Here is a 142,868-nt window from a genome sequence, read left to right as displayed (position 1 = left end):
CTCCCATTGGCCGGGAACTGAGGCCAATGGGAGCTGCGGGGGCAGTGCCTGCAGACAGGGGCAGCGCGCGGAGCCCCCTACCCCCCCAGGGGCTGCAGGGATGTGCTGGCTGCTTCCGGGAGCGGCGCGGGGCCAGGGCAGGCAGGGAGCCTGCCTTAGCCCCGCTGTTCCGCCAACCAGGAGCCGCCTGAGGTAAGCGCCGCCCGGACTGAGCCCACAACCCTCACCCCCTACTGCACCCCAACACCCTGCCCCTCCCTGAGCCCCCTCCTGGAGCCAGCACCCCAAATCTCCTCCCGGACCCCAACCGCCTGCCCCATCCCTGAGCCCCCTCCTGGAGCCAGCATCCCAAATCTCCTCCCGCACCCCAACCCCCTGCCCCAGGCTCAGCCCAGAGCTCCCTCCCACACTCTGAACCCCTCGGCCCCAGCCCAGAGCCCACACACCCACCCTCTGCCCCAGCCCAGTGAAAGTGAGTGCAGGTGGAGGAGAGCGATCGATGACGGGAGGGGGGATGGAGTGATCGGGGCAGGCCTCCGGGAAGGGGCGGAGCCTCATGGAAGGGGCGGGGCAAGGTTCTTTGGGTCTGTGTGATTAGACAGTTGGCAGCCCTAGAGATGGGTCCTGCGCCGTGGAATTCAGATCACAAACTACTAAGTTTGGAGGAGTCCAGATCTGGGGGGGTTGGTTCATAATGGAGGGAGGAGCTAAACATAAAATTTGAATCTTAATCTGGGTGTAGATGCCTGTCTGCCCTTCACCCTATCACAGGAAAAGGTTAAGGGGTATTTGGACTTCGGAGCATTTTAGTTCAGGTCCAGCTCTAGTTTAAGTGAAAGAAGGAGAAGAACATAACTACTTACATCAAGCCTTTGACCCGGTTATGGAGACCCAGTCAGGACCTGTCTAAACTATGGCTTTTAAGGGTCTGATCCAACGCCCATTCCAGGCAATGGAAGGACTTTTATTGACTTCACCGGGCTTTGGATTAGGCCCTTACACTGGTCCCCTGACTCCATCCCAGTGTTGGAGGGGCCTCTATAATCTAAAGCTCAACCCTCAAACTCTTACTCAGGACTAATTAGAGTTTGCACAATGTTCTTATTGTTGTGCAGTTTATTTATAGTAGCACCCGCTATGTGCTCAACAGATTCCAAAGACTCAAGATGTACCATTCCCTGCTCACAGTCTAAAGACAGGCAGACCAGGAGACACAGGGTGAGACAAGGGGAGCAACAATAGACAATTTATATGCAAGTCACCCCCAGGCTTTGAATGCCCCATACAGAGTGAGTGCTAAGTATTAGGCAGCCCCCTCCGACAGCTCACACTTGGATTGAAATTCTTGGCACCTGGCTTGTAACCACTTGGAAATATTTATCCCTGGTTTGCACCCTCCCCATCCCACCCCCAGCTTGACCGTTCATGGCACTGACAGGAAATGTGAGTGAAATGTCAGCTCCTCAGTGAATTCAGCAGTGTGTTGTGTCCCCAGTTCCTCCGGAGGTGGTGAATGAGACTGGTTCTCATTGACACTGCCTGGGCATTTGGCATTTCAGATTACAAAGTGTCATGTCCATTCGGCGGGGCCATAGTGATGTTGAATGAAGTGGTGTCAATCTCTGGCTAAACTGGTCCAGCACGCTGCAGTCTACACGGAGACATTCGCTCTGAATAGCTCCTGAAGGGATTTTGTTTTTATTCGGGGAAAGTTTTAGAGGCAACTTGCCTACCAAAAATACACTAACAAAAATATTAACACTCTACCTCCACAGTATGCAGTATGTTCAGCTTTCGTAATGAGTTAATGGGGCTTGGCTGTTTCTAGAAAAAGATAAAATCTGAGCATTTCCCTGTTTGTTACTGGTAGGGAATAACACCGCTCTGAAGACATAACCACCTACCCCACTGCTGGGGTCCAGGGCTCACCAATGGGGGTCGGTCGGTACTTTGATGGAAGATGTAAAACAACACCTTTGAGACTCAGGAGGTTGCATGCTACCTGAGTCAGTTGGAGTCTGGTATTAGGGGTCACTGAATTGCGGGAGCTACCGAGGGGTAAAAGCCAGGTGCTGACCACTTGTGGTCAGATTCCATGGCACATTTAATGAAAGCAGGGATGTTAACCCCAGTGCCTTGGCCAAATTCCCATTCAGGTAATTAAATCTCGCTTGCCTAAATTCCCCCTGCAGTCTCTGCTGGAGATGGTGTTCTTCACTTCCTAAACCATTTCATAGTGTTGTTAAACAGCTGCCATGTACCCCACAAGAGGTGGATGACTTATTTTTTAATTCATATTTGGATTAAAATAAGGCAAAGAGGCAGACATCATAAGTAAGCCCGAACACAGAATAATTACGAGCTCATTAGCAGTTCTCAGAAGGTATTCAATTGGCTTCCCAGAACAAAAAGCCAGCATTGTGTCTGGAATACAAAGCTTGGAATATAGTTAATATGCAAACCTGATGTAGCTGTCTTAAGTGCTCAGATACAATAGAGATAAATGCATTATGAAAAACTAAATAGATAAGTTTCGTGTGAGAGAGAGGGGGGATTAAGATTTAGTCTGTCTATACCACAGATTTCTGCTGGCATAGCTGTCGGTTAGGGGCTTGAAGAGGTGTGATCGCTGACTGACATAACTCTGCCAGCACAAGCCCCAGTTATATCAGCAAAGTGGCACTTTTACCAGCATAGCTTGTTTCATTTTGTGGGGATGGACAGAGACAGGGAGCTGAGCTAAGATATAATGGTAAAACTGGCACTTTCCTATACTGGCAAAGTGCTCCTAGTGTCAACATAGCCAGGATTTACCTCCACACATCACTGAGTAAATGAATAATGAAGAGAATAGGAGAAGCATTAACACACACACACACACACACACACACACGCACACACACAGAGTCAAATATGGCTCCAGCTCTCTTCCCCCCGTCCCCCCAGCTTAGTTCAGATCTAGATCAAAATTTCTCCAAAGTTCATGGAGGGTTTGGCTTGGAGTTTTGGTTTGAGCCCATCACTGCATTAAAAAAAATCATTATCAAAGACTAGCCGAATTAGCTAATAAACATCAAGAAATGGCAATCCTCCATCTAGCCCCAACTCAATCACTCATAGAGTTATCATTTCACATAAACAGCTTCAAATGAAAACTTGAATGATTGATGGACATATCTACCCATCAATAGGTTTTCTATAGCTCAGATCACTGTAGTATCTAAAGCTCAGATCCCCAAAGATATTTAGGTGCCTAACTCCCATTGATTTCAATGAAAGTTAGATGCTTCAATATCTTTGGGGATTGGGACCCAAGTGCCTTACTGATCATCCTTTTATTTTATGGTATCGTTGAGATCACCCCACATTTCAGTGTTTAGAAAGAGTCTCATTCATTCTGCGTGCCAGAGGCACCAACCCCCAGGCACAAAACAGTCTTTCATTGTTGGTGTTCATAGATTTTTCCATCTACAGAGCAAATGTGAGACACTTGTTCCCCCCAGAGAAAACGGACAGAGCATTCAAACTGTGTCGTGTTTCATAGGCCGCTGTGCTGTAGTTCATTTGTGGGTAAAGTTATCCCTCCCAGAAGCCTGGATCACAATGAGGATGACGATCTATATTACTGTGGTACCTTGACGCCCCAGCTGAGATCAGAGCTCCATTGTATGAAGTGCTGTGCGCACATAGACTGACACACAGCCCCTGTTCCCAAGGGCTTATGATTGAAGCAGATGAGACAAAGGAAGTATTGTTACACCAGTGTTTTTTCCCCAAACAGAGGCCCAGCGATTCAGGGCCAGATTTTTAAAGGTCTGGAGGCGGGGCCGGCTCCAGGCACCAGCGTAGGAAGCAGGTGCTTGGGGCGGCCAATTCAAAGGGGCGGCACTCTGCCCGGTATCGGGGCGGCACGTCCGGGTCTTCGGCGGCAAGTCCCTCATTCCCTCTCTTCCTCTTTGAGCTGCCGCTGAATTGCCGCCGAAGAGGAAGAGAGGGAGGACCCGCGGTGCGATTTAGCTGCCGCCGAAGTGCCGCCGCTCGTCTTCTTCTTCTTCTTTTTTTTTTTTGCCGCTTGGGGTGGCAGAAAAGCTGGAGCCGGCCCTGTCTGGAGGTATCTAACTCTCATTGATTTAATAGAAATCAAATTCTCCTCTTGATGCCTGTGATATCATTTTGTTTCCAAGTCATCTGTGAGGCCTGCTGAAGGAAAAAGGGGTAGACAAGCTCTGGATTGAGAAATCAGAGACCTTCCTTATGTTAGGGATCAATATACCTTTAAAATTTGACCCTAAGTGACTTGCCCAAGGTCACACAGGGAGTTTGTGGCAGAGCCAAAACTAGAACCCAGCTTTCCTGAGTCCCAGTCTAGGGCTTTAACCACAAGACGTCTCAGCCCTTAAGTACAGAGCGTACCCACCCCAAACAACCACTCACATAGACTATCCCCTGAGCACCCACGCAAGGCGTGGAGGAAACTGAGCCGGAGTTAACTCCTTGTTTACCAGGACCCCGCTACACCACCCATCACAACATTAGCCATGCAATCACAGAAGCTTTTGCTGGTCTGTTCTGGACACATGTATGAGCATGCGGTGCTTCCAAGTGACAGTGGGAGTCTTGTTACAGAGCTTGCTGCTTCAGAAAGACATGGACTCACCAGGCCATTAATAGCACCATCTCCCCGCTCAGCCTCATACTCGCATGTTTGTATGATGTGAAATAATATCCCGCCGCCCTAACGACCGCAATGTCCAAGCCCCGACTCGCGTTACCGTGTTTTATTTCCTGCTGCTGCTGCGGGTCATAATTCACTGGGGGTGCCATCACAAAACAACTGCATTCGCTGGCTTTATGGCTCAGTTCCTGTTAACTGCCCAGCCAGCTGGATTGCGGATCTTTCCAGAATGCCCGCGAGCTCTCCCAGCACCTCACCTGCATCTTCCTCGTCACAGGAGGATGTCAACTGGTGCATCACAGCTGCCCATTATCACGCTTTGGCCAGCAGTTTTTCAGATCAGCAGAAGGCCTGTGCCACCAGAGACACCTCTCTGCAAATCCTCAGTTTGCTTTCCATGGAGCGCCCACAGCAATTGATAATGGGCCAGATGCTGGCTGCTGCTACAGCCTTTTCGCGCTGCCTGTTAAGAGCTGGTGTAAAGAGCACACAATGGGCGCCAGGAGCAGTGTACAGCTACAGCAACTAGAAAACCTATCGCCCAGGCGGTATGGAATTGAGCACCGTCAAACGGCACCGTATCTCTTTACTAACTCTTTGCTTAGACACAGACTCAGGGTATGTCTACCCAGCTGTGCACGGGCTAGCTTACCCGATAGCCTGAATCCGGCTAGCGTGGCTAACAATAGCGGAGAAGTCAGTGCAGCACAGGCAGGACCCTGGGTATGTATGCAGCTCACCAGCCCAGTCTGAAGCCCACGCTGCACTGACTTCTCTGCGGTTCTTACCCGCGCCCGCTGGCTTCAAGCTAGCTCGCTTAGGCGAGCCCAGGCATGGCTGTGTCTGGGTACTCAGATCCTCAGAGCACTCCTGTAACTCTGCCACTACTGACTACCCCACTGCAGAGTCCCCTGATGGGGATAGCTGCCCAGGTGGTATACAACTTCTTTAGAAAGCCCTGTATCAGTCCCCACAGCCCCCAGTGTTCAGAGCAGGTCATGGGCGTGGCTGGGGGGAAAAGGCGCAGCTGGAGCATGCTGAGCTCTGGTGGTCTTTGGCTGGCACAACAGCCCTTGGGTTGTTCTTGGATCAGGGTAAAAGTAGTGCCACCTCCAGCACCAGCCCTCACAGCTGTCCCCATAAAGACAAAGACATGAAAACAACCTCAGCCTCCAAAGATCCGGTTCCCTTGGGACATTTTTAAAGCCATAACATCTGCAAGATTCCCTGGAGCCCATTCTCACTGGCCACAGAAAGAAGGGTGGTGAAGACCTATTAGGTTATCTCCACCATGGAATCTCAAACATTTCCATGCTATGGACCACTTCTTAGGGAAGAGGGGGAGACTGTGACTGCCTCCCGCAACTTCTGTATGAAGCCTATTGAGGCAATGTGACCTAGCAGCTAGACCACTAGATGGGGACTCATGAGATGTGGGTTCCATTTCTGGCTTTGCTTCTAGCCTGCTGAGTGATCTTGGGGAAGTCACTTCACTGCTATGTGCCTCAGTTTCCCCCACCTGTGAAATGGGGATAAAGATACTTGCCTCCTTTGTAAAATGCTTTGTGATCTACTGATGAAAAGTGCTATAGAAGAGCTGGGTATTAATTATTATTATTGATTACATCTAACGTAGTTTTGGGGGCAGCACTAATTAGGGAAGATGAGAATAAACTGTGAAATGAAATAAAATAGATGAGATGAAAATAAACACTCTGCAATATGAAGAGTGAGGCTGCAGTTAGTTTCCACACACACATCTAACCCTTCTGCTTTTACTTCCGCTCCCTGTGGGCAGGACCTATCGTCTGTGGCCCAATTCCTCTGCAATGCTTCTTCTAGCATTTGGGAAATGCTTAGCAAAGGTTGGCAAGTGCTCAGATCAAAGTCCTTTACTGAATAGAAATGTAGACAGTGCTTTTACCAATCACTGATCACTGACATACTAACATAACCTAACATAACCTAGACTGAGAAGATGAATCTTTGTTCCCCTGTGGTGGCTGGTTAGGGTGACCAGATGTCCCAATTTTATAGGGACAGTCCCGATATTTGGGGCTTTGTCTTATGTAGGCAGCTATTACCCCCCACCCCTGTCCTGATTTTTCACACTTGCTGTCTGGTCACCCTATGACTGGTCTACCTAAGAGGAAGAATCTACTCTTATTGTTGGCTAATGGCGTTATCCCATCACCTCACGTGGTAGGACTGCATGCTGCAGGTCATGGGTTCAAACCTCCCTCATGACCCAAGTGGCGAATTGATATACTTGACCAAAACATAACTGCTTACTTGAGTGAAATGCTCAGATAAGCTGTTCAAGTGCTTGGTAACAGCCTGAGAAATGTTATGCAAGTTATTTACTTTGGCAGGAGGCTTTCTTGTTGCATGTTCTTTCCACTGCTCTTGGGCTTCAGCCTGCAAAAGGCTGAGCCCAACCCCTACTGATTTTGGTAGGAGTCAAGTGTGTTCAGCACCCTGCAGGATCAAGCCCCTGATCTCTCCAGGTCATTGTTTGTAAACTTTGAAGTCTGGCTGATGCATCACCATTGTGCAGCCCCACCTGAAAGTGCCCTGTGGACCAACTGAGTGCTGAGGAGCACAGCTGTAGAATCACTAGCATAGTTCATCCGGATGCTACTGCACATACACGCGGACAGATCATCAGCTGCAGTAAAGGGTCCTAGTTCCATTGGCTTCACTGCAGCTACGCCAGTTTATACCAGCTGAGGATCTCCCCTACATCTCCATATCCACTAGCACGACAACCGAGTCAAGTGAACGTCTTATAACAGGGCCTGGTCCAAAGCCCAGTAAAGTCAATGGCAGCTAATATTTGGCCAGTCTAGCTTTAAATGACTCATCCAGTGGGACTTCCACCACTTTGCTTGATAGACGTTGCAGTTAGCAAAATGTGACTATGCTGTGGGTCTGGATATATGTCCAGGGCCTGATTCCACTCTCATACCAGTGTAAACAAGGAATAACTCCACCCACATCGGTGGACTTACACTGGCTTCCGTGAGAGCAGAATAAGGCCTACGGCACGCAGAGTTTGCATTAAAAACGTGTGTGCATCTTTAAAAAGAATGTTCTGAGCCCGAATGGTTTTTCCTCCCTGGGGACCTGAGTACTCAAGAAAAAATAATCACATTGAGATTCTCTCGCTCTTTCTCTCTCCCCCTCCCCCCCCGTTATTTGAACAGCTGGTTTCTGGAAAGATATTACACTGCCCTTTAAGTTTAATAACTGCCATGGGGTTCTACTGGGTTACAGTGCCAAAAATTCCACATCCAAATAGTGCATCAGCATGAGTGTGACTGCGATAGCTTGCTAGATCAAAATGCAATCCCGCTGCATAGCGCTCAGTAGTTTTACGAACGCTGCCATGCAAACAGCTGGGGCAGGCTAAGGGGCTTGCTTTAGTTTAAGAAGTTCTAAGCCGCCTGCATGGGAGGGGGGTGCTAGCACTTGGCAAAATGACAGAATCATAAAGGTTTTATAGGAAGCCTAAATTGGAGATAATGGACCCAATGACTCTCAAGCGCAACTCCAGTGAGGTCAAGTGAATTACACCAGGGGTTCATCGGACCCATCCCATTTATTTTTAGTTTCCCCTTTAACATTCCTGTGTGTGTGTATATTTATATCACTCCCCTCCCACTATTCCCCTCCCCTACCCCTTTGTGCTTTGATTTCATTTACAGGATAAGATTTTTCAGGATAGAGCCCATGGGCACATTGTGATCTTGGTGACACGAGTTTAAATCCAGAGTAACTCCACTAGGATGAACGGAGCAACTCCAGATTTACACTGTTATAGTGGAGATCAGAATCTGGGCCTGTTGTCTTTTAATGTACCAGTAAAGTGCCATGCATATCTACCTTTATTAAAAGTTAGAGATTAATGAATTCCACTGAGTTTAACTGAGGACTTGTCTACACGGGGACACTCAGGAAAGTTAATCCACATTAACTTTTAAAGTGGATTAATAAAATCACATTAAATCCCGCTGTGGACATTCTGACTCAGAATAAAGACTATGTCTACACTGTGCTGTAGTGAGGACTTCGGGCATGTTAACAGCACAGTGCACAAGAGTTGCACTCTAGCTGCCCGTGTGGACACTGCTGGCAAGAACTAGAAGGTACCTAGTTGGTGTCAAATATACTCCTCTTTCAAACAGGCCTACATTAACGCAAATTAGACACCTTTTAGTTTGGGCCAGCAGTGTCCACATGGGGCAAGTTAGAGAGCAACTCTTTGGTGTGCTCTGCAATTCCCATCCCCATAGTCCTCACTGGGGTGCCATGTGGATAAGCCCCTAGAGTCTCTAATTAGTTTAGGCTAATTCAAGGCCCAAACCAAATTAAGGCCACTTTAATTCACATGGGGTTTTAATGCAGCTTTACTAATCCACTTTAAATTCACACCCTTAGTTAATTTAGATTAATTTCCTGAATGTCCCCATGTAGATGGGCTTTGAAACTTTATGAGCAAAAGGGAGAATTCTGGCTCTCTGTTTCATTAGAAACTCCTCCCAGCCAGCAAGATATCACGTTATGGCTGCCATTGGTAAAAGGCTTAACATTGTTGCTAATAGCTGGTGGAGCCAGTGGCCTTAACAAGGGCCAGCTCTGTAAACAGGGAGAGCTAAAATTCTCCAGCGAAACATGGGAGAAGCAGTGCTTCATCTTGTGGACGGTGCCAATCTGCGTAGATGGACAGCAAACCAAATCCAAGAGTGAGTCATGGGTTGTCTGGATCTGCTCACACCCTGGATTTCCGGTCTCGGCCAATCACATAGAAATGGGCTTTTTTGGTGGGTGGGAGGGTCCCAAAGGAGGGCATCGCGGCAGGTTGGAAAAATAACAAGCCAGAGAAGTTACACGTTCGGTGAAAAGGGAACCCCACATAGGGAAAGAGACAGACAGATGGGACCCAGGTCATGAGCCAAATGGCAGGAATTGTATATCACACCACAGGAATGTGTTGGAGGGTTTGTGAAGGATACTTGAGGAGCGCAGAAATCCGAGTATTATCAGGCAGGAAAACCACTATCATGCATGGGTCTGATAAACCCCAGAAGAGCCCCGAAGAATGCCATCATGGAAGCTGGAGTAGTTTATGAAGTGCCTTGGGAATGCAGAGGGAGATTGTGGGGAACCCAAAGCAGATTACGCCAAAGGAATGAGGAATGATACCCCTGTACTGGCCACTTAACATTTCTGGTGCTATTCAGCTGCTCGGGAAAGGTGCTTCCCGGAATGAGGATAAAAACAAGGGAGCGGCCCACCCTACGGCGAGTTTATTTGGTGGCAAAACACCAGCCCTCTCTGTTTTGAGGTACCTGTATCTTTGGGCAGCTACCCAGCCCATCTCTCTGCAAAGCCCTAAAGCCAGATTTTGATATGAGCTCAATCTCCTGCAGCTTCTATTGTTCTCAGCAACTGAGGCATGAAGAGATTTCAGAAACTTGCCCAACGCCACAGGACCAGGACTGAGTCCCACTCCATAAGATTAGTTTTCCGTACAGTGATCGTGCCAAAGAGCCCCAGTCATGGAGCGGGACCCCATTGTGCTACACACTGTACAAACACAGAACAAAAAAGACAGTCCCTGCCCCAAAGACACTCTGGTGCCGTAACCACAAGGCTGTCGTCTTCCACCAGCTGGTTAGTTGGGCAACCAGGCTCTTTCAAAACCGATGCCAGCTGCTGTTGCGGTAGAAGCCAAGGAGTGATTAGTACTGTGGTTAGCACTCGGATGGTTGGCCAGCACCCCTTCAGGCCCTCCAAGTATAAATCAGCGCTACCTTCACAACACACCCCGGCACGTCAAGGCTTGCAGCCCCTTCTCAGTCTGGATCTCCTACGTCTCCGTCTTTGGAGCTCCAGCAGTGTCATTCCTGGGCCACTGGCCTGATTGAAATAATTGCGAAAGGCACTCAATTAAGCAGAGTCCCATGGAAAATAATAGCTAATAATAAGATGTACGTGAGGAAGCAGGTGCTAAGTTGGAGACTGCAATTAAGGAAGTGGTGTCAGGGAAGCGGCCGTGCATTCTTCCACCTCTTCTGTAACAGAGCGCTTTGGGACAGGTGCTGACACCAAGTGTCCCATCTCCAAGACCACCCTCCACCCCAGCACCCCCCACCAGCTGGAGTTGTGCCATGGTGTCAAGTTGCCTTATGCCGTGAACAGCTAGAACTTTGATCTGGAAAGAATTGGAGCCACCTGTGGCATGCTGTCAAACCCGCGGTCGGGTAACGTTTGGCCGAAGAGAGGGTGACTGGGCCTTGGTGTTATCTGAAATCAATATTGGGAAAACAAAGTTTGCAGCCATGGTAGCGCTCCCCCGCTCTCAAATGTTACAGGCTGAAGGGCTTTGGCATCCATCTACATTACATTTCAGGATACCTCCGTAGGTGCTTCTTGCTCCCTTAGGCATGAGGGATAATGGAAAGACCGGCTGAGCTAAGAGTCAGGAGCAGAAGCACAAAGCAGGGAACGGTTGCTCCTTTCGCTGAACCTGAACATGCACCCGCTCTCAGAGAATGTGAGCTCTGTTACTTCTCTGCCATCAGGATCTTAGCATTGTGATAATCCCCAGTACCAAACATAGATGACACAGAAAAGTTGCCTGTCAGTTATTTTAAACAGCTGAAGACCCTTGGCGACAAGCCCATACAAACTGAATATTACCTTCAGCTGTTTTCAAATAAGCTTTGCAGATTAGTACTAATGGCTTGATTTTGGTATCCCTGGGGCAGGCAATAAGAAGATAAAGAAGATGTTAAAATTAACATTGATTATGCTCTTTAAATCTCTAAAATTGCGTAGCTTTACCCGCTGCCAAACTGTGAATAGTTCTGCTACAGTTATTGTACATGTGCATTTGGGGCACGTAGTTCCATACCACACTTTTCATGCTTCCATATTATTTAGATCAAAAATTTTATTAAAGTTAATGTTTGAAATCAAATGTACACAAGTTAAGAGGGAAGGTACTGTACATCTGGGGTCGGGCTTGGGTTATGGGGGATTGCGAGTATCGGTTACAAGGTTCACGAGGTACATACATATCACATAACCAGCATAGACCCAGATTGGGGTGTGGGAGTTTTTAAAGCGTCAGTGGATAGGTGGGCTCGGGTATGCCACCCATGGAAGTCTGTCTGTGCCTTAGGCAAGCTTTTAAGGTCCTCAGTAAATAAATATTGATGGATTACTTTCCTCATAGTTTATTCCTGACTCACAAATGTTTTGGCACGGTCTGAGATTGGTGAGACTTGTGATGGGGCTGGAAAGGATACATTTTGAAAATTAGGATTCCCCAGCACACACATATATATTGTACATACACACACATGTTCTACACACACGACATACCCATATACGCACATATTGCACACACCCCACAGAAACACTGTATACACACATGGACACACAGTACATAGACCTACACACACCTATTATGCACACATAAAAATAGACTGCACACCTATATTGTACACATACACACACGCAGACATGGTACCCACCAATATACACACTCTTCTCTGACCCTGTAAAATCCACTGAAAATCGACCAGCTCTGCTATTCCATTCTGTTCTATTCATTTCACTATTTCCTTGTCCTGTGTCGTCCCCGCTCCTCTGGGCTCCTCTCTGGGAGTCTTGATGTTGAAATATTACAGGAAAGACAGTTTTTAAAAATACTCCTTCTGTTTTGAGCGATTGGGCTGCCAGTGGGAGAAAGCAATGTGAAGGAAGCAAAAAAGGAGAGGAAAATTGGGAGAGGGGAAAAGAAGGGAAGTGCAAGAAGAAAAGGGGAGGGTGAGAAATGAAGGGAGGGAAAAGAAGAGAGAGAAAGAGGAAATTGAAAAAGGACAGAGATGAAGGAAGGAGAGAAGTGACAGGCTGTGAAAACAACAAACAAAAAAGAGATGAAGTGTTCACTTTCCCTCCCAGTGCCATTGTTTCTGGGGGCCGAACACAGATCTGAAATGTTAGTTTAACATTATGGGCCGTACAATCACAGGTATCACAAATGGGATCTACCCTCAATTCTCACAACCAATGCAAAATTTCTCCTTACAATATGGCCTGGGCACGTCTCTCACTTACACTAGTTTACATGAGTACAGCTCCATTGGCTTAACAGCCTTCATCTCTGGAGGATGTTAAACAGAAGCTACTGAAGTTAGATATTTTTAAATCAGCAGGTCCAGATAACTTGCACCCAAGAGTTTTAAAAGAACTAGCTGAGGAGCTCGCTGGACCATTAATGTAGATTTTCAATACATCTTGGACACTGGGGAAGTTCCAGAGGACTAGAAGAAAGCTAACGTTGTGCCAGTTTAAGCGTAAATGGGATGACCGAGATAATTATAGGCCTGTCAACCTGACATCGATCCTGGATCTCAACATAATGGAAAGCTGATGCGAGACTTGATTAGTAAATAATTAAATGAGAGTAATGTAATTAATTCAACTCAGCACGAGTTTATGGAAAATAGATCCTGTCAAACTAACTTGATAGCTTTTTTAGATGAGATCACGAGTTTGGTTGATGGAGGTAATAGTGTTGACGTAATATACTTGGACTTCTGTTTGACTTGGTACCATACAACATTTTGATTAAAAAACTAGAATGATATAAAATTAACATGGCACACATTAAATGGATTAAAAACTGGCTAATTGAAAGGTCTTAAAATGTAACTGTGAACGGGGAATCATCATCAAGCGGGTGTGTTTCCAGTGGGATCCCACAGGGATCAATTCTTGGCCTTACGCTATTTAACCTCTTTATCAATGATCTGGAAGAAAACATAAAATCATCACTGATAAAGTTTGCAGGTGATACAAAAATTGGGAGAGTGGTTAATAATAACGAGGACAGGTTACTGATTCAGAGCGATCTGGATCGCTTGGTAAACTGGGCACAAGCAAACAATCTGTATTTTAATACAGCTAACTGTAAATGTATACATCTAGGGGTACGCCCAGACTACCCGCCATATCGGCGGGTAGCGATCGATTTATCGGAGATCGATATATCGATCCCCGAACGCGCTCCCCGTCAACTCCGGAACTCCACCGGAGTGAGCGGCGGTAGCGGAGTCGACGGGGGAGCCGCGGCCGTCGATCCCGCGCCGTGAGGACGGGAGGTAAGTCAGAATATGATATGTCGACTTCAGCTATGGTATTCTCGTAGCTGAAGTTGCGTAGCTTACATCGACCACCCCCCCCAGTGTAGACCAGGCCTAGGAACAAAGAATGAAGGCCATGCTAACAGGATGGGGGACTCTCTCCGGGGAAGCAGTGACTCTGAAAAAGATTTGGGGTCATGGTGGATAATCAGCTGAACATGAGCTCCCAGTGTAACACTGTGGCCAGAAGAGCTAATGCAATCCTGGGATTCATAAACAGGGGTATACTGAGTAGGAGGAGAGAGGTTATTTTACCTCTGTATTAGGCACGATGTGACCACTGCTGGAACACTGTGTCCAGATCTGGTGCCCACAATTCTAGAAGGATGTTGATAAATTGGAGATGGTTCAGAGAAGAACCACAAGAATGATTAAAGGATTAGAAAACAGGGTTTTTAGTGATAGACTCAAAGAGCTCAATCTATTTAGCTTAACAAAGAGAAGGTTGAGGGGTGACTTGATTACAGTGTATTAGTATGGGGAACAAATATTTAATAATGGGCTCTTCAATCTAGCGGAGAAAGGGATAATCTGATCCATTGGCTAGAAGCTGAAGCTGGACAAATTCAGACTGGAAATAAGGCAAATATTTAGCAGGGTGAAAATTAGCCATTGGAACAATTTACTAAGGTCGTGGTGGATTCTCCATCACTGACAATTTTTAAATCAAGATTGGATGTTTTTCTAAAAGATCTGCACTAGGAATTATTTTAGGGAAGTTCTCTGGCCTGCGTTATGCAGCATGTCAGACAAGATGATCCCAGTGGTCCCTTCTGGCCTTGAATCTATGATGGGGTTACGCCTCAAGTTTGAGAGAGGGGACAATCGGGCCTGAAATTTTCTAGCATAGTCTGGTGTCAAGGTGGGATATGAACTGACCCTCCCGACAGAGGAGGAATTTCTGAAGGGTGGGGTACGGAAACTCCACTGAATGACTCTAATCTGTTTCCCACAACATCTAATTATGACTCCAGATTTAAAAGTCACTCAGCAACACTGACAAGGAGATCAGACAATAGGCTCCAACAACACCCTCCCAGCTACCATGGAGTAAGAAACCAGCCTCACGCTTCTTTGCACATAATGTGACTTGATCACAATCTATAAGTATTACATGGGGAACAAATATCTGATAACGGGCTCTAGCAGACAAAGTATAATAAGATCTAATGGCTGGAAGTTGAAGCTAGACAAGTTCAGACTGGAAATATGGCGTAGTATTTTTTTTTAACAGAGAGGGTAATTAATTATTGGAACAATTTACCAAGGGTTGTGGTGGATTCTCCATCACTGACAATCAAGATTTAAATCAAGACTAGATGTTTTTCTAAAAGATATGAGCTAGTTCAAACAGGAATTATTTCGGGGAAATTTTATGGCCTGTGTTATGCAGCCAGAGTAGATGGCCTTTTAGACCCCTTTACACTGCCAGAGTAGCGTAAAAGGGCCTTAGTGTAAATGCAAATCAGTCCCAGGGTGTTGAAATGACTTGCCCAAGGTCACATGGAAAGTCAATGGCAGAGGCAGGAATAGAACCCAGGAGTCCTGGTTGCTAGGCCCTGCTCTAATCAATCACTTAAATGGATGAGAAATGATTTACTCAACTTATAAAGCTGTAAATAAAACGATAATAATGATACACAGGGGAGGATAAATCTGCAGCCAATAAGTCTGAAGGGGAAACATAAATTAGTTCTGGTATGTGCCTGCAGCATGAAGGCACTTTTAAGAGCGCTAAATCACAACTCATAGTGTTGATGTGTTTACTTGCATTGACCAGTTATAACAAAGGCACAGACAGACAATGTACCTTACATACGCTTATCTTCACTACCTTACTGGCAATCAGGGTGTTTCACACAATTTAAGCAAGGTCTCTGGGCGGGCTGCCTTTACCCCATACAAATAGGTGTCCCTGCATGGGGCCGGAGAGTTAGGATTACAAACTTTTGGAGCGGCTGCCTGGTAAGGCCTCCATTCAACAAGGCACTTAGAACATACCTAATTTTAAGCACGTGCATGGGCTCACTGAAGCCAAGTTAGGCATGTGCTTGTACCTGCTGAACCGGGGCACAGGTGGACAATTAGGCCCAGATCCTCCAAGACATTTAAGCCCCTAACTCCATTGAAATCGATGATAATTAGGTGCCAAAGTTTCTTTGAGGATCTGGCCCTTAGTGGTTAAGGCTTTGTATCAATTCCCTCTGCTGTTCAGCTTCCCCCCCCCGGGTGCCAGAGGCCTGCCTGCTTAACACAGTGGATTTCTCTGTTCCATAGTTTGACACACCAGCCTTTAGTGGGTTTGACATGTGCCTGCGGTAATACAAGCTGTCTTGTTGGCAGCTAGCGAGGACTGCAAAGTCCTTTCACTCCCTTCTCCCTCTTCTGCTAAAGGATTATCATTTGGTACAGAAGTGACAACAGACGGGAGCGAGCACTGGGAGGTGCCAAGACACCAGGGCTGCTGGCACAGAGGAGGGCCTTCCTGTGGAAGATATGGCACTTGTGCTGTTATGCAAGCTGCCCATTTAAACCTCTGGTTGCATGAAACCTCTCAGAGGGCATGTAACTAAACAATGTAGGTGGGCAAAATGCCATGCACTAACAGCAGGGCACAAACGCTGGCAGGCAGCTACACTCAGCAAGTTTCCAAGCCGGTAATGTCCTAACTGTGAAGGTGCCCAGTGCTGTTGTGGCTAAGGGGATGTGCTATCTTTTAAACAAAACTCCAGTGTTGTTATCATTCTCTGTGTCATGGTATCCTCTAGAGGCCACGACTGAGATTGGTGCCCCACTGCGCTGGGCATTGAACATACACATAGTAAGAGATAGTCCATGCCTCATAGAGCCTACAATCGAATTATACACAACAGACAAAGGGTGGGTGGAAGGAAGTGTTATTATTCCCATTTTACAGATAGGGAAAGTGAGGCCCAGAGTAGCAAAGTGACTTGTCTGTGGTTGCCCCGGGGAGTCCATGGCAGAGCTGGGAATCAAACTGTCAGTCTCCAAAGTCTCCGGCTGGGGCATTAACCATCCACCTGTTTAATTTTAGAATCACCTTGTACCAAAAACCTGGCTTGTTTTAAAAAAAATTAACGTTTTCCCCCCCTAATGAAAATGGGCATTCCTGTCTGTTCCTCACTTCGGTCCAGTCCACACTGCACAGTTTGGGCTGTGTCGTAACCACTCCCCAGTCTCGGTGGTTTGTAGGGTAAATGGGCCCGTAATCAATAAACTTAAGCCTTCTTAGAAGATATGCCCAGATGCTGCTCCCATTGAAGTCATTGGTGAAAATCCCCCTGATTTTAATGGGGGCCCCATTAAATTCAGTGGGAGTTTCATCAACGGCTTCAATGAGGGGTTGAGGGGAGCCAGGATCATACCCGAGCTGTCCTCACAAAGCACCTCACTGGCAACGAGCAGGTTAATTGTTTTCTATATTTAGTCTGTTTTCCAGCACAGCCTGGAAAATGGCCAGCTCCCTCGGGATCAGCAGGGGTGAGAGGGCATACGCAGCGGACTCGACAAAGCACAAAGGGAAATGAGCGGCCGGGCGTCCAAGTGACCCACTTATCAAAGGAAAAAGCCATTCCCAGAGTTCCTGGGGGACGCTCGCCATGGGGAGCCCAAGGAGACGAATATTTATGTTTTTCACAAATAAGTCACAAAGCTATTTTTAGCCTGCCTCCCCGCTCACCGCAGTCAGAGAGACATCAGCATCGGGTTGTCAAATCAGCTGAAGAGCCTGGTGACTGGGTGAGACGAACATCAAAGAAAATGTCACCAACGCTGATCTGGTGTCAGTTCTGGTCCTTGGGGTGGCTAATGAATTCACTCTGCTTCTACCATAGCAAGCGTAGCGGGTGATATCCAAGCCTGCGTAGAGGCCGGCCCGGTGCCCAGCTCAAGGCCTATGCACTGCGGGACCTGCATTGTGGTGAACATCACACTTTGGAACTAGGGCAGAGTTCACAATTAGCTTTTCCTGTATGGACACGTGTAACAGAGTCAAACACATGCACAATAAACCCCTCTCTATGTTTCCTTTCAAAATGAGGGAGACTGTAAGCAACTTTCAATGGGAAACTGAGGGCTCCATTGAGCGGGAAGATCTGTAGATGTCTGCTCGGGACAGAAAACCTGCACTCCTCTTACCACTTCAATAACTGTGGTGTGCCTGAATAAGCCATTGTACTGTGGGCATTGAAAGCAAGTGGGTAGCAAGATATTTGAAAACTGGACACCAGCTGATCTCTTCCCTTCTCCCTCGCCATGCAGCATGCCCCCACTTTGCTGAGGGAGGTGTGCTGTTACACCCAATTTGATCACTAGCACAGCAGGTGTGGCTAGGCTGAGATCCCGAGCCTGAGAGAGAACAGCAACAACAGCAGAGTGCTGATGGTAATTTAAAATGGCGTGGCAAGATGGCCTAGTGAAGTGAGTGCAGGCCTGCCGGCCAGGAACACCTGAGTTCTAATTCCGACACTGATCCTCCACGTAATTGCATCGCTTTGTGCCTCAGTTTCCCCCCTCTGTAAAATGGAGACAATACCAAGCTACTTCCCACCAGCACTGGAAGAACGATTTCATGAATGCTTTGAAGTGTCCACTTGACAAAAACCACCAACACCATTGGCTCCCTTGTCAGTCAGCGCAGACGAGCCAAGGACTGCCTGGGTGATGGAGGCTGAAGCCAGCCCCTCCATGGCAGGCTTGAGGCAGCTGGACAGTGGCAGCGTGGGGGATGTTTGCACCATGGCAGCTCTCAACACTGTATCTATTCTCAGGGACTGATTTCAGATTAAATGGAGCATGGATCTACCAAAACCTCAGGTGCTCCTGAAATACCAGTGCCCTCACAAACTCCCCCCACACTGCAAACACACTTCTTGATCTTCCCGAACCAGCCCTCATGAAGGTACTCTTCCTCCCAATGCCTCTCCCCAGAGAGACTATTTTCCTCTTCAGCCCCAGTGGACTTCCTTGTACTCCACTCTTTGCTGCTTTCAGTACCAAGTGGTTTCTGCTCTGATCTGCCCCTGTCGCTTTTGTGGGGGCCAAATCCTCAGTCTCTTCACAAGCAAATCTCTGACTGATACCAGTAAAGCCAGGACTTCTGTATGTGACTCTGGTTAAAGAGAGGACTCCAGGCTTCAAGGCTGTCAATCTAGCAGCTGTCACCAGGATGAGATTCACTCCCACACACAAAATCTGACTTGGACAACTACATGCCTTATGTAACAACAACAGTGACAGGCCAGAAATAAAACCCGAGGACCGAATGACCTCTCTACATTCTGCAGGCAAAACCCAAATTCACTTGCGCCAAACAGGCAACGTAGGACTGGCCAGAATGGATCAGATGCCTGGTCCATCTAGTCTAGTAACCTGTTTCCCACAATGGCCAGGACCAGATGTTTCAGAGGAAGGGGTAAGAACCCTGCAGCAGGCAGATGTGGGATAATCTACCCCCACATACACATTAGAGAGGAAGGGGAGACCTTGGGAGAGCTATGTTCACTTCTCTTCTCTGCCACAGGTTCCTGTGTGACATTGGGCAAGTCACTTAGCAATCTCTGTGCCTCAGGTCCCCTAGCTGTACAATGGGGACAACAGCACTGCCCTGCCTCAGAGGGGTATTGTGACGGTAAACACAGTAAAGACTGTAAGTTAATTACTATGGTAATCAGGACCACAGATATATCTTAGATAGACATTAGGTCTCATCTTAATCTCTAATAGATAGAGACTGATTTAAGCTCTGAAGCATGAGGCTTAATATCCCTTCCAAAATTTTCGTTAGCATTAGCTAGTGTAACTCTGTTATTGATATAAGTGTCCAATCCCTTTGCGATGAGGCAAAGAACTGCATGAGTTCTTTGCCACAGACATCCTTGCGGCTATGTGGTAAGTAGGTGCTCAAATGGCGGCATTTCAGCCTGTGGCTGACTGCCTCTTCTGAGGGGAAGCACATCCTTTCCCTTTCATCTTGCAGCCATGGCACGGGAGGTGCCCCTGTATTTGTTTTTTCTGAGGGACTTTTACTGCCGAAAGCAGTGTGGAAAATGTTAGTCAGACGGGACGTTTGTTGGTCTACACGGCAATTGTTACTGCGAATGTTTGGCTGAAAAAAACAAAACATTTGTCCTGTAGAATATTTATGGAACTCGAGGAGGTTTACACAAGCGGTGGAGAGGCAATTACAAATCTTGGTGTCCCTTCCAGCCCTTTGCCAGTTCCCTCTCGCTAGCCCCAAGGAAGGCCTGAGAGATCACAGGCTTCCAAACAGAACAGAAAGAGCCTTTTGGAACCAGGGCCTGTCTATTCCAGTCTACACTGGCTAGGATTGACTTGGGGAATCCAATTTGTCTGCAGTTACTGTGTTTTGTTTATTTGGATCAGGAAGAGGAAGGGGGAAAACAAGCAAACGGGATTGTTAGGGGTGAAGAGGGGGTCAGAAGGGGATGTTTCTATATGAGCATCACCTCACCCAATTGGGTTTCACATGATACAACCTGAGGGGCTGCTGATTACTGACAGTCTAAAGAGTAAATGCATCCGATTCCTCTGCCTGGCCACCCCAACTCCTGAGTCCTTAGAGGAACCAATTCAACTGGACCTGCAGGGCTTGATTCCAAGCCCCCTGTGCCATGGGAGGTAGGGGGTGGGGGTCGGCACCGGAGCCGTCTCTGTTGAGAATTCCCCTCCACTGCGGGTGGGCTGTCCAGCTGCAGCCAGATTACATTCCCTTGGTGTCCTCTGGAGGGAGAAGATGATGCCGCTCCTGATGGTGCCGCTCCGTGGAGTGGAGGCTCTCCCCAGTCGGGTGACAACTGGGGGAGACAGGGAAGGGCCAAAAGCCCCCTCCACACACACAGCCCGGTTCCAAAGTGGAGCTGTCAGATAGCAACACAGCCCGTTGGCCGGAAGACACTCCCTCCGCACAGACAATCAGGAGTCAGGGGCTGTGGCGAGAGCAGCAGCAGAGCTCTGGTCCCCCCCTTCCAAGCTCCCCACCCCACTCTGGTGCTGCCCTCCAAAAGACACTCCACATGGGCTACAGCAGCTGAGCAGCGTCTCCCACCAGGAGGCCTGTTCAGGCCAGTGCAGACCTGCCCGCCACGGACGTGAGAGGCCTAGGCCGCCCTGCGGACTTATCCCAGTAGGATCACAGAGTTCTGCCTGGGCGAGGGCTGCAGGCTCAGGCCCTAAGGGGAAAGCACGTTGCTATGGTGACAGGTGATGCAGGCCCAATTATCTGAAGGATTAAGAGCGTTCCTTTTCATCCAATTAAAAAAACAATTAGAGCCTTGTTCTGAGGAGCAATGGTACTGCAGGAGATAAACGGTTCCCCCTCCAGTCAGATAAAGCATGCAAACGACTCCATGAGGAAGAAAGACAGAGACATGGAAAATGTGAGACTAGCCCAGCTGTGGCCAGTTAGAGCACTATCCTCTAACACCTTGCTGGAAGCAGTATTCCCACACACCAATGCACTTCACCACAATGGAGAGCTTCCAGGGAACACAGTAATTGCTCCCCAATACCTCATCTGATTGAAAGTATATTTTAGTTTATATTTTGTTAAGGAAGGGCCAGATCCTCAACTGGCGTAAATGACTGTCGCTCTGTTGGCTTCCATGGAACTATGCTGTTTTACACCCGTTTAAGATCTCTCCTGAAATCTGCACACTCATGTCAGTTGGGCATGAGAGGCCAGATTTTCAGGAGCTCAGTGCCCATAATTTGGACCAGTTTTCAGAATAACTTTGCTCTCACCCACGCCTCTAAATAAGAGCCACATTTTCAAAGCCGCTCAACAACCAGGAGCTCCTGTTTGACACTTACAGTCAGATTTTCAAAAGAGCTCAGCAGCCAACGCTCTTTTGAAAATCTGATCTCAGTTTTTGATGCGGAGCCCTTCTGAAAATTCTAGGCCAGGTGGCTTAAAAGAAAAGTCCAAACTGCTTTTGACATTGGCAGCCCTTGCACTTTAGATTGAGGAATGGCGCAGCTAGCGGGGTCCACTAGGAAACATGCTAATGATGATTTGGTTCAGCTAGAGAAACTCCTTCACGTGAGATGTCCCGCCTTTGTTCCGTGTCCCACAGCCTGGTACATCAAAGGGGATGGGGAAGAGGGGCTACTAGACTATGTCTGATTTTCGGAGAAATAGGATTCTCACCCTTGGCTCCACTCAAGCCGGAATTGGGTCATGAAGGCAAGGAGATTCTGGAAAGTGCTATGTGAGTTTTCATCTGTTCCCTTCAGGCTGAAAAAACAAACTTGCTAAGAGTTGCCCATAATCCCCCCTTGAGCAGAGCAGCTTGATTTTATGGAGAGGAAACGAGCAGGAGATTTGACTGAGAGAAGATACAAATCAGTAAAGAAACTAAACTACAAGAGCCTTCCATTTGCTATTGACTTTACCATTAAAGGCAGCACTAGACTTTAACCTTGATACACATCATCAGCCCAAGCACTGGGAGGGGGGCGGGGAAAAGGCCAATTACATACAATCTTCCAGGGAGGAAATTGGAGAAGGGTGGAAATCTGTTGCCTTGTGCAGGACAAGAATATATCGCTAAAGCCACTGACCTATGCAGGAACTGCAAAAAGAAATTCTCAATGTATACTTTTCAGCTGACGAAAGGAGATTTGGCTTTACACCGGTTAAGTTATAGCTTTCCAGATGACACCATTTTGCAGCCACTCTTTCTGCCTTGTGGATGTGATCTCCTTCCACTTGGCTCAGGGTTTTATTTGTTATTCCTCCTTATTTCGCAGGCATGATAACTTCTAAAAGGGATACAGAAGATGCATGCAGGCTGGGAGCATTTTGGGTAGTGCATCGATCCATTCTGTCTCATTGTTTTCGTAACTGTCTCACTCACGCTTCCAAATTTGGGCTGGGTGCCAAAACAGGGAGCTAAAGATAGAAAATGTTTTGGAAAGGGGTATACATTGCTCAATAGGTGAATTACAAGGCACAAATTAGCCTGATCCTTGTTTGTCATGGGCTTCGGGCCAGATCCTCAGTTGGTGTAAATCAGCAGAGCTCCATTGAAGCTGAAGTCACTAGAGTTCTGCCAGCTTACACCAGCTGGGGATCTGGCCCTTTACCGTAACACTATTCATTGAGGACAAATTTCCCTTTGGTAACCATCTGATGTAATGATAAATCCAGTCAGAGTTCCTGATAATCAAGCCACCATGGCTCTGGCCCTGACATACACCAGAACAGCCTAGAACAGTCAAGCTATTTTAAATAACTTCTACTTTTCCTGCCCACTCCCTGACCTGTCCTATATTCATCAAAGTACATCAAACCCATCTGAGCTATGGATACGTTAAGAATGGCAGTGATCTCGGGGTCATCGCTCAAATTTGATAGCTTACAGCAAGTCTAGGGGAAATTCTAATGGTATCAATATTTATATAACATCATAGCATTGCTTGGCACTTCAGAGATTTTAAAAAGATGATCACTCCCTAAACAGCTTATCATCTAAGACTCCCATCCTGCAGACTTATGCACCTGCTTAATTTCATGCACTGTATTTTCATTGGGTCTACTCACAGTGTGTAAAGTTAAGCACATGCATAAGTCTTTGTAGGATTAGGGCCTGAATAAACAAGAAAGATAATGAAGGGGACAATGGAAGGGATAGAAAAAGCCATTAAGATGTGGCCCAAACGAAGAAAAAAGCTTGAGAAGCCCTGAGCAAGAGGAATTTAATCTCAGCATTCAGCATATGAGAAGAGAAATGTTTAAAACAAAAGGAATGAGAAAGATATAGACAGACACAAAGAAAGACTGTGGCACCCTTACAAAACGGAAGGGTGAATGGTTTGATGTAATGTCTCCTGTTGCATAAACCCTTCCCCATCTCTATCACTTCTCCTTTTCTTCCTTTTTCTTTAATCCTTGTCACTGGCCAGTTCCAAGTGTATTTTGCGTGCTGTCTCGGTATTCTTTTTCAATCTTCCCAGTAATCTACATTACATTTACTTGTTACAGAGGGCCTAATCCTCCACTAGGGTGACCAGACGTCCCAATATTAGGAGCTTTGTCCTATATAGGCAACTATGCCCCTCTCCCCCTGAAAAAAAAAATGTCCTGATTGCCTTCAGTGAGCTATAGATCAGGCATCTGGTGTATTACCTGTGTCTGACCTGTACTGTCTGCATCTGAGAGAGATGGTCCTTTTTGGGGACAATAAGCATGTCTTTTTATATGACAGATCGGTACTGAGACCATTGTTGATGCTCCACAGATAATGCATAATAATTAGCTCTAATATATTATACTCTTCACTTTCCCTTTCTGTTGTTCTCTCCTTCTCTGAGTCTTGCCAGCTCCCACCTTTCCCCTGCCCCCCATCTTCTATTGTTCTTGTTCCCCTTTCCACTCCCTGTTTCCTCAGATACCAATTCTGCAAGGACTCTCCGTTCTCTCTTAAGTACCTTTTGCCACATGTGTGAACACTTCCAGTCGATTTGGAATTGAGGAATATTCCCACAGAACCATCTATAACTGGACACCTTCCTGAAGCAGAGGCATGTCTGTTGGCTGCATATATCAGTCCTGCCAGAGTACTGGCTACTCCTGATTTCAGAGCTGTAATTCACAAATTAAATACATCAAGAATCATGCATGGTTTGCTTAGGATGATCTGAACTAAGATGGGGTGATTCTGCTCTAAACTGCCTTGGCTTAGGGCTGGTCCACACTACCCGCCTGATTCGGCGGGTAGAGATCGATCTTCTGGGATCGATTTATCGCGTCTCATCTGGACGCGATAGATCGATCCCAGAAGCGCTTCCCCGTCGACTGCGGAACTCCTGCTCGCCGAGGGTATGTCTACACCCAGCCGCTAGTTCGGCGGCTGGCAATCGAAGTTCTGGGTTCGACTTATCGCATCTTGTCTGGACGCGATAAGTCGAACCCGGAAGTGCTCGCCGTCGACTGCAGTACTCCAGCTAGACGAGAGGAGTACCGCGGAGTCGACGGGGGAGCCTGCCTGCCACGTGTGGACCGAGGTAAGATCGAACTAAGGTACTTCGAACTTCAGTAGCTGAAGTTGCGTACTTTAGTTTGATTTGGGGGGTGAGTGTAGATCAAGCCCGAGAGGAGGAAGCGCTGTTGACGGGGGAGCCTGCCTGCGCCGCGTGGACCCGAAGTAAGTAAATTTAGTTCGATCTAGGAAACGTCGACTTCAGCTACGCTATTCTCGTAGCTGAAGTTGCGTTTCCTAGATCGATCCCCCTTGTGGGTAGCTGGGGAGGGGTGCACTTATTTTAAACAGATCAAACCTCTGTCAGGAGCTCTTTCCTCCACCGTTGCCTCATCATATTCCTGTCTAATCTATGATCTGCCCAAGCTTCTCCCATGGGGCTGAACTCAGCTCGGGTGCAAGGGGGTTCAACTCCTCCAAAGTCAGTGGAATCGTTCCTACTTACACTAGGGCTGGATTTGGCCCTTGGTCTCTTTTCCCATCCCCAGCTTGGCCCTCTCCTCCCTTGCTGATGGAGCAGCCTCCTGGTTAGCATGTCCCATCTTCTCCCCTTTGGAAAACCTACCTGCTCTGTGACGCCCATGAGCACCAACAACCTTCCTAGGCCCCTGACCCCAAACTGCCTCCTACTTACACCAGCTTTACGCCAGTTGACGTCAGTGGAGCAACTCCTGACTGACACTAGTCTACGGGAGAGGGGAATCAGACTCTGTTTCTTTTACCTTCACTGCTTCTTTCCATGGGCCTGATTCTCCTCTCTGACACTCTACGCAGGTGGGACTCTGGAGTAACCCCTCTAGTGTTCAGGTGGTACGTGTGAGAGGAGAATCAGGATCAGGACCCATGTCTTTATATTATATCTTTATAAGATCCTGGGGGCGCAGACTTCGGTTTCTCTGCAGTGAGGACCCTGTTCCCTGAGGGTGCTGCAGTAAAACCTGGTGCTGGGCACATGCATCTTCACTCCCCCGGCTCTTTGTCCCCACATGTTATCTGTTTAGTGAGAGTGGACTGACTCAGTGATGAATCAGACCCTGTAAGCCCTTCAGGGCAGGACCCACCTTAATACATGTATGTAAAGCACCTGGCACATTATGGGGTGCTAATCAATAATCCCAATAAATGGGAACTTTTTGGAACAACCTCATCCCATTGTGGAGCTGCATCAGTCTCGTCGTCTTTTGGGACAGCCTCACTTCTGTGGGTTCTACTGTCAGCACTGCCTGGCAGTGCAACCCATCTCCTGCATGCAGGCCTGTCTGTGTCTCAGGTCTGTTTCACTCTGGGTCTCCCATCCCAACCACAGCACAAGCTCGGACACCGCAGCATGCTGACACCGAAGAGAGAAGGCTCCAGTCACTAACGCGAGCAGCAGTCGCCATCCACCGAGCCAAGATGCGACAGTGCAAGCAAGCATTTGCCATCATGCAGACTGATGGCCACCTAGGAAGGAGTGAATGAGCGACACTCCCTGTCCTATGGAATGACAATACTCCAGTCACATATTGTGTTACAGCCACAAAAAGCCACTGTCTGGCTCAAGCCTCCTTTCCTGGTAGCTTTTTTTTTTTTTTTTAAAAGGGCAATTCTATTTGGGAGCCTAGGGTCAGATCCTGATCTCACTGATGCCCCTCCACATCCCAAGTTATTGCAGTGAAGTGGTGGTGATCCTCACCCCGAACTGGTGTTTACATCTCATTCCTATCTATCATGTGCAACATGTTGTCCAATTCACAAGGCCAGTTCAACTAGAATTCAGGAGATCTGCATTCAGTGCCTGGCTCTTGCACAGACTCCTGTGTGACCTTTGGCATGTCAGACAGAGGGAGAGCCTCAAAGTGCAGTAACCTCCTTGGGCACTTCTGAAAACCTGCCCTTTAACAGCTTTGGGCCTCAACTCATCCATAAAATGGGGATAATAATATTTCTTTTCTCCCAGCCTTTGATTGTCTTGTCTGTAGATTGTCACCTTTCGGGGGCAGGGAATGTCTTCTACGATGTGTGTATACGGCACCTGTGTTGGGGCCTCTAGGTGCATTAAATAGTGATTGCAACCCGACTGTTTCCAAAACCATACACCATTGTCCTTTCTGCTTGCTGACATTTGAACTGCTTACCTTTATCTCATAACTTCCCTAGTGCTAACCCCTCCTGGAGATTCTCCATTAGCTTAGCTTAGCAGGGGCCTCTGCTTTTTGAGCTGGGGGATCGGAGTTCTACCTTTGTTCCCCCATGATCGTTCTAAGCGACCCTGGTGTGCAGTATAGTGAGAGCTGGAAGGTCTCAGGGATGTGTTACAATAGCATGGGGCTTGTACATCCGCTTGGAAGTTGTTACAGTACGGTAGCCCTACATTTGTTTTATTGTTTCTTCCTCCAATAGGTTGTTATTCAAGAAGAAATAAGACATACTTGGCCTGTTTTTCATTTACACTGTGGTCCCTTTCCTCTGCTCTGATGGTGTAAAGGACTCTTAGAGTGGGTGTGAATGCAATTTAAGGCCTCTATACACTGCCAGAGCGTTGTAAAAAGGCCTTAGTGTAAATGGGAATCCAGGCCCCCGTTCTTTCTAGAGCTCCCCTCCCCAGAAATGTAACAAAAGTGAAAATAAGCAAGAGCTTCTCTGTATAACCTGGGAACTTTTTGGCATCTAAACCATTATCTAGAAATTCTAAGGATCATACTTCTCATAATTCTTGGCTAGCGTATGTAATGTTCTGGCAGGAAAAGATAAGAGCAAACCTCAGGAGGGCAAAATGATATCACCCAAAAGTACATACTGTATTTACAAAAGCCTAGGAGTTAGTCACCTATTAATTATAAATGATACCGTTTGCAGAGCTTTCAAGTCTGACAACGCTAGTGACCTCATTGTTTTCATAATTAATCTCTACCTGTTGTAGAGTGCAGAGCAACATGGTACTGTAAGTAGTTGACTGTCATCATCTCTTCTGCAGTTGTGTTGATTTGCCCTTTATCGTAAAACAAGGAAAGACTCAGCAGAAAAATCACGGAATATCTGACTAATAGCATGTAGGCCTGGATAAATCCCTAACAATTGCCTGCAGTAGAAATATCTGATTAAAATCCATTCCACAAAGGCAGCTTGACGCTCTTACTCAGACTAGGTCTCTCTGGGGTCATTCAGGAAACCAAACTGAGCCGTGGAGATATTAGTTCGTTTGGGCCCAACCCACCACAAGCAGATCCAAACCCTGAAATTGAATACCCCAAAGTTTGGAAGTTCAGAAATGAGGCTTCGGTTCAGGCCCCTCTCTGATTCTGTAGTTAGATGAGCTTGTGTGTTAGGTGGCACATTTGTTTGTACAAAACCCCTTTGAACCAGACATATCTGCTGTAAGTAACAGATGGTGAAAACTCTGGGGGGTTTCCAAAGACGTTCATTATGGTCTTGGCTTACTAGGTCCTGCCTCAGTACCGAGGCTGGATTAGATGCTCTCTCAAGGTCCCTTCCAGCCCTACATTTCTATGTTTCTACCAAATAGGAGGCTTCTTTCTTGTTTTGTAGTGCATTTAGTGCTGGTGAAAGGTGCCTGACAGACAGCTCTGGAGATGGGCGTCCTCTACCCACCGAACACGTACAGCATGTTCCACTAACAATACTGTGCACGAGAAATCATGCCTTGGCTACGCGGGAAAGCTGTACCGCTTTAATTATACCAGTATCGTGCAGCGCCGCCTAGCGTGGCTGCAGTTATATCGGTATAAAGGAGGTGCTTTATACCAGCACAGCTATTCCCAAGGGGGAAGGAGAACAACTACATCAGCAAAAGGCATCTTTAAGCTGGTATAACTGCATCCACACTGGGGCTTTTACCGACATAACTATTTTGGTAAGAAATTATGCCCGTACCTGACATGGTTATAGCTAACTTTCAAGTGAAAATCAGGCCTTAGAGAAGGAACAGGTTGGAAGACAAAAGAGAAAAGTTAAAAGCCCAACAGTCACATCCTACACCATTTCAAGCTCACTCTGCTTTAGAGTTTTGCAAATGGTCATATCTCCTGTTTGACATGCTAATAAATGAGCATAGAGCACAGAAATGCTCAACATTTCCTGTGGGGTAACATGTTTTCCCCATGAGCTGCCAGACCTCCTAATTGCCTGCAGAGGTTGGCGAACCACCCAGATATAATAAATAAAGGTTATTGTCGGGTAAGCCGCAAACACTTTCAAGCCTTCCACAGAGGGCAAGAAGAATGCATCAGCGTAGAACAGTGGACAGTGTGGGCCTGGATACTTGTGTAAGAAATGAGAGTGGAGAGATGTAAGAGGCGTACTAAACTGGACACAGTCTTGAAAGCAAAAACAGAGGGTCTCAAAAAGAAGCCAGAGAAGGGATTTGCATGATGAACTGCAGAATCATAGATGCTACTGAAGACCTTTTAGTTAAGAGATTTTTTAGTCCCATCTCTGTGTCAGGGCAGGATAGTTTCCTTCAGTCTGTTTTCTAGTGCTTTGTCCATTCTAGTTTCAAATGTCTGATGTGACAGCATTATCCTTTGCCCTTTAGTGCATCCCAACATGATTGAATTATACAGTGGCAGGGTTGGGTGACTCATAGTAGGGGCTGATTTCTGAAGAGGAGCATTTTGACCTCGTGTACTATACACGTTGCAGGAATTGTGAAACAGACTGTGTTCTTAGCTATCTGAAGACACTCCGAAATGCAGAGGATAACTGCCAACGCAGATATCTATCTTCACAGCTGGCAGGAATTCAGGACATTCCACCAAATCAGATCCAAAAGGAAGTAGCTCTATTTGCACTGGAAATAATTGGAAGAGCTGGGCATAAGGAATATTGAGTGTTTGGAGAAAACCACATCTCTCAGGTGGCACCGGAATGGGAGAATGTACATATCCCCTGCTGCTGTCTCTGATCAGTGATCTGACCTGCAAAGTGAGCACTCTCAGTTGCTATTGGGTCCAATCCTACCCCACTGAAACCAATGGGAGTTTTTATAAACCAGTATCCTGTTCAAACACCATCCTGAAGAATCGAGTTAGCTCACCAGTCAGGGTAGAGTAGGCTTAGTCATGATTAGCTAATGTAATATTGAACATAATTTGCCCTGGGCTATACTGACCAATAATCATAGTCAGCATCACATCAGCTCATCTGACTCCTCACAATCATGCTCCAGCATGATACAACTTACTAATTAATTAGTGCACTTAGACCACTGACCAATATTAATGTCTTATTGTTTCCTTGTGCTCCCCATCTGTATCAACTGTTGTCTCTTGTTGGTTTTTTTGTAAGAAAGAGGGAGGGAAAAGAGCCTGCAAGTCTAATTCCCAGTATGGGACCAGAGGCATAAATCACATATTTATATATTTTACAAGGCTGAAGATTTCACAGGGCTGCCGAGCATTTCTGGATTAAGGCAACTGCAGCGTGGCCTGTTGTACATATTCTATTTAGAGGATAGCTTGCTGCAGGGGCTTCGTGGAATGTGTCTGTCTGCGGGACAAACTAACTTTAAACTTTCTATGTACATGGCAACCTACTGTAAATACCATCTCCTGTGTGCATAGCCTGGCACCGCTTCTGTTGTTAGGGCAGCAGTGACATTATCGTCGCCATGTCTCATTCCCGGGCCTGCTCCAAAGCCCACTGAAATTGACGGGAGTGTTTGGATTGACTTTGCTGAGTTTTAGATCAGGCACTTTTCTGACCCAATCCTGCAGCACGTACAGGAATAATTATTTACTCAGACCTCATGTACCCGTGTAAGGACTACTCACATGCGTAAGGGACCAAAGACTGGGGCGTCAGTCAAAGTGCTTTGCAAACAGTCAATTAGAACCTGATTTTGAGATCAGTGTCGACACACCTATTTCTTCACATGAGCACGATCAGTCCCTCTGTCTTTGCAACATCCCTGAACATCACCTGGTAGGCAGGTGGCATTATCCACATTTAGCTATGGGAAAGCTGACACAGAGAAGACAAGTGACTCACCCAAGGTGACAGATGTCGTCGGAGTCAGTCTTAGAACTCAGCTTCCCAGCCTGGGTTCAGGCCATCATGCTCAGTAGACCGGATTCTCCTTTACGCTGACGTCACTTTACATTACTATGGTAGTAAGGAGATCAGTAAGTACAATTACACTCGGGTTGGGTACGTCTTCACTGCAGAGTTAATGCAGGCTCTTATTTGCCCCTAACCCCACTCTCCCATTTGCACACAAAACCCTCTCACCTAAGTGGTGCTTTTAACCCTGGCTAGCTGGCCCTGCTGGTTGGTTTAGAGTCTGGGTTCTGCTCTCCCTTGGGCTGGTAACCCTCCCACTTTGCAATGAAGATATAGATTAAATCACAGAAGTCCTGACAGTCAGGAACGCCGCCAGCTTTTCTGCCGCCCTAGGCGGCGGAAGGTCCCGCCCCAAAATGACGCCCCCCACAGAGGCGGCGGAAGGTCCCGCCGCCGAAATACCGCCGCGGTCGCCGCCCCCCAAATTGTAGCGCCCTAGGCGACCGCCTAGGTCACCTAATGGGTTGCGCCAGCCCTGCTGACAGTCAGTCCTCCAACGCCTTCCCACAATTCCCCCACATGCCCAGAAAGACAGACAAGCTCTCCCAAAGCTCACTGAGACAGAATCATAGAGCAGCTCAGCTTACTGCAGTGCGAAGAACCAAGGGACAGACGTGCCCCCAGAAGCCTTAGGGAAACACATGAGTGAACACAACACCACTAAGGTCCCAGTAACTTGGGTAGGGCTTTGCAGTGTGGCTACTCACATCTGGGTTAAGCTAGCCCTGGGGCCCAAACTCTGCAGGGAAGACATACTCTTGAAGGCCTCTTTACACTGCAGCACACTAGAGCAGCGTAAAGTGGCCTTAGACTCTAGTAAATGAGACTAAAGCTCAGCATGATTATTTTGGGAGAAAACAATCAGAACCTCCCTGAATTCTTGGTTTTAGCTATCTTGAATCAAAACTTTCATGAACTGTCCTGCTTTAACTGTCCACCGGTGTAGTAAAGTGGTACAATCCCTCCCTAGTGTGGACCCAGCTATCCCTGTATAAAGATATAGCTCATTCCTAGATGGGAAAGGGAATAAACTATCTCCGTAGAAGGCACCTTTATAGTGACATAACTGCATCTCCACTAGGGATGATAGCAATTTAACTACATTGGTAAAATTCAGTAATAAAAACCCCGCACTCCTAAACTTAGTTATATCAGTACCAAAACTGTGTATAGACTGGACCTGATATTCAGCTCAAAATTTGGGGTTTTCTAGGAGACTGGACAGGAGACTGGAACTTGGGCTACTCATTGTCTAAGCCTCTTTCCACTCGTTATAAATATTGTCTTCAAATCATTATGGACCTACAAATCTCCTTTTCTGGGATTTTGTGGGGGAAACCAATTGTGCTGATGTGGAAGTTTTGCAAAAACATGGAGGTTAGAGGACAAGACAATGCTGCATAAGAATCCTTCAGTACAGATGGTAATGCCATTATGAGGAGAGCCCTACCCCTTCCTTCCTCTCTCCCTCCCTCCCTGTCAAACTATTTTAAAAAATGAGTCTATATTTGGGTTTTAAGAAATTAATGGAGTAGCTGGATTATATTACATTGACCAGATGTATCACGTTAAGATTTGAACAATATTGGGAGCAACAAAAGATGCCTTTGTGAACTAATTGCAAAATAACCTGTCATCCTTCCAGTACTGTGCTCACTTATAGAACCAATGTCAAGGGTACTTAAACCCCTACAGGGCTGGATAATGCAATGCCTCAAACCAAGTGACTCTTCCTGGGTCAGAGCCTCCGCTGGTGCATCAGTGTAGCTTCCTTGACTTCAGTGGAGCCCACTTAAATCAGCTGAGGATCTGGCCCACTAACTAATGAATTCCCCCAATACCACTAAATGCCAAGTCAGTATAATTAACCTCAGTTTAAAAGGGGGAAACTGAGGCACGGGGTTCAAATGACTTTCCCAAGATCCCAGAGCAACAGGGCAGCAGAGACGGGCTTTGTTCTAACCCAGAGTCCTGTGCTCAAGACAGCACATTATACTTCTCTGTTAGATTCTTGGGGCCTGATTCTTCTCTGATGTCAGTTTGATGCTACTGTAATGCCATTGACTTCATGGAGTTACTCCTGACTTACACCGGTGTGAGAGTGGGCTAGTCAGGCCCTCGGGGCTAACCTGACCATTGGTGTAAGAGAGTGCAACTCCACCAACTTCAGATCGTCCCTACTTTCTACTTTAAACCCAACTAGCCTTGAGTTACAATAGTCATGGCCAGAAACAGGTGTAGTACCTTAGTAACACGAGACAAGGACCACATTCTCTTCTCAGCAGTAACCTGGAGCAAGTCAAGGGAGTCACTCCGGAGTTAATGACACTACTGTAGCTCTGTGCAGAATCTGGCCCAGACTGTGATAGAGAATTGTGGCAAAATTATGTCCTGCGTTAAAGTCATGCAACCTCTTTTAACTGGGTGGATATAACTGACAAGTAAACATCTCCCCTTCCTCCCCACCCTCCCCAATCCAAGCCAGTTACTACTGTATATGCACTTTTGGTACAAATCTAGATCCTGATCCGGCAAGCAGCTCCCTACGGGTGTGCTGGCGTCTGCCTGCTTGGAGCCCCTTACAGAATCAGGGCCTTACGCAGTCTCACGACTGCTAGGGTTGCTCAGAAGTAGGGTGACCAGAGAGCAAGTATGAAAAATCAGGACAGAGTGTGGGGGGTAATAGGCATCTCTATAAGAAAAATCCCCGAATATCGGGACTGTCCCTATGGAATCGGGACATCTGGTCACCCTACTCAGAAGAGATGCTGGGGCTACAGCAGCAAAGGCTGACTCCGGAGATGAAAAGGAAGGAGCGGAGGAAGGCCCGCCGTGGCGCTGCGGCCTGTTCCAAGGGAGATAAGGAGCATGATGTCACTGCACACACTGACGTAAATCTTGTGAAAGAAAACAGACCGGCAGCCCGTGGAGATCTGTGACAAAGGCTGGGAGCCTCCTTTTTAACCCTTTGTTGTGCTGCCTCGTTCACAATAAAAACAAACCAGTAGTCGCAGCCGCTGAGTTTTTTCCGTTCCCCCACCCTGCCCTTCCGAGAGGAGAACAGAGAGCAAGTTCCACCCTGCAGAGTTTCCCAGCCCCTGAGCAGGAATAACTCATGTAGGGGGCATCAGATTAAGCTACCTTAAAAGAAAAGGCCTGATTCTCCTCTCCCTTACACCAGAGTAAATTAGGAATATCTCTGTTGAAATCACAGGATTTAGGCTGGTATAAAACAAGCATCAGGCCAGAATCAAGTCCAACGTGTACTCCAATAATGCTCAGAGTAATTGGCCACTGGATTGGATGGATCTATACTGTATCAGTTTACACATGCTGCTGAGGACCAGGCCCAGAAACACAAGGATCGACCGGTGTCTGAAATCCCCCCCGCCCCCCAAAACTACTTTGTTGTGCCTGGGCATTGTATTCTGCCTCATGTATATCTTCCCCCAGCTGACCCTGCCCTGCACATTGCAAGGTACACTATGAATGCTTATTGACCAAATTATGCCCTCATCAAATATGTATCCAAAATGCCAAATACAATAGCCAAATATTATGAAAACTGGAACTAAAGAGTGAGCACACAGAACCCATAACAATCAACTTTTTTTCTTTCCACAGATCCCAAACTCAAATTTCAATGTTAAAGGGAACATCTGAATCACTGCAGAATTTCTCCTTGCCAGCTACCACTGACTTAATATTTGTTTTAGCTCTATGTTACACGGCTGATTGAATAAAAGGTTATTTTATCATACTCTATACATGCTAGCAAATAACCCAAGAATGTAAGTCAATTGATAGCATTTGGATTTACATTTACTGACGGCATGTACAGGGGTAGGAGTTAATTGATTGGATTAAGTTTAATTTGGATGATCTCATGGCTGGGGAGATGTGCCAGATTTTCACTCTCAAACCTCAAGGAGAAATGTTTAAAGCTTCATTGCTGCAAATAAAGCTATTTTTGTCTAACATTGTTGTACGCTAGCACTGTTGATATCAAAGATTCCAAACACTGGAAAAAAAATATGGCAATGGGTCAGCATAGATGTGCCAAAATAGCTATATAGGTTGTTACAAAAACACATGCACACACAAAAAATTTGGCATTAAGCTTTAACATGAAATAACTGTTGGAACATTTACTAGATTAGGTAATATAGTGTTCTTTCCTGTCTCCCAATCAAATGAGACAGATTTTTTTTTTTTAAAGGATCTAAGCAGGATTCTTACGAACTTTGTGGAAGTGTTTACATTCTATACTTAAAAATGATAGTCCAGCTCTGAAGGTACAATAGTAGTTGAAATACAATATGGATCTATTGATGAAAGAGATTATCGGGGGGAAATATATTTAAATCTGATGAACTCTCCTGTCAAACATTAGGGAAAAGCTCAGGCAACCTGCAATGCTCAGAAAAATAATCCTTATGGGAGCAGATCTATTTGCAATGGGATTGTTTGCATGCATGTTACTTGCATGAATAAGGTGAGTCATCTGACTAAGGCTTACAGGATTGGGTTCTAAGAAAACTTCAGGCTCCCTAAAGGTGCCCCACAGTTGCCAAAATATTAAAATTGAATTAAAAATTTCACATGCATGTGAATAAGTCCCCTTAACATTGATGCACTGGTTCTTGGAGTGCACAGAAGCAGTTTTGCAGGCAATATTATCACACGATTAGCATTACAATCTGAAGCGACAGAAAGAAATCGAGGTCCTGGTCCCACGGAGTGTTGAGATGCAGATTCCAATCCATTTTTGTGTACGCTTTCCAGGTGCAGATGCAGGGTTGTACAGCGCTAGCACATCATGGGCGCTACCAGAAACAAAGACTAGTAACATTCCACTTTATGCAGCAGGGATGGAACTGGGCCCTGGGTTCCAGTCAGGAACTCCTTCGCGAGACCACTGAAGGCAGTGGGTTTGGCCAGATGCCAGTGAAGGCAAATTGGGTTTGCCAGGCCTTTGTCACCACTGAAGATGTGCAAGATGGAACGACTTGATTCTCAGAGCCCAGGCTGGCAGTTATTAAAAACAGATCTTTTCATGTGTAAGCTGAAAGCTGAACACATTTGATCTGGAACCCACTGAGATGCAATAAGGTCCACAATGCCATTTGCAGAGTCACTTTTCAGAGCAGAACCTCTCTTTGACCCAGACCAGGCCCAAATCTCCAGCTACACTGGGTATTTAAACCATGTATTGGAATCACACTAATGCCTGGATACTATAGTGCTAGGTGATTTAGAAATGCTGCAAAATCCTTACAGAAAATACACCAACATTTTACAGTAATAGTCCAAACAATCCAAATCACTGTGGTCATGTAAACTGCGGTGTTTGGGATCAGCACAGTATTTTTCATAAGGCTGGAGAGACAATTCTGACTAAACCATTTTGAGTATGGTTTGCTTGGCCAACGTGGATGGGGCAAAGTAATTTCCACACTCTCATTAGAAGCCCAGTTCTAAATACAGCTCACACTTTTAAAATGGTTTGGCCCCCAACCACGCTGATCAGCCAAACCATGCTAGAAACCATTTCGTCTGGAACTGTATTTCACCATGGTTCCAAAACCTGGTTAAAAGCCCAGTGTAGATGAAAACCTGTCTGATGCTGGCAGGGAAAAAAAGTTGATTTCATTGTACTGGACAGATTTCCAGAAGTGTCTCATTTGGAGAGAAGAAACAAGCCAAGTGGTTTTTGTTCTAATGAGATGGCATGGTACTGCTGCTCTTGGGCATTGTTTGCTCTAGGCCTCTGTTTGGCTTGATCCTAAGAGATAGAGCACAAATAACTAAGGACAAGAGTGTGTGGATTCACTCCCATGGACTTTGGGGGCTTTGTCTCAGGCACGAAAAGACGACCTACATTATTAGATTTTTTAAAAAAATCTTATTTTCAGGCATTGACTTAAAAAAAGAGGCACAGGCAGAAAGAATAAAACTCAGATTGAGAGAGGATTTTCCAAGCTGCCTAGGGGATTTGGACACAATGTTCCTAATGGGATTCGGGCATCTAAATCCCTTAGACAGCCTTGAAGTTTTTGGACAGAGTGTGTCGGTCTTCTTCCCCCTGGTAATGCTGCCCCTTGGTTTATTTTTTTTTTTTTGTTCTTGTGTTTGTTTTTTATATTATCTGTTTCATGATGGTTTTTTCATTGTTTGTGGCGGCTGCTACATTCCCAGGGCTGCATCCAGCTGTGATGACTTGGAAGAGGGAGATTTCAAACAAAAACAAAAAAAGGGCCGGACATGATTTTAAATGTCTGAAACAAACAGCAAGTGTCCCTCATCCTGAGAGAGAGAGAGGAGACTTTGAGACTGGATTTTGATTTCTTCCAAAATCGGGAAGGCCCTTCCTCCATATTGCTGTATTTACTGTATTGTGCAATGTTCCACATGCATGAACAAGGAGAGAAGTGGTTTTATAAATAACATTATGATGTAATTATTCTTTACTTGTCAGGGTCCAGACACACCAAAATAAGTGGATTTTCTTGGAGCAGATATGTGCTGCTTAGGGCTTGTTGAAAAATTTCGATCAAAACTTTTTTTTTTTTGACTGAAAATTGAGCTTTCAACTAAATGAAATTTTTCATAAAAGGTGTTTTCTTTCCTTTTTTGTTTACTTTTTGTTGGATAACCCAATACCTCCAAAATTATTTTCCGGTTTTGGCTGAAAGAAATGTATTTTTTATTTTTACTGAAAGTCCAAATTTTCAATGAGAAAAAAAGATTCTGACCAACTCCCCCCCGCCTCAAAAAATCCCAAGAACTGGCTAAAAAATCATGAGATTTTAAAAATGAATGGGGGATTCTTTTAATTTACCTCCTTTTGATTTGGAGCATATAGCGGTCACACTGTCAAGCTTTTCTCTGCAACCACGAGGGCTAGAAACTTACTTTAAATAAATGAAAGCTGATGTCCCAGCTAATATCCTAATTCCTGCAGCTGGGGGCTTAGAGAAAAACAAAAAGAATCTTAAGCCTGACAGATGGCAATGTTGTAATGAGCCCATTTTTAAAGCTGGCTCCTAACTGGAGTGGCTTTGCAGGAGTCACCCCAGGAAATAAGTTGGCCCAGCATAGCCCCAGATCTGCCCTGATTTACACGCTTGGGCATACATTGAGGCAGTATTTCACCGAGTTTGCAGCTCATTCTGGACTCCACAGTCTTAGAGCTGCTGCTGCCAGTCAGGGGACAACTGTTGAGTGCTGACCCCTTCCTATGGCAAGAAAGCATCTATTGTCTCATAGGCTGTTGGCATTTGCTTGTAGGGTTGATTCAGAGCTGCGAACTGGGCCCCTTCTTCCCACAAATGGGAGAGAAGGGAGAGGGAAAGGGGGTGTTAACACAAATCAAGGAGGAAAGAGAAATCAGTGGGGGTTGAAGGTTAAGGCCAGCTTCGGTAATGAGTCAATACCATAAATAAATGCAAACATAGAGAAGTGTGTGTGTCTCTGTAGATCACCCCTACCTCTGCCAGAGCCCAGGATCTCTGGGAAACCCCTGCGTGGCCTGCCCCACCAAGACTCTCCCTGGCTGTGTACTGGTAGGCGTGTGGCGAGGGGAGCGCGTGTGCAGCTGTGTCTGGGTGGGAGCAGGTCTAGGTGAGCACTGCGTACATACCCGTGTACAAGTTGTGTGGGAGAGTGTGTGTGTCTTTACTCTCCCAGAATCCAGTCCCCTCTCCCTTTCCCTCCGGGCTCCCCCAGGGAGCGATAAGGAATGTTTACTTTGGCAGCAGCATCCAAGCAACACAGGAAAGACCAGATATGCAACCCCCTGCTCAGTCCTCTCCCCTGGCTCCCACTCATTCCTAGCCACCTCCTCCCACAGCTCCCGCCCCACCCATAGCTTTTCCCTTCTGATCCTCCCTCCCCACCCAGCCTGCCTCTCTCCCCCCTTGTCCCTTCCCCTCCTCCCACCCCAGAGCATCTCCCCTGCAGTTGCACAGCTCCTCCAGCGCCTGTGTCCCCCTGCGAGAGCTGTTGACAGAGCCAAGCAGCCCTCTGGCAGCTGTGAACAAGCCAGCCCCCCTCTCCACCCCTTTGCACTGTCCCCTCCTGAAATTGCATCGCCTCCTTGGAGGAGCCGGAGAGAGACACACACAGCCAGCCCCGCTGCTCAGCCAGCTTCGCTCTCGCTCCTTTGCTTTTCTGGGCAGAGCTGCCGGGCTGGAGCTGCCTCGCCTGCCCTAGGGCACCCCCAGAGCCTGGACAATGCACAGAGCCAGCTGGAGCCCGGGGAAGTGAGCGTGCGAGTGCCCCGGGCAGGAGGTTGCCCTGCAGCAGGGACTGGGGGCTTTCCTTAGCCCAGTGTTTCTCAACCTTTTTGATACCAGGGACTGGCTTGCTGCCTTCCTAAACTGTGTCAGGGAGATCTCAGGGACCGGTGCCAGGACCCTCCGGCTTTGGAGTGGGGTGTCCTGCGTTCGCAGCCCCCAGCTTCACTGGCTGGGAGTTTGCCCGGAGCCCGGCAAGAGTCCCCGGCCCCCCAACATGGACACGGTGGCCAGTGACATCGCGGACCTCAGCAGCCAGGACGCGCAGAGCGTGTGCGAGGCGCTGGGGCGCTACGAGGACACGCTGCGGGGCGCCGTGCGGGAGATCCATGTGGACATCCAGGTCTTCAAGCAAGGGGTGGACCGGCAGGTGGACGAGGTGCTGCGCCTCGCCAGCCCGCTGGCCCGCACCGTCGCTGAGCTACAGCAGGAGAACCAGCGGCTGCGAGCGCAGGTGGAGCGCTTGGCCAGGCAGGTGGAAGCCCTCAGCAGGTCGGCGGGGCTGCCAGACAGCTGGGCTGCGGAGTGCGGGGCAGCCGGGGGGCCCAACTCTCCAGGGGCTGGCGCAAGGCTGGCCAGGTTCTCCAGCCATGCCACCTTATCCATGACCGGCAAGAGCCAGGTAAGCACTGCTGGGAGCGGGAACCTGTGCTGGGGCGCCCCCTTGGGGGTGGCTGGGCATTGCAGGGTGCTTGGGAGGCAGGGGCACCTACCCCCAACCGGGGAGCACCCGTGCACAGGACGGACTAATCCAGGCATTTAAAATAATCTCAGCACCCCTCTCCACTTGTTTTGAACAGAATATTTGATAGACTTGGCCCGTTTGGGAACGAGGCCTGATCAGAGATTTCACTCCCTTTAACAGAATCAACTGGCAAGGCCAGATCAAGGAGAGTGCAAAGGTCCTGGCTCCGCAACACCCTGTTTGAAATCTGGTGATGTTACTCTCCGATGTCTCTCTGAACAGAAGCTCATCTCGAGATTGTTTTTATCTCTGCTGGTTCCCGTCCTTAAATGGTTTTAAAACAAAATCATTGGTCTTTATGCATGTGGGGCCAGGTCCCCAGAGGGTATCAATTGGCATAACTCCATTGAATCAGGCCCCTTGGGTCAAAGGGGGTTGTATGAATGAGGAAAGAAGTTGGGAGAGCCGTCCAGAGGAATCCTTGCCTAAGGAAACTGTGTGCGCCCCTTGGCGTGCTCCAAAGGCAAAATGAAGCCCTCTCTTCAGGAGCCTTTTTATGAGCAACAATAGAATTCCTCCCTGTCAGGGGTGATTTAGTGATCTCCAGAAGGGGGAGTCCCTGGGCACCCCCCCGCAGGACAGTGGTATGGCTCTGAGGATAAGGCTGTTATGCTGTCATTCCAAGGTCATAAACTTGCAAGAGCAGATACAAGTGCTTTCTCAGTAGCTTGGCACAGGGAAACCCCACAGAGTTGAGCAGAAACTCTGCCCGAAACACGATACCCAGACAAATTGTTTATTACAGTACAAAGAACAGAGGGCCAGGTACAGCCCCTGCCACCTGGAGGTCGCAGTCAGACAACGGACACCTTTCCCACCCCATCAGGGCCCCCATGTCAGTCACAAGGATCACCTGATGCCCAATAGATTATGCAGGGGCTAGGGAAGGTAGTTTAAGTCAGTGGAGAAGCACAAAACTGTTCTGAGGTAACTGAGGCTCTGGATCAGTGCATGTGTGAGTACTAACCCTATTTAAAGGGCCTTTGGCTGGGAACAGTGGAGAGCTTTTAAAGAGCTTGACCATGGGCAAGTGTCAGCATCATTGCCTCCTGCAGAGCGATCTGTAGGGTGATCTGGAGATCAAGTGACTGGACCGGACTGAGTTGAGCCACGATTGTTTTATGGGGCAGTTTCATTTGTTGCAATCTTCCAAAGGCATCACCCTAGGAAGATTTGCTCACTCTTCACAGGCTCACCTCAACTCATTTCATGCTTCCACAAAGGTCCAACAAGCCCAGTTGCTACAACTAACTCCCAAAATGCGTTGTCAGACTTCACTCAGTCCTTAGGGAAATCTCTTGGTGAAGATAATGGAGATTTTCTTATAAACTAGATCAGTGGTTTTCAAACTGCGGGTCATGACCCAGAACTGGGTCACGGAATGGAAGGCACTGGGTCGTGACCGCTCTTGTCAGCACCACCGACTGGGCCATTAAAAGTCCCGTTGGCGGTGCTGCCTGGCTAAGGCAGGCTAGTCCCTACCAGTTCTGACACCGCGCTGCGCCCCGGAAGCAGCCAGCAGCAGGTCTGGCTCATGGGTTGTGGGGCCACAGGGCTCCATGTGCTGCCCCCGCCCCAAGCACCGGCTCCACATTCCCATTGGCTAGGAACCGGCCAATGGGGGCTAGGGGTGGTGGTGCCTGCAGGCGAGAGCTGCGCGGAGCCGCTTGCGCGCTTCCACCTAGGAGCCGGACCTGCTGCTGGGGCACACCACAGTCCGTGGTGCCAGGACAGGCAGGAAGCCTGCCTTAGCACCCCCGCTGCGCCGCTCACAGGGAGCCACCGGAGGTAAGCCCGCACCCCAACCCTGTGCCCCAACCCCCTGTCCCAGCCCTGAGCCCCCCAAACCTGGAGCCCGCTCCTGCAACCCAAACCCCTCATCCCCGGCCCCATCCCAGAGCCCTCACCCCCCAGCCCAGAGCCCTGACCCCATCCTGCACCCCAAACCCCTGCCCCAGCCCAGAGCCCCCTCCCACACCCTGAACCCCTCATTCCTGGCCCCACCCCTGCACCCCAACCCTCTGCCCCAGCCCTGAGCCCCTCCCACATCCCAAACTCCTCATCCCCATCTCCATTGGGTTGTGGGCATCAACAATTTTCTTTAACTGGGTCGCCAGAAAAAAAAAAGTTTGAAAACCACTGGACTAGAGAAGTGCTTAAGGATTGGACCTGTTGTACATCCATAACAAATCTCACAGCTCCTGATCCAAAGCCCACTCAAGTCAATGGAGGGAGGGATAGCTCAGTGGTTTGAGCATTGGCCTACTAAATCCAGGGTTATGAGTTCAATTCTTGAGAGGGCCACTTAGGGATCTGGGGCAAAATCAAAATTGGTCCTGCTAGTGAAGGCAGGGGGCTGGATTTGATGACCTTTGGTCCCTTCCAGTTCTAGGAGATAGGATATATTAATTTAATGGGAATCTTTCCACTGAGTCCCAAGGATTTCAGGTCAGGACTATAGACCAGAAAGAGATCAGCTAAACTCAGTATTGCTAACTCCCACCATAAAAATAAATAAATCACAAGATTAAAAAAAAAAAAAAGATTTTTTGCCACCTGGTGTTTGAACACTTGGGTCACGTTTTCAAGCTTTTGTCTGCAGCCCTGGGAACCAGACACTTCCTTTTTTTAAAAGGACAACTGAGATTCTTATGTAATCAACATGACTCCCAGAGCTAAGGCTTCATATATCACAAGACTTGCAATGCAACCAAACCAAACCACCACACACAGGTAACATGGGCAGCTAGAAACAACTTTTAAAAAGTCTCATGGCTGTTCACTGATGACAAGAACCACATCCAACAGATGCAAGTGTACTACTAGGAGGCCCTCAGATAGCATGGTGCTGGGCAGAGTATCATTGCCTGGCTACAACAGACCAATATATGTTCTAGTTACAGTTCCATTATGATCAGCAATATTTCCTTTTTACTGCTAGAAATTTACACTTTGCAATCCATAATTTGGTGTTGAATCAGTGGCGATATCTCCAGTTCACTAGGGGTGCGCCTGATATCTGGGCAGAAGTGGCTTGACTCTTGTTCATGAATTATGTTATGCAATATGATATAAGCGAATAGAAAATAGTTAGGGGTAGTTCATATATTTTCTTTGAGAAGTAGCTACTATTATTGTGGGACATGAGCCCTAGGGTGAAATTCTGGCCCCATTGACTTCACCTCCAGAGTAGGGAAAAGAAACACAAGAATACTAAAAATTGATATACTGCTAGCTGTTTTGTTTGTATTACTAATGCATGTATTTCTGGGTCCAATCCTGCTCACAATAAGGATGAGAATAGTTCAGAGAAAAAGAATAGTCCAGTGATTCAGGTGCTAGTCTAGAACTCAAGACCTTGGTGCAAGTCCTTGCTCTGCCACAGACTTCCTTTGTGACCATGGGCAAGTCATTTAATCCCTCATCTGTAAAACTGGAATAGCACCACTTTCCTACCTCATAGGAGTATTGTAAGGATCAGTATAAAGATGGTGAAGTGCTCAGATACTGTGGTAATGGGGCCATAAACAGACCATGCCCACTGAAGTCGGTAGAAATATTTCACTTCAATGGGCAATGGATTGGGTGCTCTGACACTAGCTACCCTCTCTGCCTCGGTTTCCCCATCTTTGAAATTGGGGATGGTCGGGAATTGAGATTGAAGCATTTTCTTAGTGTAGGAAAGGAGTGATTAATAGAAGTGTGCAAAACACATCTTAAAGTGCAAAGCTGCACAAATCTTTTCCTGTGCATTGTTATGAATGAAAAATAGGAAATTTTTGCAAGTCACTAAAGAAAGAGGATGCTTTAAAAAGCGAAAGTTGGTTCATTTTCAAACAAAAATGGCTTTGTATCCAGTAGCGTGTAAATGATCTTTTTGCATATTTGGGATGTTAATAGCTATTGGGGAGCCACCAGGCTTTTTTGAACCCAGTTCTGCAAAACTAAAATATTGCATTTTTCATGTCATTACTATTAGGCGCTACTGTCACGGCATTCATCAGTACAAGACTCAGCTGAGAACAAGGCCCCATTGTGCTAAGTACTGCATGTAGACACAGTAAGGGGCAGTCCCCGTCCCAAAGAGGTTACAGTTTAAAGGGACAAGATAGAGACCAAGTGACTTGCCCAAGGTTACACAGCAACCTAGTGGCAGGGCCATGTCTCTCAAATCCCAGTGCAGGGCCCTATGTAATTCACCGTGCTGCCTCACAACTCTATTTCTCCCTCTTTAGTAAGTTGCCTAGCAGAAGAAACCCTCCCTGTTTAGTTCTCTCATGGAAGCTTTCTTCTCAAGGCATCACACTCCTCTGTTCTGCTGGCTCTTTATTTTGCCACGTGCATGTGAGAATCGAATTTAACCCACTGAGCACCGCCAAAATGCAAGGTCGGGCCCATCGTTTTGTATTTTCCAAAGAAGATGGTGGAAACTTACACCGGAAGAGTCTTGGGCGTCCATTATTTACAGTAGTATAGCTTCCCCCATCCCAGCTGCATGTTAATCTGTATCTGTAGTGCATGCTGCTAGTGCTATGAAAATGGGGTTGGATTTCTTAGCTTCAGCTTACCGCAGGTCACTGGTTCTGTACTATGTTTCAGACAGCTCTTGGCCTGAGCTGTCATTCCCAGTTACCGGTGATGTCATTCAGAGCAGCTGGCTTTGCAGATCCCCTGGGGAGAGGTGAGAAAGCACTTACAGCTGGAGCTACCTCGAGCAGCTCTAAAAGACAACAAAAGTATTGAATTTACACTAATATGATGGATGGTTTTGACTTGTGCAGGGATGAGAGCGCCTGGTATGTTTCTGTAGTGCACGCGGGCTGCTGAAGTCTTGGGGGAACAGCTGGAGGATACCAATTGTTGAAAGTGATTTTAGGGGTCGGTTTCATTTTTAAGCACGCACATCACCGGAGACCAACACGAACCCTCTGTGGAGTTCTGCTCACGTCAGCAGTTTGGTGGAAATGCCTCCAAAAGAGTCCCCCCCCCTTAGTGCTCCTCTATTGGTATGTCTACGCTGCAGCTGGAGTTGTGACTGCAGTCGGTGTGGGCACACAACACACACACACACACACATTTTCATCCAGCTACTGCAGCTAAAAATAGTAGCAACGCCACAACAGCATAGAGCCCTGGCAGGCAGGCAATGGGTATGTGCCCAGGGTTCTAGGTGGGCGTGTGCAGTCCGTGCCAACATCTGCACCAGTGCAATTTCACGGCTATTTTTAGTGGCGCTAGCTAGATTCAAGCTATGTGGGGATGCTTAGACTAGCTGCAGTCACACCTCTGAATACAATGCAGACATACTGAAAAGGTGAAATCCTGGCCCCACTGACATCAGTGAGGAATTTGCTATTGACTTCAACACAACCAGGATTTCACTCTCTGATCTCATTCACCAGCCCTGCTGGAGAGGGAAGGAAAAAGAACGACTTTCTATGTGAATGAAAAGCTAACATAAGGTCCCATGTTTGAAAATCTGGCCTAACAGGATCCTGTCCATTTTAGGTGCTTCCAGGCCAATATGCTTATTCAAATGAAGGATTAAGGTTCCCATGTCTGGAAACTCCCTCCCTCCTAGTAGTTTGAGCATTGGCCTGCTAAACCCAGGGTTGTGAGTTCAATCCTCGAGGGGGCCACTTAGGGATCTGGGGCAAAAAAATCAGTACTTGGTCCTGCTAGTGAAGGCAGGGGGCTGGACTCAATGACCTTTTGGGGTCCCTTCCAGTTCTATGAGATAGGTATATCTCCATATATTTATTTATTTACTGCTGACATACTACCTTTTATTTAGGGTGATTTTTGGTTGTTCTGTTATAGTGATAAACAGAACCGTATGTATCCAGTTTCAGATTCCGGCATGTAAAGATGCCCACTGCAAGAGGACATCATTCTTGTGTCCATATAAGCTAGAAAGAGGAGCCTGTACCAAAACCCATATGAAAGGCACAGACCTTTACCCTGCTTGAATCCATCACATGCACATATGTGCGCACAGAATTAGTGTGTGAACACAGCCCTCTGCCTGGGGTTCCTTGACAGCAGTTGAAGTAACTGTGGGAAGAAAGCTAGGCTGTACTTGGTTTTTGTCCCAGGCCTCCCTGTCTCAGACTTTAGTTTCCTCTGCCGGAAGAGTCACTCTCACCTCCCAGGTGGAGTTAATGAGCAACACCTACCACAGCGAGTGAACAGGAATTCTGTGTTGGACACTTTACAAAGTGGATCAACAGAAGAACCTGCCATGTTAGCTCAGTCCCCGAACAGCATACCTGTGAACTCTGGGGAAGTTCCAGTCTAGAGTGACACACTCCCAAAGTTTGGGAAAATTCAGGTTTGAACTTGTTAGACCCATTCTTTAAAAGTGTGATCATGTCTGTCACCTCCAGATTTTGGTTCTTCACTTCCCACTGCAGGATCAGGCAGGATTCTAGAGCTGGTTGACGTTTTTCAACTAACACAAGTTTCCTGCCCCCAAATGGAGTTTTATCTAAACCAAAACTTTCCACAGGAAAATGTTAGGACTTTTGTTTTTCCAACCTAAATTTTTCCAAAAATATCAAATTTGTTTCTCCTTTTTTCCTGTCTCCCTCCACCCCCAGTACAATAAAATGAATAAGTGACAGAGTAAAGAGAAAAATGAAACTCTGCAACTCTAGCTTTTCAGAAGCTGAGGAAGTTTTGAAAATTTGGAGAGGAAAAAAGCAAAGACAAAGAGGAAAGTGAAAGATTCCAGACATACATTCTCAGAGTGGGGGCAGCAGATTATCCCATATCTGCCTTACAGCTTCCTCCTTCTGAAGCACCTGGTACCGACCACTGTGGGTGACAGCATCTTAGGTTACATGGGCCTGGGGTCTGATCATCTGGCAGTTCCTATGTGCCTAGTGCATTCAGTGCTAAGAAGGGGGGGGACCCCAAACATCTGAAATTTTGATATCTATTTTTTGATAACTGAATCAAAACCAATGCTTCCGTTCAAATTATTTCAAAATTTTCCCATAAAAAATCACTTTTAAAAAAAAATTTAATTTTAATTTGAAACTGTGTGTGTGTGTGTGTGTGGGGGGGGGAATAAACAGGTTTTTCCAACCATCTCTATAGGAGACACTTGCAAGCACTTGGACTTCTTCTGCTACAAGACTTTTCTGGCTCCCCCCCCCCCGGCACCAATCCATTCACAACTTTGGGCTACCCAGAGAAAATGAGCCAATGGGGTAGATCAATATAGCTCCCTCTGGCCCAGTTACTGCAAGGTAGTCCTATGCTGCAAATTGATGTGTTCCTGAAAAAAAATTAAAGATTAAATTATGAGTGAGCAAATGCAGCCATATATAGGGCCGGATTTAAGGGCAGGGGACCCAGGCAATAGCCTGGGGGTGCCAGGCTTGGAGTGCTGTTTTTGTTGTTAGTGACAAAAGGGAAAATAGGGAATACTTGAAACATGTTTCTTCAGACATTCTATGTGGATTCATTTTTCACTAGCCTCCTAGAATGTTCTGGACCTTAGTAGAATCTTGTGGAACCTTCCAGATTTTTTGAGAACTACATTTTCCTCAAACCTCCTAGAATGTTGTCAGCCCTGCCCTCGCGGGTATATAAGGGGCGGGGTGCTGCCAGTCAGTCAGTGAGATATAAGAACAAAGTGAAGTGAGAGCCTAGCTGCGATATTGTAAACCTTGTTTTATTGTGTAATTGTGAAAGTATACTTGTGTTTTAAGATTTGAAGAGTGTAAGTAGCGACTAATAAAAGTACATATTTAATGAGATGCCAGAGATCTCTATCGAACCCCTACCTACACAACAATATAAAAGAAATACCGTTACTTCTTTTGTTATGCTTAACACGAAATGGGGATCATAGACTTTTGCTCTCCCTAATACTGTTTTACCTTGCAGAATATAAAAGATTCCCAGTATAGGAAGCGAAAAGCTCAATTGCAATCTAGTTTGCAGCAAGGGGCAAATTTGATGGGAAAAATATCTGAAACAGAACAACACACTCTGGGCTTTAGGCAGTAGTGATCGTCCCAGTGCAGAAGAAATTGAGGAATTTATTTGCTTAAATATGGCATGAATAAATACAGATTTACAGATCCTAGCATGCAAATGTATCATCTTATCTGACAGGGATAAATCATGCATCAAAGTTGTGAAGTGGCCTCCCAAGGCAATGCAGGGGAGGGGGCACCGAAGCTGTTCCTTGCCTGGGGCACCATTTGGTCAGGATGACCAATTGCTACTAAGGTGAGAGCTTTTTGGGAGGAGTGTTCATAGTGTTCATTACACAGTTGTCAGGAGGTGATCCACAGCTTAAACTTAGTACACCAGACCCTCGCTAGAATGCGCGTCTCTATAGTGCAAATTCGCATATAAAGTGGTCGCGGCCATGGATCCCAAATTTAATTACTTTAATTGCAATTCATTTTAACGAAGTCCCCGCGTTAACGTGGTACTGCGCATGGATCCCAAATCCCGCGTTCTAGCAAGGGTCCGGTGTATGTCCTGAGCTACCACGTACTTGTTGCTTGTACTCCTGCTTTCCTCAGAGAATTAGATTTTAAGCTCATTGGAGTGGGGGCCCTGGGTGAAGGATTTCACCTCATGTCTTTATGTCTGTTTGTTACAATATCCTAGCACAATGGATCACTGATCTTGTCTGGGGCCGTTTGCAATACAAGTAATAGATAATGTGCAGATACAGTTACAGCAGCCCCATGACAAGACAGGAAGGATGACCAGAATCCACGCTTGATACACCTGAGCAACACCGCCGAGTAGCAGAAAAGTCACTAACCCTCCTAGCCATCTATGTGGGGATTTGAGTCACTTGACCACCAAGTCGTGGATTTCAGTGCACCTGATCTGTTCTCAAGTCCTGCTCGGCACCAGCTCATTTGGAGCCACCTAGAGCCTGTCACTGGAGCTCCGAGTATTCCTTTGTCTGTGCTCCCCCATGCATGCTCTCCCGTTTGTGGGGCTTACGTGGTACAGAGAGCCACGTCGGAGCCCATGATGTCAGGCTGAATTTCACCCTAACTGGATACAGGAGAGTATCTGGAGTTGGGAAGGAAGGCAGACGTGACTCCATCCATGTATTTTACAACAGCTCATGTGTAATGCCTTTTTAGGTCTGCTGCATAGAGAGATTTATTGCACTGATTAGGCGCAGGGGGGAGAACCCTCTGAGCTAAAGCAGGTTTTCTGATAAGGCTGTGGGTGTATTATTCCACTGCAGAAAGGCTGCATGCAAACAATGCCAGGTTTGGGTTCAGTTGGGGCATTAAACCACAGCCTGCAGCAGGAACAATGCCCCAGTGTGTGCTGGGGAAGTACACCAGGCAAGCACAGCTGTCCTGCCACCTTGGAATAAAGTGCAAGGCGTACTCTTCCCCTGTGGGACAAGCACTGCTGGCTGGCGTGCTGGGCCCTGGGATCATAATGCGGAGGGCATAGTAAGTCTGCCACTAGCCTATTGCAGCACCACTAGTGACCACCCTTATATTCTAACTTTGTTTTGAGGGTTTATGGTTCAAGGGTCTGTACTGTCACCCATCGCTGCAGTACATGTTTGACCTCTGCTCTTCCTCCCTAGTGCACCTGAGCAGGGCTAGGTGCAACTGACCCCATAGGGATAGATTCCACAACATGCTGAGCGCCTCCTGTGAAGCATTCAGTGCTTTTGACTCCCACCGACATAGACAGGGGACATTGGGCACTGACAGATGGTGTTAAGTACCATGCAGGATAGGGCCCTCATTGAAGGAGTCCACAGTATTTTGTTATAGGTAGTGTTGTTGCAGGAGTGCTCTATAAAACAGGTCTCTCTCTCCTCACATATGAGAGTAGTTATTAGATAAGGTATAATAGATAGCACTCAAGAAGATGTACTCTTACTTCTCTGCTGCTGTTGGCAGTGGTGCTGCTTTCAGAGCTGGGCGCCCGGCCAGCAGCCACTGTTCTCCAGCTGCCCAGCTCTGAATGTGTGCAATAAGTTCCCCCACCGCCCAAAGCTCCCCAGTTTGAGAACTACTGATCTCTAGACCATCCCTGACAAGTGTTTGTCTAACCTCTTCCTAAAAACCTCCAATGATGGAGTTTCCATGACCTTCCTAGGTGATTTGTTCCAATGCTTAACTACCCTGACGCTTAGGAAGTGTTTTTCTAACACTTTAGTCTATTCTAAATCTCCTTCACTGCAATTTAAGTGTGGGTCTTTATATGCAACTCTTAAGTGTCAACTAGAGCTGGTTGTTTTTTACTTCTGCTTTATAAGGCTGTGTCTACACTGCCACTTTCAGTGCTAAAACTTGAGTCGTTCAGGGGTGTGAAAAGACACCCCCCTGAGCAACAAAAGTTTTCGTGCTGAAAAGTGCCAGTATAGACAGCACTTTATTGCCGGGAGCAAAGCTACCACTGCTCATTCAGGGTGGGTTTTTTTTTGTTTTTTTGTTTTGTTTTAAATCACCGGGAGAGTTCTCCCTGTGATAAAGCGTGTCTACACTGCCCATGTCACAGCGCTGCCGCGGCTGCACTGTAACCTGGGCAGTGTGGACAGACCCTTCATGTCTAATTTGAAGAAACTGATGCTCTAAAGTTCCATATTAAAGTGCAGATCTACTATGAGCAGTGTTTGTGCTGACTTGGCACTTTATTCACCCACAGGCCTGCTCCCTGCATATATTTTGGGTCTTACCTGTTTACTGGCCAAAACAAGTTTCATTACACTTACTCTTGCTCACCCTGCAGAGAAACACTGCTCTGGAAGAGCAAGCCAGGGTCAGTTTTGGCTTGTGCCTAGTCAACAGAGTGATTATCCAAGTTCCAATGGCAAAATCTTGATTTATCTCCCATTTGATAGGAGCCATGCAAGGATTGGTTGAATTCAGTGATTAAGGCCTGCCTGTGTACTGTTGGGAATTGGTGCAGTGATGTGACATCAATTTACCAATCAGAATGAGCTCTGGACATTAAGGACCTGGTTCCTCTCTCATTTACACTGGTGTAACTACTTCAGTAGCATTACGCCACATGTACAGCCGTGTGAGGAAGTGGAGAATTGTATTCACAGCCAGACTCTAATAAAACTAAAATTAGACACTGTGTAGCAAAACTCTTCTATAAGGTTAGTTATTAAGAAACCTATAGATCTCCACTTGTTTGGCTCATAGAACTCCTCCCATTCTGTTAGCTACACTAAACTGTTTAGTCCCTATAACATTCCTATTTGGATTTTTAAAAAAAAACCCTAGGATTTTCTTTTTGAAGGATATAACTGATTTGACACCAGTTTTCCAGTAGGAGTAACTCCACTGACTTCACTTCCCCCGAGAAAGAATGCAGAATCATGGCCCATTAATGTGTCTTCACAAACAAACCAAACCCTGCCCTCGCTTACACCACTCCAGTGCAATTCCTCCAGATAGGGCCAAATTCTGCCCTCCTGCACCAGTGCTTATTTACTTCAATTACATTTGAAATGTTGCAGTGAATAATGAAAACAAAATGGTCTCCAATAATGCACCAAATGTCTGAATCCCATTTTCTATACTTGAAGCCATCCAGGAACAAGTTTCTCTCTGTTTTTGCAGGCTGTTGGCCTGTCTCCAGACCACGGAGGATTAACACCACACCCAGAGTCTGCTCAGGACCTTTCTTCAGGGCACTATGTACTAGTAGGACCAATAAGCTTCAGCATACCCCAGAACAAACCACTTCAACATAAATCCAACAGCTAATTTCCCCCGACCCACGGTCTTCCTTACCAGTCTCCCTGCTTCCTTACCAGTCCTCCTAGAAAACACCTGCGAGGGAATTCCCCTGTTCTAGAAACCATCCTACTTCCTGGAGCTTCTCCTAGACCTACTCTTACAGCCTTTACAGGAAACAGGAGCGCATCAGGAAATCAGCTGATCCCTTCGCAGCTGGTTCTGATCACCCCCTCTGCTGTGCCCAAACACCTGTTTTTACAGGGGCACTGCCTCAGCACAGGGCTGGCTGGCTCCAGGGCTCCTCTTCCTTTTGGGGGCAGACCACCCTGTTGCACTGATAAAAGAGTTAAATACTTGCGGTGAATTTGGTAAGAATCTTCCACCAATGTTTGAATTAAATTGTTTTGTGGTAAAATCTGGTCATGTGGCTGAGTGATCTTTTGGGGCCCAATTCTTTCTGTTCCAAGGACCTGATCCTGCACCCTTCCCCCCCCCCCCATGGGTGAGGCTATGGAGGGGCACGTTAGTAATGTGTTGGCAGCATTTGTCTGCACTCATTTGAGGGCCATTTGTCACGGCCCAGCTGCATTTGGCCCTAAAACCTTGGTGATAATATAACGGCATGAAACAGTTCCCAGAATCTTTTTCCTCCGCATGAAACTTGTTAGAAAGCTGCTCTCTTAATGCTGCACAAATTACTGCCTTGAGGGTGCGCATTCTTCTGAAGTGGGAGCCAGGTCATTTAGATAACCTTTTAAGGTACCCGCGCTAGCCAAGCTGTCTGGAATCTGTATACTCTGCATGGCAGGCGGTGGGTCAACCTGGCTTCAGTTACATGAGAAGTTACCCCAGGTGTGAATTTGCCCCAGTCCTCTCTCTCTCTAGATAACGTTGTTTGCCTTGTTCTCATTTTCTTTTCCAACCAGCACCCCCCTACATTTTAGTACCATTTGTCTTTGCTTCAGCCCTTTACTCACATCACAGCTTTCCTCTTTTTGTTTTTCTTTCGCCAACAGTGGCAAGATAGCCCCTTTCACCAGCACTGAATTTGCTAAGGGCCCTGTCCTGAAGGCAACATTTCTCATCGGCTTGATTTTCAGAAGGGCGGATGAGCGCCCTGAACTCTTCCTGACGTCAGCAGGCGCGGTGCGTGCTCAGCACCTCTGAACATCGGGCCCATATTGATGTCGATGGAAATGTTGCCAGGGTCGGAAGTGCAAGATGGTGCCTTGAAAGGGGAAAAAAATAATCTTCCCCTGATCATTTTCAGAAACAAGTGACAGCCTCACCATGAAACCAAAGACCTCATAAAAGCAAATTTGAGAAGACCAGATATGGTAAAACATTCTGGGCATGATCCTGCACTCTGGCCCCAATCCAGTGAAGCACTTACATACATATGCAGTCTCGTTGACTTCAGTGGGACTAAGCATATGGTTAAAATTTAGCAAGTGCTTAAGTGCTTTGCTGGATTGGAGCGTGCTCAGCATCATGCGGGACTGAACATTTAGGCCCTTTTAGGAAACTTGCTTACTGGGTTAAACAGGCTGTTTGGGACAGGGACTCTCTTTTGAATAAGGGTTTGTACAATGCCTGTAACAATGCTATGGGATTTCTAGTTAGATCACATTTGTAAGGTACTGTGCACATGAAAAACCAGTTGGAAGACTGCCGTGTGATATCCATTGCAAGATTGCCTCTCTAAATACCTGTTTATTATTATGCTATGACTAATCAAGATTTTCAAGCAGGATTGTGCATGCCTCCATTTTTGGCTGGCCAACCTGAGCCACCTTAAAAGGGGCTGATTTTCAGAAAGTGCTGAGCACCCACTCTCTGAAAATCGAGCTGCTTTCAGCTGGGCAACCTGAATCGCTAATCACGTCTGAAAATCTGGGCAATTAGTAATCATTAATTATCCACCAAATCCTGTGGCCCTCAAAGCAGGCAAGACGTCCATAGAAGTCTATGGGAGTTTTAGTCAAGTGAGGGCTGCTATTTTAAAGAAATTGAAATTGTTTGCATTCCCAAAATGCCCCCAATCCATTAGTCTCTCAGTCAGCCTGCCCCTCACTCAGTAATCAAGGCTGTGTCTGCTCTCATCAGGTATGTTATGGGTAAATTAAAGCTATATTCAGAAAGCAAGGCCATAGGTTAGAGCTGGTATGTCTACACTGTGATAAAGACCTGCAGCCTGGCCTGGATCAGCTGACTCGGACTGCAGGGCAATCAAATTGCAATGTAGATGTTTCCCCCCTTGTGGGGTCTTAGAGCCCGGGCTCCAGCATGAGCCCAAACGTCTACACTGCTATTTTTAGCCCCACAGCCTGTGCCCCGAGAGCCGCAGTGAGCTGACCTGAGCTCTGAGACTCAGTGCCGTGGGTTTTTTTATCACAGTGTAGACATACCTGGTGTGACTTCTCCTGAAAGAAAGAGAGCACATTGTGCAGTGAAAGCCTTGATGAGGTTGCATGTCAGGTCCATGAACTGTAACTTGTACAATTGTATTTTAACACCATTCAAATAATCCAGTATGGTGCAGTCAATAAAAACAACAGCTGTGTTTTTCTGTCTGCAGGAAACAAATCCAAGTGTCACTTACTAAAACCCTACAGCTCCCAGGGTTTAGCGCTAATGTTTTATCTTTGCATTTGCCATGTTGCTACCCTGGCAACAAAGGCCACTTGCTTTCTGTTTTTCTACGTGTAGGAGGTTTCTGTATATCAGTCCTGAGAATTCCTCCGCTGCTGAACATCAGGGGTCAAAACCTGGTTTCTGAGTCAAACAGGATTTTATCTATGGATCATCTCATTACTGTTGGGATCACAATTACAAGTATTTCTCCTCCCAATACCCCTGCAACGTAGGGAAATATTTCTGTTATCCCAGTTTTACAGATGGGGTACTGCTGTGATGGTTAATTTGCTGGCTCTTGTGATAAAATCTGATCCAATGCTGTGATGGTGCCTGTGCTTTGGTCATAGGAGCATGCTGCACTGAGGTTTTTTAGTCTTGCTAAAGTGCACGCCGCTGTCCTGCATTGGTGGCTAGCGAGGGGAAAAGTGTTAACATCTTCCTAAGTAGCACTGCATGCAGTCAGAGAGGTGCTAATACAATTTCCCTTTTGCCAGTATGGGTTGTGTGAGGGGATTTCCTCTGCATTGCACACACTTGCCTGTTGTCTAATCCTCGCAGTTCCTCTTTATTCTGATCAACAAAGCCCCTTGTCCTCAGAAGCCAGACGGAGCTATTTAAAGGAGAGACGGGCCAGTCCACACCTCTGTTTGATTGATTTGTGCACCTCTTTGATCCCGTCTCTCAGACTTGAATTGGACCTGGTTTCAGTTCATTAACCTCCTGCCATTATATCTCCTGCTCCACCCAACTCTGTTTTTCCGTGACCTGAACAGTCTGATTCTTCAGAGTTCATCCATTTTCCAGTAAAAAGTATCCCCTGCAACAGTGGTTTCCTATCTTCTCAGACAACTGTTCAAGACTTGTCCCTTTCCCTTGTAGCCATCAGCCTACACCTGTGGCCACTTTCTGTTCAGTCAGCATTCTCCTCCCTGTGCTTACCTGGGGAATTGGAAGTCCGGCTGCCTGATCCATTTGGCATATTTCAACTCATCACAGAATGTCGGCACTTCCAAATGCCAGCTCACCCTAGCGTCCTTCCCAAAATTCAAAGGAATTTGAGATGCTGGTTCTGGCCTGACCCTACCAGCTATTTTTCCTTATTTGCCATTATTTTCTCTGTTAACACCCCAGCATGAAACTCTTCTTGCCAATAGAAACTGCTGTCAGAGAACCAATAAGGGAAGTTGGTAATTACTCCAGATGTCTGCACCTCATTGCAAATTCGTAGCTACCAAAAAATGTGTTTCATGAGACAAATAGTGTCGATTTACGATGCTTCAGAATGAAGCTAAACACTGGAGTTAAAGGACCACAAGGTGACAATGTTATGGGACTGTGTAAGTGTTTTCATGTTAACTTAGCACTACTACTTTCAGCGATAAAGACTGAGATATTCAAAGCTACCCAGGGGATTTAGAGGCACAACTCTCATTAATTTTGGCATGAACCATGTGCCTATGTTCCCTAGGCAGCATTTTAAAATCTAAGCCAGGTGCTTTCAACTGCATATTGATTCCCGATAGCGTATTGAAGGGGCCAGATTCATCTCTGGTGTAACTCCATTGAACTTCCAGGGACTCATTTAGCTCATGATGTAATAGGCTGAGTACATCTGCGTGCTGACAGAAATCTAAATGAAGAAAATGGCAGGTCATTTATTTCTGATGGAAAGTATTGACAAGTGATTAATTTTAACTCCCATTACTTCACATATAAGTGAAAATAGACAAGTTTATGTCAGGGCAAGAGCTAATGTAAATATTTCATTCAAGATCAAGATACCTTGCATGTATATAGGTTTTAGAGTGGTAGCCGTGTTAGTCTGTATCAGCAAAAAGAACGAGGAGTATTTGTGGCACCTTAAAGACTAACAAATGTATTTGAGCATAAGCTTTTGTGGGCTAAAGCCCACTTCATCAGATGCAGTGGGCTTTAGCCCACGAAAGCCTTTGCTCAAATAAATTTGTTAGTCTCCAAGGTGCCACAAGTACTCCTCGTTCTTTTTGCATGTATAGCACCTTTTGACAGAGGCTGTCTAAGAACTTTGCAAAGGTGGGTAAGTATGATTACCCTCGTTTACAGGAGAAGAGACTAAGGCAGAGAAGGTCAGATTCTGAGCTCACTTAAACTGGGTATACGCTAGCATAAATCCATTGTCTTCGGTGGATTGACTCCTGTTCTACATTGGTGAAATCAGAATCAGGTCCTGGGTGAAGAAATGTTTTGACCACAGCCATGTGATAAACCAGGGGCAGAACTGGGAAAAGAACCCAGGTTTCCTGACTCTTCATCTCCATAGCAAACCACTCAACCTGCCTCTGAGCTACCTTGACTTCTCGGATAGTTTGTAAACTACCAGTTCTTGAGAACTGCATCTGAAATCAGTTTTTTAAAGGCCACTTTTCAAAACTTCCCATAAAGAAAGAAATCAGATTCTAACTGGTTTCATAACATTTTTGCAGACTACCTCTATTTTTTAAGAAAAGTTGTAATGTATAAATGTAGCAAGAACAGATGTAAAGTCTGGCATCTTCTACATCCCTTAGAGGGGAATGCTCAAAGGTATATCCGCAGAGAAAGAACAAGAGGATACCAATATATATTCACAGAGTTTTGTTTCATTCAGATTCCCATCCTTAAATCTGGTCATGCAATAAGATTAATATGGCATACGGGCAGAGAGAACACAGAACATAAAATAACTACCCACAGTCTGGAGCTCAGCACTTTTCTTGCCCTGGTCCTGCTTCTGCTATTATCTTGCATACCCCTGCTTCTGCCAGTGATCTGGTTTCTTGGCACCAAACTTTTATTTGATACCATAATGGACCCAAATCTGGGAACCACTGTTGTGAAGGTGGAGAAGAATGTCATGTGTTTGAAGGATGATTTTAAAAGCAGGCTGCTGGAGCAACAGCAGTGCTGCTGAGGATCAACTCCTTGTTGGGAAATCTGTTGCTGTTTGTCAGATTTTTTAATCCCTGCATTCCTCCCCTACCTACCTCTGATTGTTAGTGGAAGAAGAAGTCCTCTGTCCTTTCTCACTAATCACCTCTGACATGCCGGTGGTAACCCTATCGCCGATGATCTTTCTGTAGTGTTTGTAGTTGGGCTCCGCGCCTGTCTGAATAGGATAGTCTAAAAATGTAGCAACAGTGTTCTATTTGGATTCTGTTGTAGAAGAGTCCCCTTTCATCGTGTTTAACATGCCGTCCACCGAATGCATGGCAGCAACTTCATGAGTCACTCCAGTGTTCCTCCGGCATGCGCCACATGCTTTCTGCACTCCAACTGGCAAACAAGCTTGGCTGAGTCAGGGACCACGGTAACTCCTTGCTTGTATGTCCCTTCTCGGAAAGGCCTTGGGACAGCTGGCAGGGCTTTCTATCGAATACCAACTGGTGGCATCGGATGAGGAGTGCCTCATCCACCATTCCTCTTGCACCGTTGCAAAAGCCATGCTCGGGGAGATCTGTTTGCAAAGCATTGCCCACAAGGTTATGTGGGCTGGAGCTTCACCTTGTCAATATTTCCTGAACCAGATGACCTAATTGTCATTTGCCATCCCTAACTCTGGTGACAGGGTACCTAGTTGGGTTGGCAGAAGATCAGCTTGTCTTGCATTTGCGGTTATCGAATGGTTTGCTGTAAAGAGACGGCTCTGTATGGGTAACCCAGTGAAATTTAATGGCCTGTGATATATAGAAAGACACAGTAGACCACTAGTGGGCAACCTGCAGCCAGCCCGTGGGCCACATGCAGCCCGTCAGGGTAATCTGCCAGTGGGCCGTGCCACAGTTTGTTTACATTGACCATCCACAGGCACAGCCGCCCCCAGCTCCCAGTGACCGCGGTTCGCCGTTCCCGGCTAATGGGAGTGTCAGGAAGCAGCGGCCAGCACTGTGACCCGCACCACTTCCTGCAGCTCCCATTGGCCGAGAACAGCGAACTGCAGCCACTGGGAGCTGTGGCGGCTGTGCCTGCCGATGGTCAATGTAAACAAACTGCCCTGCGGCCCGCCAGCAGATTACCCTGACGGGCCGCGTGTGGCCCGCGGGCCGCAGGTTGCCCACCACTGCAGTAGACCATCGAATGGTCCTTTCTGACCTTAAACACTATGAAATCTACATTCTTGTGTTTGCTACAGAAAACCTGGATAATAGAGTTTTCTTCCCAACGTGCCATGTAGGCCAATTGCCTTTTGTATATGGCATGCACAGTGTTTTAGAAAAGCAGATGGGGAAAACCTGAAGGAGGAGTAAGGAATAAGCTTCCTGTTGATGTTGTCATGGAATCATAGGGTCAAGTTTAGCTCTCAGCTCCAAAATGGGAGAAACCCCACTGACCCAGGTGCAGTTTTTCCAGATTCACATTGGAGCAGCTTAGAACAAAATTTGTCCTAGTGCTGGAAAAGAGCTAGTAGACCATTTAGTCCACCACTCTGCCAGTGCAGGATTGCGCCCTGTTCTACACTTACTACTGTTTTCGCCAGTCTAGCTTTAAAAAGGTGCCAAGAAATGGGCTTCTGTCTCATCTCTTGGGAGATAATTTGAAGGACAGTAGTAGTGCTAATACATTCACTGCTGAGGGCTTTTTCAAAGCTGCAGGGTCATTTGCTGCTGGAGAATATTAGTGTTATCTAATAGATCATTTTCTTTAATGGCTTCTTACTCTGACACAAGACTTAAGAGGGAATGACCATGTCATGCTTCTTCCTCGCCTGCTTGTGTTCCCTCCATCTCTTGTGCCTTTCCCCTTTTCTGTAGTATCAGTGATCTGTGATATGCCAGGCATAGAGGATGAATTCTCGGCACGGTTGAAATCCATGGGAGTCTTGCTGTTGTTTTCAGTGCCTGTTGCCCAGCAGTAAAGTGGGGATGATAACATTTTGCTACCTCACTGGGCTGCTGGGAAGCTCATTTCATTAAAGTTTGCAAAGCACTCAAAGCTCCTCCGGTGGAAGCAGTTCGAGAAGTTCAAAGCACCGTTATGCCAGATCGCCAATGCCAAATGTTCAAAAATGATGAGTCAGGCCCCCCCCAGTCATGAGATTTTCTAAAAAATAACAAACGTTGGGTTCTTTTGATTTGCCCTCTGGTTTCTGAGCCTCGAGGCTGCCCTGAGGTCACATTTTCAAGCCTGTCTCTGCAATCACGAATGCTAGACGCTTCCCTTTTTTAAAGGGAAGCTCATACTGTCACGGAATCTTATGCCTCCAGGAGAGGGGGCTTTCATAAAAACACCAGCTATCAAGAGACTAACAATGGCCTCACTGGAGTTGGCAACAGGCAAAGAGAGATTACGGGATGCACCTAGGGGTGGAGTCAGGGACAGAACACAGGAGCCTGAGCTGCTTCTCCTCTCCTGTACTCAGCTCTTCTCTCCCACCCCCATCATTATTCTGTGCATCCCACTAGCGCTCAGAGCCCCCAACCAACATCGGCACTCCATTGTCCCAGGGCCTGATTTACATCCGGATGGCATAGCAGAGACAGCCCCCAAGAACCGACGATCTAAATAGGCAAGACAGACAACGGCAGTATTGCTCTCCCCATGTCAGAGATGGGGAACTGAGTCATGGAGAGGTTAAAGGCCAAAGTTTCCAAAGAGCCCAGGGATAGATTTTCAAGTGCTAACCACCAAATGTTCAGAATTGCTCAGCTCCCAGTTAGGCAGCTAAATAGCAGTACTCTGCCTGGATAGCACCAGAAATTGAAGCCAGATCTCCTGAATCCCAGATCACTATCTTAACCACAAAGCCAGCTTCTCCTTTAACACTACCTCAGTTTCCCCCCCACTAAACTGATATATGGGACACTGTAATTATCAAAAAGCAACAGAGGGTCCTGTGGCACCTTTAAGACTAACAGAAGTATTGGGAGCATAAGCTTTCGTGGGTAAGAACCTCACTTCTTCAAGTGTGCCTACAATAAATCTGCGGAACAACGATCAGCATGGTAGGAAGTCAGTCTAATGGGTAGGATAATGCATTGTCTGCAAAGAATAACGCCTAATCGGCCTGAATTCTGTCTTGCTGCTGTCAGTGAATTCACTGACCTATTCTCAGCCGTTGTCGGGTGCATCAGAATCAACACCTACCTCCATCTGGAATCTGTTTCTTTCTAAGTGTTCATTTTAAAAAGAATGACTTCTTTTTAACTGGGGCTCCGGTGTCTTGGTAAATATGGATTTGAGAGAGATTGACAGCTCTAGGCTGAAGAGGCAATTTTCTGAGCATATAATTAAGTGTCTCTCAGGGTGTCTCAGACAGATGTTTGTTCTCTCAGCTTTTCCAAACCATATAGCAACCCCAGGCAGCACATTCCTTAGAGAGCAATGTCATCATCACCTGTGTTCCTACGGGGCTCATCCAGCTGAAAGGAACCTTTCTGATGCGGCTTTAAAACAAAACCATTTCATCTGAGTGCAGGGGAGCTCCGGGGTGCAGCACAGAGAGAGCGGAAGGATTTGGAGCAGCTCTGTCAATCGCCAGGCTCTCATTATAATTGTACCTTCTATCCTGGGGTCGTTTCCCAGTATCCCTGGGCGGTAGGAAAGTATTGTTTTACACAGGAGGAGAAAAGCATTCTCAAAAGTGGTCTTTAAATTTGAGTGCATGAAATTTGGGATGCCCAGCTCTGGACACCTGGAGTTTACATTTCAGAGCTATTGAGCACTCATAACTCCAGCTGAAATCAGAGCTTCAGGGGCTCAGCACCTAGGAAAACCAGCCCCCCAGGATCTACAGTTGGGCACTCAAAAGTAGAGGCTACTTTTGAAAACTTCAGCACAAGTGACTTGCCTGGGGTCAGAGAGGAAATCCACGGGAAGGCTGGGAATGGAACCCTGACTCATAGACAACCAGTTCCCTCCTACACACATTCAGGTTACAACTGTGCTATTCGTAGGTCTCATGTGGTCTGTGTACCCCATGCTGGTTCAGCGGACAAAGCAACTGCCCGTCTGCTCAGCCAGAGCTGATTGGCAGACCCACATGGCAGCTGTGCTGTGAAGATAAAAGGGCAGCAAGACAGGCAGGCAGGGAGGCTGCCAAAGGGACAGAGGGACTGCAGAGAGAGGATCCCAGAGAGAGGTGAGACGCAGCTAGACAAACCAACCCACCAAAGAGGGAGCCGCTGTGGGGAAGATTACAGAGGTAGGAAGTCGCTCAGGGAACACCAAGGGTTTGAGGGGGGACGCCTGGTTTGGCTGTCCGTGACAAGAGCCCTGAGCTGGAACCAAGTGGAGTGGGTGGGCCTGGGTTCCCCCCTGTGTATCCCATCTAGGGGCTCTTAAAGAAACTCCTAAATCCTGGAAAACTAGAGCTGATTAGCCCCTACTCAAGCCATGGAACTTCTGCTTCCCCTTTATCCTACAGGGGCAGAGTCTATTGAGGACCCATTCAGGAGGGATTGGTCCTGACATGGACTTGACAAATGCAGAGTTGGGTGTGACGGCAGAGGGGAGGACGGAGGCAGGTGGGAAAGCCTCTGCAAGGGGGATGCTAGCAGATAAAGACCCCCTTGAACAACTCTCACCAACCATGAAAAATCCATTCTGCACATTTACCAGCCAAGGGCCAGTCGCTCCCATCAAAGTCACTGTGAGTTCTGTACAGAGAACAGTGGCACCAGTGTCCTTTGGCATTTAAAAACAAAATTCAATCCGGCCACTTGGTACAAAGTGAGTGAAATTCCAGCCCCATGGAAGTCAACCGGAATTTTATCTTTGACTTCAGTGGGACCAGGATTTCACCTTTCCCTAACTAAACTGTGTTTGAGTTGTTGCAAAGTGGAGAAAGTGAATGTGTCCACTGTTGGAGGCATCCATTTCTGTGCATGCCAAAGCAATGCGCGTGCTCTAGAGGAACACTTGGGTTAGCTGTACTTTCTGTTTCAATGGAGGTTCCCTGTTATTTATCTTGCAGATACAGCATCATGGGGGGGATGGGGGGGGTTGTAACTCCTATTCTGCTTGCCTCATCTGTGGCAAACAAGTCATGTCAATAGTTTGTCAGATGAGAAAATTATTCCCTACAGTTCGTAAACTGACATTATCAAGGGTAGAAGGATCCAGAACTGACCTACCTTTTTTGTGTCCGTTTGCAAAGCTTGTGGAATTCTTTGTGGGTTTTCCTTAAAAAAAAAGAAAAGAAAAGAAAAGAAAAAAAAAGTCAGTGGTTTTTACAAACATTTATTATAAAAGGTTAGGATTTTCAGAAGCACTCAGTGCTGGTTTCCTTTGCTCCCATTGAAGCTGATCAGAGCTTAACCATTCACTTCCATCAGAGCAGAATTAGGCCAGTACTGAGCACTTGTGAAAATCCCACCCAAACACAGCAGCAGCAGCTCAACATTCGGGAGGAGGTTGTCATCAATAATAAGTGCTCTGCAGAGCTATCGAGCAAAGTGTGATCTTGAACCCAGATTGCGTGCTGCCTCGTGCAGCACCAGAGAGGAGGCAAACATCCTGGCAGCAAAAGTCAGAACACCAGGGCATAGCCTGACCGCCATGGTACATAGCTGCTCACTGCATGGTCAAAACACGGGACCTCCGACACGTTAGCGACTGTGCGCCACCATCGGCGCTGATGTGACGTCACTGAAATCAATGGAGCTACGCCAAGGAGGATTGGGCCCACATGCTAATTGTGACTTGTGCAGATGGGAACCATGTGTGGAGTCCACTTTACAACCTGTTGAAATCTGCAGGACAGATGGGCCATTATTTAGGGTCAGACTGTCTCTGGCTGGTGCCAGAGTGCGATAGCCCTTTCCCTCACCCCTCCCTAGGACCAAGAACAAGTGCAATCTCCAAAAAGCTGTCTCTAGGCAACCCCCAGGAAACAAATGGTGTTCCCCCCAGCAGCGCAAATGTGGAGTTACTTCACTACAGTCAGTGGTGTTGCTCCAGTTTTACATCGGTGTAATTGAGAGCTGCACTGGGCCTGGGGACTGCCTGTTTACACTTATCACATAATTAATTTCAAACATGTGAGCAGTTCCGTTACAGTTAAGCACATTGCTTAAGTGCTTTGCTGGACCAGGGCCTAAGTCAGTAATGGGTGGAGGGCGGCATGCTCTTTAGACATCAGTGCACAGAGCCTTCGTAAAACACTCCAGTCCTCAAGGTGAAGATGCTCCATGTTGTTGAAGGCCACTCACTTCTGGTTCCATGCTTACCATGGATTTTAGTGGATAATAGCACATTTGGAACCTGGGGCGTGCTACTGCATGGTGCTGAGAGGGAGCACCTCATCCAATGGGAGTGCTGAGCATTGCCTGAGAGGGAAGCACCTTGTCCAATGGGAGTGCTGAGCTATGCTGCAGAGGGAGCACCACGTCCAATGGGAGTACTTTGCACCGCTGGAGAGGGAGCACCACGTCCAATGGGAGTGCTGAGCACCGCTGCAGAGGGAGCACCACGTCCAATGGGAATGCTGAGCACCGCCGGAGAATGAGCACCTTGTCCAATGAGAGTGCTGATCCCCCTTCTTGTGGGGCACATAGTACTTTGCGGGACTGGGCACCATTAGCAGGAGTTAGCAAGAAAATAGTGACTCAATTCTCCAATTTTTAAAAACGGTATTTTGTTTTTTAAATAGTCCCTTCAAATGCCAGCCGGCTCTGAACATTCTGGATCTCTTTATTTTGCTTTTTTTTTTGGTTGGCTTTTAATGTCTCATTGACAAGGCTGGTGCATTTTGCTCTTAAAAAGACACATTTTGAATCTTGAGACCAGGCCCCATCAGAGCATAAAAATTTAAAATTGCTTCTCATCTTTTGACAGCATCACTGTAAGATGTAGACTCTGGGAATCAAAGCTGTCCCTTAGTCAGGGCCTGATCTAGCTTGCACTGAAGACAGTGAGTGAAATTCTCTCGGCCACTTAAGCAGCACAGCAGCCTTATGCTGGCGCCATGCTCAGGGGTGACTAGCACCCCGTGGAGAACAGGGTCAGGCCACTCAGTCCTTCCTAAGGCATAGCTCCCACTGAGTACAATCAATGAAACGAGAGACTTCCCTGAATAAGAATGTCACGACTTAGCCCTTATAGGGCAAAATCTTATAAGCCGGATTCTCAGCTGATGTCAACCATGGAAGTCACTAGAGCAACTCCAATGTACAGCGGCTGAGGATCTGGCCCTCCTTGTTTTGTACGGCATAAATACAGAATAAAAATAGGACTGATGAAGGATGATGTTTGTTGTACTTTTCTCCAATGAATCCTGGCTGGTCACTGTGTTTATTCATGCAAAGTAACTGCTGCTACTCTCAGGGCACAGAGAAGTTTCACAACAATTTTTATTTTTAAAAAATTACGAGGTCCGTGTACAATGTTACCGATTTAGTGTAGCAGGAATAAGTCAGATGCAGTCTCATTTTTGCCATGTAAGTACAAAGAAACGTTCACCTAGGGAATAATAGGTGCTCCAGTATTAGCAGCAAAATGTTATTATTTTTGATGAGGAGGAGGGACAAAATAATATTTTGTTAAAGATGCCATTTCCCCGCTATATTTGATATGCTGTAGAACGCAAAGTCTAAGGGCCGGATTTTCTAAAGAGCCCAGCACCCATTTGGAGACCAAATTACGTGTAATTCTGAAGAGCCCCACCTGTGGGTCTGAGCTCCTTTGAAAATAGGCCCCTTATTTAGGTGTCTGTATGGGAGCAGAGCTCTTTTAAAAATCTGACCCCGTGTAGCATAGATGGCCCTAGACAGGGCCGGCTCCAGCTTTTTTGCTGCCCCAAGCGGCGAAAAAAAGAAGAAAAGATAAAACCGCGATTGGCGGCACTTCGGTGGCAGCTCTACCGTGCCGCTTCATTCTTCGGCGGCAATTTGGCGGCTGGTCCTTCCCTCTGAGACCCAAGACCCGGACATGCTGCCCCTTTCCATTGGCTGCCCCAAGCACCTGCTTTCTGCGCTGGTGCCTGGAGCCGGCCCTGGCCCTAGAACAGCTCGGATGCTTTTAAGAAAGTTTGGATGCTGGAAAAAAGTGAGAGCTTCCAAACACACAAACTTTTATGGGAATTATTTTCTCCTGTCTACATTTCTTACTAATAAAGTAGTGAACAAAAGTTTCCTGTGCGCAGATCCAGTACACAGCAGCATCTCAGCATGGAGCTGGGAGATGTACCTCCGGGGAGGATAAAACTGTTGTTGTGTGTGACCATCCTAAAATCCCAGGAGCCAAGAGGATTTTGATGTGGCAACCAAGGAAAATCTGAGCGTGTGTCACTCTTGTTATTGAAGCTGTAAACAAAGTAGTGGTAAAAACCAATGGTGCCTTTTCATAAGCGCATTAAACTAACGAAGGAGGCATGTGTTGCTTATGTAGATTGATGGTAAACAGTTTGGGGAATATGTTGGCACATTCTTTTATACCTCAGGCCTTGATCCAACAAAGTATATAAACACACGTGTAACTTTAAGAATGTGAAATTGCCTTATAACCTTAAGCATGTGACAACAGTGGGCGTGCCCAGGTGCTTAAAGCTGAACGTGTGCTTAAGTGCTTTGCTGGATCAGGGCCTTAGTTTTGATCACAATTCTAATTCCTTGTGAGCGTGGGGCAGGATTTTCAAGTGACTAGTGACTTTGGGGGCTTTTGGAAAATCAGATCCCTTTAACGGTGTCTCAGGCTGGGCACCCAAAATCACGAGCCACTTTTTAAAATTGTAACTGTGTTCCCACATTGTACCATAGCCTTGCAAAGCATAAGGTTCAGTCATGATTGGGAATATAGGGCCCAAACCAATTCTCACTGAACTCAATGGAAAGGCTTCCACTGACTTTAGTAGTGTAGGATTTTAACCATAATTTTATACTTTGTGCCCAAATTGCACTTAAACTACCATTGTAATGGGGTCACCTGACATTGTAGGGTATAAAGTGCAGATGGGACCCCAACCCCCAGAACAGATCATTATGAGCTGGTGAGGATTTGGATTAGGACTAGTAAAACTATAAACATCTCAGGTAGTGGAAAATACAATGGAAATTCCCAGTGAATTAACACCGAAGACAAAGAATGTGCTTGATTTAAAAGCTAACTGTAAGGCAGGAAAGGTCCTTGTCCCATGTTCTTAGTGTACAATGGGCGAGGATAAATAGAGGTATGCTAAAAATCAAATAAGGGCCAGGAAACCATGTTTTCTTCAGACTTAACTTGGGTTGATTGTTTGGTTTCTGCATTTTACATGCAATGTGTTTTTTCCCCCCACCACTAATGAATTATTTTAATAGTTTATTATGAAGCCACAGCATAACTATGTGAAATCAAACCATCAGTTTGATTTCCTCCACGTGAAAACCAAATGTGGATGCAGGGGGAAATTATTACTTACCTGTGTGCTGCCTCTTTCCTTTATATTCTGTATAGGTTCTTATACCACCCTCATTACCATAGTATTTGAGTGTCTTCTAGTAGTGGATTAAGCAACATGATTAACATCTGTGCAAAGTAACTTACTGTATAGCAAAAGCCAAAGCAGAAAGCTTGGCTAATGGACAGAACACAAGTCAGAGGTGTCCCCGTTTATGTTACAACCTGGCCCTTTTTATTTTAAAATGAGCCTTAGGGGTCAATTCTGCAAGGTGTTGTGTGCACAGGCCCAAATGGGCTAACTACTTAAGGCCTGGTCTACACTGGGGGGAGGAGGGGGTGTCGATGTAAGATACACAACTTCAGCTGTAGCTGAAGTCGACATATCTTATTCCGACTTACCTCCTGTCCTCACGGCGCGGGATCAACGGCCACGGCTCCCCCGTCGACTCCGCTACCGCCACTCGCTCCGGTGGAGTTCCGGAGTTGACAGGGAGCACGTTCGGGGATCAATATATCGCGTCTTAACGAGACACGATATATCGCTCCCCGATAAATCGATCGCTAACCGGCGGGTAGTCTGGACGTACCCTATGCCTCAGCTTATCTTTAACACGGTGAGTAGTCCCACTGAGGTCAGGCTAGGCTGGCTTCTCTAACATTTTGTATAAATCACAATAAGTGAATAACTAGTGGCAAGGAATTTGGATTTTTAAAATTCTGTTGCTTCTAATAATGTGCTAATAGCAACAGAGGTAAAATGTGTTTGTTTATAACATCTGAGGCCAGATCCTCAGCTGCTGTGAATGAGTGTCGTTTAAGCGAGTGTTATGGAGCTATGCTGATTTACACTGGCTAATGATGTATAAGTTAACAGCATTCTAGGCTATGTCTACATTTACAGCGGAGTGTAGCAATACAGATACTGCACACCCAGCTAGCCCAGGTATAAATAGCAGTGTCGATGGTGAGGCACTGCTTAGGCAAATAGAGTACAGACACACCAGAAGCTGAGGGTATATATATCCTACATGGCTCGCTCTATACGTCCAAGCAGTGCCGCCTATGTCTACACTATTTTTAGCAGTGTAGTGTCCTGCTGCCCTCTGTCCTGCCAGAGCCTTTCACTGCCATGTGTAGCTATACACCGCAGTGTGGATGCAGCCTGCTTTTCACTGTGGTATATAGCTACACCTATCCTACACGCTGTCACAAGTGTAAACAATAAAGCCCTACATGTTGGGCTAAACTCTGCTCTGAGTAACACTGGGGGTAAATTCTGGGAATACCATTCAATCCATTGAGTTGCTCCAGATTTACACTAGTGTAACAGGGAATAGAGTCTGCCCCTCTGCAGTTTTGCCAACTTCAAGAGTTCACAAGTTATGAATCAGGCCCTAAAATCATAACATTGTCTTAATCATGATTTTTTTAAAAAAATAATAGTTAGGAGTTATTTTTCTTTGTCTCCTGATTTCTGCATCTTTAGATCACACTCAGTTCACATTTTCAGGCTTTTCTCCACAACCATAATGGTTAGAAATTTCCATGTAAAAAGAAAATGGAAATGGAGACTCATAAAATCACCTGCCTCCAGGAGCTGAGGCTTTAAGATAAACACCAAATATTGTGAGGGTTGGGATAAAATGATGTGAGTGGGCAACCCTGCCTCTGGTGGGATTTTTTGTTTTGTTTAATCCTGCACTCTGAATCCAGAGAGAGAGAAACTGACACATAACTTTTACATCTAATGTGACAACCCAGTTGCACAACTGACTGCTTTTTTTTCTTTCATAATTTGTTTAGATTGAGTAAACACACAAATGTGTTGCAGATTTTTTAAAAAACTTTTGGGCCAGTCTGGTGTAAAGTCTATTTACAGTGACATCAAACTTTCCCATGGACTTTAATTTAGGGAACTCGCAGTTTCCCATAAACAGGTATAAGTACCACAAACTTTTTTTAATCTAAGTAATCATGTGACTGCAAAAAAATTCTTTTTTTGGTCCCTTGCAACCAAAAATTGCGTACTTTCTGTTGGATGATAAAAACAAAACGTTCTTGGCTCATTTGCCTGGAATTAAATTAGCAAACATCAAAAAGTATGTAGTTTTCCAAAAACAACATTTCAAAAGTTATAAGTGGTAACTCAGTCATAAAGTGCTAGGATATTTACTTTTCCCCTAATACTCTTTCCATATGTCATCTAATTGTAATGACTGTCATTTTATCTGCCTTAAGTAGAGAGAACTTGTGTAGAACATTAAGCAGTTTTATGCAATGTCCTGTAAATGTTGTATAAAGAAGATTCATGTGTAAACATAAGGGACTTTTCAAGTTAATGTTGAGAAGAGTTATGGGCTTTACTCCACAGCTTGTCCCAGTGGAAAACTTTTACTGGTCATAAATTATACCACTGCTTTTACATAAAGGCCATTAAATCATTCCTAAGGTAAAAATACTAGGTTAGGATTTAGACTTACAAGAAGTTAGAATCAGCAACTGGATTGTATGTGTGGAGAAAAAGTTGCCTTTTATTTTGCCCATCCTGTACAGGAGGGGAATAGATTTACTGGGATACTGCTGTAATAACTTGGGCCTCACTCCTGCAGTCAATCCTGATGCGTGTGACTAACTTTACTCACAGGAGTAGACCTGTTTAAGTGGATGGGGCCATTCAATTTAGTGAAGTTTTACATCTGCATCAGTGCTTGCAGAATTGGGCCCTCGCTCTGTTTCTGCATTTATTTTCATAGTGTGCATGCAAATCCTGGGTCTGATCTTGTGAGGTGCTGAGCATCCTAAACACCCAGCACCTCTTTTAGGCCCTGATCCTGCAAAGGCTTAACTTTACACATGTGACTGGTCCGACTGGCTTCAACAGAACTACTCACGTGTGTAGAGATATGCACATGCTGTAGCTTTCTCGCAGGATGGAGATATTGTGTTGAAGACAGCGCAGAATCATTCGAAGACATGACAAAGTTGGCTATAAAGCAGAATAAATTAACTTTGTACAGAAGAACTGTGACGCATGACTGGTATGTGCATCTGTGAAAAAGATCACACTTAGTTCACTGAAAGGTACAGACTGCACGTCTCTTGTCCTGGGATGAGATCTTGGCACATTTCAAGTCCATGGGAGTTGTGCCATTGATTTCAGTGGAGCCAGATTTCATCCGTGGTGTGCATAGCACTGATCTAAGGTAGACAGCACTGATTCTGGTCCTGCTTCTGCTCCCAAAGAAATCAACAGAAGTTTTGCCATTGACTTCACTTGGAGCATGATCAGGCTTTATTTTCCACACTGGGTTAAATTAACAGCAGATGTGCTCACCTACAGTTCCCCACAAGTGGATGGCAGTGGTATTTGCTAATATTACAAGCATGTCAGACTTAGTTCTGAAACAGCCCATCCTTTCCGTGTAGCAGAGGGCTTTGTTTTAAGTCACAATACAACTCTGGAAGGTTGGGAGAGCGGGGGGAGGAGCACCAGAACTTCCAATGTATTAAAGTAACAGAGGGTGGAAAAGGCAGACATTGACCTGTGTGATGCCCCCTGTGATTACAGAAAGTTCCCCACCTGAGCATAGTGTATCCTCTATACAGGAAGGGAAACCCCCAGTGCTTAATTTGTCATGAAAGAGATGCCGGGGCTCAAGCAATTTTTTTACATTCATAACTGAGGCAGCAAGCCCAGAGTAGTCGGGGCTCTGTACTGCCAAGCCTTGAGGTGCTGGGGCAAAAATTAAGCACTGGAGACCCCTCCTTTCTGCACTGGGCCAATCTGCCCTTGGCTGCGTATCCGAGGGTTGGATTTAGTCCTTTATCACCAGCGCTCCTTTTGCAGTGGGCAACAGCTAGACCGTTCAGATAATCAGTGTGATCCTGAATGATTTGGCTTTTGGGGGTAGGGGCTGTCTCCCACTCTCTTGCATGGAGACTATCACAATGAGACCTGATCTCAGTTGGGGCCTCTGGGTGCTACAGCGAAGACTACCGTTAAGAATCTGAAAGCCAGGCCATCGTTCAAGTATTGCGTGTAATGTTTTGGCAGAGCGTGGACCTGGATGACCACAACGAACCTGAGACTAGAAGAGTTTCTAATTCCTCCATAGTTGAAAACGGACACCAGTCTTTGGCAGGTAAGAGGAGAGAAATGCTTGAAATGAGTCTTTTCAAGATCGACTTTGAATGCAAAATATTGCTGCTGGTCAAGAGCTCAATTCTGCCAGCTACTGAGCAGCTCTCTAATGTCGCCAGTGTCTTACTGTGGAACTGTTTCAGCATGAATACTGTACTAAGGCCCTGATCCTGAAACACTTAGGTATATGCGTCATTTTATTACCATGAGTAGTAACCATTAACTTGTTAAGCATGTGCCTAAGGGTCTGCAGAATCGGGGCCTAAGACCCATCATCAGCATGACTTCCAATTACGATAATAGGACTTTGTATTCTGAATGTCTTCCTGTCCATACATTTCAAATGACTTTGCAAACTATTAATTAACTCTCACCACCTGTCTGTGGGAAAGATCTTATTATCTCTATTTCTCAGAAGAGGAAACTGAGGCACCGACTGTTTAAGTAAACCAAGAAACAACAAAGGAGTCCTGCCTCCTAACCCCCAGCAGTAGGGCACTAGACTTAGTGGCCCTAAAAGGAAACATAGAAGACTAGTCATCTGAAGAAGCTTTTCTAATTAAGAATATTGAAGAGTAGAATATGATCAGTTACTTCTAATTTACATCTGAGTCTGTGCAATAAATGACATAATCGGCTAGGGGGAAATTTGACTGTTATTCCAGTCTTTCCTAAAATAAAATTAAATAAAGCCCTGGTGCATAGATATTGTTTTCTATTTTTAAAGGTATCTGTCAATAAAAGTTTTTCTCTCTCCTTGTTTCCTTTAATACCCTAGGTCAGGCAAAAGTCTCACAGGAAGTGACCTCTTCCCTTCAGATGTCAAACTCGTCCCCCGAGGAACATGCCCCTGCAGTAACCTTACGGATGCCCCACCTTCCTGTTACTGCAATAACACGAGTATCAGAGAAGTTTTCAGGAGAAACCTCCGCCTTATCAGGAACTAGTAATGCTACCAGTGGCCTGATAGGGCAGAGCAGGAGCCAGAATGAGGCTGCGATGAAAACTTCCAGCCAATCAGGTAAAAGAAATTTCTAGATATGAAAATAATTTGCTCACTGAAGCCAGCTCTGATTTAAAAACAAACAAACAAACAAAAAAGCTCATATAATTTGATTCTTGTTCACACTATTCAGCGTTCTTCTTTTCTGAACCGCACTTCATGCAAAGGTTAGTGGGTGTGACGTTTGTAGTCCAGTTTATCTGAGCCTAAGTCACACACTGCAGATTTTACATAGACGTTGCTCCCATTGGGGTTAGATAGGACCTGATCCAAAGCCCGCTGAAGTCAGTGAAAGTCTTTCCATTGACTACAGTAGTTTTGGGATCAAGCCCGTAGTGATTTGCCCACAACTTCTCCGTGAGGAAGGTCTCGTTGTTCCTGTTTTACAGATGAGGAAACTCAGGTGCAGAAAGTTCAAGTGACCTGCCTGAGATTTCAAAGAGGAGTGAGCAATGCGGCCCGGAATAAAACAAAGGAATCCTGACGAGAGCGGGATGGAAAATAGGAGGGGAGGGGGGTGCATGGACCGGATTCTCCTATTGCACCAGTCTGACACTGATGGAACGCCATTGAACTCCTGATTTGTGAAAGGAAGGTCCAGCCCTGTTGCCAACAAGAGAAATTATGTCCATTTAAATCAAAAATCCCTCCTCTCTACCTGCCCTTTTATTAAAACACAGAAACAAGCAAACCCCTCCTCTGTCTTTTTTGCTTTTCAGTGACTGCTGTGAAGACCTGGAATTCAAGTTCCGTGAGAACAATGGGCACCTCCATAGCTGCAGGTGGGTGTTATTTTCTCTGCCCTTCAGCATGGAAGGTATATCCAGACCCCACATTATTGTACTAAACAATACAGGGTAGCCAGTGCTGCAGTGCTTGGGGGTTCAGATCTGGTCCCATCTCTACGGAGTAGGATTTGTCTATCCACTAATCTTTAATTGGATGGTTATATTACAGCAGTATGTAGTAACGCTAAGAGCGTTACAGGGCTGCATGTAGAGGTCCAATTTAGCCCCATTGAAGTCAAGGAGAGTCTTTCCATTGACTTCAGTGAGAGTCAATAAATCAATTCTTAGCAGAGGACAATGGTCCATTCAGACTCAGGGCATGTCTACACAGCAAAAGCTGTTCACGGGCTAGCCTACCCGAGCTAGCTTGAATCCAGCTAGCGCAGGTAATGGCAGCAAAGATAGTGCTCCATGGGCTTCATTGCTAGCTAGCATGTCAAGTACATACCCAGGGTCTGTGCCAGTCTTGAACTACTTGCGCTGAATCCCGTGCTATGCTGTCTTCACTGCTATTGTTCACCTGTGCTAGCTGGATTCAGGAGAGCTCTGGTAGGCTAGCCTGTGCACACCTTTTGCTGTGTAGACATGCCCTTGGAGTACTTTGCCACTGGGGTTTGGTTTTACAAACCCTTAGGATAATCCAGCCAGAGCAAAGAAAAGCCTTCCGTTTATTTTGGATTTTCCACAATGCTCTTTGTCCTTACCACAAACACTTCATAAATCACACTCCCAGAAGGGAATTTATTCTCTTAGCTTTCTAATGGTTTGTCTTGCACTGAGGCCATGGTGCTACCAGATTGGACTGATTTTGCCTTCTTTGCTGTACATTGGGGCAAACTTGATTTTCTGGAGGAGAGAATGACCAGACATCTCAGCTGCGGGGAACGTGGAAGGAGTAAGAGCTGTGTGACGCTGCAGCCTGGAGAGCTGGTGGGAAAAGACTTTAACGTGGGTGGTATACAAATGAAGGCAGATCAAACCCTGGTACATAATCAGGAAGGCTGCTAAACAGAGCTGCTTTGGTACAGCAGCCACACAGCACCACCATGACAAAGCAAATTCATTGCAGGAGCCTTAGGGATGGGTAGCATGGTTTGAAAACTTTTCTTTTCAACATCTCACCCCTTCTTCAAGTCATGAATGTGTAAAAGGACAAAATGCCTCAGACTCTTAATTCACGGGTAAACAAATGACTTGAACGCTGTCCAAAAATGCTGTTAGTCCACATCACCAAGCTATTACTCTCTGTAGACGACAAAGCCATTTGGAACCGATTTGCATTGTCAGTTCAGCAGGGATGCAGAAACGACACAGCCTAGAAAACGCATTACTTCTTAGCACAAGGTGCTCCCACAGGCTTGCAAGGTGAGGATCCAGATCAGCTCTGGGCGGAAGAGCACAGGAAAACCGGTCCCTTCACAGTCCAGGGATTAAACCTGAGATGAAGAATCTTCACATTCAGTTTTCAAAGGGCAATTAAGTTTACACTTGAAAATCTAGGGCCCAATCGCCTTTTCATTTACAGTACCAGGGAGTAAATCAATGAGGTTGATGCAGCTACACGCATATGAAACTGATGGAGAAGAGAACCAGCCCCTTAGTGTTAATGCTTCATTCCCGAGCACAAGTACTGAACAGGGGGAAGACCCTGGGCTGTGCCTCTGGGAGGCATGACACAGAAGATGCAGCCCAGGGAGAGGTAGGGGCAAAGCTTTGCTGTAAGCCATCTTTGCATCCTGCTGAACCTGGGCTGCTCTGGGGGCTGAAATGGCCCTTGGTGGAACTAAAGTAGCCTGTAGGGCAGCTGCTTTAAATTATATTAGCCTCCCCATGGCTGCTTATGGCTTGCCAGAATGACCATAGCAGCCTATGATATAGTACCTTTTCCTCCTGCCCTGGCTTCATCTCCAGCATGCCCTCTACTCTGGGACTGGCGGGAGGGCCAGTGTAGGTCTGCCTGCGGAGTCCCAGCACAGTGTCTGCACTAGGGGAATTGTCCTGTGGCCCCTTGGGAGCTGTTTATTGCCCCTGCATGTGACTATAGTGATGTCTGGTGCCTGGGACAGTGGGGAGAATCTCTCCCCAGGAAATCATTAGCTCATACTGGCAGAGGTCTTTTATAGAGAAATCTGCAACTTTTCATTGCTGTGAGTAAGAATAAATGTGTGGCCACATGTCAGGAACTAGATTAAAAACATGTGTGGGAAGGAGAGAAAATACTTTCAACACTGATGCATCTTGTTTTTCTTGCTGTTTATACAGAGAAAAGCACTTCTGTCACAAAGTCTATGTCAGCCATGAGCTATGGATTGACTAGTGGAACCAAAGCTAGTGAAAGGTAGGATCTTCCCTTGACTGTTTCAGTGAGACTTTTTCTGAGTGTGTTCAACGTAGCCTAAATGCAGAGGTGTTCTGTTGACTCACCCTGGCAGCCAGACCAAGTGCGTCCTACTGGCTCCAGGCTACAAAAGGGTTTGAGTGTCTCTGAGGCAGAAGGAACTAGAGACTGGAACAAAGAGATCCTGCAGGTTTTCTCAGGAACTGTCAAGCTCATGATGATGCTTAGACTGAGATTAGTTTGTCACGTAATTTAACAGTAAAGGCAAACCCAGAAATGGGTTACTGTGTTAGGAGCAGGTTGGGAATAGCATGTGGTTACCTGCCCTGCATTACAGGATAAGGAAAGGATGGGCTTGTGGGTCAGGCACTGGATGGGGACTTGGGAGATCTTGGTTCAGTTCCTGGCTCTACTTTAGACTCCTCCCTGGGAGGAGTCCCTTAATCTCTCTGTACTTCAGCACCCCTCCTGTAAAATGGGGGTAACATTTCCCTATGTCACAGCAGTGTTGGAAAGATAAGTCCATTACTTTGTGTGAGGTGCTCAGCGATGGGGGCCACATAAGTACCGAGATAATTTGATAACCTTTGATCTAGCCAGTTCCCCCAGCCAGTGCAGGATTGTTCCCTGCAGTATACTTTATCGTGCTTTAGCTAGGCTAGTGACTTATGTCTTCATGCATGGAGCGTTCCACCCTCCTACAAATCTCACTGTCAGAACGCACCAAGCTCAGAACCCTGCTATTGATTGCCACGTTGCTAGCCCTGTTCTAATCCCAGCGTGAACAGGCACAGATGGGATGTAAAAAGCTTAAGTTGTCCTTTAATAGCCATGCCCGGGCCTCTGAAAACTCCTTTTAAAGCACTCGGCTGTGTAAAAGTTGTTATTTTGGGTCTATTTTTGGCACTTGAATGCATGACCCCTATCAAACATCCTTAGTTTGACTGGCCTGCAGCTTAGCTTACAGCTTTAAGTTTCTAAACTCCTTGCAGGACACACTATGACTTTCTGCCTTCACTCCGAAAGGCTGACTACCACACCTTTTTGATTAACTCAAAGTCACAGTTGTTTAGTATAGGATTACACAGTATCACAATTACTGCGGCAATATCAAGGCATCCTCAGCATGCAAAACCTCATCAAGAAAAAGGGTAGCACCGATTACATAACCCTCTTAAACTGGGCTTGCATCTGCCCTGAAAATTTCCCCGAACAGGGTTTTACGTTTCTTATGAACAACTAATAAGTTAGGATGCGATACCAGCTCCGTGGTGGCTAAGTCAAAGAATGATCATCATGGGCTTAATACATGGGACTTAGAGTCAGTAGATCTGGGTTTGGTTCACAGCTCTGCCGCAGATAATGTGTGATGTTGAGCCAGTCAGTGCCTCGATTTGTGCCTCAGTTTCCCCCGGTTGGAAATGGTGATAACACACCCTCCTTCACATGTGTACGACGTGGCTTAAATCACTAACATTTGTCAAGTGCTTTGGGAACCTCAAATAGAAGTGCAAAGCGAGATATAATCCTGTCTAATATAATCCAACTGGCCTGCTGGTGTAAATTGGCCTGGGTCCATTGGAGGCAGTGGAGCTACACTGACTTATAGGAGCCGAGGATTGGGCTTGGTACGAGTTACTTAGGAGCCCAAGTACCAAACATGTGACTTATGCCCTTAGGCTTGGTCTACACTAAACCCCCAAATCGAACTAAGGTACGCAACTTCAGCTACGTGAATAACGTAGCTGAAGTTCGAAGTACCTTAGTTCGAACTTACCTCGGTCCACACGCGGCAGGCAGGCTCCCCCGTCGACTCCGCGGTACTCCTCTCGTCTAGCTGGAGTACCGCAGTCGACGGCGATCACTTCCTGGTTCGACTTATCGCGTCCAGACAAGACGCGATAAGTCGAACCCAGAACTTCGATTCCCAGCCGCCAAACTAGCGGCTGGGTGTAGACATACCCTCCTAAATCTCATTGGAAATTAATGAGGATTCAGACCTTACGTGCAGATTTTTAAAGGGATTTAGGAGTTGCTCTGCTCAGAATTGCAACGCCTGATTTAGATGGCTAAGTCCCATTTTCAAAAGTGATTTAGGCCTAGAGATTTATATAAGCACCTAACTCCCACTGATTTCAATGGGAGTTAGGCATCTAAATACCCTTGGAGACCTAGCCTTTTGCAGTCTACGTCCTATTGACTTTCAGTGAGATCTAGGTTCCCAAATACCCAAGTTACTTTTGAAAAGTTATTCACACGCTTTTGAAAATATTTATTCCATGTGTTTAGATTGCTGAAGTTTTGCTGTTACTGATCTCAGTGCTTTGTGGTGATACCCAATGTTCCGGATAGTTTCTCTTAGACTGTTTTTGGTGTTCTCTTTCAGCAATACCATTGACAGTTACTATGATGTGACACCCAAATCCTGCTCCCCACCTCCGACTGTACATCGCCAAGTGGAAAGGAGGCGAGAACTGGTGCGGTCTCAGACGTTGCCACGCACTTCAGGAACGCAGGCCAGGAAAGCGCTCTTTGAGAAATTTGAGCAGGACAGTGGAAAGTATGTCACTCCTTCGTCCCTCTTGCATCCAAAGGGGGCTCAGTACTAGGGAAAAATTCTGCTAACGACTTATAGCAGAGGGATCTCCAGACTTGGAAATTTGAGCAAAGTAAATCTGGGGCCTGATCCAGCTCCACTGAAGGGAGTGGGAGAATTTCCAGTGGGTAATGGCTCAAGCCCTTGACATTCCAACCAAGAATGAAGATTCAGTAATGTCAGGTGGGCAACCTGAAAAGAACAGAAACCAGGAAATTCAGAGCTCAAGCTGTTGTATATCCACTCTCCTGGGCCTGGGGGTGTTGTTCAGAAGGGAGTGTTGTAAAAACCTCCCTCTGGATGGCTCATAAAAGGAGATGGATTTCATGGTTTTATATTGTTACTCGAGAGCCAACAATGTGTACTGTGCTTTACAGGACATGGTCCTGGCCTCAATGTTTATACTGTAAATAGAAGCTAGAGGTGAAATTCTGACTCTTTTGAAGTCAATAGGGGTTTTCCCTTTAGCGTGATTAGGGCCAGTATTTCCCTCACCTAGGCAAGGGGTGGCAAAAAAAAAAAAAAAGGTGGTGTTTATGGGCTCTTTACTGTCTCTGTCAGGGCACGCAGCTGCCGTGAAGACGTTAGGATTAGTCTCCTCTCGTCAAGGTTTTCTCCCTTTTCTTCTTCTAGAGGAAAAGGAGAGTCCAAAGCAAAGCTGAAGCGGTCACAGAGTTTTGGGGTCGCCAGTGCAAGCAGCATTAAGCAAATTCTACTGGACTGGTGTCGCTCCAAAACCATAGGATACAAGGTGAGAAGAGGTCACTGCTTTCCATTTTAATTATTTCCAGGAACGTCTTTGAGTATTTCTAGAGAAACTGTACTCAGAAAGTATGTTCCATAGCATTCTAAAATGCACTAGACAATGGGTTACATTTATCACTGGTCTCCAACCCCCCCCCCAAGAATCTGTGTGTGTATTGCTTAGTTCATTTGAAGTCAATGAGACTACTCACATCATTGAAGTTAGTGCTTAAGGGCTAGATTGTTTAAAATATTTAGGCACTCAACTCGCCATAGGAGTTAGGCACCTAAATATCTTTAAAAATCTGGCCCTCGGTGCTTTGCTGGATTGAGGTCTGAATTGTGTGTGTTTACAGGATTCATCTTACGTTTGTGCACTCTCTGCTAATTGCAGTATGTGCCTCCTTTATTATATATAATGAAATGTGGATAGGGCTGGGGATTACTTGGTAGTACTATTACTTGGAGACCAAGATAACTTTGTTAGGCCGTAGACCAGACTGCTCTATATTGGAATTAGAGATGTTTAATCATATTACATGCTTGAGGTTAAATTCTCCCAGTTTCAGCACGTTCATGTCTATGGGATTGCTCTAGTGTAACTGAAGAGAATTTGGCCTGGGGGAGGTTCCGTTAGAGTTACATAGCATTAAACTGCATTGCCTAATGCAATTGCGAGGGGAAAGGGACAATTTTCTAGATTTATAAGAACAAAAGAATGCCCATTCCACAGTTTCATTCTGAGAAAACAAAATATAATTGTTGTTGAACTCTAAACTCAGGGGTATATTCCAACAGATAATGAAACTGTCAGGGTCTGACTTTTGTATGGTGGGGAAAAGTCTAGCACCACGAAGCAAAAGAGCCCAATTCCATTTTGTTACATGGGTGCAAATCCAGAATGACTTTGGCTCTTTGCTGTAATGGCAAATGGCCAGTTTCTGCATGGTCCTACACTGTGTGCAGCTCCAATGGGCCAAAGTGTCCCCTCATTTACCTTCAGACAACTCCCTGAAAGTTCACAGGGCTATTCGGAGTGTAAGTCAGTACTAATTTGACCCTAAATGTACAGCAAGCAATACAGGTTAGTCTTTATACGACACTAAGCACTGCACAGAAAAATACCATCCTCCGGTTAGCGACTACTCCATAGGGCTAAGTAATGCTCTCAGTTTAGAGTAGACAAAGACAGAGGCTGATCCAATGCCCATTGAAGTTAATGGCAGTCTTTCCATTGTCTTCATTGGGCTTTGGCTCAGGCCAGTAGACTACACATCTGCTTTGCACCTGCGCTAACTTTCACAAAAGGGCTGAGGATGCCAATTCTCCTCTTAGCCCAAATAACGTCATGGGTGTACAAACAAGGAAACAAAAAACATAAGGCATGTGCTGCGTACTCTGCATGTTCCCTTTGGTGAGTAAGAGAAGGTCGAGTATACAGCAGTTCCCAGCGCCGTACATAGCCCTAAAGCTCTGTTTGCATTCTGACAGCACCTTGATCTGCAGAACTTCTCCTCGAGTTGGAATGACGGGATGGCATTCTGTGCCCTAGTGCATTCTTTCTTCCCCGAAGCCTTCGATTATAATGCGCTTGACCCAGCTAACCGCAAGCAGAACTTTGAGCTGGCTTTCACCATGGCTGAGTGAGTATCAGTTTAGATCTCTGTGAAGTGCATCCAGTTAAAGTCTCACAAGACTGTGCGGCAAGAGTATGATCATTTCTCTCTCATACCCTGCATCACAAGCTCACACTTATTATGCCAGAAAAGGGTTGTAAGACTTTACAAGACATCACATAAAGCAGGAGGGTCAGGAATCAAAAGAGGCATTTTTTAGCAGATGACTGGTAATCAATAAGTTGTTGCAAAGAAACTCCAGGGCTCTGTGCCTAGTATGTCTTTGGATTCATGCACTCAGATTCTTGCCTGCCCACTCCAGTTCTCCCTATCAACCAGATTAATCCCACAGTATTTTAGCCATAGCTATTATATACACAAGGGATTTAGGAGCATCAGTACCATTTGAAAATCTCCCCTTCAGCACTTAGGAGCATCTCCCCCATAATGCTTAGCACCAGAGTATCTATAAAGCACTTACCACTGCAGCTTCTAATAGCTGGGTCCTGCTTCCACAGCAATCTATGGCAGTCTTGCTACTGACATCCGTGGGAGGCAGGACTGGGTCTTCAGAGTGTGGGTACGTGCACTAACCTGAAGTTCTGATGCACTTGATTTAGGTCTGGAAATTCATGGTTTTCACTTTAACACTTTCAGGAGACTTAACTGGATCTTTCTATTACACACCATAGAACTTCCGTTCAGGTTCCATTCAGTAGCTTAAGTCAACCTGGGCTGTTGTCTAATTGGATGTTGTTTCCCTCTAGTCCTTTGAGGGAAATCAGTTAAAATAGCTTTTACAAATTCTGCTGACAGTTATTACTGCATGTTCCCGACAGGTGGCTTTTCTAAATCCACGTAAATACCCATCTGGAAAGCTCTTAAACCTTATACATTTTATTAATTGAGATTTGGAAAAAACCAGAAATGGTCTTAAGATGGATTACTGGTAACTATGACAAAGTAACCAGATCAGACCATATGACTCGTAACTGTTGACAGCCTATTGGATTTCAATGTAGCAGAGAACAGAATACATGCACTTTCCTTGAGACAGCTGGAGGGTGGGTTGTACAAGGTGACTTACATGCAGTGGAAAATACAAGCAAACTGAATTTAAAAGAAGTTATTATTCCATTGTTAGAAAATCGGGTCGCTTTAAAAATTACTCTCAGCCAGATCCTGTAAATTGGTGGATGCCATTGATTTGAGTAAATTGGCGTAGCTCCGTTGACTTTAATGGTGCTACACTGATTTACAGCAGCTCGGGATCTGCCCCTCCAACTTTAACTTACAAGGTCAAGGATTCTTTGCCTTTGAGTTGAAAAGTTTAGGATACGGAACCAGGAACCAAAACAACAGTCCCAAGAGTCGTGATACCCTGGTACCTAATCAGTCAAACTTACATTTACAGTACTCTAACTTGGCAGATAGGAGAACTGCCTTTTGACCTACCCCGCAAGGGAACAAGAGTGGTTATTGCAAGGACACTTGCAATGAGAGATTAATCCCCCCCACGCACCTCTCAGCGAGCCTGTCATGGCAAAGTATGTGCAAGACATGGCCGTTGTCTTTATTCTTCTATAGCTGTAAAATGATGTTGATCCGTGAAATAAACACAAAATTAAGTGGCGAAACAAATGTAAAACATACATCGGTCAAGAGGCTGCAAGTGAGTGGTCTTTGAGCAGACACTAGTTGTGGTGTTAACATAGGAGACAGCGAATAAAGTGGAATGCAGTCCTTTTACCGGTCCTGCTATGCATGCTTACAGTATGTAGAACCTGTATGCCGCTGACATATATACACAGCATGATTCTGTGTACTTGCGTTTCTGCAATGGACACTTTTCTTGAACTGCATTTCTCCTGACTTTTGGGTGACTAAGGAACATACGATCAGACCCTCATGTTTTGTTGTTTTTGTTTTAGTGGAATACCATTGTTATTTAGAGCAACAGTTATTTTGCTTTGTGAAATACTGTTAGGAGGGAGGAAAGTTATGTCTGTACACTCTTTTCATTGTAAATTAAAGCAATTAAAATGTCAGCCTAGGGCTCTGTTGTTAACACACACATTTGTCTAAGGGCCCGTCTCTGCTGGGAGTGTTTTGTACCAGTGTAGTTAGACAGGCACAAATCTCAGTGTAGATGTGCTGCACCACAGCAACTTAGTGTGGTTTGAAACTGGAGTAAGCCGCAGCAGGGCTTGTCTACACGATGCGATAGTGCGCATCAGTGGGGTGTGAATTGTAGTGCACACCAGCATGTTTTATGCTAACTGGCCCACATGCACCCTACACTAAAAGCTAACCTACACTAAAAGTTCCTTAGTGAGTGCTGAGCCCTGTTTCAAACAGTACTATGTTAACACGCACTAGGGAACTTTTAATGCACACCAGCTGGCTCCACACAGGCCAGTTAATGTGTTACACGCTAGTGAGCACTAGAATTTACACCCCACAGATGCGGACTAACACCCTGTGTAGACAAGGCCCCAGAATTTCATCAGTGCAGTACATTTACACTAGTAGTTGGTACTGGTGTAGCTACTTTGGCACAAATACCCTTAAGGTTGGTCTATATTGGGGTACATCTACACAGGGATTAAAAAAACCTACGGCTGGCCCGGGTCAGCTGAGCTCATGGGGCTCGGGCTCTGTAAAACTGCTGTGTAGACGTTCAGGCTTGGGCTGGAGCTCAAGCTGCGGGACCCTGCAAAGATGGAAAGTCCCTAAGGTCTATGCAGCAATTTGTAGCCCCGGAGCCTGAGCCCAAGTCAGCTGACCCAGGCCAGCTGCAGCCATGCCACGGGTCTTTTATCTGTGTAGACATACCTTAAGTCTCTTAACTAGGACTTGAAAAATATTCAGTACTATTTTGTTCCGTAGATGGTAACAAGAAAAGCAAAACTACCGAGAGAGGCTGTCTGGTGGACTATTGATTATAGACCACAGAACTCTCCCAGTGTCACGTGGAGTACAGGTTCACTTGCTATTAAAGGCAGAGCTGAGTTAATTGTGTTTCCCAGCTGCAAAGGTCTGCGGATACATCCCTCCAGACTCCTGCAGCTGTTTCTTCTATTGCAAGCCAGTGGGAACTTCAGATGATGTTTCCTCTCTTTCTTCCCAAGAGTAAACAGCAGGAACAAAGCTTTGGCATAGTCAGCACTGTCAAGACCAAATCCAGGCTAATGAAGGCGCAGATGGCCTAATGGAGAATGTAGTATTAGCAATATTCTTGTTAAAATCCTAGTATGCTCTAGCTCATTGTAACTTTAGAAAGGACCTGATGTCAAACTCTGTGCTGTGCTATAAAAGCTAATCTTTCCATTAGGCCAGAAGTCAACATGTACTGGGAGCGTTCAAAGTTAAAATCAAGAATCAGACAGCAGTCAAAGCAAATCACAAGGAAAGCGCTGAAGTGCTACAGTTTATGGAAGGTGGCTCATTTGAACAGTTTAAAGCATTCCACTAAATTCCGTTCTGCTGTTTTCTGCACAGAGAAACATTTACTGGTCTTAAGGGATTTGACATTAGACTGAAACTTTATTAGGTAATTGCTGCAATGTAAGTGTGTCATCTGAGTGGGATGATTTTATAAGCATTTCATTTAAAGCAGCCTTACAGTGTTATTTCACTACTCTTTGGGAAATTGGTTCTATATCCTGTATTTGGACAGAGAAGAAGAATTTATATCCTTTCTAGCTTTATATATGATACAAGTAATAGGTGACTCTTACTGAACTTTTCCAGTAACCATCATAACAAAGAAACCGAGGTTTACAGAAGCCTCAGGGAGTTAGGCATCCAACTCTCATTGACATTCAGTGGGAACTGGGCAACTAATTCTTAAACTCCTTTGAAAATCCCACACTAATGCCCGATTTAGACGAGGTTTGTATGTGAATCTAGTCCCTCTGGAAAGATCAAAAGGATGCAGCAAGTGGTTTAGTTTTCTGGAGTGAGATTTGCAAGTCTCCTCCTATTGATGTTCATGCGAGTTGACTTCAGTAGGAGCAGAGAGTGGCTAGCGTTGTGCATTTCTGAAAAATCTCAGCCCTGTTTGTTAGGGAAATCTTTGTAAAATAGATTGAGGGATAACACCACGCAGTTGCGTCATCCTGCGTGTTTTGGCACACCGGCTCAGGGAATGAGACCAGCCAGGGTTTGCTAAATTTATAACAAAGGGGAACTTTTCAGCTATTTGATAATTTTGTTTAATTACAGAAGGAAGGAATTTTTAAGCTGCTTGACCCAATGTAAACATGACTCATACTCAGTTGCTGTGCAGTTTAACGCGGGTAACAATAAGAACGCTCCATGGGGTACACAGTCAGGTTCAGCATGCTCTTTCCAAATAATCACAGGATGCAGCAATGCACAGCTACAGGCGTCTACAACTTTTGATGCAGCATCATACACTGTCACACTGACGTACAGTAGGACCCTCTCAGAGTGAATCAAAACTTCACTAGAACTGGAATCACCATTTGCCATGAAGCAAAACTCTCAACATAAAGGCCGTGCACTGTATTTGAGCTCGCTGCAAGCGAGGTCAGTCATAGATAAATAAAATGATAGGGGAAGATAATCTTTCCTGCGGCTGATTAACAATCACGAGAGTGAGCGTCATGATTTTTTAGCAGGTTGATTTCTGACATGAACTATGAATGCCTTACCTCCCAAGCACCTCTCATGGCACGGCGTGGCTCTGTACAGCCCTGGTTTAGTCTTCCCCTTTTCTCAGGACTCTCTTAGGCTTCCTTATGGTTACCACCACCCCAGCCTAGGGCTGGTTTAATAATATTTACAGTTCAAAACAAAGTCCTCAAATAAAGTCCATCGCCACCACACACATGTTCATACTCAGCTTTGGCCTGCGCAGCCAGTCCCGGAGCTCTTTTTCTGTCCCCGTTCGCTCCTTACCGAGCAGTCACTCTCAGCCCTTCCTAGCTGGAATTCAGCCTTCTCACGCACTAGCCCTCCCCCAGCAGCCTCACCAGCCTGTGCTGAGAGAGATCAGTGGGTAGTCAACCTTCCCCTACTATTGCCTGCCCCTTTATAAGGCCCAAGTGCTTTCCCTTAAGCCCAGTTGGGTAGCAGGTAATCAGTCCCAGGTGCACTGGACTTCTCCCTCCCTCTCAAAGGGACCAGTCATCCTGTGGCCCAAACCCAGCTTTTTTTTCCAAGTGTGTGCCAAAATAAATGTGGGCTAGACCAGAAGAGACTCTGAAAATTCAGTAGTAACCTATTAGATAAGAGCTGCCTGTGGAAATGTCAGCCTCCCCCTGGCTGTTGTTGACTCTGACCTTGGTGCTTTCTTTTAGAGCAGAGAAAGATTGGTGTCTCTCATTTCCTTCCACATCACTTGGGCTCAACTGGACAAACCTTTGTCTGCCCAGTGTGCATCATTCCACAGTTCTTCTGTCACCCCAGGCCTCAACAGACATCTCCCCTTCTGCCCGATCTTGGATCCTAGCCTGTGTCAGCCCTGGATCCTGATGACTATCCAGGACTGCTGCCTGGGTCACTTCACCTAAAACAAACATCCAGGCCTTCCTCATGAATTCCCTTGCCATTTCACTTACCCCTGTTGTCCTCTTCAAGCATCCCTACTGGCCGGCAAAACAGACCCTGGGTTCCCCTCTGAACAACTGGAGCGACCCAGGCTTCCTTTCTCCTGCAAGTGGGAGAAGAGGATTTGCAAACCTGAGGGACCCTGCTTGCTGAGGCCCAGGGAGAGGCAGGGGAACTGTGGCATGATGAGAGTCAGGGATGCATCCAGCAGAGCATTAGGGGCTTGAGCTGAAGTCTATTGCAACCAATGGAAAAAAATCCCACTGAGCTTTGAATCAGACCATGAGAAAGGAGAGAGGTGGAACAGGAACTTTCTCTGGTTACAGAAAATGGCAACCTTCAAGCAATACATGAGCTTGACTGTTTCAGTGTTAACTACAATGTTATATAGATTTCTTTGAGAGAAAATTCCACTGTTTGATACAAGCCCAATGATTCCAATACCGGGGTAGCAAATGGATACTGGAAATAGTTGGCAATAACCCTTTGTTTGATGGCTCTGTTTTGGGGTTACTGCAGGAAACTGGCTCACTGCGACCGCCTGATAGAAGTGGACGACATGATGGTGATGGGACGCAAGCCAGATCCCATGTGCGTTTTCACCTACGTACAGTCACTATACAATCACCTGCGCCGCTTTGAATAAACCCACCGGGAAGCTTGAACACAACCCCATACTGAGACGACTCTGGTGTTTTCTCAACAAAAGGAGAGCGGTGTTTTGAGAATAGAGCGCGGCCATTATTGTTCACTCAGAAGCTTGTTATCGTCCCTGTGCTTGCATTCAGCCATGTCACTGCTTACACTGTTGCCAGGCAGGGCCCCAAAGTGTTGATCACAGCAATGGGCCAGTAAAATACAGGAAAAGCGTAGGGAAAGGCAGAAATTGTCATTCTGGTGCTAGTGATAAGTTGTTTTAAATACAGTTGTGTTAAAAGATTGAAGAAAACTAAATTATAAGTCTCCTTTTAGTCAGCTTGGGACACATGGCTCTGTATGGTAAGAGAAACCTCTGCTTCAAAGTCATTCTCTCCTACCACAGTTTAAACCACACAGGATAATGTAGATATGGTTTCTACTCCTCTATCCAGTGTAATACACAAGAAACAGAAGGCAGCTTACACCAAGACTTTACAAAGGAAGGCAGCCTCTGCTCTAGTGAATACAAGTTATTTGACTTCCAACATTGCAGTATCACTGCCCTCAGGTGTGTTTATTCTGTTGTGAGTGTGCACAACATAACAACCGCTGGTGGGGGTTCTTACAAAGCGGTGGCCCATATGGGGATTGAAACCACAGCACAGGCCGTTGCCATTTAAGCTAAAGGAGTTACACACTTCACTTGCAGCAGTAGTAGGCTATTATCTTTTATCTGCATCAGCCACTAGAGGCAAGGGACACAACCCACTTAGCATCTGAGCTCAAATCCTCATATGGGCTATTACTGTGTAACAAACTCCACCAGCATGTGCCAGTGGGGGTCAAACCTAAAATCTTTTGCTCAAGTGGTTGGGTGAGGCCTGTGCAGGTCCTGGCTTAAGTCCTTGCTAAGGAGGCATGGGGGGAGTGGGGCTGTTACTTGTGTGCATTTATGTACGTGGTCATAAATTCAGTGCTTACAAAGCGGCAACGATTAACTACTCGGGAGTCCTATTTAACAGGTATAACACAGGCAGCAGCAGAGGAAGCTGCCCAGCAATGTGCCTCCACCCCAGCCCTAGGAGACATCTCCATGACCCATTCCATCCTCGGCCCCCGTGCTGAGGGGGCCACTAAATGATTTGGGAGTTTTGGATCACCTGGGGCTATTTCTGATCTCAGTTAACCCTCATGAGCCCACAGTAACCCCCTTAACTCCAGTGGTGTTATTCCAAATTTACACCTGTGGAAAAAAGATCAGATTCCACCCCCTGGCTTCTGTTCACTAGGTCAGCAGCTTTGTTTTTGCAAGGAATGTAAAAAACTGAAGTCCCATCGCCCCAGAACAAACTAATAGAAAGTAACAACGGCCAGGCAAGCAGATTGCTCTTGCTAAAGGATGGTTTTTTACCTGCATCTGTTCCTGTTCCTCACAGATATTTATAAAAATGACTTTGGTTCTGTATTGATGACCATTTATAATAAAATATATGTCAAACTCCTTTTGGTTCAGTGCTTCTGGCTGAGTGGAGGATACAGCGGGAAAGAGATTCCCAGGAAGTTTTTTCAAAATGGAAATAGATTTAGAATTTAAAGGAAAAACAACACATTGGGGCCCCTTGTGATCTCAGTCATAGGGCTGTAAATCCAGAGCAACGTCGTTGGCTTCAGGACGTGACTGAAACCGCTGGGTCCGACTGCAGTACAAAGGATAGTAATAATAATTTAGTAAGCTACAACTATTTGCATGGTAGGGACTATCACAGCTGCTCTCTGTATGAGTGTCGTGCTCCCTACCAAGCCGCCTCCTTCATCTACACTGAGATGATCCACTGCTAAGGATAGTAGCCTAGGACTCAGACTGAATTCAAGTCCCTGCTCTGCCACTGACATCCTGTGTGACCTGGGCCAAGTCACTTAGTCTCTCTCAGCCTCAGTTTCTCATCTGTACAATGGGGAAAATAGCACTATCCTACCACCCAGGGGTGTTGCGAGGATAAATACAGTAAGATGTGCTGATGCTATGGTGATGGGAGCTGTATGTGTACCTAAGATAGATACAGCTCGGATTCTGTCCCATAGATCATCCTGCTTCTCCTCAGTTGGCTTCTAGAGCCAGCAACTGCTGCCTGCCCCGCTTTACCGAAAACTGGCAACAAGATTTTTTTTTTAAAATGTAAATATTATTTGAAACTACAGTTTTTAAGCATGTGCAGCTCAAACGCCAGAACTGCTAAATATCCCAGGCCAGGTCCTCAGCTGGGGTCAATCTCCATGGCACCCTTGAAGTCAATGGAGCTATAGCAATCTGGCTGACCTATGTCATTGCATTCCCCTTCTGCACAATGCACAAGCTTACTCAACATAGAGGGACAGGAGGCTGGACTCTTACTGCAGGGTTAGGAGCCAGCCCAGGAGGGATAATGATGCTAACACTGATTGCTAAATGCACCATCCCTGGAGGATTTTCACTACTTTGGCCACACTCCTATTCCTGTTGAATGTCAATGACAAAACTTCTGTTAGTTTCAATGGGAGCAGGATCACTCTCTTCCTTATAACAACTACACTGTCTGAGCAACCACTACAGAACCAGCATGCGTCAACGTGTGTGCAACTGTCGAAAAAAATTACTAAGCAGGCTGAGATGGTTCAGGCAGGTCCAGATCTGTTCGTCCGATGGACTGAACTCAGCAAATGAATTTACATGGTCAGATCATAGTTTGTTGAGTTACAGATCTTCTCCCCCTCACTGCCACGTTGTCTCATTTTATCCAGCCTATTTTGTTCCAACATCTGAAGCAAGACTTACAGATACCTTACAGAAATAATTACATCACAAGCCTAGGGCTGAGGCCCTCCTGTGCCCACTGCATAGCAATGGCCAGGCAATAGCTAAGTATTCTCTCACTACAACAACTTTCTAAAAAGTTTGGTTGTTCTAAGTTGTGGGCCAGTGGATAAGCTGGTGTAAACAGGGCAACTCCATTAATTTCCAAGGCACTGCTCTCAGTTACTCAGCCTAAGTTTGGCCCGAAACTGTGAACAAATCAACACATGGGGGTAGGGGGGAGGACAACAAGCAGAAGAGCTATTGACTATGTAGTTACCCCCCCCACACACACACTTCCCTCATGGTTTTCAAAGGGAATCCCTCAAACAAGAAACACACACTGAAGTTTCCTACTTGCACTTCAATTGTGAAATGTTTTGTACCCCCTTCATGCTGAAAAGTGTGGTCTCAATTCAATCAGAGAGATGAGCCCAAGCTACACCATTCCAATCTGGGTCTGAACTTCCCCAAAGTTCAGAAGGATTTGGATGGAGAGATTTCTTCCAATCCAAATAGTTTGGACAGAGTTTTGGATCAGGTACCAAACAACCCAAAGTTCAATGGCGTCTGGAGTGGGAGTTTGGCTCAGGCCCCATCTCTTGTAGAATATATTATTGCCCAATATAAACAAGGCTGAAGCTCTTGCTTTTCTAGCAGACTGAAAAAGAATAAGGAAAAGCCATTAACCGAATACGTAAACTGACAGTTCAAGCTGGGGAGCATCCTGCTGTTTATAATGCAGATATCCTGTTGCTAATGTCACAGTGGAAACAATTTGAAAGCCTTTATGCACATCTGAAAAATATAAGGTGCCACTGGCGCCGCACCCCAGTTACCGTTAACCTTCTAGCTTTTACGGAAGTGGATAGAGGTTTGGCACGCTTTTGCATACTTGTCAGATAACGTTTTGGTGTTCTGAGTTTTAACACTGTCTTGAATGACCAAAATCATGATGGAGAGTAAATGTATACACACAACTATTGCTCAACAAAATGTGTTCTGAGTAGGAAAGCTCTAGATTTCTATTTCACAGTAATAGTCAAAGTCTTTTTCCTGTTGAAATGCTATGAAAGCAAACCTGTCTTTAGAGCCAGAACATACTGTGGTTACAGACCCTTTCTCACAGCACAGCATCACTATTTTCTCCATTAACATGGTCAGTAGGGCATTACAGTATGATTCTTACTAGCCATATACCTTGCATCACCCCAGATTCATTCATATAGGCCCCCGCTCAAAGGGCTTGCGCTCCGTTGATTTCAATAGGACATAAGCATAGACTTAGGTGCTTTGCCAAATCAAGGCCAAATGCAAATCTACTGAGGCACAGAAAGCTGAAATGACTTGCCCAAGGTCCTCCAGCAAACCTGAGTTATATTCCTGGCTCTGCTACTTGTATGCCCCAGTTTCCCCATCTGTAAAAATTGGGATAATGATAGTGACCTGGTTTGTACAGAGCTCTGTGAGATACACTGATGAAAAGCATTACTAGACAGTATTTGGTCCTGCCATGAGGGCAGGGGACTGGACTTGATGACCTGCATTTAGCTAGCAGCAAGTAACTGCTATGCTCCACCCATGAAAAGCTTATGCTCCAATACATCTGTTAGTCTTAAAGGTGCCACAGGACTCTCTGTTGCTATTATCTTACAATTATGTTTTAAACAGCTGTCGAAGAATATAAGTAGTAGAAATATTAGAGCTCATTATAAAAAATGAACCCACTTTCAACTAAACTTAGCCTTGTCTGAAGTTCCTTTTTTTTTTTTTAAATCAACATTGCAAGTTTTGAAAATTTTCAAACCAGCTCTAAAACACACACACACACACACACACACACGTATGTTGCACTGGCAACTTTTACCCATTCTTCATTTTGTCTGCTTTCTCAATTTGTTAATAGTATGTGATCTAATTTATAATGAAATATAAAACTAGTTTTAACGCAAGCACATGCACAACTAAAGCCTTTAAGTGACACCTCTGCTGGATTTCTTTATATTATTTTTCTGGTTCCACAAATACCTATTCTTAGAAAGGGAGAATAGGAGACCAGCATCTAATAGAGATTAATATAAGTGGTATATATCAGATTCAACAGCAAATGGCAGATTTGAAATAGATGGCTCACTGGTTTTCTAATGTCCTTCTAAAACTTCAGAGCCAGTCCACAATGCATACAAAAGAGAAATCATATTATTCAGTGGCAACTCGAGCCTCCTTGTAAGGCCAGATTATTTTGCATTCAATTTCTGCAACACTCAACATGTTAATTTTTCCTTTTCAGAGATTTCCTGGATTTCAGTGTAACTGATTAGGGGGCCCAAGCCTGCAAATCCTCACTTTTGGGAGCAGGGTTTGCAGACTGAGGCCTTCAGTAAATATAGTTATCAAATTGTAGGCTCCTTAGAATAGAGACTTGTCATGTTTTATTTGGTTGTAAAGGGTCAGTCACACCTATCTAAACAATACTAGATCAGCTGCTTACTACCAATAACAGTGACTGAACATTTCCCTGCTGTACTTCTTTCTAAGCATTTGCAGTAGAACACTGACCTCTAATGGCTAGAAATCAGTTCAAGATCACTCTGTGTAGTGCAAATTCAACTATGCAAATGCATTTGAACACATTCCCAAATTGCATGTACAGTTTAGAGGATTGTTTGAAATATCTGTAATGACGTTTTAAAAAGTGATCAATAGTAACTTTAATTACATCAGAGACAAAGTAAGATACATGTGTAGCACCAGGGGGATCTGAATGAATAAAGGAGATGTCACATTGCCAAGAACGCCAACAAACTTCAGTGCAGACAGACCGTCACTATCGTACCTGCCTCCCCTAGTGAGTGCAACAGGCAACACTCAGAAGAACATGGTTTCACTTTCCATTCCCCCAGACTCTTTCAAACCATACCCCTATGCAACCCTGCTAGTGAGAGGTGAGAAACCCTTTACAAGACATTTGGGACTGCATTCATAAAAGTTGTGCACACACTTCCATTTGGAGTGCTTGAACATTGTAATCTGATCAGTATAGGTTGTGAATATGTATTTTCATACGATGAATTTCTATATATCAGTTAGTGTGCAGCCTACAAGGAACCCCATATCTAGATTTCAAGAACCAATTACCACTGTATCTATTTAAGGGCCCCAAGTGTGCCTCCACAGTAAAAATGCAGGGATAGAACAAGTTAACAAATTAAAAAAATCACCTTCAGTAGCTGAATAGGTGCTTCCTACCTCTGTTCCATCCAGTAGTTATGTGGAGTTTCTAAGGAGAACACTGCCAGTGATGCTGAATGAGAAGAGGATGTCCAAGCATAATTACTTTCCCATCCATATAATTCTACTGAATTTCTGAGATGGTTTCCTTCTGCACCATCCAGCTGTGGAGAATACAGAGGTATATAGAACAAATATCTTTTGCAGAAGGGATTGTGTTAGTTGGATATATTTACCCAAATAATATGAACTACCGCACTAATCAGATCACAGTGGCAAGTTCTGCTCTCATTTATTTGTGAAAGCAATAAGATTGCATTGGTTTAAACTTTAAAGCAAGAGCAAAATTTGGTCCATTATCTTCTCACCCAGTGATTAGCACTTTTGAAATGTATCAAATTCTCATTTGTTTTCTCTGATGAAATCCACTTAAAGAAGCTCCATATTTAGATGTTTTTATTTATTTTTTTGAAAGAGAAAAGATTGAACTTGTAAACAATTATTTCACATTAAAAATAAATGTAGCAAACAAGTTAGAAATGTTAAAGAAACACTAAAAAGGCACAAACATTAGAAAGTGTCTTTCCTTGAAGCATTGATCAATATAGCATTCCCTGGTTACGGTGCCCAGTAATGGATAAAATTAGAGACCTTCTAGTAATTCCATGTATTACCAACCAGACCAACTGGCAAGTCCACATACTACTGACCCAACCAATACTAGGTATCGTACAAATAAGCATAACTATGTACAGTATTTTTACTTGCCAATTTGTAAAGATGCTGTCTGTAGGTAAACACAATCATTCTGATTTTGCCACAACTGAAAATGACGTGTTTTTATTTCTGGTCCAGCAGATTCAGGATAACAGAATAAGTGACTTATGAGCCAGTATGGCTAAACGAACAAAGCTAAATACACTAAGTCCCTAAACCCACATACAACTCAACCCAGCTGTCAGTATGTCTAAAAGTCACCCCCCTCAACATTTAAACTTCATGATGAGACTTGATGCTTTCCTGTCACTTCCTCAGCTCTCTCCTGTTTAAGCGTAATGTCCTAGTATTTAAAGTTTTATTGCGATTTCTATTCGATAGGCCAGAGCCAACTCCCATAGCCACTGTTATAACTATTTAAGTCACTGTAGTTTGTCACGTTAGGCGTTGCTTCCTCCTCAGCTGAGCTCTGAAACTAAGTGGCCACTAAAGCCATTTTTAGCAATGAATCATACTTAGTCTCTGTGGCAATGAGGAACTTGGACAACATTTACAAAGGCTCTGAACTGGTTATCTATACCAGAGTTGAAGTGGCTGATGCAGCTATAAATGGCAAACCACCTAAGGTTGAAGGTAGAGCTGTAGAATCAGAGAACAGTCGGCCAAGAGAACTCACCTGGTGTCCCTTTGATGGTGCAGTTAAGACAGATGGGTCACTGGGGATCAAGAAGTTTCGGCAACTACAGAGTGATTTTAGTGGACACAATTTTGGTCAATGTGAAAACTCCAATCAATAGTGCATGGGGACAGCCTTGCTGTTTATTGAGACAGTAAAGAGGGTTGTAATGACTTTGGCAATAAATTATTCTTTAAGTTATGAAGGTGGAAGCCCTGCCTATTCTGGAGGTATCAGTGACTATAAAGGAGCCATATTATGGCAGCTATGAAGTAATGCATATAGCTTTAGAGCTTGGTGTCTTAAAATTTCAATAATTCAGCAGATGTGTTAAATACAGTATTCCTTGATGGCCAGTTAAAAGCAACACCTGTTAAAGGTCTTAACATGGCTCTCAATTCTAGAGGAGTTCCTAATATGCTCTGTATGTCCCCCAACCTCGACAGCATGTGCTTTGTATTCACCAAAACCCAGCAGCAAATTATCTGCAAGTCTCAGATTATAGAAATACTTTAATATCGAATGTAAATGGACAATTCATAGAGAAACATGCACCACTCGGTCGGCCAATGCTTGCTGAGAGCAAGTGAGAGTGGACTGGCACAAGTTTCCTGTACAGTAAAGGAAGCTTCTACAACTACGTTTCCAATTTTAATTGATGCAATATGGCAATCTCTTGTACTTGGTGACAAATCCAACCAAATGCTAGTGGTGAGAACCACAAGAGGAAGGGATGTTCAGATACTATAGGAGACAGGACAGTACCTTTGCTTGGACATGATCCTTTGCCTAAATTGCCGTGAGTTTAGCTCTAGTCAGACATTTTCTGGCTTGTCCAAGTCTAAATGCCACAGCAAGTCTATGCTATAGGATACAGTATGTTAGATGACATTTTATCTACACTGATTTGGTCCTTTCCCCAACTTTTTTTAATGCTTGTCTTTTTTAAACTGTATGCACCTCGGACCCAAATTATCTTCAGATTCACTGGTGTAACCCTTGAAGTAATTCTGAAATTACACTAGCGTAAGAGAGAGGTATTTCCCCCACCCCCATTCCCCAGAGGATCCATGCTCACAGATTAAAAACGTCTTCAAATGCCTTAATGATTAATGTACCACCAAAATAAAGAGGTCAACTGGGATCATTTTTGAAGAAAAAGTGTTATAATGTCTGAAGTTTATTCTCTCTTTCAGGGACAAAAACCCCATCTGCCATGCTCAGTGTTCCAGTTTGGCAGGCTGATTACTAAAGCATATATTAAGAACCAACATATTTATCCATTCATAAATACAAAGACTACAAAATATGTTTTAGGGCATTATCTAACCCTTGAAGATGCAGCTCCCTGAGTTCCTATTCCAGACAGAACATCAGAGCAACTTTCAGTGATATCCCTCAAGAAGCTGGAAGCAGGGGATAGTGAAACCTGGGGCCAGATCTCCAGTAAGATTGCAATGGCCAAGTAAAGTTACCAGAATACAGACAAAGCATGAAACACTGTAGAAGTTTTGGAAACTTTATTCTGCAATTTCAGAATAGGGCTAGACCTGCAGTCCTTACTCAAGTAAGCCTCACTGAATTCAACATGAGCTTTATTTAAGTAAATATAGCAGGACTGGGCCCTTATATAGTAGGGATGTAAAAGGTTAAATGGTTAACCGGTAAGCATTAGGCTTATCGTTAACTGGACCTTAACCATTAACCCCGGGGGCCAGCTGCGCTGGGTCAAAGCAGCCCGAGCTGCGTCGGGCTAGCTGGCTGGCGCAATCCCAGCCCCACAGCCCCAGCCAGGCGTCGGTTAACCAATTAAATGATATAATTTTAATAGTCTTAAAGGTTAACTTTTTTAACCAATATTTACATCCCTATTATATGCCAGTGATCTGGTCCCAAGTATTCCTGGCCACTTCTAGTGCCTCAGATCAGAAAGCTGGTCCAGCATTCTCACAGCAGGAGCCCAAAAGGCAGCGTCCTCCTGGCCCAGAAATCCAACTCCAAAGTAAAAAAATAAATAAATAAGAAATAAAGCTATTTACACAGTTGCTATTCAGCCTGACAGATGCTGTCAGCCAGCATGGGAAGTGTGCTCCCTTCTCCAATTTTTCAGCATATGTGATCTTTCAAGAACAGTGAGGCAGACTCTGCTCTCAATTATACCAGTGCAGGTAAACAGTAACTCTATTGAAGGCACTCAAGCCTTGTCTACACACACAAGTTGCACATATTTAAGAATCAGATTACCTAAATCTGTTTTGGAACCAGTGCACTTTTAATTAGACATAAAACTAGTTTATGTGGTTCACCCTGCATCAGGGTAAATTTAGCTATACAAGCCTGGTTTAAATTAAAAGAGTGTCCATACATGGGTTAATGGTTTAACTAAAATACATTTAAAGCTAAACCAAACAAAAGATTTCTAGTTGTTTGACACAGCATTGTGTTTAGATGGGGCCTCTTTGGAGTTTAATGGTCAACAAAATTAATCCAGAGATACACTCATGTAAACAGCAGAATCTAGCCAAGTGTTTTTACTTTAATTGGTTTTCTGCCTACCAAGATCACCAATTTCAGCTGTGTTAGGAGCCAGCATGTATGCAGTTAGTAATATTGCCCTACTAGCCTTTTCGCTACACCATACAACTTATAAACTTTGAAGTAGTGTAATGTCTGGATTACAGTTTTGTCACTTTAAAGAATGAAGATGGAATGATAGCGTTTGCATTTCAAACGCCTATGATAATAAACCATAGGCAATAAATTCAATTTAGATCTGCACTCATTGGACTTGGCTAGCCAGCTATCCAAACTGTCTTCGTCAGCCTTATACAAGCAGCATCAGGCAGTTTTCCAGACCTTGTTGAGAACATTGACCACTTCTTCATAAATAACAAACACAATTGCTACATCCAAACAGACTCGGCCAAGACGGGGAACTGTTCCTTTGTAAAATCTGTAGATAGAAGAATTATAAATAAGAAAATGCTTCACAGAAGGAAGGAAGAACATATTTTTAGTTTTTGGAATAAAAAGTCAGACGACTTGAACAATGAAGTTTCGTATACAGCTATAAATCTATTTCACAAAGTCAATTTCAACGGCAAGTTGAACTTTTACAGTTTTGCAAATAGTTTCTAATAAGTATTCCTAAAACAAGTTGCCTACAGTAACTGATTATATCAGATTCATAAACTGGCAATCAGTCCCATCTGCTGGCAAATAGGCAACAGTTCTTATAGAAGATCAACATCATAAACTGTTCCAGACGCATGTATGGAAAGGAGTGAAAGTTATCAAATATGCTTCCACCTTCTTTTCCTCTGTGACCAGTGTGCATGTGACAGACATATAGTCATTTGGGGCAGGGGAGGGTAAGGAACAGTAGTTGTAAATGGCATATGCTAGTTCTAAACTGCACTAAAAAAAGTGAACCCATGAAAAAAAAAAAAAAAAAAAAAAAAAAAAAAGACACCAAAACAACAGTACTAAGATAAATGCCATTCTAGCAAAGAGGTGTAGGCTGGGCTAAAAAGCGTCACCCATCAAAATATGGAAAACAATAGTTTCACTGAAATATTGCAGCTATAATATCCCACATATATAGACAATAGTTGAATCTACTTACGCTAATAAGCCCTCCTTTTTGAGGATCTGATAGGCACAATCTAGTGTATTTTTATATTTATGGGCTTCCAGGCCCTGAAATGCAAAATATAAATGAAGTGAGTTGAGTGATTAGAGATCTCAGCTTTTAGCAGATTCCAGTATGAACTGTAATTAAGAAATGGCTTTTTGGAAAGAGGTCACCTCCCTGCCCCTCAATCAGAATCCCAGAACTGTCACAGTACCATCTGCTAAAATGATACGAACAGTGGAAAAACATGGGAGGCCCAGAGAGAAAACTGCAGGATTTCCACAAAATTCTACCTGCCACTTTGGATTCATTTCTCTGTGAAAAAAATCCCAGGAACAAATTTTGAAGCCTTTATGCCTAGTTTTCATTTTTAAAGACAAATCCAATGATATGCCATCATTGATACACCTTTCCTTTACAAATGGAAATTAAGCTTGTAAAACTTCAGCAGAAACCAAGCAAATCCAAGGATTTCTTCACAAAATGTGGTTCCCTTTAGGGTAGTTGTGCTGCGTGGTACCTGACACAGCCATTAGCAGAGCACTATGCTAGAGCTGAAGTCAAATGCAAACTTTTTGGTTAAATGCGTCTTTTTGCTCGGTGTTTGTTCCGTGCATAGCACAATGGGGTACTGGTCAATGACTAGGGCTCCTACATACTACAGTAATAATAATCCTCAAGAGTCACAATAACCCAGATAGAGTGTAGGTGTAAGAGACCAGTGTATGAGGTTCTTATTGCCTTCTTAAATGAAACATCAGAGCTCTGCTAAGTGTCCTGATATCCACTATCTACGAGCCAGTTCATTTTAAGATTAGTTTCTATAGTGATTTTTACCTGCATCCTGGTTTTGATGACATCTAATGGAGTATTGCCAAAGACACTGGCTGCACCTGCAGTAGCACCAAATGCAGCTGTAATAAATGGATTCATCTTTTTGTGGGGATTATCACCTGATCAAGCACATATAGGAGATAAAGCAATTAGACCATATATCTCTACAAATGCTAATGCTTTTAGAAATAATTTAGTTCTTAATTTAGAATATAGTCTCATATTCAATTAGATGGTCAACAAAACAGTAGGAAGTACTGATCAAACTTTTATAACATTGCCATTTAAGCAAGTTTAAAAAAAATATTAAATAAGATTTTATCTACTTCTCATAATACAATTAAATTGTCAGCCTGACTCATTTTACCTAGATACCAATTTCGAAGGGAAGTCATCACAAAGAAACGGATAGCCTGGTTTGAACCTTGTTTGAGGACAGTAGCTGTCAGCCCCTGATATGTTCCACGTAAGCCTGTAACAGATTACATAATTTTCATTTTATATATAAATTTTAAAAGTGTGAGTGAAAATTAGACAGCCAGAATGAACCTGCCAGTCTACTGAAAGACTGGATAATTCACTGGAACAAACCGTGTTCTCTCTCAACACATTTATCTTATGCGATTAGGCTCAAATAGAACAAAGGATGTTTATGGTTCCCCCATTAAGTTATGCAGAGATAAAAGCCCACAGTAGTTTTTGCTACATGATTATACCTTGTTCCCGAACAATCTCACGGACACCTTGGAAAAACCCTTTGTACTTTGGATTTGAAGAGGACTGATCATGAATGAACTTCACCTGTAACAATTTAAAACAAAACTTTAAGCACAACATTGTCTCATGACTATTATCCTCTAGTCCAGCGGTTCCCAAACTTGTTCCGCTGCTTGTGCAGGGAAAGCCCCTGGCGGGCCGGGCCGGTTTGTGTACCTGCCGCGTCCGCAGGTTTGGCTGATCGCGGCTCTCAGTGGCCGCGGTTCGCTGCTCCAGGCCAATGGGAGCTGCTGGAAGCGGCGGCCGGTACGTCCCTCGGCCTGCGCCGCTTCCCGCAGCTCCCATTGGCCCAGAGCAGCAAACCACAGCCAGTGGGAGCCACGATCGGCCGAACCTGTGGACGCGGCAGGTACACAAACCGGCCCGTCCCGCCAGGGGCTTTCCCTGCACAAGCAGCGGAACAAGTTTGGGAATCACTGCTCTAGTCCATCATTTAATATGAATAGGGGCTATTTTGTTAGGTTCTGCAATACTGCCAACTTCACGATTTATGGGAAAACTCCCTCTCCTGCCTTTTAAACAAAAATATTTCATAACTACATAAGTTTGCACAGTAAAGTGATAATACTTTTGTCTAGTTGCCCTAAGACGGATGAAAATAGCACAAGCTAAAATGTGGTAGGCTATTTTAAAAACACAATGAGGAAACAGTGATGGACTTGTTTAGCTGACAGGAAGAAGTTTCCAAGAAGTAGATGATGTTCTAGCCTACGAATATTAACATTCTGCCCACCTTTATAGTTTCCATTGGACAGACTACTAGGACAGCTTCTGCAACACCAGCTCCAAGGCCACAAAGTAAACTCCTTTTGTTGTCTAGTTTCCCATTTGAATCCTTTGCAATATTGCTGAGGAACTCAAACATTCCAAACCTGCAGGGAACATAAGAGTTTGTTTTCTCAACCACAGATTTCCTCAAAAGCAGACAGGAAGCATCTTGAACGACAGTGTCAGAAGTATCCAGCCCACTGTTCTATCCTCTCTCTCTTGCAAAAAAAGTAATGGTCCTCAGCTATGGATGTTTAATTACTTTTAATGAGGACTGGTATCCAATATCCCAGCAACTCACCAAGACTAAAAAAACCTGTGGTTTGGAAAACTTCTCTCCTTCAGTCCTTTAACCAAAGTCCTTCTATTATGAAAATAAATATTTTCCAATCAGAAATGAAATTGCTAAATTAAATGTGCCATTCTCCTCCCCTATCCAATGTTAGTAAAGTGGAAATGAAGACAAGTTGTGGGTGAGATTATGACTTTGCCACATGCCTGAGCGAAGGGCAATGAACAATTAAGCTGCCCAAGGAAAAGAACAGACCACAGTCCTGCTCACAGCCACAGTATGGTTCCATGATCCCACCATACTCTGGGAGGGGGAGGGAGCAAAAAGAGATGGAATCTGCACCAGCTCTATACCCAGCACAGATTACAGTCCCCTCTGTATTGGTACAACATTGGGGAGAGGAACCCAAGGCTACAGCCACTCCCCACTTCTGCCCTACCACTCCTTGCCTATGTATATGGGAGGCGAAGCACTGTCCAGGCCCACATTGCTACTTACAATAAAGGTAACCCACACGGGGACTGAAGGGGACACCTTACACCACCAAGTAGGGAGAGTGACAATCTTACCCTGTGTGATTTGGTATGTTTCCCTTGATATTACTGAAGTAATAACTATGACAAACAAGTCAAAAGGAGACTGTGCTATCATAACAGCCTTATTCCAAATGGTAACGCTCAGTAAAGCGCCAGCTAAGAAATGCAAAGAGAAGACAGAAATACAGAATGAAACAATATCACATGTCTAAGTAGTAAAAATGTCATCTTATTCTTACCAGCAGCAGCCAATAAGATAATGAAGTTGACATTTTGCGGCCATCACTATCTGACCCTGGAATGTTTGATCCAGTGCATACCACGAATAGCCTTGTGATGTTAAATCCATAGTATTTACTACGTTATTTAAAACACTATGATCCCAAACTGGGTCTTTATTAAGAGTGAAAAAGTATAAAATGGACCATTCACACTATCTTCCCCTTTCAAACTGTGTAACAGTCAAACTGAAGTTATGTCTTTTTTCCAGATGTTCACCTGGCCTAAGAATCTGCATAAAGTTTCAATACAGAACATTATTTTTCCAAGACCTATATTGCAAGGCCAATAAAAATACAGATGGAGCTCAAGAGAGAACTGTACTGAGCGCACCGCAGTCCTTTAGAAATTGTGGGGGGGGGGGGAAGGGGGGGAGAGGGAAAAATGGTGGCAAATGATATAGTTACAAATAAGATAAAAAAGCAGAAAGCAAAAACCAGTCTCATTTAGCACTTTGAGATCTATGGATGAAAAAGCACGCTATAAAATGGATAAAAACCCATCAGTGAAGTCCTTCCACAAATTGGACATTTTTATTATATGTACGAATAATAATTTAGAGATCACCTTACCTGACAGCAGATTTTGGAATAGAGCCATATAACAAAGAACTTAGGCCCCTGTAAAGACCCTTCACACCATGTTCCTGAATGGTTAGCCTCACACAGTGACCTGCAAGACAATTTCCAAGTCTTGATAACCAACTTTTACTTTACAAATGAATCACAGAGATTTGCCTGTTAGGCTAATAGTCTACTAGAAACTTTGTTTGATATTTTAAAATGCACACAAATAGGAGTTGTTATCCTCTTACCAATGCTTCTATACCGAGGGGGATTTGCTCTTTCATCCAATTGTAATTGTGTTTTTACGTATTCTGTGGGAAAGGTGATACAGATTTCAATACCTCCAGCAATGCCACCTGCACAGAAGAGAGAGGTAGAAATGTTATGCTGTTATTTTATAGAAACAAAAAGAAGCAACACACAAATTGCGCCGTACTGCACTGAGCCAATCCACATTGCAAATGATCCTATTAACAGTTTTGGCAACAATGCAATAAGTACAGCAACACAGTAGAAACATTTCAAAACCAGAAAACACCCAGAAAAAACCACTGGCTCAGCCAGTAATTATTACAAACCAAGCAGCCAAGACAAAAGAGGAGAGGATCAAAGAATTCCATTGAGACAATGATAAATAATTCCTAAATTACACATGCAATACACCAACAATCTGAAAACAAAAAGCATGGTTACTTATAGTGAAGTTTAAGTGCAGTTAGAGAGGAGAGATTCCATTAAAACATCAAAAAGGCAAAAATATTAACTATGGAAATCACAAAGATGGTGGTATAACTTTAGCTTAACACCCATCTCACACATACACACAGATCATTAAACAAACCAATAAACATGACATAAAAACCAATAGACAGACCAATACAAATCCAACAGCCACACTTCTTGATTTTAGTGGGAGTTGGATCAGGTGATTTTCACTTTAGACTTCAGCTGGAGTTGTGGGTACTCAGCATTTGTGAAAATCCAGCCCAATATTTTAGATACCCGTTTTTGGAAATATTGTTCCCCCCTTTGACTTTTCCTAATATCCAATTGAAAGTTTTATTATTCTTTGGACCATATCTATAAAAACTTTAAGAGGTCCCCTTTCTCTCTTCACCCACAGAATTCTTCTTAGAGTAATATATTACTCAGCAACAATTAACCAAGGAATATTTCATCTCAGGCTTCTGCTAAATTCAAAATAACCTTTTAGAAGCCCTCACTGGAATGTGAAATCACTTTTCAGGATCTCCATACAGCCTCATCCTTCTCCCACTGAAGTTAAAGGCAGGATTCCAGTTGGTTTTAATGTTAGAAGTATCAGGCCCCTAGTCATTATATTGCACACATGCTATCCATGCTTTTCAAGAGATCAGTCCCGATTTTTAAGCTAACTTACCATTTTTACCCCCGTTCCATTCATCCAGAAACCCCTCCAAGCCATTATATTTCAATGCAATTCAAGGGTGTGTGTTTCCAGCTTTCAAATGATGGATATGACTGCAAATCAATTTTTTTACAACTTGATTCTCCACTGCCTTGTAACAATGTAATCATTTATCCCAGTACAAAACCGCTGTAAAAACTCTACTAAAGCAAAACAGTAGAGTTTTACATGCACTTTGAATATGAATTAGTGATTAAACAAGGTGCAAAGCAGGGGAGAACACAGCCCTTACGTGGGTCCCTAAATGGGAGTTTTTGGAAGTCTGGCCTTCAGTGCCTGGGACTGACAATTTCTTGCAGAAGGGAGGATGAAGGAAACCCATATGGCTCCACTCACCCCAAAAACCTCTCTGCATAACACAGCCCCCTCCTTGCGACCATTCCCTACCCCTTGGGGGAAGCTCACTCTATGCCATTAAAGGAAATGAACACAAAAAGAAGTGGGACTCAGCAGCCAGGTCAGCACCACTGTCTTTGGGACGAAGCTAGAGCAGCAAGGAACCAGGAACAACATCAGTGCCTCCTTCCATGGCGCTCCTAGTACACAGTAAATTACAGCTATCATGATCCTGCCAGCACCCCCTTTCACCTCCAGCCAAACCACCCCAACCCCACTGAGACCAGTCCCCCCACCCCACCCCCAACAGGCCCACCCTTGCCCAGCCCCACTGAGACCAGCCCCTCTCCTCCAGCCCCACTGAGACCAACCCCCCCCCACCTCCAACAGGCCCTCCCTTGCCAAGCCCCACTGAGACTAGCCCGCCCTCCAACAGGCCCACCCTTGCCCAGCCCCACTGAGACCAGCCCCTCTCCTCTAGCCCCACTGAGACCAACCCCCCCCACCTCCAACAGGCCCTCCCTTGCTCAGCCCTACTGAGACAACCCCCGAACCCCCAACAGGCCCTCCCTTGCCAAGCCCCACTGAGACTAGCCTGCCCTCCAACAGGCCCACCCTTGCCCAGCCCCACTGAGACCAACCCCCCCACCTCCAACAGGCCCTCCCTTGCTCAGCCCTACTGAGACCAACCCCCGAACCCCCAACAGGCCCTCCCTTGCCAAGCCCCACTGAGACTAGCTCGCCCTCCAACAGGCCCTCCCTTGCCCAACCCCACTGAAACCACCCCCTCTTACCCCCACTGAGACCAACCTCACACCCTCAACCAGCCCCACTGAGACCAACCCCTCCACCCCCAACAGGCCCACCCTTGCCCAGCCCCACTGAGACCAACCCCTCTTACCCCCACTGAGACCAACCCCACCCCCTCAACCAGCCCCACTGAGACCAACCCCTCCACCCCCAGCAGGCCGCCCATGCCCAGCCCCGCTGAGACCGACCCCCCCCCGCAGCACCCCACACTCGAGCCAACGCCCCCTCACACCAGCACGCGCTGCCACGCCCCCCGCCAGCGCCGCCCCCCTCCGCTGGGACTCGGGAAAGCCGCGGCCGGGGCGGGCTACACACGGTGACACCCCTGTGGCAGCGGAGGCGCGGTGCGGGCGGGCACTTAGGGAGTCTGAATTCCCCCGGCCTGGCGGCCCTATCCTTGCGCCTAGGGCAGGGCGGGGCGGCGGCTCCGGCTCCTCCTCCCTCCCTGCGCGGGGACCGCCGGGGAGGCTCCTTACCGGCCAGGATCGCCTTGCCCGGGTGGGTGAGCTTGGTTCCTGCGGTGGCTGAGGCGGCAGCCCCGGCCCGAGGAACCGCTGGCTGAGCGCACATGGAGGCGGCTCTATCTGCGCCCTCCCGCATCGCAATTCAATCGCACCCGCGGCCGCCCCGCTGTTCTGCCCGCCAATGTGCGAACGATCTCGACTGCCCCCATCGGCCGCCCTTCTTTGCATATTCATGAGACCTTATGAATATCGATGAGTGGTGCAGCGGGGCGGGCTCAGCCTGGGGGCAGCTGATTGGCTGCGGGGATAGTGCGGCGCGGGGATTGGCTGGCTGTGGGTGAGGCGAGGGGGGCGGGGCGGGGAGATGCTGCAGGGTGTGTGCATTGAGGGGGATGCTGCAACCAAGGCCCAGTGCATTGAGGGGTCGGGGATGGGAGCCTCATCAAGCAAAATTCTTCAGCAGGAAAGCAGAGGAGAAGCTCAAAGAAGTTGGGGGAGCCTGTGTGCTTGTGGCGTAAAGGATTTTTTAATCAAGTTTGAATAAAGACTGTATCAAATGTCAAAATAAAATAATAATAATAATGCCTCCTAGGATAAGGGGTAATGGGCTTAATATGCAGCAAGGGGAATGTAGGTTATATGGAGGGAAAATCTAACCGTAAGGATAGTTAAATACCGAAATAGGCTTCCAAGGGAGGTTGTGGAATCCCCCAGGCTTGGAGGTTTTAAGAGCAGGTTAGACAAACACTTGTCAGGCATGGCCAGGTTGCCTCAGCAGGAGGGGATGGACTAGATGACCTCTTGAGTAGAGCCCTGTGCGGATGCAAAATGCGTATCCGTGGATGCTGATATCTATATAAAGCGGAGATCTGTGGAGCTGCAGGGCTCTACCAGGAACCGCAGCAGTGAAATCAGCAGCATGTCGGGCCGCTGCTCGCAGGAGCCAGCACCCAGCCTGGGCAGCAACTCCAGCATGGCTGTACCGCCCCCCAGTCCTGCCCACTGGAGTGGGCACCCTTCTCACTAGCAACTGTCCCATGTCACGCTAGCATTTGTGAGCGGCTCCCAGACAGGCGTCCCTTCCACACAGCAGTGTGTGCAGGACCGGCTCTAGGCACCAGCAAAGCAAGCACGTGCTTGGGGCGGCACATTTCCAGGGGCGGCATTCCGGCCATCCTTTTTTTCTGGGGCAGTTGCGCTCTCGGAGCTGCTCCACTTAGATGGGGCGAGGGCGCTGTGCCCCTGGCCGCAGCGGGAAGGGGAAGCTCCAGTCCCGGGATGCTGAGCTGCCAGGGCCCAGCCGCTACCTGCAGAGCCGGCTCCAGGCACCAGCCTGGCAAGCAGATGCTTGGGGCGGCCACTCCGGAGAGGGGCGGCACGTCCAGCTATTCGGCGGCAATTCGGCGGACGGTCCCTCACTCCCGCTCGGAGCGAAGGACTTCCTGCCGAATTGCCGCCGCAGATCGCGATCGCGGCTTGCTTTTTTTTTTGTGCCACTTGGGGCGGCAAAAACCCTGGAGCCGGCCCTGGCTACCTGGGGAGGAGAGGGCGAGTCCTGCCGGGGAGCTGGGACTGCGCTGCCTCATCTGCGCACTGGCTGCTGCGCTGCCTTATGCCACCCCTTATATCGGGGCTTCTCCGCACGGCCGGGTGGGGGAGGGGGTAAAGCCCTTGCAGGCGCTGGGAGAAGGTGACATCACTCCCTCCGCTTCCAGCGCTGCCTGTGAGCCCCAGCCCCACCTGAGCTTGGGGCGGCAAAAAACCTAGAGCTGGCCCTGAGTGTGTGTCTCCTGTCTGGGAGCATGCGAGCTGCTCATACACACTAGTGTGACCAGGGACAGCGGCTGGTGAGCCTGGTGCCCCAGTGGGCAGGGCTAGGGGCGGAACAGCCACGCTGGAGGAGCTGCCGGGCTGGCTCTTGCGACCAGCGACCCAACATGCTGCTGCTTTCGCCGCTGCGTTTCCTGGTAGAGCCCTGCAGCTCCGCCGATATCTGCTTTATATCTGCGGATATCAGCATCCGTGGATATAAATTTTGTATCCATGCAGGGCTCTACTCTTGAGGTTCCTGCCAGCGCTACATCTCTATGATTCTATCTGAGGTTATTAAATACCTTACTTTTATTTAATTTTTAAAAATTATTAAAATCAGAAAAATTTGAAAGATCACATTTCCTTTTCCCTTTATGCTGTTCAGTTGCTTATTTTTGTTTGTTTATTATTACATTTCATTCAAACAGGGAAACTTGACTGCTCAGTTTCTCTTTCTGGATTAGCATGAGATGGTGTCTGGGTTCACAATAGCCTGGGAATGTTAAAAATTGTTTTAATTATTAAGAATAAAATGATTCTGATTGTTTTTAACTTTAAAAAATCCTCTCCATCCATATTAAGTTTAATTAAAACTTGTGTTAACCATAATTTAAGTTAGGGAATAAAATTATTTGACGGTGTTTCTTTAAGAGTTCCCTGTGAGGTTTTAAAAATAAAGAGGAAGTTTTAGATACATAAACCAATAAACAGGATATGTGTAGGCTTGATATTTACAAATAAATATGTTTTACAAACAAAATATTTTGAGAGTATTTCCTCTTGGACTTGAGTTCAAAGTTTTATGTTTTCCCTTCTCCAGTTGATGGCATTAACACAGGTAAGGATGAGGGCTGCAAGAGAAATACAGAACACTTATTTCAGGTAAAAAGATTCACCAATTCTTAGTGGCTTTACATAATAGTTAATAAGCAAGGGCCCAATCCTGCAAAATATGGAGTGCCCTTAACTCTGAGGAGCAGGAGCAGGCCAGAGATTGTCAGTGGAAACGTTCCAGAACCAAAAGCAATAATAGGATACCACTACGTCACACTAAAATATTTTCAGGTGGACTTTACAATCTGGGATGACAGAGACATACAGATTTAGGTCTGTGTGCACAGTCTAGCTCTCAGGGTGATCTGGAATATTTCCCAAGTTTTTGACTCTTTCAGCTCCATTTTCTTTCTCCTTCCAAACTCCACATCTCTCTTTCCTGTCCTTTCTTCTCCCTTCTTTCCATCTCTTAAATACCAGATCCTTCTCCTCTCAGGTAACCTATAGCTATCTGGTATTTACAGAGCACTGATCGTCATAGTATCTATAATAATCCCTTTTTCAGTTCAGCTCCATCTTTTCTTGTCTCTGGCTCCTGATCTTTTGTTCCCTGAAAGGAAAAAAATATAACTGCCTGTTTAAAAACAAAATAGTGCTCACAAAATATTGTTGAAAGTATTTAATTGGTTACAATTTAGACAGTCACTTAAAGCTCCTAAGAGTCCTGTGGCACCTTATAGACTAACAGATGTATTGGAGCATAAGCTTTCGTGGGTGAATACCCACTTCGTCAGACGTAGCATCTGACGAAGTGGGTATTCACCCATGAAAGCTTATGCTCCAATACATCTGTTAGTCTACAAGGTGCCACAGGACTCTGTTGCTTTTTACAGATCCAGACTAACATGGCTACCCCTCTGATACTTAAAGCTCTTGTTACTAGGTTTCAGTACAAGGTAGATGATAATTCATTTAGTTAGCTAGATTTAAAATAATAAAGCCGCTTGTCCCAGGCTGTAGGCACCCTAACATAATTAATTGTAACAATAAATCCAAGTGCATTAAGTGTCTGCGTGAGAGATAGATAGATGCTCATGTACTGGAAGGGAAAGCACTATTATTCTCCAGCCATGTGTCTCTTCCAGAACCCCGCCTCTGTTGCCAAGGTGAAGTGTTGCCTTGTTCCCATAGGAACACGTTTGTGTATATTCCAGGCTGTTTCTGAGTCTGTTCCTGGAATATTCAGTCTCAGGGGAAAAACATGCTTCACTGCTGCCGTGACTGAGGCTGAAGTCACAATCTGGAGTGAATCTGCTGGTTAAGGGAAGCCAAGATCTTAGAACTGGGTGAGCTTTTGCCATAAGCAACAGTCAGGCCAGTAGCCACACCAGCAAAGTATGTGTGTGGTTTGAGGGGAAAGATTGGTGTGGATGGGTTTGGCGGCATAGACTGATTTATGTCTGTATTTGTTGGGTAGCGATGGGAGTGGGATGGATTTAAAGGGAGGGATTGGTGTGTTGTGTGTGTTTAGGGAAGGGATTGTTGGAGAAATAGTAGGATGGAAGCACAAAATCACCTTTTCAGCACAAGGGTATATTATAATACGTTTATATATTGTACCAAATTCATGTATTTTATCATGACCTCTTGGCATCACCATTTCCATAAGTAACAAAAATTACCTTAGTTGGTCTTAGTTTTTGTTTTGTTTTCTTCTGTCCTTCCTTCCACTTTCTCCTTCCCTTGTACCTCTTGGTGTATTTTCTCCTCCATCTTTTTTCAGGTCTGTTTTCCCTTAGTCTAATGTTTCTGCTTAATTCTTTTTAAAATGTTCAGCTCATGTCACCTCTACCCCTGTTCCTACATCTCTTCTTTCTCTTCAAGAGACTTTTTCTGATGTTGCCTTCCTCTCTTTTTTTAATTTTCCCTATTTGTTCCTTGAATAATTTTGCTCTCCTTTTTCTCCTTTCCCCATGTTTTTTCTTTCTTTCCCTATGTTATCTCTCACCTTCTTCCATATTCCTTTTCAGTTTCTCTCCCTACTCCTCCCTGCCCTACAAGCCCCATCTCTCCCTTTATTCCATCCCCCAGATTTCCATGAGCCATGATTTTGCTTTATGTGGTTTGGCTGCCAGTGCCTTCCCTCTCCCTCATCATCCTCCAAGCTGACCCGAAGTCTGGTCCACATGAAGTCTTCACCTACTACTTACCCAGTTTCCACCCTATCCTCTCTGACCTGAAGGCAGATTGTTTTGCTATCTGTGCCCAAATGACCTGATACAATATTATCCCATTTTCAGGTTCTCTATCCTAAGAGCTAAGCTGCTGCTTTACGTTCAGGATCTTTCAAAAAGACAATGGCCAAACTGTTGCAAGCTCCACCCAAGTTCCTCCCCCCAGAGTGGCATATTGCAAACAAGACACAGTATGCCAGTGCGGAGAGTCAGAGATCCAGGTCAGAGCGACTTGTAGCTGAGAGCCAGAGGCTGGTGGATGAAATCGAAAAAACAACTCAGAAAACCCAAAGTGACGTTAACAAGAAAATAGGTGATCATGTGGGCTTTGTGGGCTTCTTTATTTTATTGGAATGATTAAGGGAGACTCCCAAAGCAGGAGATATTAAGTAGTTTTAACGGCTTATTTCTCCTTCCCTGAGAAAAATGGGGATGCATTTCCAAATCCTTTAAAAAATACTTTGTGATGGATTTTATAACCAAACAGTTTCAGGCATCTGTTAGATATAGGGAGACAAATTCAGTCCTGGTGTAATATTTACTAACTAATTGTTAAGGCGAGAGCCTGGACTGAGTAAAAAAGAAAAAACAACCATATCTGGGCTCACACTGAGTCACACATTACATTGTCCCACCATGGAAATGGTGTAGCTCCACCATGTTCCATGGGGAATTCAGAGAGAGATTGTGCATCAGGGTGCCAGGGGTAAGATGGATGCAGTTGTGATTTGCACTTGAGAATCCTCTTTCTTACCCATGTATCTCTGCAAAGGCCAGTTACAATCTGACCCTTTGAAAGCATTATTATTTTTATTACAATAGTACCTGAGGCACCCAGTTTATTTATAATTAATTTGCAATCTCTCTTCATTCCGCAGAACAGAGACTTGATGAAATAAAATTCTGGAAGCAAGAATTAGACGACAAACTAGAACAGATTGTTAATGAGACAGAGGTGCTGTTGACTTTTAAGACAAGGCTAGAGAAAGCATTGGAGAGCTGTGAAGAGCCACTATTCATCGCTCAAGAGTGTCTCTTGAACAGGTAAGCGTAATAGCCAAACAACAACAACAACAATAATAATAATTAAGGGGGTAAGAAAATTAATTACTAAGCTGTTAAAAAAATGAAAAACCTGACAGTGTTATGGATAAATGATATGTTTGGGCCTGGGATGTATGACACGTAATGCAGATTTAGGCTCTTCATAAGAGAGGCAGACACCCAGAGAGAAGGAAGTGCTTTGTACCCTGCGCTCCAGTAGGGGAGATCTGGGTTGGATTCCCAGCTTCCGTTTCCCATATGGCTCCAGGCCAGCAGGAGCTGGGAGTGCAATGGAGGCAGTGCTTTCAAGCCTCTGTTGGGAAAATAAGGGAAATCCAAGAGCATCCCATTGGGCTGCGCGGAGAGCAGCGCTGATCGGTTTCAAGTGCACTGCAGGCTTCCTCCTCTGGAAGGATGGTGACAATGAAGCGGGTCATCAAGTTGCAGGGTGTAAAGTGGATGAAACTTGAGGAATTCTAGGACTTTGATAGCAGGCCTGGAGGACGGCCCTCAGAGCTCAGGTCCGGATGGATTCTCAACAGTGCTGAGCACCCACAGCTCCCATCGGCTTCACTGCGTCTAAGCATGTGAAGAAAGGCTGCAGGACCAGGCCCATTCGTCATGTGTTCTGAGCAGATATCCTTGCTTTATTCATCTTTAAAAAACCTTTGTAAAATAAGCCAGGAAAGAGAAAAGCAGCATTATTCCTGACCCTGCAAACGAAGGGCCTGATTCTTTTCTTGGTTGCCTTCCATGGAGTCACTCCTGATTTACACTAATGTAAACCAGAGGAGAATCGGGTCCTAGGAGTGGAAAGGTGACTATTTCCAATCAGTTATAACAAGAACAAGGGCTTTGGGTCTCCAGAGCTGCAATACTCAAATGGTCGACACAGAGTGATGGCTCTCTCCTCTTTCTCTTAGGCAGAGGCGAGTTGGGATTGACTTGGTCCATGACGAAGTGGAGCGGGAACTGATAAAGGAAGTTGAAGTGCTCCAAGGGGTTATGGCTTTGCTTGAGCGCACACTGGAACAAACCAATGAGCAAATTAGGTATCATGGGGTCAACAGAGGAACAAACCACCGGATAGCTCAGATTGGGGAGTGCTTCTGGAGAGGTTGTAGGATTGCTAGTGTCAAATCCTCACGTGCTGAAATCAGAGGGGAGTTGCAGGAGTTAGTACTTCTCAGGGCCTAGACCATGCCATTCGATTTTTAGCAGCACTGATTTCAGTGGAGAGTTCTGTTTAGACACTGACGGCACAATATGCCCCAGCATCCGTTGACTCCCAGGGCCTCTGTCCTGGTCCCACACCACTGAAGCCTGCAGGAGTTTTACCATTGACGTCAATGGCGGCAGCAGCAGCAGCATGCCCTAGATTTTTACAACTTGTAACTCACAGTATTGCCTATTATGATAATAACATTCATATTTTCTTATTTACCTGATCCTGCCATCAAGCTGCATGGATGTCAGTGGGATTTTTGAGGGCCAGCGGATGGCAAAATTTGGCCCTTTAATGGTGGTTTACCTCCATTAAAAAGAGAAGGGGATAATTATTTTGTTAGGTTTCAGATTAACAGAGTCTAATTGTTTTCCCCCGAGGTTAAACCGTTCAGCTAAATACAATCTGGAGATGGATCTGAAAGACAAGTTCACCGCCTTGACAATTGATAACTATTGTTCCAACTTGACAAACAATACACCTGATATAAGATATGCCAGAAATGTAGTGAAGGTTGAAGGAAAGTAAGTGGTTATTTCCTTAGCTCCGCATCCAATAGTTATGCAGACATAATATAAACTGTCCCTGTAATACAAGGCCTAACATACCCACTCCAGTTTATAATAAGGCTATCTGTCTGTCTGTCTATCTTAGTGATTTATACTGTGGCCCATACCATAGTATCTGAGTGCCTTTCATCTAAAATCAATACTAATAACGAAGTTCCTAATGGACTATAGTTCTGTTGAATGGATCTGGTGCTAATTGTTTATGAAAGCAAAACTCCATGTCACTGGAAACCCACAATGGATTTACTAATCTAACTTCCAGTCCCACATCTTAATGGCGGCAGAGTGTGGTCCAGTAGATTGGCCGTTGGAGTAGGATTCAAGAGATCTAGGTTCAGTTTCTGGCTCTGTCATTAATCTGCTGTATGACCTTGGCAAGTTGCTTCCTCTGTTTCCCCACCCAACTTTTGTCTATTTCACTCTTAAGCTAAAGTCTTTTACTATGTGTTTGTACAATGCCTAGCACCATTGAGCCTGATGTTGATTGTGGCCAATAATTATAATGATGCTTAATAATGATGAACATAATAATAAGCAATAATAATACTGCTTCTTTCGTATTAATAGAGATCTTCTGTCGTTAATGCACATTTATGAATACACAAAGAGGGCTGAAGATACATAAAGAGACCTTTTTTATTTTATTATAGCTCTGTGAGCCCTGAAGACTGGGTAGATTTCTCGAATGTAAATGTTGAAAAGGCCGACAAGCAGAGGAACAACTCTTTGGCGCTCAGGGCCTTGATTGACCGAATCTTATCCCAGACAGCAAGTGACATGCGCAAGCAGTGCGAGACGGTGAACGTTGCTTTTAAGAACCGGGTGAAGGAGACAAAAGATGCAAAGAACAAACTGGAGATCCACCTTGCTAAGGTAAACACTGGAGACAGTCAGTAGAGAAAATAGGACAGGGACATCAGCCAGTTCTATTGATCCAATGCCTTGAGCTATTGTGCCTTAAGAATTCTAACTGTGCAGTTCTAAGCTGGACAAAGCCCAATGCTTTTTCTGTTTTTATAACTAAAGTACCATTAGCTTTTCCATTCCCAGTATACAAATCCTCATGACTGCATGTGCTACAAGGCACATGAAAGCTTGGAGGCTCTTGATGATAACACAGTGCTACATATTAGATAGTAGCCATTCAGAGGCAGCTATGGTCTAGTGGCAGTGTCTGGACCTGGGAATCAGATGACATGGCGTCTGTTCCTAGCTCTATCACTCGCTTGCTATGTCACCTTGGACAAGTCATTTAAGCTCAAATTTTCAAAAGTGGCCTCTAATTATGGATCCTTCAGTGTTTGGGTGCCCAACCTAAGACCCCTGGAGTGAAATCCCGGCCCATTGAACTCAACAAGAGTTTTGTGACTGACTTCAATGGTGCCAGGATTTCACCCCTGAGTTTTAGAGATGCTCTACTCCACAGGTGTCCACAACTCAAATAGAGTTCAGCTTGAGTTGTGAATGCTTAGTACACCTCTACCCCGATACAACGCTGTCCTCGGGAGCCAAAAAATCTTACCGCATTATAGGTGAAACCACGTTATATCGAAATTGCTTTGATCCGCGGGAGTGCGCAGCCCCGCCTCCCCGGAGCGCTGCTTTACCGCGTTATATCCGAATTCATGTTATATCGGGTCGCATTATATCGGGGTAGAGGTGTACCTCTGAAAATCAGGCCCTAAGTATCTCGAATTGGATGCCCAAAACATTGAGTGTTAGAGACCACTTTTGAAAATCTCGGCCTTAATCCTTCCCTCCCCACTATGCTGCAGTTATCCCATCAGTAAAATGGGGGTAATAATCCTCGCTCACCTCTGTACTTTGAGATCCACTAATGAAGTAACGCCTTAGAATTGCAAAGTGTCATTATTAAAGAGGATATCAAGTTTTCAAGTGGCACCATGCAGCACTTCCCTTTGTTGCTTTACTAAGGTGATGGATGAGATTACGTCCCAGGAAAAGAACATTGCGGCCTTAAAGAAAGCTATCATCGATAAGGAAGGACCTGCGAAGGTGGCTCACACTCGTTTGGAGACGAGGACCCATCGTCCCAACGTGGAGCTGTGTCGTGATATGGTGCAATACCGGCTGATCAATGAGGTTCAGGAGATCACAAACAATATTCAGAGGTAAGTGAAATGGTGAAACAGCAAGAAGTCAGTGGTGTAGGTCACTGGGCAAATGTAAACAGCCAAAGACGTAATCAATCCAGGCACATGAACATACATGTACGTTCGCACACAGTCACCATACTTTTTCAATATTCTGTATACCTATTTTTCTAGATATGATGGTAGGGTAACAGAACCCTTTTTAAGGGTGTGTCTACACAGCAAAAACTAGGCATTGCCTTGTCTACATGAATTAAGTTGAATCCAGCTAGTGAGGGTAACAACAGCTGTGAAGACAGCGCAGCATGGATAGTACAAACCCAGCCCAGGCCCTGGCTACATATTTGTCTCACTAGCCTGCTCAGAAGCTTGTGCTGTGCTCGCTTCATTGCAGTCATTACCTGTGTTAGCTGGATTCAAACTAGCGTGGGTAGGTTAGCCTGTGCACAGCTTAGCTGTGTAGACATACCCTTACTGTCATGTTGTTTTCCCTGCGAGAGTTATGGATATTACTGTGATTTTTCCACTCGTTAGATCTTGAAATTATTAAAAAGAAGATGTGATGGGAATGCCTGGAGCATCCCAGCCCCGGCTTCGCCGTTATTGTCAAGAAAAAAACGATACTTTTTACATGTTGTCCTTTCATTATACCATTTCCCATCTGCTTCTGCTTGAGGAGAGCGAATGGGGCTGCAGGATGTTGTGGCTTAGCAACCTTCTTCGAATCATTTTAATTGGGAGAGTCAGTTCTGCAAAATTGGCAGCACCCAGCATGTTCCTGATCAAATGGTGCTGTTTACAAGGGGAGGGAGGTTGCACCTCTTGGATCGTAGGAAGAGACCCTTAGCCAATGGACTTATCCCCTCCCATGTGGAAGTGGGGTTCAGCCACTTCTGGGCATTGTCTCCCAGGCTATGTGGAGTGCTCTTTGCTGATCTGATGATATATCTGGGGGAAGGGCTGGCAGGGTTGTTATGGGGATTTGGGGATTAGTGGCATCCCCCTGTACCCAGCAGAGTTTATAAGGAGAAGGTAATGGAGCCAGGAGCCATATTATCTTGCCATTTGAGACCCCTTTTTAAGAGGGAGAGGGGAAGGGCTCCTGGACAACCATGGCCAGGAGGAGTCCCTGATAGCGTGGCTCCGAAAGAGCTGCATTGCTGGAGAGCAAAGCGGGACAGAGAGGATCAAACACCTGGAGGCACAGGACCTCCATGTAGGAGGCCACGGGACCTGCAGGGTATGGGCGCATCTGTCCTGCATGGATGGGCCACCCCCCCAGTGGAACAATGTGGGGAGAAACCAAAGGGGATCTTCACAGAGATTTCCTCCCGCCACGTCCCATCCTGTGGGTTTCACGTTGGGAGGAAGCGATGCCGCTCAATAGCAAGGAGGTACATGTAGTCAAAACTAATGTCTCTCTTTGTTTCGCCCCTAGACTAAAGGACACGTTGGCACAAGCTGAGGTGGAGCTGAAAGGTCTGAGCCGACGACAGCTTTCACTGGAGGAGGAGATCCAGGTGAAGGAGAACACCCTGTACATCGACGAAGTGCTGTGCATGCAGATGAGGGAGTCCATTTCCATTAACAACTTCTGAAGCCCTGATGTCAGAGACAGCATTCCCCACCACTGGGCCAGATTCTGCTGGGAGATACACCAGGGCAAAGCCGGAGTAACTCCACTGAACATTAACCTAGCACTCTGTGTTTACACGAGTGTGACTCAGAGCAGAACCTGGCCTCGGTGTGTGAATTAATTAAAACAGACCTAAATGCCTCCTCCCCACCTGCCTGTGTCCCAGAAAGTCTATTGTAAGCTTTCCAGTAGACATTAAAGTTATGGAACAACAAGAAAAATTCCTTCATTCCAGCCATTTAGCGAATCTTGGGTGCTGTCAGTGTCACTGCCTTTCATTGACAGATTTTTTGAACTACATAAACTAGAACAGATATTCCTACACAAAGTCACTAGTTATGTTAGAGAGACAGGAAGCCAGCAACAGTGCTAGTTAGGGCCAGCTGTGGTGATGTGTACACCTGTCCACTGACAAATGGATGGAGAATGTACTTCAGCCAAACGTAGGATAACTGCTGGCAGAAGCAGTGTTGCCTAATGGATAGGGCACTGGACTAGGAATTAGGAGACCTCACTTCTATTCTGGCTCTGTCAATGGCCTGATGGGTGACCTAGGGTTAGTCACATCCCCACTCTGGGACTCAGTTTCCCCATCTCTAAAATGGGGATAATGATTTCCTTTGTAAAGCACGCTGAGCTTTACTGATCAAAAGCATTATATAAGAGCTAGGTATTATTGTAAATGTGACTGTCCTGGCAGAATAATATTCTCTGCTTCCTTCGGTGCCATTGCAAAGACAAGACAAAATAACAAAGATGAGACACCGCGGGCCATCTGCGAAAGCCAGAATTTTAATACGTGGGCCTCTAAAATTGCTCACTGCTTGTTACAGTTCTAGTGGACTTTCCCTTTCAGTGGCTTTCCCTTTCAGGGACATTGCTAATACTATTAGTCTCCGCACAGACTTCCTCAGAGGAACAGATCAGACATTTCCTAGTGTGACTGGTTTTTATTTTAACTCCTGGCTCATCACACACTGCTCACACCATTGGGTAGGCGATGACAAAATAATTAAGCTCTGAGTCGATCAGGTTTCTGAACTTCTTGTAAATGTCTCGCAGCAGTCGGTCCTCTTCGCTAGTCTCATGCCTGGTTGTGTAAATCCTCACCTGTGTGGATGGACAGCAATCACTGACACACAAAGCAGCCACTGCAGTTAAGCTAGTAATAGGGAGAAGCCCGGGTGGCTGTTGAGACTGCTAGATAAGCCAGCCAGCTAATAAATGTGGTCAAATCCTGAAGTCCTTACTCAGTTTTTGCTCAGACAAGATTCCCAGGGCCATCAGTGAGAACTTGCCTTATTACAGACTGCGTGAAAATCTAGGCTTCCCTGCCTTTTGGGATTTCAACAGCAGAATAGCTGGGGAAAAGAGTGCCTCATTCTCTGCCCCCAGAACCCCTTGATCCCCAGGATCAGTTCTTGGGTCTCTGCTGGAGGCACAGGGCTCTGGGGTTCTGCTAGCTCCCTGGCAGGATGGTTTCCCCTGGCTGCAGCTGTCCCTGCCCACGATTCAGGAGAGCATCCCTATTCAGGAAGGAATATAAGCACATGTTTAAGTCTCACTGAAGTCAATAGGACTTACGGATGTGTTTAAATGTTTTCTTGAATAAGGACCTTCTTTATAGGGGGCTCCCCAGCACGGAGGGGGATTCTGGAAGAGGTGACACCGGGGTTATCATGACCTTTTCTGAGCATTCTCTGGGGGGCTGGTCAGGACTTGGGAGACCCGTCTCTGCGAGTGAACCTTGGGAATACACGTAGGATTCTTCTCACAACCCCTTTCCCTGCATATTAATGGTAACTTTCAAACCACATTCAGAGGCAGGACGGCATTCGTATGTTCGTAAACTACATTTTGATGGGGTGGAGGGTGGGAGGTTTGGAAAGAGCTTTTTACCTTTATGGTACACAAGACACATTTCCCTTCTGCCCGATTTTGCAGCAGCCTCTCCACAAATGCCACACTGAGGAAGGCCCAGACTTTGAGGAAGAACAGCCTCTCGCACGATAACACAAGCTGCAGCAGCTCCTCATCCAGCAATTCATGGTCATTGTTGAATTCTAGCGTTAATTTCTTGAAAATAAATAACAGTGTCAATGTCGGTACCAAGGGGCAGGACAGTTATGTGCGGGACTCATCTCTTGTGAAAACTGCCTTGTGGAGCTCTAATGACCTCATGGGTCAGGGTTTCACTTTTACACTGACAATTTGGTACAACGCCCACGTGGCCATGGTTAGATAAGTGACAAAACGGTAAAATGTTGCTGTTCCCACCATACCTGCAGAATGTGCTTGTAGGCTGGTAAGAGATTGGTGAGGGTCGGCCTCATCGACCAATCCGGGTCACTGAAATAGCAGCTCCGTAGACTGATGCTCCTGAGTGGGATCTCTGCTAAAAGTATCCTGGCTAGACTGTTGTGCTTCATGACTCTTTCAAAGAAGAAGTTCACTTTCAGTTTGGGTGCTCTCTTGGCTAGGTTGGCCCAGGACATCCCCCAAACCACCTGCCCGTGAGGGTCATGGATGTGGCACTTGATGTTTATAGTCCAGAGAGAATGGGCGTTGTGCTCGCACAGGATGTCCAGCAAGTCATCCGAGATGCAGTTGTAATTGAGAGTCAGGATGACCAGGTTGCGGAACGTGGCCATAGTCTGGTGGAACAAGGGGCTGCTGTAGATGGAAAGATGGTGGCTAAAGAAGTCTTCTATGTTGATTTCGGAGGCAAAACTTTTGTTTTTCAAGTAGCTCAAAGAGCTCAAAAGCTCACAGCCTTCTTCCAGCGTCACTCTTGCTCCTTTCAGGTTGAGATAATCAAGGTGCTTGCTCATTCTTTTCAGGAAAGTACTTACGTTCTTGATAAACTGAGTCCTGATCCCATTTTTCCAGACCAATCGGTCCAACTCCAGATGCTGAATAGTCAGGGATACCAGGCGGCTGTTACATTTGCCCAAGCGCGAGAGAAGCCCCCTCATAGTCACTTGAAATTTTCGGGTCAACACAGCATTGTAAGGGTTCAGGAACTTGATCTCTAGGTGTTCCAAATACTTGCCGAATCTCTTGACGTACCACAGAGCAGATTCAAACTCGGATGTGTTTGACCTGGACGGCCGCCCACTGAAGGTGATTGTTCTGGTTCTCCAGAGAGAGCCTGAGTACATGGCTTGATTCCATTTTTTACAGACTAAAGCAGCCCGAGATCTGTCCCTGTCATCTAGCCACCAGAACATGTTGCTCAGGCAGACGTCAGGCAAATAGGCCCAGCAACTCTGCTCCGGTTCACTGTCATCCTCCATGAAGGAGACAGTCAGTTCCTGTTGGGTGCAGAATCAAACCTAGATGGTTTCTAGATCAGGAAGGCTGTAGCTAGTTTGTTTGCTGCAACGAGAACGTTCCAAGTGAATAACAAAAATCCTGCCTCTTTACATCCGAACGCCGGTGACCACATGAGCTCTTGGGGCTAAACTGTGATCTAACCAAAAGAGAAAATAAGCATAATACTGTTATGCTGATAGCTGGAGACAATAAAAGGCATGAGGACTAAGCAGAGCTAAATCACGTGGGTTGAAAGGCTTACTTGATTGCCAATGCAAGGGGCTAGGGCATTGTTTTGCAAGGTGTGCATTCACCAGCATGCGCATGTATTAAAGGAAACCAGCAGAAAGCCAGAGACGCCGTTGTGAGTGCGACCCTGAGGTTATGTTCATTAGGAAAAAAGGTGTGTTAACTTGAATTAACTAAAGTAAACTCCTAGGGAAGACAAGGCAGTTGGTAGTTTTCACGCAAGTTAGCGGGTCGAGTTAAAAACCACCTGCTCACTTGTGTGACAACTTCAACTGCCTCGTCTTCACTAGGATTTACTTCAAGTTATCTAACTCATGTTAAGAATATACCTCGTTTTCTCCAGCAAAGACGAGGCCTGAGAGGAAACAGAGAGACAGCGCTTCTGGGCACAGAACTTGCTGGAGTGGCATTCTGGGAATTTCTGAGCAAGGAAATTGCCTGGTGTCTGTTTCTACTTTGTTCAGGGAGACAGGACTTGATGTACATTCTTTGTAAGTTAACAGGATTGCAACAAAGAAATACCTGACTCATATAATCAATTTCTCCTCTCAACAGAAACAACCCTGCAAAGCTCCAAGCGTTGGCTCACTGCTCAGGCCAAAGGGGAAATGGTAAAATTATAGCAACAGCAAAGGACACTCTTTCAGTTCCTTGGCCTCCAATAATGCTTAAGCTTTCGATGGTAAAATGATATAGAAGTTCCAGATCAATTTGTTAAATTTTCTATCTATGCAGACTCCAGAAGCTCCTGGAAAACACCAATGTAATTGAAGATGGCTTTTCTGCGTGATCAGTTATTTCTTGAGCAGCCCCAACTCAGTGTGCTTGGTACTGTACAAAGAGTTGCTTTCCGTTGTACTGCACAGATTAACTACACTGCCTGAGATGAACCAGCGAAACCTGCTGATTTCAGCTGCTCTTCTGGGTTAACATGACAGCCTATTTTGGGTGGCACTGTAAAGACCTGCTGAAGCTTTCCAAAAAACTTTGAAAATGGGTCTATTGAAACATCACAGCCAGGGAGTTAGGGAAATAAACACTAAGCTGTTCAGCCAATGGAGTGATCCAATTATTCAATCCATTTTAGGAGTCCAGTGTGGTCCAGTGGATAAGGCACAGGTAGGGAGTCAGGAAACCTGATGGAGGGTTGTAAAAATGAGTCGAACAAGGCATGTGATGCAAGAGGAATTAGTTACCGGTTCTGATTTCCATGCTGGACTGGTGGGAAGGCATTCATACCCCAGGACTCTTCCCTCTCTGAGCTTGTCCTGGCAGGGCTCAGTGGGCACTGAGACATGTCATGTGCCTGCACTCAGCCATTATGAGGGAACAGCAGATAGCTTCTGTGATGTCGCAGGCACAGCCTGGCTTTATCCCAGTACAAATGGGGAGGAAGTCGGTTGAGCAGTGTCCTTGATGTGAAGGCAGGAAGTAGAGAAAGATGCATTGCTTGGGAGCTCAGTGCAAACAGCACACAAGGAACCTTGGGGGCTGCTGCAGTACATCCTCCCTTTCCCTCTATGAAACCAGGTGATGCGTCTGGAAGCTGCAGGGGAAGAAAGTGGTGCTTGCTCCAGCTTTTAACCTAGGAGCCCCAAACCTCATGCATGCAATGCAAGCTGGTTTCCACTTATGACAAGATAGTGCTTCCATCCTTTTATAGACCACTCAACGCAAAACAAGCGTATGGAATAATCTGCACATATTTGCTCAGTTTTCTGACACTGGGTTTTGATCTGCTTGAGGAAGATGTTAGGCTATAGTTTCCCACATAGTTTTCACTTATTTAACATGTTACGGATCAAATGCATCTGAAGCTGGTGGATTGTGAATATTTTTGCAGTCATCAGAGAGTGAATTTATCTTTACAGAAAATAGCCCCACAGCACTCAAGCTTTAGGTTAAGTAGCTAAAATCACTTTCATCCCTGCGGCAGTGAAATTGGAAAGAAAGCTGTACTCTCTCAAGCACCACCCACAAATTGAGCCCCACCCACTCGTGACACCAGTATAAGATGCTACTCACAGTATACTGTTCAGATTTTCCTAATATGATCATCCCTACATGCTTTGTGAAGTAAACAAAGCTGACATTTGAACCGTCATTCTTAACTTCAACTTAAACTTCAGGTTTAACACCCCATTGAGATGAATGAGAGCAACTCCCAGCTCCCTGCGCTATGGTTGCAGGCTGTCCACATACTCAAGCAGACTTGTCACTGTGTCAGTACAACTTTTGAAAATTCTCTTTGTAACAACAAGGGATATATATTTATATTTACACAAACACTTAGTTTTTGGAGCACAAGCTGGCTGTTCCATTCAACCCCAGCCCACTTGGTTTAATTGTTGTACCACAGTGTTTTGTTTTACATGTGACCCACATGCCAGAGAAGTCAAAGCATGAGTGCACCAGGGTTCTACAACCTTGCTTTTAACTCTGATGGGCCTGAGCCAACGCTTGTGCTCAGCGAGGCGCGTCCCAGGGTTTGGGGGGGTTGAAATACAGATCTGATTTACAGCCCAAGTTCCATCTCTTGTTTTTTGATGGCTGTCCTTATGTTACTACACCCAAATGGCTTCTATTAAACAGAGAGGGCGGTTAGCAAGAGAATCCAATTCTGCCCTTAGACTTCAGTGGGAATTGCACACGTGTCTGAAGATCAAATTTAGCCCATATAGAAGATGCAGCCGTTGGTGGCAGGGCCAATCTAGTTATCGTACTTATCAGCTCTCCATTACTGTAGTTATCTGAGCACTTCACAGTCCTTGATGTTGTTATTCTCACAACATCCCTGGGAGTTAGAGTAGTTGTAACAAGGTGGTCTGCTCCTCTAAAGGCCAGGGGGTGCCAGCCCTGTTCCATTATCACACCCAGCTGGGAAGGGATCAGGTGATCCCTGTAAAGGGCTGAAAGGGGCTCATTGAGAAGAAAACTACAGAAAGTGAACAGGTTTCTGTGGCAGGCCTCGGAACAGAGGGTGAGGCCTTTGTTGTCTGCTTTGGTCAAGGGACTAGCTTTGTTTGGTGAGTTTTGTGTTTGAATAATAAAGTGAGGAAAAGGGCCTCTTCCAGACTCTGGGCAGGGTGTCAGGCCAATGGGCTACAGAAATGCTGCTGTTACACCCCTTTTACAGATGGTAAATTGAGGCCTACAGAGGCTAGGCGACTTGCCTGAGCTCTCACAAGACATCTGTGGTAGAGCAGGGATTTGAACCTAGCTCTCCCACTTCCTAAACTAGGAGCCTAGCTACCAAACTAGCCTTTAATGATTCTGCCTTTATCTAATCCCGGCCCCCTGCAGCTATGTCTCTATCTGCTTCCCAGGGCTAAGCAAGCAGGGTTTTTTGGAGTCTCATGTCTTTGGTGGATTCAGTCCATATTGAGCTGTTATGAGTCAAATTCATCCCTGCTATGAGCAGGACCAACACCCCATGAAGGCAGTGGAGTTAAACCTGAATTTGTTCCCATCTGCCCTTGTTTGCAGGGGGCTAAATGCTTCTCTGTTAAAACCTGTACAACTCCATTGACATAAGGGGAGTTGCGGCGGCGGGGGGGGGGGGGGGGGGGCGCAGGGTTATAGCAGACTTTGTTCTGGACTCCCAGGGAATTAATGAGAGGCTGGGGGTGGGGGTGGAAAACTTTGTTCCAATGAAATTTAAAACATTATTGTTCACTCACTCACTTCCCTCCCCCCCCCTTTTCCCCATCTCCTTGGACCCCTCCCATAATCAACCTGCTATGTTAATTATTATTTCCGGTGATGTGGAGCTTAACATGATTACCACAATCAGCCAAAGAGTGTGACCTCCCCCCCAACGTCTGAAACATTTGCTGTAGTTACTGTGCTGTATTGCAATGGAGGGAGGGGATTCTAATGATGAATGCTGGTTAGAACAGTATTTCTGTGGGGGGAAAATTGAAGCTGTTTTTAGTTCAAAGGGTTTGAAACAGACCCAATTATAATTCATTTACTGCAAATAAAAGTCTGGGACCCAAAGACCCCAGATCTAGGCCTCTGTGTGCTGTGCAGACAAAAATGAAGAGACTAATCTAGTCGATCTTTCTATTATAATAAAAAATTATTGGAGTAGCGCTGAGGAACAAACCCCAGTCAAGGATCAGGGCCCCGTCGTGGTAGGGCTCTGCACAGACAATAAACACTCTTTGCTTCAGAGACAATACAATCTTATGGATTTTCACACATTACAATGACTTGGGATACTAAATTTATTATCCTATGCACACCTGTAAAACAAACACTGAATGTAAAATAATGTAAGAAACTGCTACAGAGTGTGAGTTAGCCCTTATACCCCAGCTACACACCCATTCCCCCCCAAAAGCAATTGTGTAGCTATCTATATTCCATAATGTGGAGTTGTTCAGCAGATATTTAGGATGGGCTTGTCACAAGCGGTGGACATCTTTAAAAGTCAGCTATTGACTTCAGTGGAAGCAATGAGTTGGCTAGTGCTGGCAGCCTTGGAAAATCCCATCCTGCTTAGAGCTATCTTGTAGGTTTCATTTCGATAGTCAAACTTGGTTCATTCTGATAGCTGGATGTTTTGCTGATGAGAACGTGAGATGGGAAGCAAAAGGTATCCGGTCACGTTTTAGTGGCTTGGCAGCCTGGCTTCTTCAGATAACATAAATCAACATTCATTTTCAAATGGACTGATGAACTGGGTGAGAACGCACTTAGCAAACAATTTCACTTGATTGCTACACTCCGCTTCCAGCAACCAGTGGATAGGATCACATACAGCAAGGAGCACTCCAGCGCAGGGAAAACATGGTACCAATGAAATAACCTTATTTGTTCCCACTCAACTAGAGTTCAACATCTGCCTCAATATACAACCCCCACTAGCGCTGGAGATTTAACTTTTCCACCATTTGCCTCTATCTGCTCATGGTGAAGTAGTCTGGGCTCAGTAGTACCACGGGCTGAACACACATCTTCCAATGAGGGTGCTCAGCACTTGGGGGCTAAGCCGTGTGGGCTACAGTCCTGCAATCCAGGGCTAAGCGCCCATAAAGTTCAATGAGACCAGTATTTAGCCCTTTGTTGTGCTGGGCCGAACCTTGAGTCAGTGAGGCCCTCAGCTCTCACTGAAGTCAATGGGAATGGCAGATGCTCAGCATCGGGCCCAATAAATCTATAGTGCTTCTAAATTCCTTGAGGGGAAATATTTTCCCCAGTAAGTGACCATGATGCATAGGCTGCTCTCAGTGGTGAGGAGTGTGTGTGTGTGTATGGCTGGGAGAGGAGGGCTGTGAACGAGCCCAGCAGACCTGAGTACAACCTGTCTAGTGGTGTGGGATGGATCACTATGGGAAGTTAGGGTCAAAGTTGAAAGCCAATACCTTGAAGGCTTCAGTGGAAGCACTGAAGGCCAAGTACTTCTGTTACGTTACTGCACCTTCAGCCGCAACACACCAATATAGCTGAGAGGAGAATGGGATCTTTAACCTCCGCTCTTGTAACAGGCAGGGCACAGAGAACAAGTGAGTCCCTAAGGAGGGACTACATGTTAATGCCCAAAAGGATGGCACTCGTTGGGGCACAACTGTGCAGAGCTTTATGGTGGAGCTTGACGACGAGCCTATTTGGTTCAGAATAAATTTCCGAGAATGGTTCTTTGTTCTCAGTCTAGTGTAGGAAGCATGACGCTTTTATTCGCTATGTATAAAGCCATGTGTTTAGAATGCCGTTACTAGCGCTGAACTGAAGCCTGGGGTCTGGTGGGGCATCTCTGGTTCCAGTTTCTTCCAGGAGTGCCTTAGAAAGGCTCCTCTGTAAAACAAACAAAACCCAATGTAATTTTTTTTATTTTACAATGAATAGGTAAGCCCATGAATGTATGCCCTTACCTCCCCCGACCCATTTTGGCTGAGTCCATTAGAACAGTCCAAAGTACAAGGAAAGTGAATACAAACTATGTAATGAAGGGGTAAGTATTTAAAGGTACGATCCTGTAGTCCATAGTCAGCCAAAACTCCCTTTAATTTCACACTGTGGTGCATTCTCTGTTTTAGTTGTATGACATCTTTCAATGTGTAAATATGCTGCCTCCAGAGAAAGGCAGCCATTTTGTGTTCAGGTTGGTGCAGTCTGTCTGAGGAGAGACATACACTGTATGCTCTTTCATGGACTTTTGTTCTTGGTTTTTTCCCCTTGATATAAAACAAGGATAGTTCTGGCTAAAAGTATAAGGTAGCATTTTTGTCTATGGAAAATATTATACAAAGCAATGGGAGATTGTCCTGAGTAAGGACTGCAGGATTAGGCCCAAGGTCCTTATAGTTAGCATCACTTAGGCCAGGTCTGTGCACTGCTTTTGCACGGGTATAACTGTCAGGGGAATTATTATTATGGTTTTATCAGTACAGTTACACTGGTACAACCCCTAGTGTGGATGCCATTATACCGGTATAAAGGTGCCTTATAGCTTATGACCCTTTGCATACAGAAATAAACACCTTTAGACTGGTATAATTGGGCCCATTCTAGTGAGGTTGTACTGGTTTTATTATAACAGCATAATTAAAGTTGTATAACACGGGTGGGTGCACAAGCCCTTAATTAAGATGGGATTACTAGAAACTTGTTGTTGGTTCTCAGTGTTGTCGTGCATCTTGAGTACCTAAAATCCTGTCTGCTAGGACAGCTGACGGCCTCATACTTTATACAAAGACAGCAGGGAGCTGATTTTAAATTCCTAATGGTATGAAAATGCTGATATGTGTATTTTAAAGTCTCCCACAGGAGAGTGGCTATAAAATTCTGTATTGACCTGTGGCAGCTTATTCAAGTGGAAAGCACATAAGACTAGATGTTAGGAGCACCCAAGTTCTAGTCTCTCTGCCTCTGCCTTAATGTGTAGCTTTGGGCGGTTGCAATCCAGCTAGGGCCAAATTCAAGCATTCCTACTGAGTTAGCTTGACAAGGGCATGGGGGCCTTGAAGATCAGAGCATGGTTTCTAAACATGGAGACTGTATAGGTATACATACCACTATCCTCATTGAAATACCCAGCTGCCCTGTGATTCTTTGATCCTTAACGTTTCCAGAGGCACCTGCTCTGGGAAACGCCCCATCATCCTGATTAACCCAGCAACTGTAGATGTCTCTAACTGAGTTCTACTGTATTTCTTAGAAATATTATAGTACCTTGTTTTCCAGGACTCCATTTTGGTTTCCTCCTGAGATTTTGCAAAGAAGCTAGACGCAGACATTTTTTCTGAACAAATGAATAATAATGACCATGAATACAAAAGATCATAGCCCTGCATCCTTAATGTATCCACACTTGGTTAGGAGACAACTGGGTCCCTGCACCAGGCCTTGAGACCTGAGGCTCATAGACTTTAAGGTCAGAAGGGACCATTATGATTGTCTAGTCTGACCTCCTGCACAACGCAGGCCACAGAATCTCACCCACCCACTCCTGTATCAAACCTATGTCTGAGCCACTGAAGTCCTCAAATCGTGGTTTAAAGACTTCAAGGTGCAGAGAATCTTCCAGCAAGTGACCCGTGCCCCATGCTGCAGAGGAAGGCGAAAACCCCCCAGGGCTTCTGCCAATCTGCCCTGGAGGAAAATTCCTTCCTGACCCCAAATATGGCGATCAGCTAAACCCTGAGCATGTGGGCAAGACTCACCAGCCAGACACCCAGGAAAGAATTCTCTGTAGTAACTCAGATCCCACCCCATCTAACATCCCATCACAGGCCATTGGGCATATTTACGGCTAATAGTCAAAGATGAATTAATTGCCAAAATTAGGCTATCCCATCATACCATCCCTTCCATAAACTTATCAAGCTCAGTCTTGAAGCCAGATATGTCTTTTGCCCCCACTACTCCCCTTGGAAGGCTGTTCCAGAACTTCACTCCTCGGATGGTTAGAAACCTTCGTCTAATTTCAAGTCTAAACTTCCTGATGGCCAGTTTATATCCATTTGTTCTTGTGTCCACATTGGTACTGAGCTTAAATAATTCAGCTCTGTCCTTGCTACAGCATAACCCTAATCACACTCCCCATGCTGTATGTATGTATTGGGAAGTGAAGGGGGACGAAGAGGATGAGTACTTTGCAGGATCTGACCCTAGAGTCAAGGGGCCTGACTCATAGTTACTCCATTACTGCATTTGAGGCAGGGATGGGAGGGAGAGTAAAGGAGGTTTTAAGCCATCTTTGCCACCTCTGTATTCTGGGGCTATGCAGGAGCTTGTCCATGGTCCCTTATGAACGCTGGGAAGCAGGCAATAGCCATGCGCCTGGTCACACTGCAGATCCCCCTCCTACACCAGGGGATGGGAATACAGCTGTGCAGAAACCTTATGCCAGCGCTAGACTGGCTCTGCTCAGGAGCTTTCCTTTGGGGGCTGTTTGCACCCCCTTTAAGGACCCTTCATGCTGTCAGTAGTGTGAAAGGCCCTTAGCATATCTGAGAGTCAAGCCCAGTGTGATTGGCCAGACCAGATTCTCAGTTAATTTAAAATAGGCATAGCCCCATTGACTTCAATGGATCTATGCCAGTCGGCACCTATGAGTCACAGCTGCAAGACTAGACCCTAAATACTAAGTGCTGATTCTCCACTTTGTTACACCAGCTTTACATTGGTGTAACTTCCCCCAAATTAGGCAGAAGACAGATGTTGTGGAGGGCAGAGTCAGGCAGTGTCAATCCAGAGTAATTCCATTAAAGTCAGTGGAACATAGGACTGGAAGAACCCTCCAGGGTCATCAAGCCCAGCCCCTTGCTACCACAGGCAACCCATCCTATAACCCTGTTCGTAAGCTTATCAAGCTCCATCTTAAAACTAGTTAGGTGGTTTGCCCTTCCTACTGCAAGGCTGTTCTGGAACCTCACTCCTGTGATGGTTAGAAAACTTCTTCTAATTTCCAGCCTGAATTTATTCATGGCCAATTTATACCCATTTGTTCTTGACAGAGAACACTGCCCTTCAGCTTAAATAGTAGTGAAGTTCTGCTGGACTGACATGAATGTAAACAAAAATGGAATCTGGTCGTTTGTCTACTCCATGCCCAGTTCAGGGCTGCGCATGCTGCCAGCTCTCAATAAGTAGGAATAACAGAAGAGACAGGTGTGACTGTGAGCTGAAGTATCATTGGTCTCTAGACTGAGGTTGTCTAAAGTCCAGCTGTCCCCATAGGCGCCGACTTCCCCTCTGCCCGGTAGGTGCTCAACCCCCCCACCCCTGGCCCCGCCTCTTCCCGCCCCTGCACCGCCCTTGCCCCGCCCCCATTCCACCCCTTCCCCAAAATCCCCACCACTTCCCATGCCCATTCCACCCCCTTCCCCCAAATCCCTGCCTCTTCTCCGCCTCCTCCCCGAATGTGCCGCGTCCCCTCTCCTCCCCCTCCCTCCTGGAAAGTTCTAAGCGCCACCAAACATCTGTTAGGTGGCGGGGGGGAGGGGGCGGGAAGCGCTGGGAGGGAGGGGGAGGAGTGGGGATGCGGCGCGCTCGGGGGCGGGAAAGGAGGCGAGGAGGGGGAGCTTGGCTGTCAGTGGATGCAGAGCACCCGCTAATTTTTCCCCGTGGGTGCTCCAGCCCCAGAGCACCCACGGAGTCGGCGCCTCTGGCTGTCCCCAGCACCCCTTCACTGTCCACCGTCACCAAGAGTGTGCAGCGGGGTACGTAGCATTTCTCACCTCGTGCTTCCTTAGAGTCGGACCTGGGAGGAGGATATTGCACTGGGAACAGGTCACCAACACATCGTAAGTCATTGGGTCTTCAAGAGCCTTAGGCAGTACGGGATCCACTGTGGCAGTGAAAGCAGGGCGGCCTGCTGACTTTTTGTTCTTCAGAGGCTTGAGTGAGGGCCTGGAGGCAGAAGATAAGTCCTTTTCCTTCCGCTTTGGGCGAACGTCCTTCCACGCCACGGCTGCATTCTCACGGGGGGGAGACGTAACCAGAGAGGAAGGTGGGAGCGGGCGGGATTTTGTAACTGACTGGCTGGCGAGAATATCCGCGAGTTTGGAGAGCGGGCTGCACTCAGTCTGTGGTGGACAGTTAAAAAGAATAATGAGAGAACAAAGGAAATAGCCAGATGGTGAACCAATGATGGGTGCCCTTGATGGTGTTGGGGAAAAGGTATAGTCTGCACAGCGATTTAATATAAGAAAGAATTAAAAACATCAGAATGAGATAATGGGAGACTAAACGCCAATAAAGATGGAGGTCTTAAAAAATAGTGGGGAGGGAGAAAGGTTCTACAAAACCGACTACAACTAAAAGTCCCCTCTGGGGTGAGGGAGTCAGTGTTTGCAGGTGGTTTACAAAGAGAGGAGGATGGAGTCCAGGTAGATGCTCCAATGGGGAGTGAGGTTCTCATTAGAAGCTTCTGCAGCAAAGGCACCATCAAACTGGCTCAAAGGTTAGTGGCAGCCCTTTCAGAACAGAGACCCCTCAGGGCAACAGAGCAGGCCTACGTTCTTCAGGGCTTTATTAACCAGTCTATCTCAATGTGCCACTGCCTAGGCAGTGGGTGAGAAGGATGCAGGGGGCATGTAATGTCACAGCTGTTTGCATTCTGCATCAGCAGTGAGAGGCTAAGAGCCCTGCCAAACAAGGACTGGTGCTAACGGCCAAGCTCGTGGTCACAAGGGCATGTGTAGCTGTTGCCAGCTGGCCGTGGGATAGCAATGGCTGTGCAAACTGAGCAGCCAAAACATGTCCTACCGAATCCAACAGGTGGCTTTCGACAGAAAAGGCCTGGCTTGAATGAGGCCCAAGCTCTTTGCAGGTTTAGTTCCCAAACCACTTACCAGGTGTTGGAGGTACTGGTCATCTGGGAAGTACTTATTGCAGTGCTGACAAAGATTGTCACTGAGACCTTCAGAGGGAAAAGGGAAAGCGATCTATTGGTAATGCGCAAAGCTGTCACGAGTCAGTAAAATACCGTACGCAGGCTCCTCAAACTCAGGTCACGCTGACCAGTCCTAGAGGCACCTGATCCAAACACCACTGAACTTCAAGGGACCAGAGCCTCAGGCAGATGTGGATCTGGATTTCACTGTTGGCCCCTATTGAATAAACTCAAGTTCTGACCTTCCCTCCCTGCTGAACTTTGGAGTGGTTGAAATCTGAGTCTGGATCCACATTTCGCACCTCAGGCCCATCTCTGCTTAGTGTATGCTACGAAGGATTGAATATTTCCCAGTGAGTACGTTCTTGCTCTCTGTCCCCCATTGTTCTTCGTGGTGCCTACCAATGATTCTGAGGAAGGACACTGTTCACAAATGATCACCCACTTCTCCTGTCACCCTCTGGTCAGGCCTCTTCTCTTACCCACCAGAAAACCATCCACAGCCCCAAGGGACCGTGATGCTATTGAACACTTCAGTAACGTGCCTGGCTGTTGACACGTCAGTAGGAAGAAAGCCCATCTCAAATGTGCTACTTTTAAAGGTCACTGTAACAGGCTGGCAACATGGACTCTAAATACGCTACCAGTTTAGCAGGCGCTGACGCTGGTGGGAAAGGCTTACGTGGGCTGCTCTCTCTCTCTCTCTCTCTCTCTCTCTCATATATATATATATGAGGGAGGTGGCAGTGCCTGGCTCGAAGAGCAGTCATGCTTGAAGATTAAGCCAAACCCCAGGAAGGGGGTGAATTTGTTGCGCTTTAGTTAGTGTGTTTGCAAAGGTGCTCGTTTAGTCACTCTCGGCAGTTTGCAGTAGAAGTAGGATTGTTATGTCAACTTAATCAGATTGGTTTAATGGGATTGGGGTCCCTGCCTGAGAGAGAACTCTGTCCTCCAGTTCTTGCACACCCAAAATTGCCCTTAAAGCCAACAGGAATTTGGGGGGAAATAAGGAATGGTTGATCAGGCCCTAAAATGTCACTCTAGCTGGAAAGTCAAGGGTGTGATTCTTATTTACAGTAAGACCCCTTTACATTGCCAGGGGCCTCTTGTAGACAAAAATAAGGCCCAATGTTTGAGTTATGCCACTGCACATGCAGAGCAACTCCACTGACATCAACAGAGCTGCTCTGGATTGACAATTGTGGATGTAATTCAGAGCAGAACTTGGCCCTTTAGCTGTGGCTGGTTAGACAAGAACCCCTTGTGGGGACTTTCACACTATACAGGGCAACCTGGATTATCAAGAGTCCTAGAGAATTGTGAATACCGTAATTACAGATAACTGGGAGTTTCCAAAGCAACAGGTGCTGGAGTGACGTGACCCTGTTACAGATCATGAGGGATTTTGGGTACCTGAGGGTGGGAGAATTGAGGTTGGACGAGCAGACTCCTCACTGGGTTGATAGTGCATCTCACCATTGCTTGATAGCTTCTTGCCATTCTGACAAACGTCTTTGTGCTTGTCCAAGTCCTTGTACATGATGTATTTGTTACACTCCCAACAGAGCTCCGTGCGACTACCGCAGGCCTCCTGGTGCCTCTGCAGCTTATTGAAGGGCATTCCCAGCTCGCAGAATGTGCATTTCATTGATCGCTCATTACATTCATTGAACTGCATGTGGGCAGAGAAAATTATTGCAAATAGTAAATCAAAGCCGAAAGCATAAGGATGTTGGGCTGCAGCAATCGCTGCCAGCTCTGAAAATGTCCCCGCTAACCATAGGCACCAACTTCTCCTGGCGCTGGTGGGTGCTCGACCCTCCCACCCCCGCCCTGACTCCACCCTTGCCCCGCCCCCATTCCAACCCCTTCCCCAAAGTCTCCGCCCCCTCCCTGCCCCATTGGACCCCTAAATCCCCGCCCCCGCCTCCTCCCCTGAGCGCGCCGCATTCCCCCCCCCCCTCCCTCCCACAGCTTGTTAGCAAGCTGGGTGGAGAAGCAGGGATGCGGCGCGCTCAGGGGAGGAGGCGGAGGGCGGAGGTGAGCTGGGGCAGGGGGGGTGGGGAGCTGCCAGTGGGTGCAGAGCACCCACCAATTTTTCCCTGTGGGTGCTCCAGCCCTGGAGCACCCACAGAGTTGGCATCTATGCTGCTAACTTCTCAATCCTCATCTTGTTCCACATCTCCTTCCTAACCATTCCCACCGTCTGCTTCTCCCACCTCAGCATTGCACCTTCTTGCAGGTCATCCCTATGCTTAGAACAGCCTCTCACTTTTCAAAGCCGCCTCCCTGGAATTGTGAGAGACGTGAGCTTGGACGGCAGGGCAGAAGTGCCACTGTCCATGAAAAGAGTGGGCCCCATGAGATGTGCAGAGGTCATAGACTCTCCTAGACAATCCCTGCAAAACTACATGGGAAGAGGAGGGTAGGGACAGTGCGCACCATGCTTATTTAAATGTAAAATGTTCTGTTAAATTAAACTAAGGAACGACTGTCATGCTTAAGCTGTCTGACTCGGGCGCTGTTACATTTCAGCAGGCAAGCTGTTTATTTTGCAGTCGTTCCTTTTCAGTGCATCTCAAGGTGATTTGTCAAAGATGATCTGAATAGGATTCTGATATTATACATCGCTCTACTCACCTCATGATTCTCCAGCAGGTATTTCTGCATGCTTTGGTGACACAGTTTACATCTGACCTGAAAGTGAAGGGGGGGGGGGAAAGATTTAGGCCTGGTCTACACTAACCCCCAAATTCGAACTAAGGTACGCAACTTCAGCTACGTGAATAACGTAGCTGAAGTCGACATACCTTAGTTCGAACTTACCGCGGTTCAGACGCGGTCCACACGCGGCAGGCAGGCTCCCCGTCAACTCCGCGGTACTCCTCTCGCCGAGCTGGAGTACCACAGTCGACGGCGAGCGCTTCCGGGATCGATTTATCGCGTCCAGACCAGACGCGATAAATCGAACCCGGAACTTCGATTGCCAGCCGTCGAACTACTGCGGTAGTGTAGACCTGGCCTTAGTAGGTTGCTTAAGGGAAAATACGAAACAGATCATGGGGGAACACTTCAAAGATGTCTGGTGGCATCTCATGCCAACTCTGCTTCAGGCTAATTGCCTGCTAATTCATCCCATTTGATGAAAAGCTGGTGGAGATCGTCGTTTTTGCAGCAGGGACTGAGCTATGTTATGCAGGATTTAGTGGAAAATACAATTCTGATCTGGCTGTTCAAATGCAGGATTTGGCCATTTTATTCAGGCATCCAAGCCTGAAAGTTCGCCACGCTCAATGCTAAGGACAAGAGCCACAAATTTATTTAGGGTCCATTGATTTCAATGGAAGTTAGGAGCCTATAGCCCTATCGATATAGGGACAGATGCTCCATTGGTGTAAGATATCATCGCTCTATTGACATCAGTGGAGTTATGATGATTTACACTTGCTGAAGATGGCTCCAGTAGGACCTGATTCCCCGTTCTGTTATGCTAGTTTTATGCACTGAAATCAATGGCGTTACACCAGCATATAATAGGCTAACAGAGTGGAGTCAGGTCCATGTGTTCTAGGCCACAGACCCTCAGCTTGAGCATGTAAGTGCCATGTGGCTGGATGGGAGCTGTGAGCAGGGAGGAGAGGATATTTTCTGCTCTTCAGCTATAGATGACATCCAATAGCATGGCCAGGCTAAAACGAAACATAGCTCATAACAGGGAGCTCTTGTTATTTCAGGAAATAGAGCAACTCTCACCTGCTTATGTGCGTCTTCCTGATGCTCCTCCATTTCCTTTAGAGCAATAGGTTCATCGCATTCTGGACAGATAGCGAGAAACCGCATGCAGTGGGCCTCGTGGAGAGAGAAATTGGCAGCAGACACATCTCGTTTACTGTGTGGCATGGAAGGGGGAAGGAAAGGAATGTTACTGGACCTCCTTTAACTCAACTGGCTTGTCCCTGAAAATTAGAGATGAATATTTATAGTTGTGCCCTGTTTGGCTGAGACATTTGGACTCCATTACTGAGGTTGCGCTGTTCTACTATGAACATCTTTAAAGGGGACAGGCACTGTCAGTGGATTTGGGCCCAAAATATCTGTGTCTGATTCTCCTTTCACACACGTGCGAATCAGGAATAACTCCAACTGAGTCACACAGGGGTAAAGTTGATGCGAGAGGAGAATTGGGCCCTATATTCAGATGGGGAGCTGCGAAGTTTGGAGGTGGATTCCAAGTTTGGAGGGATAGCTCAGTGGTTTGAGCATTGGCCTGCTAAACCCAGGGTTGTGAGTTCAATCTTTGAGGGAGCCACTTAGGGATCTGGGGCAAAATCAGTACTTGGTCCTGCTAGAGAAGGCAGGGGCTGGACTCAATGACCTTTGAAGGTCCCTTCCAGTTCTAGGAGATGGGATATCTCCATTAATGATCTGGAGGATGGCATGGACTGCACTCTCAGCAAGTTTGCAGATGACACTAAACTGGGAGGAGTGGTAGATACGCTGGAGGGTAGGGACAGGATACAGAGGGACCTAGACAAATTAGAGGATTGGGCCAAAAGAAACCTGATGAGGTTCAACAAGGACAAGTGCAGAGTCCTGCATTTAGGACAGAAGAATCCCCTGCACTGTTACAGACTAGGGACCGAACGGCTAGGAAGCAGTTCTGCAGAAAAGGACCTAGGGGTTACAGTGGACGAGAAGCTGGATATGAGTCTACAGTGTGCCCTTGTTGCCAAGAAGGCTAATGGCATTTTGGGCTGTATAAGTAGGGGCATTGCCAGCAGATCGAGGGACGTGATCGTTCCCCTCTATTCGACATTGGTGAGGCCTCATCTGGAGTACTGTGTCCAGTTTTGGGCCCCACACTACAAGAAGGATGTGGAAAAATTGGAAAGAGTCCAGCGGAGGGCAACAAAAATGATTAGGGGGCTGGAGCACATGACTTATGAGGAGAGGCTGAGGGAACTGGGATTGTTTAGTCTGCAGAAGAGAAGAATGAGGGGGGATTTGATAGCTGCTTTCAACTACCTGAAAGGGGGTTCCAAAGAGGATGGATCTAGACTGTTCTCAGTGGTACCTGATGACAGAACAAGGAGTAATGGTCTCAAGTTGCAGTGGGGGAGGTTTAGGTTGGATATTAGGAAAAACTTTTTCATTAGGAGGGTGGTGAAGCACTGGACTGGGTTACCTAGGGAGGTGGTGGAATCTCCTTCCTTAGAGGTTTTTAAGGTCCCTGAGGTCCCTTCCAACCCTGATATTCTATGATTCTATGATCTGTTCTCAAGTTTGGAGAACATTGGTCTTCAATGGATCTAGGACAGCGTACATCAGTTGAGGATCTACTCCATAGATTTTTGGTCATGATTATGATAATTTGTTTAGGGTTCCCAAGGCTGGGAAGATAGGTATGGGTTCCTGCTAGGCCAGTGGCGCTCAACCTTTCCAGATTACTGTACCCTAGGGGTTCTCAAACTGAGGGTCGGGACCCCTCAGGGGGTCACGAGGTTATTACATGGGGGGTCGTGAGCTGTCAGCCTCCACCCCAAACCCCGCTTCACCTCCAGCATTTATAATGGTGTTAAATATATAAAAAGTGTTTTTAATTTATAAGGGGGGGTCGCACTTGGAGGCTTGCTATGTGAAAGGGGTCACCAGGACAATAGTTTGAGAACCACTGCTGTACCCCTTTCAGGAGACTATAAAAGGGTTCAAAAAATAACTAGATAAGTTCATGGAGGACAGGTCCATCAATGGCTATTAGCTAGGATGGGCAGGGATGGTGTCCCTAGCCTCTGTTTGCTAGAAGCTGGGAATGGGCGACAGGGGATGGATCACTTGATGATTCCCTGTTCTGTTCATTCCCTCTGGGGCACCTGGCATTGGCCACTGTCAGGAGACAGGATACTGGGCTAGATGGACCTTTGGTCTGATCCAGTATGGCCATTTTTATGTTCTTGGGAGTCTGATTTGTCTTGCGTACCCCCAAGTTTCACCTCACTTAAAAACTACTTGCTTACAAAATCAGACACAAAAATACAAGAGTGTCACAGCACACTATTCTGGAAAAATTGCTGACTTTCTTATTTTTACCATATAATTAGAAAATAAATCCATTGGAATATCAATATTGTACTTACATTTAAGTGTATAGAGCAGTATAAACAAGTCAATGTCTGTATGAAATTTTAGTTTGTACTGACTTTGCTAGTGCTTTTTCTGTAGCCTATTGTAAAACTAGGCAAATATCTAGATGAGTTGATGTTCCCCCTGCAAGACCTCTGCGTACCCCTGGCTGAGAACCACTACCCTAGGCTGCCATAGTGACCTCTGCTATTAATGGGAGGATGAAGAGACTGATTAGCCTGGATGGGGGAACTTTTGGGGACTTAGCCAGAGAGTTAAGTCATTTTGGTGGCGGAAAGAACCATTGGGCATGAGGGGAAACTGAGGCACTGACAGGGTTTGGAGGCACCTTGCTACAGATCCCTATTTCAGATTCCATGAAAACTAACTTTCCCTGTTGGCTGGTTATTCCATAATCAGGGAATTCCCTCAGCTTCTTTTGAAGCAGTTGGAACTTGCTGTTGCCAGAGACAGATGAGTCTCTGGTGTGGCATTTCCTGTGTTCCTAGGTGTGTGCACATAGAAGCAGAATGTGGACAGTAACCAACGGGGAAGGATCTGTCCATGATAAAGGAAGAAGTGTGTTTTTAAAATACAAAAATAGTTAAAAACTCTTGGCAGCTTGTTTGCAAAGTTTAACACAAAGCAGATAACCCTTCCAACCTCATTGCTGCTGGCTGCCTCAACAGCCTGCCCTGCCCCTGCCTTCCTCCTCACTGAGAGAGACTAAGGGGAGCTCTTTAGAGCAGTGTCAGAGGGGTAGCCGTGTTAGTCTGTATCCACAAAAACAACGAGGAGTCCGGTGGCACCTTAAAGACTAACAGATTAAGCCCAAATAAATCTGTTGGTCTTTAAGGTGCCACTGGCCTCCTCGTTGTTTTAGAGCAGTGGCTCTCAACCTTTCCAGACTGCTGTACCCCTTTCAGGAGTCTGATTTGTCTTGCGTACCCCCAAATTTCACCTCACTTAAAAACTCCTTGCTTACAAAGTCTGACCTAGAAATAAAAAACTGGCACAGCGCACTGTTACTGAACATTTGCTGACTTTCTCATTTTACCATAGAATTATAAAAAAAATCCACGGGAATATAAATATCGTACTTTTTCACTTCAGTGTATAGAATATAGAGCAGCATAAACAAGTCATTGTCTGCACGAAATTTTAGTTTGTACGGACTCTGCTAGTGCTTTTCCTGTAGTCTGTTGTAAAACTAGGCAAATATCTAGATGAGTTGATGGACCCCTGGAAGACCTCTGCGTACCCCTGGTTGAGAACCATGGGGCTAGAGCCTCTACAACCCTCAGATATAAATATCACACTGGGGAAATAAAGGATTTCTTACCAGTTCTTGCAGAACTTGCTCTCCTCCTCCATGGTTTCTCTGGGGCTGTGCCTCTCTTTCTCTTTCGTTATTTATTTGGTCGGCCTGTAGGGAGAGAAATGAAACTGAAACTGCCCGTCATACTAACCCAACCCTAAATCATGGGTCTGCCAACAAAATCTGTGAAACAGAAAGAGTGGGTGTGAGTAGGGAGGGGCAGTGTTTGGTGGTGGTTGTTTACCAAGAGCTGGGGTGAGTCCCGTCCTGAAATGGACTCAGAGCCAACAGATCCAACCTAGTCTCCAGATGCTGTGTGTTTGGGGTGGTATTTCCACCTCCTTCCTCTGTATCCCAAATTAGTTTGAATTAGGGTTACCATATTAAACAAATAAAAAAAGAGGACCCTCCACGGGGCCCTGGCCCCACCCATTTGCCACCCCAGCCCCGCCCCAGCCCCGCCCCTTCCCCGCCCCAACCCCACCCTAACTCCACCCCCTCCTCCCTCCCACTCCCAGCCACGCAAAAAGGGCTGCCCGAGCGCTACCAGCTTCACGGTTTGCCGGGCAGCCCCCAGACCCTGCGCCCCCGGCCGGCGCTTCCCCAGCGCAGCTGGAGCCCGGAGCCGCAGGGTCTGGAGGCATGGGGGCTGCCCGAAGCCCATAGCGCTCGGCTCTTAAACAGAGCCGAGCTGCCCGAGCGCTATCGGCTTCAGGCAGCCCCCATGCCTCCGGACCCTGCGCCGCCGGAGCCCGGGAGGGGAAGTGCCCGGCCGGCGGCTGGGGTCCGGAGGCAAGGGGGCTGCCTGAAGCCCATAGCGCTCGAGCAGCTCGGCTCTTAAACAGAGCCGAAGAGTCAGGGGAGGAGCAGAGCAGCCGCGGGAGGGGAAGTGCCCGGCCGGCATTTTCCCGGACATGTTTGGCTTTTTGGCAATTCCCCCCGGACGGGGGTTTGATTGCCGAAAAGCCGGACATGTCCGGGAAAAACCGGACGTATGGTAACCCTATTTGAATACAATAAGCCAGTGACTCTCAATCTTTCCAGACTACTGTACCTCTTTCAGGAGTCTGATTTGTCTTGCGTACCCCCAAGTTTCACCTCACTTAAAAACGACTTGCTTACAAAATCTGACATAAAAATACAAAAGCGGCACAGCACACTGTTATTGAAAAATTGCTGACTTTCTCATTTTGACCATAGAATTATAAAATAAATCAATTGAAATATAAACATTGCACTTGCATTCCAGTCGGCTCTCTCTGAGCTGAGGAGCGAAAACATTATCTACTATAGAGCAGTATAAACCAGTCATTGTCTGTATGAAATGTACTGACTTCGCTAATGCTTTTTCTGTAGCCTGTTGTAAAACTAGGCAAATATCTAGATGAGTTGCTGTACACCCTGGAATATCTCTGCGTACTCCCAGGGGTATATGTATCTCTGGTTGACAACCACTGCACTAAGTAATTTGCCTAGTTGCATGCAGACTTTTCTCTAGGGCTGTGAAAGCCTCTAGAGGGAGGGGGAGCTCTTCACCTGCTCAACAACAGCCCTGAGACTGCCTATGATCAGATGGCCAAGTCTGCAGAGTCAAACTTCCTTGTCGCAGGGGGACAGCACAGGGTCTGTTCCTCTACCCTCTTCCTGCCTGTTGCTGTGAATTCCTTTCCTGAGGACAAAGAAAACATGAATGGCCTTCAGCGGATTCCTTGGTCCTTGGCACACAGCCTTCCTGGTGACCACAAGAGGGCGTTAGAATGCCCTTGTTTTCCCCTTATTTTTCTCTATCCGGGCTTTGCGTGGTAGCACTATAGATCCCAGCCCTGGTCTAATGGGTCTTTCTCATCTCCTATTTAGTCCAGAACCCATGCAAGTGCAGGATACGGTCCTCTAAGAGAAGGTGCATCAGGAATTGAAATGATGTGAACCTGCCCAATGTTCATTTGCCTCGGGACAAAGACCTGACAGATGAAGCAAGATGACCAAAAGGAAAAAACTCCCAGCCTGTTTTCAAGTTGTCACTGCATGGGAAACTGGTAGAATGTTTCACACTTAGGGCATTTTCTCAAAGGTCTTAGAAGGAGCCCGGCATCCGCTGGCTGTTAGACTGACCGTGTATGACATTTTGCTTATCAACGTGCTGCAAGTTTCCCTCCATCCATAACATTTTATCCTAATGGATGGGCACAGGACTAGGAGTCAGGAGACTCGGCTCTACTTGTGTCGTAGAGGAGCCCTAGTTTAAGTGAGTTTGTGGGGGGGAGAAAGTAGACAGAGCATCATCAAATAAAAAGCAGATAATCTAACACACCCCAGGCTAATCTCGCGATGAATCTCACTCAGTGGGCTTCAGGCTGTCTTGTTACTAGTGTGGAAGATTACTTACAGCTCGGCGCTGGTCGGTAGCTTAGAAAGGTTTCCTCCACCTCACCGATCCCCCATGGTGTCTGTATCTCCTCCAAGCCACATCCTCCTTTGTTAGTACAGCTCACTGGTCTCTGACCATGTGACAATGTCCATTGTTATCTCAGCCAATCAGAAAGAGCCCTATGGCCCGGTTTCCAAGTTCAGTTTCCCATTAGCATTTGGGCCTTGCATCAGGCCACGGGTCTGAATCCCTTTGGGGTGACTTTGCTTTCATTCATTTTCCCCTTGTCTGTCCAGAGAACTATCAATGGGGAAAAAATTGCATGTGGATGCAGGGTGCTTCTCCCCATTGAAAGATGGTTGGTACTCGTGGCACTTCCTAGTGCTCATAGAGCACTATTTATCAGTAGCTCGCAAACCACTTCATAAAGAGAGATCATTATCCCCTTTTTACATACACAGGGGGCCCAGCAAAGTCACCCAGCAGGCCAGGGGCAGAGCTGGAAATAGAGCCCAGGTTTCTCAAGTCCCAGTCCAGTGCCACTAAACACACTGCCTCGCTGTGGAGACAAGTCCTGAGTTTTGTGAGCATAACACTTCCAGATCACTCTTGGGCTGGCTTTTTGTTTTGCCTAATAACCCTCAATCCATTTCAGGAGAACTTTTTTGGTATGAAGAAAGGCAAATCTTTAATCTGTGGGCCTTACACCTCCCCTTTGCCCCAGTACAAATATTGTGATGGTTGGGATCAGTGGGGCACTTGAACTTGCAAACGCACTAGATTTAAAGGGCAGGGGTCACAACAGGACATTTTCAGTGACTGGTTCTTGACTGTGGAATTCACTCTCTCCCATTGGTCCAACACAGTTGGGATCTGTTGATGTTTCCAGTCAAACTACAAGTCGTCTTTTTGTTGTGTAGTGAGCTGACTGGGATATAGGTGGTTGTGGAAGAAGGCTTGTTTGTGTGTTGTGCTGGGATATTTCTTTTTGGTTGCTGATCCACATGAAATTTGGACCAAGTGTAAATCATTATAAGGCTCTAGATTTCTAGAGATGCACTTCTAATGAATCACAGGGAATAAGCTAGGGGGAAGAGTAGTAGAATTCTGTTCCATTGCATCCCTTCCCCATTTCAATCCTGGTAGAATTCTTTTCCTTAGGACTTCCTGGTGGACAACCTATGTCCTGACGACGAAAAGCCTGTATCAGTGAATGGAAACATGAGATTACTGCAGCACTAATAATGGAAACAAATTGTCACACTTTACATTGAGGTTCCATTTATAAATGGTTTATAAAGAGTTAGTAGGTGTTATAAGTATGTTACGGACACAACAATATGTTAGAGATCGTAATAAGCGCATCAGAGGAGAGTGATATAGATGTTTATAAGCTATCTATTGACTTGTTGGATTCTGTAAGACTCTATAGCAATTGATTAGCCATCTATTAAAAATATATTAGTTAACCTTTATAAATGGGATCTTAATATATAGTGACTCAAAAATATTAGCTGCAAAGGATTATAATTCATATTTATTATTTACTGTAATGCCCATGATCTGTTAGGTGCTTTCCAGACATATAAAACACTCAGAGGGGCTCGGTCTAAGGATGGACAGTTGGACAGGTAGATAGACATCAAGGAAGGGGATTTTCTGGGCAAAGCAACAAGATTTGCTATAATCTGGATTTCTGCTCTTGTACCTGGGCAACCTAGAGCAGGATTTCTCAACCCGTGGGTCGGGACCCAAAACTGGATCTCCAGAATGTTTCAAAGGGTCGCATCGCAGCTCCTGTTCCACGGGGCTAGCTGAGCTCGCCTCTCTGCTCCAAGCATTGCAACTTCTGGGGTCCCAGCGCCACTCAGGTTTAACCCAGCTGTCATGATGATGGGAGGCCAGGTAGGCCAAATTTGAGTGAGTGGCCCTGCAATCCTATGAGCCAGGTCACAACTCTACTCTCATGAATTTGGTCCAGTCAGGGGGGCAGAGCCAAACCTGAATGACACTGCAACCCTGGAGGTTGTAACACCTGGAGTGGAGAGCCACACCAAGCCAGCCCCACAGCACAGGAGCTGCAGGAGTCATTCAGCCCGGGACCGGGACTTGGACTCTGCATTTCGGGACTGTCCCACTCAATTCAGGACAGATGGTCACCCTATTTCACATGTGCTTAACTTTACTCATCAATTAGGCCCATGCAAATCAACACTTATGAAAATTAGGTCCTAAGGTTCAGATTCTTCATTGCTTTGCCCTGTGTCATTTGCACCCGTGCAAAGCGAATGACTTTGCACTCCTTTTGCAGGGGCTACAAGGTGCAGGACCATGGTGAATCAGGCCCCTATTGTCTCAAGTTGAGTACCCAAAATCACTGAACACTTTGAAAATGTTGAGCCTTTGCCTCTGTCTGTAATATGGGATAATGTTCATTCCTCTACTGGGGGGTTGGGAAGAATCCTTAGTTAATGTTTGCAGAGCGTCTCCAGAATGCCCCACATGGGCTAAGTGTTGTTATTAAATCAGAGTTCATTTCGCTCTGGTTAATTTTCTGCCTATACCAAAAAACAAAACAAAACAAAAAAATCCACTACTGCCCAGACGTGGAAATAATTAATGTTTATTTGGATAAACACAAATTATGTAACACAGCAGAGAAAAGGCTTTTGAAAAAATATGTAAATGAGATGGCAGCCATCAGGAAGTAATGGAAGGACAGGCAGACTACAATGTTGCCAATTATAATGAAAAAAATTTTTTTTTTCAGTCTGTACTCTGTACAGTATTTGAAACTCTCCTCGGGGTTTGACTAAACTGTACTGGAAGTACCATCTGTGGCTCAAAAGTCTGGCCAGCAAGGGACGGTGACCGAGAGGTTCATAATGAAGGCTTTTATGTAGAAAGTTATTGGGCA

The 142,868-nt window shown here is 45.9% G+C and overlaps 5 protein-coding genes across 6 annotated transcripts; 2 read left to right on the top strand and 3 right to left on the bottom strand.

Annotated features, from left to right (window-relative positions):
- Nucleotides 1–39,488: 39,488 nt before the first annotated feature.
- On the top strand, nucleotides 39,489–86,169 carry SMTNL2 (smoothelin like 2). The gene is made up of 9 exons (XM_065418188.1): nucleotides 39,489–39,893; nucleotides 70,746–70,833; nucleotides 71,611–71,853; nucleotides 72,555–72,617; nucleotides 74,886–74,961; nucleotides 77,348–77,521; nucleotides 78,191–78,308; nucleotides 79,793–79,944; nucleotides 86,014–86,169. Exons 1-9 carry the CDS (start codon nucleotides 39,489–39,491, stop codon nucleotides 86,138–86,140), a joined length of 1,446 nt encoding a protein of 481 aa, XP_065274260.1. The 3' UTR covers nucleotides 86,141–86,169.
- Nucleotides 86,170–96,051: 9,882 nt separating this feature from the next.
- On the bottom strand, nucleotides 96,052–104,441 carry LOC135890910 (tricarboxylate transport protein, mitochondrial-like). The gene is made up of 9 exons (XM_065418386.1): nucleotides 104,343–104,441; nucleotides 101,522–101,629; nucleotides 101,280–101,379; nucleotides 99,566–99,704; nucleotides 98,772–98,856; nucleotides 98,423–98,527; nucleotides 98,059–98,174; nucleotides 97,213–97,286; nucleotides 96,052–96,540 (listed from the first exon to the last, which is right to left on the bottom strand). The coding sequence occupies exons 1-9, from the start codon at nucleotides 104,434–104,436 to the stop codon at nucleotides 96,426–96,428; spliced, it is 936 nt and encodes a 311-aa protein (XP_065274458.1). The 5' UTR covers nucleotides 104,437–104,441; the 3' UTR covers nucleotides 96,052–96,425.
- Nucleotides 104,442–109,273: 4,832 nt separating this feature from the next.
- On the top strand, nucleotides 109,274–115,700 carry TEKT1 (tektin 1). Its single transcript, XM_065418416.1, has 7 exons — nucleotides 109,274–109,463; nucleotides 110,029–110,194; nucleotides 111,118–111,246; nucleotides 111,800–111,943; nucleotides 112,639–112,861; nucleotides 113,924–114,120; nucleotides 115,541–115,700. The coding sequence occupies exons 1-7, from the start codon at nucleotides 109,274–109,276 to the stop codon at nucleotides 115,698–115,700; spliced, it is 1,209 nt and encodes a 402-aa protein (XP_065274488.1).
- A 1,019-nt stretch (nucleotides 115,701–116,719) lies between these two features.
- On the bottom strand, nucleotides 116,720–119,034 carry LOC135890675 (F-box only protein 39-like). The gene is made up of 3 exons (XM_065418067.1): nucleotides 118,021–119,034; nucleotides 117,638–117,814; nucleotides 116,720–116,848 (listed from the first exon to the last, which is right to left on the bottom strand). The coding sequence occupies exons 1-3, from the start codon at nucleotides 119,032–119,034 to the stop codon at nucleotides 116,720–116,722; spliced, it is 1,320 nt and encodes a 439-aa protein (XP_065274139.1).
- A 5,912-nt stretch (nucleotides 119,035–124,946) lies between these two features.
- XAF1 (XIAP associated factor 1) lies at nucleotides 124,947–137,698 on the bottom strand. 2 transcript variants are annotated; one of them, XM_065418262.1, is made up of 8 exons: nucleotides 137,608–137,698; nucleotides 133,899–134,034; nucleotides 132,786–132,842; nucleotides 131,559–131,817; nucleotides 130,105–130,172; nucleotides 128,989–129,336; nucleotides 126,479–126,548; nucleotides 124,947–125,101 (listed from the first exon to the last, which is right to left on the bottom strand). In XM_065418262.1, the coding sequence occupies exons 1-8, from the start codon at nucleotides 137,637–137,639 to the stop codon at nucleotides 125,088–125,090; spliced, it is 984 nt and encodes a 327-aa protein (XP_065274334.1). In that variant the 5' UTR covers nucleotides 137,640–137,698; the 3' UTR covers nucleotides 124,947–125,087. The 2 variants fall into 2 exon arrangements, with proteins under 2 accessions (XP_065274334.1, XP_065274333.1); XM_065418261.1 differs by lacking the exon at nucleotides 124,947–125,101 and having other exon boundaries at nucleotides 126,438–126,548.
- Between the last annotated feature and the right edge of the window lie 5,170 nt (nucleotides 137,699–142,868).

Source organism: Emys orbicularis, chromosome 17 (assembly GCF_028017835.1).
Source record: "Emys orbicularis isolate rEmyOrb1 chromosome 17, rEmyOrb1.hap1, whole genome shotgun sequence".
NCBI classification, from domain to species: Eukaryota; Metazoa; Chordata; order Testudines; family Emydidae; genus Emys; species Emys orbicularis.
Note: the sequence above shows the minus strand (reverse complement) of the source record. Positions and strands in the feature narration are given on the sequence as shown.

Coding starts and splice junctions, on each gene's coding strand:
- SMTNL2 (XM_065418188.1), top strand. CDS start 39,489: ATGGACACGGTGGCCAGTGACATCGCGGACCTCAGCAGCCAGGACGCG. Junction 74,962..77,347: donor GGAACCAAAGCTAGTGAAAG/GTAGGATCTTCC, acceptor GTTCTCTTTCAG/CAATACCATTGACAGTTACT. Junction 79,945..86,013: donor CTGGCTTTCACCATGGCTGA/GTGAGTATCAGT, acceptor GGGTTACTGCAG/GAAACTGGCTCACTGCGACC.
- XAF1 (XM_065418261.1), bottom strand. CDS start 137,639: ATGGAGGAGGAGAGCAAGTTCTGCAAGAACTG. Junction 130,173..131,558: donor CTCAATTCTCCCACCCTCAG/GTACCCAAAATC, acceptor TTCCCTCTGAAG/GTCTCAGTGACAATCTTTGT. Junction 129,337..130,104: donor ACCAGTACCTCCAACACCTG/GTAAGTGGTTTG, acceptor TGTCCACCACAG/ACTGAGTGCAGCCCGCTCTC.
- LOC135890910 (XM_065418386.1), bottom strand. CDS start 104,436: ATGTGCGCTCAGCCAGCGGTTCCTCGGGCCGGGGCTGCCGCCTCAGCC. Junction 101,630..104,342: donor GGGCAAGGCGATCCTGGCCG/GTAAGGAGCCTC, acceptor TCTTCTGTGCAG/GTGGCATTGCTGGAGGTATT. Junction 98,857..99,565: donor GTCCAATGGAAACTATAAAG/GTGGGCAGAATG, acceptor AAATTGTTACAG/GTGAAGTTCATTCATGATCA.
- TEKT1 (XM_065418416.1), top strand. CDS start 109,274: ATGGCCAAACTGTTGCAAGCTCCACCCAAGTTCCTCCCCCCAGAGTGG. Junction 111,247..111,799: donor CAAACCAATGAGCAAATTAG/GTATCATGGGGT, acceptor TTTTCCCCCGAG/GTTAAACCGTTCAGCTAAAT. Junction 114,121..115,540: donor ATCACAAACAATATTCAGAG/GTAAGTGAAATG, acceptor TTTCGCCCCTAG/ACTAAAGGACACGTTGGCAC.
- LOC135890675 (XM_065418067.1), bottom strand. CDS start 119,034: ATGGAGGATGACAGTGAACCGGAGCAGAGTTGCTGGGCCTATTTGCCT. Junction 117,815..118,020: donor CCTACAAGCACATTCTGCAG/GTATGGTGGGAA, acceptor TTTATTTTCAAG/AAATTAACGCTAGAATTCAA. Junction 116,849..117,637: donor GTGTCTTGTGTACCATAAAG/GTAAAAAGCTCT, acceptor CCATCCACACAG/GTGAGGATTTACACAACCAG.